Source organism: Diuraphis noxia, unplaced genomic scaffold (assembly GCF_037042655.1).
Source record: "Diuraphis noxia isolate RWA-SAM2 unplaced genomic scaffold, SU_Dnox_SAM2 contig0004, whole genome shotgun sequence".
NCBI classification, from domain to species: domain Eukaryota; kingdom Metazoa; phylum Arthropoda; class Insecta; order Hemiptera; family Aphididae; genus Diuraphis; species Diuraphis noxia.
The window spans coordinates 38551357-38695535 of record NW_028301714.1 but is presented as its reverse complement, the minus strand read 5'-3'; the positions used below and the strand labels follow the sequence as shown (position 1 = coordinate 38695535).

The following is a 144179-nucleotide window of genomic DNA, read 5'->3' as shown; positions in this document are numbered from 1 at the left end:
GCCACCCAGTGATGACACTTATAAATTGAGGTTATACATTATATATGTATATATATATATATATGGATTTGTGTATTTCTTTTTTTTTATATTATAATATTAAGTTAGCATATCTCTACACCAGTTGCATTTTAAACGCCTTGGAGGATTACCCGGAATAACATTTACTGAAAGAGCTTTGATTAAAGGATTGGAATGAGTTGCAAGCCGATTTGGAATCTTTTATAATAAGTGACTGCTTCTTCTTTTACAGTTTTGATTTTCAGGTCTGTGTGAAGGGTATGATTGGAAACATAAGATGGGGAGTTCGTTAATTTTCTTAATGCAATATTTTGAAAAGCCTGAATACGATTATTTGTATTTGATTTTTTTGTATTTCTCCAGAGTTGGAGACCATTTATTAACTCTTATGAAAATATCGAACTAAATTTTCAAGCATTTTTACCAAATGAAAAAAAAAAATTGATATTTTTAGTAAATTCAAATATCTATAATTATTCAAAGATAATCGAAATGTTTTAAAAATGTGACTATTTGTAGAATACGATAAAATTGATGTTTAGTTAAAATTTCTAGTGCCTATGATTAAACTTTTTCGAATCACAAAAAAAAGAATATCAAAGGAAAAAAAATAAACATCAAACGCTTATAGAAAATTAATTTAATTTTCTGATACATTTTCTTTGTTTGGTAAAAAGAAGTAAATATATAAATAGACAATGCCTAATAATTCATCGAAATATTTTTGAAAATGTCAGTATTTAGGTTTTGCTACCGTTTCTAGACCTTGCAAATACTTTTAAAATAGGTCCAATAAAATAATTGAATCGTTATTCATTGATTAAATAACCAATCTTGTCAAAATTATAACTTTAACATCTAGTTTAAAAAGCGGGTAAGTCGTGGATGTCGCTCTGCTGTACAGTAGGTTACTGTAATGGATGGGATTAAATTTGAATGCAATGATACGTATCATTGTATACGAAAAACGATTCTGAACGGAGATGATTTGTCAGTCTAGGATATATTATATTTAAATATTGTCATATATTCTATTTTGAAACAAATATTTTATTTTTCAATTAAGACGCATTTTGCATAAGGCATGGTTAATCAATTAATGTAGTTATCATAATTCATAATACCTTATATATGCGAATACCTGGTTTGAAGATAAATCGTTATCATTACGCGATTTCATAAACATTTAAAACTTGAACGCTCAAAACATTTTTCCTATAATGACGCTTCAAATTTTCTCTATAGCTATTTGAAGCAAAACTTGTGGAAAACTTGGTGTTAAATTTTATAACCTTAGATATAAATACAAACAATATTATGAATTTTGAACTACAAAATAATTTGCAAATATTCATGGTTTTGACGAATTTTTGTCAATATTTGAAATTCAAATGCTAATAAAAATTTAATTTGAATTTCCGGTGGACATTTTTTTTGTGATAAAAATTGACAAATTTGTAAGAAATCTTGTATTAAATTTTCAAATATTAGATTTAAAAAGAAAATTTTCTATGAATTTCTAACTTATAATAAGTTGCGAATTTACGTGATTTTTACGTATGTTGTCAAAATTAAAATTTAAATGCTTGTTAAAAAAAAATGTGACTATACATTTCTTGTATTTTTCAACTAATATTGTAAAAATATTTTAGGAGCCTTGTATTAAATTTTCAAATCTTAGGTATAAAAGGAAAATTTTTTAAGAATTTCTAGAATAAAATAATTTACGAATTTTCGTGATTCTTACGATGTTGTCAAAATTAAAATTTGAATGCATGTAAAAACAAAATGTTGCTATATATTTCTTTTATATTTCAACTGCAATTGTAAAAATATATTATGAGCCTTGTATTAAATTCTCAAATCTTAGAATTAAAAAGAAAAACTTTTATGAATTTATATCTAAGATAATTTGAACATTGCCGTAATTTTTATGTATTTAGTCAAAATTTGAACTGTAAAATCTTATAAAAAAAATTTGTGACAATATATTTCTTTTATTTTTCAACTGCTATTGTAAAAATATGATAGGAGCCTTGTATTAAATTCACAAATCTTAGATTTAAAAAGAAAAACTTTTATGAATTTCTATCTAAGATAATTTGAACATTGCCGTAATTTTTACGTATTAAGTCAATATTTGAACTTCAAATGCTAATAAAAAAAATTGTGACTATGTATTTTTAGAATTTTTTGATTACTATAAGAATAACTTATGAGGAACTTTGTATTCAATTTTCAAGTATTTTGATAGGGCCAAAAAAATTTTATCGACCCTTCCAAAAAAATTTTCAGAAATATTGAAAATTTCAGTTGTCTATAAATATCTCAAAAAAAGTCAAAATATTTTGAAAATTAAATCATGTAAAGAAAATGCCAATCTTAATAACTGGTAAAATTTTCAAGTATCTAGGACTCATACTTTTTGAATAATAACAAATATTTAAAATCGTTTCAGGATAAATCGTTATCGTTACGCTATTTCGTAAAAATTTAAAATTCAAACGCAATTAAAATTTTTCCTATAATGACGCTTCGAGTTTTCTCTATAGCTACTTGAAGTAAAACTTATGGAAAACTTAGTGATGTATTCTTAATCTTTAGTTATAAACACAAAAAATTTTATGATTTTTCAGCTTCAAAATTACTTGCAAATTTTCACATTTTCGACAGATTTCGTAAAAATTTGAACTATAAACGCTTATAAAAAAAAATTGTGCCTATGTATTCTTATAATTTTTTAATCACTTTAAGAATAACTTATGAGGAACTTTGTATTAAATTTTCAAGTATTTTGATAGGGCCAAAAAAATTTTATCGACACTTCAAAAAAAAATTTTCAGACAAATTGAAAATTTCAGTCGTCTATAAATATCTCAAAAAAAGTCAAAATATTTTGAAAATTTAATCATGTAAAGAAAATACCAATCCTAATAACTGGTAAAATTTTCAAGTATCTAGGACTTATACTTTTTGAATAATAACAAATATTTAAAATCGTTTCAGGATAAATCGTTATCGTTACGCTATTTCGTAAAAATTTAAAATTCAAACGCACTTAAAATTTTTTCTATAATGATAATTCGAGTTTTCTCTATAGCTACTTGAAGGAAAACTTATGGAGAACTTAGTGTTGTATTTTTAATCCTTAGTTATAAACACAAAAAATTTTATGATTTTTCAACTTCAAAATTACTTGCAAATTTTTGCGTTTTCGACAGATTTCGTAAAATTTTGAACTATAAAAGCTTATTAAAAAAAATTGTGACTTACGATTTTTAATTTTTTTTAGCTACAATAAGAAAAACTCATAAGGAACCTTGTATTAAATTTTCAAGTTTTTTTGGTCGTCCAACATTTTTTTACCGACACTTTAAAAAAAAATTCTCAAAAAAAGTGTAAATTTCAGTGGTCTATAAATAACTCAAAAAAAGTCGAAAATTTTTGAATTTTCAAGTATTTCAAGTGATTATTTTTTGAATTACAACCATATAAAAAAATCTATTTGGTCGAAAACTGATTTTGCGTAAAAATTCCCGTTTTTCTCGATTTTTTTGAAAACTGTTGGAAAATGTTTACTTTTGACCTCTATAATGCACCAAGGATCTTCAATTTTACATCGGAAACCACCCCCAAAGTTTTAAATCGAAGCATTATTTCGACTAGTTATGCTGTACACAGACACAAAAAAAAAAAAAACAAAAAAAAAAAAAAACACACATCATTGTAAAATCAATACATTCATCACTTCGTTCAGAATCTAAAAGTAACAAGAAAAAAAAATGAACATTCTGTAAATGTTTATGATACGAGTGTATTTAACAACTTCGAAAACAAGCTTGATATCAAAATTATTTTACATTTTAACAACCAATTTTATGATCATATACTAAATTGGTATTTATTTACGTCTGACATAGATGATATTTATTCTCATATCATATAAAAAATTCATAACTTCATATACATTTAAAAAATATTCAACAAATTATTATATGATTTATTTATTATTTACCCATGTGCAATTGTATACTATAATGTATAATTTTTTTTTTAAATAAATGTGTCTACATCACAGATGTACCGTAATTTGTTTGGATAAACAATTAATATGCAATAAATATTAAATAAAAATGAATACCTCTATTTAAAATATTACACTAAAATATTATTTAGTAAGAATAATTAGTTACTACCAATCTAAGTAGAAACATTATCTCGGAAATTGCATCTGATAATTATAATGAGAATTATAATATCGCTTGTTTTGGTATATTTTTTTATCCTTCATTGACAATACAAGGTAATTAAATTATAATTTATTAAGAATACATTATTTTTAATTTTATTAGTATTGTAACTATAAATTTAATATACTATTATATTTTATACACAGGTATTTTAAGCCAATTTGTACAATACATGATAAATAATTAATTCAATGAAAGCAATAACATTTTTTTTTTTTTAATCTAGATTTTTTAGAATCTTTTCATAAAAAAAGTAAAATAAGCATAAATTATGTTTTTTTTTTTAATTATATAATATGTTTGCGGTAATGTATGTAATTATTCTATAAAATTCCTAAATATGCTCGTTAATATATAAATTACACGGTTTTACTAGTTATTATATAAAACATCAATTAGGTGTATGAAATTTATATCATTAGGTAGACCGGCACTGGATTAGATAACATACAATATTTGTTATCGTTGTCGTTTTATTAATAAAAATAATAAGATAAGATAGTATTGAACCACACCATTCGACATAGACTGGTAGACTAGACTTATTTGTGTGACAGTGTATCGCGAGTTTACTTTCTAGTTAGTTTGATCATTTTTAGTGTTGTATAGTGTAATAACTAATAAATGTGCTTTAAAATGAAAACCAAATTTGATACAATTATAAAAAATACAACAACAGAACGTAACAACAGCACGTTTTTACTGAAAGAAAAATATGCTTTCTTAATAAGTGAAGTGAAACGTATACAGATCAAAGCAGGAAAAAAGAACTGCCACGTGATTATAAAGTTAGTACAAATGTATGATGTGATAGAAGTTCAAGGTAATGAAAAACTTATACATCCAATGAAAGAAAATTTGACTTAATACTATAACATTTGATTTTTTTTGGTAATTTATAATTTGATTAAAACTTTTATTCAATTATAGTTTAAAACCTTTATTGTAAATAAACCTTTATTGTTAGTTTATAATATATCTAGTTAGTATATAAAATAACTAGTTGATGCATATATTTATGGATTCATTCAATATATTAACTGAAAGTACCCGTAATTCTATAGAATAACTAGTTATTTTATAGAATTATGGAATTTCATACACAAACGCTAACATATATATGTATTAGCTTGAATGTCTTGAGGGAAGAACTAACCAGTGAGGTACTTCGGCGTGAATTTACAAATTATTTAGGATTTTTTTATTTTATTTATTAGATCTCGAGGCCATTGTCACTTGAGTCTTCTAGGGAGTTCTGCAGGGATGGAGATGGATAGTAACTTTTTAACAGGGGGGTTGGTGTGATTATGAAGGCGATTTCTGAATTTAAAGTAAAATAACTTGGATGTTTCAGTGACTTGAAGAATGTGGAGATCAGTATGGAGAGTGTGATTAGAGATATAAGGATGAGAATTAGTTATGAGTCTGAAGATTTAAGATTGGAACACTGGTATTTTTTGAATATTCGATTTTTGGCAGTAGCCCAGACCTGTATACCATATAACCATATTGGCTTAAGGGGAGATTGTAGATGTGAATTTTGGTTCTGAGGAATAGTTTTGAAAACTTACCAAAGATGGGCATGAGAGAGTAAAGTCGTTTGTTTGATTTTATTTTTGTTGTATGAATGTGTTTAGCCCACGTTTGTCAAAAATTAGATCTAGATATTTGGCTGTGTTGGAATTTGGTATAGGTTCGTTATTTATATGTACTGGGGGAGGTTGGCTGTGACGGAGAGCTATGGTAGTGTGAACAGATTTGCTTTCATTTATTTTGACGTACCAGTGAGAGTACCAGTGTGATAGGTCATTCAGATGTTTTGGAGAGAGGTTGAAACTAAACCCGGGTCGGTGTGGGAGGAGTATATTACTTTGTTGTCGGCATATTCGGCAATTTGAGTATTCGGATTGGTGGGCTGATCTACCGAGTTCAAGTTAAATAGAGTTGGAGATGCAACTGCGCCTTGAGGAACTCCAGCTAAGATTGGAGAGATATTGGAGAAATCTATTCCTGATCTGACAAAAAAGTGTTGCTCGCTTAGATATGATTTAAAGAATAGGTAGTATGACGGGGATAGAAAGGATTTTAATTTTAAAAGAAGGCCAAGATGTCAGACATTTTCAAAGGCTTGTGAAATGTCAAGAAACACTGCTGAGGTGTAAAACTTCTTTTCTAGGAAGCAGGCAATAGTTTAAGTCTGACGGTGTATTTGGTGGATAATTGAGTGATGTTCTCTAAATCCAAATTGTGTTTCCCTTGACGATTGGGTAAATTCTGATCAATATTAATATTACAAAAGTTTTGAGAAGAAAGGTAACAAGCAAATAGGTCTGTATGATGAAGGGTTATCTATAGGTTTATTTCGTTTAGGTAAAAGAATAATTGTGGTGAGTTTCCATTGGATTGGGAAGTAAAAGATTCGGAGGATAGCGTTGAAGATATGGGTGAGGTGTGTTAAAGCTTTATCTGGAAGTTTCCTGGCTATTTCGGCTGTTATCAAATAACCCTGGTGAATTTCCTAATGGACAATTTTGTATAAGTGATTTTATCTGGTTTGGGGTGAAAGGTTTGGGCGGAAGAGTCATTGAGAGCAGGATGTCTAAAAAATCATATATTTTGTTTTCTATAGAAGGAATGGTGAAATTATTAGTGCTACAGACTTCGGAGAGGTGTTGTCTGTGTGTTTCTGCTTATTCTTTGTCATTTATTGCAAGACTGATGTCAGATTTTTTAATTGGAGATAATATTGTTTTAATTTTTAGGATTTTTCTGGTTGTTTTCCACAGTGAACCGTCTTTTTCAGAGAGGAGACTGGTTTGTTTAGTGAAGTCTTCAGAGCGTTGTTTGGCCGTTTGTCTTTTAAATAGAGTGCATAAGTTATTATAGTTAGTTTTATCGGTGAGATATTTTGTTCTCTGTCGAGTTGTTCTAGCTCGACATTTTTGAACAAAAAGAGATCTTAAATAGGCAGGCAGTAAAAAAATTATTTTGGTTGTTTTTATGATTTTTTGGTTTACAAGAGGACCATGTTGTGTTTTGTATTGATTATGTTAGATTTTGAATTTATCCTCAAATTCATTTGAGGATTTTAAGCTAACGTTTAAGTTAATGTCATTAACTAGTGTCAATTGTAATTTTTCCCAGTTTATTATTACGAGCATTGATTAGTGATGGATTTGTTTGTCTGTTTAGTGTATCGGTATCAAAGGTGAAAAGTACTGGCGAGTGATCTGAATGGAGATTTGATAGATAGTCTATGCTAGTATTAATTCTGTTCAGTATTTAAGAAACAAATATATCAAGGATATAATATGGTCGTATTTGTGGTGAAGTTGGACAATATAATATGGGGTTTTGGGGGGAAGAGGCAATGTTATCGAAAATTCTATACACTTTATGAAGAACTGAGTGGTTTCTTCTAAAGCAAACTGGGTATTTGGAATTATTTTTTTACCTGTAAAAGTTGGAACTATTTTTTTAGTGAGATTTTTCAAGAATTTTTGAATAGGAGAGTAATAGACTGATGAGACGATGAGAATTAATAGAGTCAAGTGGTTTATCAGGCTTACAAATAAAGATAATAATAGTGTCTCCAAATGTGAGGAATGTTAGTAAGACGGAGGATTGAGTTAAAAATGAAAGTTAGAGGTAAGATAACTTTCTTGGGAAGATGTTTAATAATCTGATTAGTATCTGGTGATTGATTTTTTGGTTGATATTTAATAATGAATCGGATTTCTGATAACGAGGTGTATTTTGTAGGTAAAGACATTGGAAGCGCATTAGTTAATGATTGTTCTATAAAAGGCGTATGCTCAATGTTGTTTATATCTTGAGTGAGGTGAAAATTTGTTTTCAAGGTGAGAAGCAAATAGGTTTGCTTTTTCCAGGCTTGTCTAGGAAAAAATTATATTGGAATATCTAATGGGAGGAACTGTGTTTTCTTTTGTTTAGGATATTTTTTGTGGCTTTCTAAAACGAATTGTCCTAGTTTGTTAATCAGTTTATATAATGTTAGTAAGTTTCTGTGTTGTACTTACGAAAAATAATTTTTAAGGAACAGATAATGTTGTTATAGTCACTTTTGTCACTGGGGAGATGTGTACGTTGCCAACGGTTTCTAGCTCGACGTTTAGCGGTTGGTAGGTTGGATAGGTATTCTGGGTGTCTTTTATTGGTAGAAGAGGTAAACGAAGGTGTTGAAGAATTTAGCGTAGCATTTTTTATTACATTAGTGAAAACTAGTACGGCTGAGTCAATTTCAGAGAGTTTGTATTGTTAATTTATTAGCAAGAGGCTCTTCAAATTTGATCTTAGTGTAATGTAAGAATTAGATTGAAAAGTTGTCTTTGTTGTTGATGGCCGACTCCAAGTCGAAAAAAAAGAGCAGAAGAGAAGTTTTAAATTACGTTGGAGAACATTAGTGATATTTCTGGTCGTATGACCATGAATAAGTAATTCGTTTTTGATTTCCTCTGTAGGAATGGTATGGTGAAATTTTTTCAGTACAACGCGATACGCTTTGTTTTCTTTCAGTTGGTATGTATGGAAGTCCGCTTTGTTAGCTTGAAGGAATTTAATAACTAAGTGGTAAGAATCTCCTGAATAAGTGGATAGTTTGACGCCATTTGTTGAACTTTTTCATGACAACAGTTCACCTCTCTTTGACGGAGTTACAGAAGGGATCGAAATCGGTAACTACGAGAATGAATATTGGTGGTGATGGCTTAATTATGATAGTTGTTACAATATTTTCGGGCTCTAAACCGATGTTGTCAGATCAGTTGTCATTATCTTCTTAAGGCTTGGTGCTTTTTGAATACAAAGAATAACGGTTTTTTTTAAATAAAAATTTTGTTATTTTGTGTTGCTAAACTTGATGATTGAGGAAAAGAATGTTTACCAGTTGTATTTTTGGTTTTAGGTGTAGTGAACTCGTCGTCGGTTGGAGATTTTGGTTGTGAGGTGGATTTATGATTTGACACACTCTGTAGACGATATTTTTGTATTATAAACGGATCGACTGCTTCTTATCTAGCATGGTGTACGACGTAGGTGCGGGTTATCGCAAGATAACGATGTAGCCCCATGTGGGCTTACCGTGTGCGGAACACCATGACCACACTAATTAAGTATGACCGTGACAGTATTATTTGTTAAGGTAATTAAATTAGTTACCAAATTTGAGCTACATGCGTTCCTTTTCGATGACTTGAAATTTGGATTAGCTGGTCAGAAGGCTGGCCCTTTGTTGATCAAGTTTTATGTTTTTTTGTAAAAGAAAACAGACAATAGCTTTATAAAGTAATTAATAACTAAAGATATAACAGCGACGCACGAGGTTTCATTATCAACGGTCATGACCAAAGTATGTTTTATACTATATTAATTATATTGCTATTATTTCAAAAAAAAAAAAAATATGGATACTTGTAAAATAAATTCCAAATTAATCCAATCAGATTCAATATGAACACAACTCACTCAGTCATTTGTAGTAGGTATATACAATTTAAAGTAACCACGAATAATATTTTTAAATTTTTAAATAGTATAGCTAATAGTGTTACTTTTGGTTATTTAAAAGGTACATTCATCCAAATTTGAATTTAAAATAACTATAAAAAAGTTTATATAGTTTTTAGAATTTTTTCTATATTCTTAACTACTTATGTGAAACTCCGTTAATGATACAGATATATCAAGTTACTTCCGTTTTAAATTTTCAATCCTTAGCTATAAAAGTTAAACGTTTTATACATTTTTAACAGCTGAAGAACTTTTCAATTTTCAATTTTATAGAATAAATAGATTAAAAATAAAAATTTCAAAAAACTATCGTTTAAACGTTTTTAATAATGTAATATTTATCCTACACAGATAAACCGTCTACGCTCAGAATCGTTTTTTGTGGTTCGCGGTGAATTGGTCACGAACAATTGGTCGCTGGTGAATTGATCGCGGGCAAATTGGTCGTGAATACAATTGGTCGCCAGGATTGATCGTCAAACGAAAATTTTTAGTTTTTTAGTTATTTTATTATAATATTAGGTATATTTCCGAGTTTTATGTTTTTACAATTTCTCACAGTTAATTAAATTTAAAATTATAATAAATAAATAAACAATAATAATAATATCAATAATTATACATTTTTATTTATTTTTTTTATTAATTATTAATATTATTATTATTTATTTATTATAATTTTAAATTTAATTAACTGTGAGAAACTTTATAAACATAAAACTCGGAAATATACCTAATATTATAATAAAATAACTAAAAAACTAAAAATTTTCGTTTGACGATCAATTATCCTGGCGACCAATTGTATTCGCGACCAATTTGCCCGCGATCAATTCACCAGCGACCAATTGTTCGTGACCAATTCACCGCGAACCACAAACAACGATTCTGAGCGGAGACGGTTTATCTGTCAAGGATAAATATTACATTATTAAAAATGTTTAAATCTTAGATTTTAAAAGGACATTTTTTTATGAATTTCTAGCTTAAAATAATTTTCAAATTTTGGTGATTTTTACGTATGTTGTCAAAATTAAAATTTGAATGCTTGTAAAAAAAATTGTGACTGTATTTCTTTTATTTTTCAACTGATATTGTAAAAATATTTTAGTAGCTTTGTGTTAAATTTTCAAATCTTAGATTCTTAGAAGAATCTTAGGAAAAGAAAAATATTTATGAATTTCTATCTAAGGTAATTTGAACATTGCCGTAGTTTTGTGCCTATGTATTTTTTATATTTTTCAACTGCTATTGTAACAATATGTTGGGTGTCTTGAAATAAATTTTTAAGCTTTTCTACCCAACAAATAAATTTTTATTGACATAATCAAAAAAAAAACTAAAAAAGTTGAAAAATTAAAATGTCAGTAAACAGTTCAAAACAAATCAAATATAGAAAATGCCTATATAAACATTTCAAATATCTGCTGTCATTTAATGAAGAACGATTAACGAGGTATACCTGAAACCTATAAAACTATAGAGCAGACCAAGTTCCCTGGTTTTTCTATTAGATAAAATCTTTTGTTTATATTTTTTTGATTTTGATTTTCTTATAATTGGGACTAAATATTTATTTATTTTAGGGTTTATTATTAATTTTTATTTTCGTAAGACCTTTGTTAAATGCAATATAATTACAATAATATGTTATTAACAGTTAACAGCAAATTAGAATACAAAAATTGGACAAAAAATTTTGGAATTTAGTGGAGACAGAACTTTGAATATCATTCTGGAATGTATATTATATTTCACCTATAATCCATTTGTCACATTATGTATAATTTAGTTTCTTATATTTTTTCGATTGTCTATACATTGTATAACATAAAAAATATATAACTGATGTAGTATAAATTAATAATATTTTTATGCAAAAACAAAATTTACTAGGTACCTAATATGTGCTTAATTAATTTTTAATGATCATTAAAAATTTCTTCAAATTTCACAATATATTGTAAAAGTAATTTAAACGAAAAAACATTCTAATCTAATTTATAAAAGAAAAACTTATGTGTTTCAATGATTATTATTTGGAATTTTACGGGTGAACATAATAGAGTCTACTCGATCATTCTAAGAGCTTACGGTTAGCTAAGGGGACGATCGCTCCAATTGAACATGCTGAATCGACGTATGTTATTAAAGAAGAGGACTACTTGAATCCCGCTGATTGCGTTGGCAGACGTTACCCTATATATTTTACCCTCTTTGATGCCTTATCCACATCCACGGGGCAAACACATAATTATAATAATGAAACATTGCGTAAACTATGAGTATACATAAAAAAGAGTGACATATTTTTTTTTCAATTTCCCAATATTATTTCAAATTAAATTTGTAAAGAAAATTCCATTCAATAGTTTCAAGTTAGTGGTAAAATACATACCTAGAAGTTTTGAAATATTGTGTAACTATTTAAAATTATTCTTGATACACATTTAAAATAAACATATTATAAAACTTAAATTGGGTAGAACTTGATCATAGCCATATAACATTCAGAAACATTAAATTTCTACTACAGTTTTGAAGTCGACAAATTACCGTTATACAATACCGTGCAATATCCTAAATACACATAGCTTTGATCATAAATACAATATATTATTTCAGAATACACTATTATTAAATTAATACATTTCTTAATCCATTGAAAACCCAAAATATCAATTCCCTCATAAGAATTTACTACTTACAATTTACATTGTTACAAAATCATTTTAAAAAAGACGGGTAAGTCGTGGATGTCGCTCTGCTGTACAGTAGGTTACAAGTGGGTAACTGTAATGGATGGAATTAAATTTGAATCCAATGATATTATATCATTGTATACGAAAAACTATTCTGAGCGGAGGTGATTTATCTGCCAAGGATATATTATAGATTATTAAAAATTTCCAAATCATAGATTTAAAAAGAAAATTTTTTATGAATTTCTAACTTAAAATAATTTGCAAATTTTCGTGATGTTTACGTATATTGTCAAAATTCGAACTTTGAATGCTTGTAAAAAAACTGTGTATTTCTTTTCTTTTTCAACTGCTATTGTAAAAATATGTTATGAGCCTTGTATTTAATTGTCAAGCTTTTCTACCCAACAAATAAATTTTTATCGATATTTATAGAAAAAAAAACTAAAAAAGTTGAAAATTAAAATGTCAGTAAACAGCTCAAAACAAATCTGAATACTTTGAAAATTTTATCAAATATAGAAGATGCCTATATAAACATTCTTTGAAAATTTCAAGTATCTGCGCCCTGCAGTCATTTGTTTTAGAGTTACACCAAAATAAGAAAATCGCTAGAAAGAAATCCAGTGAAAATCCAACGTTGTAAAAATTTAAATTTCAAATGCTCATAAACATTTAATTAGAATTTCTGGTGGACATATTTTTTGTGATAAAGATTTACAAGCTTGTAAGAAATCTTGTATTGAATTTTCAAATCTTAGATTTAAAAAGAAAATTTTTCATGAATTTCTAGCTCAAAATATTTTGCAAATTTCTGGGATTTTTTAAGTATTTTGTCAAAATTCAAACTTTGAATGCTTATAACAAAAAATTGTGGCTATGAATTTATTTTATTTTTCAACTGCTATTGTAACAATATGTTAAAAGCCTTGTATTAAATTTTCAAGCTTTTCTACCCTATATGATTTATACCCTAATAATGATCGAAAATTGCAAATACTTATAAATAGTTCAACTTAATTCAAATTTTTTTTTTTAATTGTATGGAGGATAGAATATACTTATATAAACATTCGGTGAAAATGTCATGTATCTATTGTCATTTGTTTTAAAGTTACATCAAAAACCAAAATCGATTTTGTCGAAAACTGATTGTGCGTAAAATTTCCCGTTTTTCCCTTAATTTTTAGTTTGTTTATCCCGATTATTTAGAAAACATTTTTTTTTTTTTAAACTTTGTGGATACAATTAGTTTCAACAATTACGATTAAGAATACAATTAAAGATAATAATATTAATAAGGTGAATAACAAAAATAGTATATAAAAACAGATAGTGATAACGTAAATAGTATAATTTAAAATGAAATAATATTGCCGGACGGTTAAAATTAACAATGTTAGATAATCATAAGGCGATGATAATTAAGGAGATGAGGTATTCTTGGAGACCAGTGTGTTTAGGAGAGAAGATAAAAGCGATATTAACGGGTTAAAGAGGGAATTTAATTGCTTAATAAATTGAGACAAAATATTTGTAATAGGTTCATTATTTGAATTTTTTGAATTGCCCAACGTTATTTAGAAAAATATTATGAATTTTTTACTTTTGACTCCCCAAAGTACCAACTAGATTCACTTTCTGATCGAACGAGGTTATATAGATTATAGACAGTCCTAAGTCTGTTAAAATGGGAAGGAAAATGTTATTATAGTGTAATATTTACCAAAAAATATTCAAGAACTAATGCTGTACCTAGCTAAAATAATTCAGGACCGAACTAGTATAGTACCTATAAAAATCCGGGACCCAACTAGTTTAGTACCTAAAATAATTCGGGACCCAACTAGTGTAGCAATTTTAAATTTGGGACCCAACTCGGATGCAGCCAAATTTGAATGCAATGATTGGTATCATTGTATACCTAACCTATCGAATAATAACTAAACTAATAGAGCATCTCTATCCAAAATTTTGATTTTAAAATATAATTGTTACAGAAATAGAATAATTATTTTGTTCATATCAAATTTCAATTTGTAAAAGAATTTAAAATTATTAATATTTTTATGGTGATACTAACTTGTAATATCAGGTCTACAAAACTGTAAGTAATGAAAATTAACAAGCTCTTTAAAATGATTACTTTTAATTTAAATTATAATGCAGAAAATTCAATTAAAGGTTTTTTATTGTATAACAGGTAATCAAAAAAACTTAGATAGCAATAATTATGCATAGTATTAAAAAATAAATATAACTACAATCGTAAAGGAATAATATGACTAAACCTATCACAAAATATCAATTATGTAAATTTAAAGTACAATCGATATTGCATAGTAAAATTAGTATAATATACTATTATATAACGAACAAAAAGAGTACCATACGTACGGAATAACTCTAATAATAACATAAATAGAGAAAGAGTGATTAGATAAATAAGTACACAAAACTTCATTCATAAATACTCGTATCGATTCTGGATGAAACCAATATATAACCACATACGTATTCCACTCTCAAAATTATATAAGTTTATCATTACCATTTGATTTATTATATTATAATAACGAAAACTTGATAGAAAATAGATAAGATAGGAGAGTTTTTCTGAAAAAAATTTAATATACTACAATCGTAAAAAAGAAGATTGAATTCAGTTGATCCGACGACAAAAAGAAGTCAAGCTTGTCTAAAAAGTAAAAACTGGTACCTAATTGTTGAATATTTTTTATAAATATAAAGACAGTATTTATTTTACCAGTTTCTACGGTTTTGTTCAAAACTACGCATAATTTCATTGACAAAATTAATTTTTAAAATACAATATTAATTAACTTTTTAAATAGTTCGTAGATTTTATCTTTATAGAAATCCAAAAAGTCTGAATTGAATAATATAAGTAGGTACCCATATTATTGACCAATCTGTATGACCAATTAAGTAATAACACGATATATCTTCCTCGCTTTACTCATAATCTGGAAAGTGTTGTTAAATTATAATGATGTTTTGTAAACTAGGTAAAATTTAATAGGAAATTGAATGAAAACAAAATAATTATAATCAATAATGAACATAACCTACAATATAATATTACAATTTTAATGTAGATTATAATGAACCTCTTAAAAATTCAAACTTTTTCCGTATAGGTACAGTTCACTAACGTTCCACGTGATGATTATAATTTTTGTAGTAATTTTTTAGTAAATAAAACACTGATAATATAAACATAATTTAAATCGTAAAGATAATTATAGATATTTTTTATGTGTGACGCACAAAGGGTAATGTTTACTATACTTGTTAGCCTTTCAACTTTCAAAATAGGTATTGAAATAATATTGTAAGACAAGAATGATATTAATTTATAAAAATCAATAACATCACTAATCAATAGTCATTATATCAGTAACTGATTTCATATAAAATTAAAACAAATATTATAATTTATATATCATGTTTAAAGTGACGTACCAACCTATATTAGTATAAAATAATTTATAAAAGTACTTTACATCAATATATTCATATACATAATATGGATAATCTATTTTCAGGATAGATATTACATTCAGTACATACAATACAGAATGATTATTTAATTAATTTATACACGTTATTGTATAAGTATGAAGTAGTATTACTTTTTTTCAATATTATCTTTTTGGAAAAGTTCTAATATTCCATGAAATTTTATCAATTTATACCTACTATCTGAACTATTTTTTCCCCGATATGTTTTTTATAAGCCACTATATTAAATAGGTGACTAACGTGTTTTTATAATTGTAAATAAGATTGTGAAATTAAAAATACATTAATTCACTATGCTCAAAATTTAATAGAGATTCCATTTAAAAATTAAAAGTCTAACAAAGGAATAAATTCAACATTTAAAATATATTTTTCTAAAATAAAATAGTGAAAAAATATAATAAAAGAGCCAAGACCCCACAAAGAGGAGGTGGTAGTTTAACCTAGAGTACAGGGGCCTTTTGAAATGAATTTATAATTTTTTAATTTTAATAGGAATACTTATTGTATAATTTAAATTTTATTTTATTTTATGATGTAAATGTTTATTGTTTATTATAATATAGTACGTAGAAATCATGTATAAGATACTCGTATCACATGTTATTGGTTGTATTTTATTGGAAGTGATATATTGGAACTTCAAAAACGTTTAGTATAGGGTCAAAAATTTTGATAGTAGAACCAAAGCCAACTTCTCTCAAGGGCGTCAAGGCCCTAACTAAAACACGGATTTGTATATTTTTAGATAATATTTAATTTCTAAATAGAAATATTTATTTATTTATCGTAAGTGTGTTCTTTCTACATTTATATCTTTTTTATACTTAATACAATTTAAATTTTTTTTTTTATTGCATATTTTAAAGATGATTTTTTTCTGTAGGTATATTATAAGTATAGCATATTCTGATACTTTTTAGTGCATATTAATCTTTTCTCTAATTACCTATTACTTATTAGTTATTACCTACATATACTTACTTATATATTATCTTTATATTATGAAATGTGTTAAAGAATTTGCTTTAAAATATTAGCTCGAAGTAACATATTATTATTATTATTTTACAATATATTTATTTTACCCAAAGTATTCGACAGTTTTTCGCAGACAATGTACAGTATTTTTTAAGTGTAATAACTAATGTCTTACTAATTCTAACCAATTACTTATTGATTTTAAAAAATACAATACCACATTAATTAAATGTTGACATCTATCTAATTACTTCAATCTTATATCACCACAATATATTATGATTGTTAAGATAACATTTGAACTTTGATCATAAAATGCTAATGATAATTAAATTTCATCATTAAATTGTATTACTATAATAGTAGGATATAAATGCCTATTTTTCTGTAGCTCATACAATAAGAAAAGTGAAGAACCATTAATATTACTTTATTGATGATGAAATTTAAACATTTTATATTGGATATGTATTAATAAACCCTTATATTTTTTTAAATAATAGGTGATTCGTTTAAATATTATTTAATTAGATGAAACTTATTAAAATTTTCTACGATGTTAAAATACAAGAAAAGCATAACAATAAAAACCTATATTAACACCGGTTGCTAAAAACCTTTATAGTAAATAACTTCTGGTTTTGGTTATACAATATATTTAATATTGTATGTTAGGTATTTCAATATGACGTATTCATCTTTTTATCTAGGTCAATGACAATAAACCAGGAAAATGTATATTTTTAATTACGATTGAGCAAAAATAATATTGATTATTACTTGTATACTACCTAGTTAACATAGCACTAACCTAAAAAAATTAAAAAATTGAATACCTATAATATAATAATTTTAAAAAATAAACTTTAATGTCTAATATTTTAACTTTCATAACTTTCCAAAATTAAAGTAACAACACTGATTTAACCAGTGTGGCCAATTTAAGAAATTACAATTAAACAACATTAGTTCAACCAAGGTTGATTATATAGAACCACGGCGATCAACAGAAATTATCCCAGTACCACATTTTATGTATTAAATTTTACCACATAATGTGATTATTGTATAAAAATGTAAGTATTATATCGTATTATATCCACCCGGTAAGGTTATTGCAAGTATGAAATAAATTATACGGTAAGTTGCAAAGGGGCGAATGCTGGTACTATGGCGAACACGATGATGCCGATCATATCATCTTTCTATGTGACCGATGGCACAGAGAAAGATCCCACGTGGAGATAATGATTGAACAAGACATCAACCCTGAAAACTTAGTAGACCTGATGATCACAAGGAGGGAATGGTGGGATCAAATTGATGGATACATCGACCACATCATGGGACAGAAACAAAAAGATGAGAGAAAAAGACAGAAGAACCAAGAATAAATTAGTATAAGTCTTACTATATGAGACCAAAGTAGAGGGTATAGAGCCCATCATGAATTGTAAAATCTATACAAATGTGATGATATGATATGTTAAACTTGTTATAAGCAATAAACGATGGGATTGGAGGGGGGGGGAATTATTAACTTCAGTGCCACCCCCCCAACCTCGATTTCACAAAAAAAAAAGTATAAAATAAATTAACTACGTCATACAGATAAATAAATAATCAATCAATTAAGCAAATTACAAATATGTCTTAATATACATGTTAAAATTTAATATTATAAATAAATATATCCACACAAAAATGATGATTAACCACCTTTAAAATGCGCCACAGCAGATGGTATTTGTAATAGATACATGATTTAGTCAATGATCTTATAACTGTAAAATGAAATATGTTTAAATATTAACGACTCTATGTCATAATACTTTAAAAATATTTCCTTATGAACGATATAATTTATTGTACCAATACATTTTTTCACAACCATACAATATTGTGATACAAAAACCAATATAAACTATTACCATATTGTAAAACAATAATATTATAATTATTTATATAAAATGTAGTAATAAACTAATAAATACATTGGTAATTATCCTTATGTATTTGGACGAGTAGTTTTTTTTTTGTGCGCAAAATCAATAATGTTTATTATTTATTTTATTAACCTAACTTGTGTTGCACACATGCTATAATTATACATTTATAATAGTCAAATGACTGAAATGCGATAACCATGGTGTAACATCTCAGTGGTATGTTCTAGTACACACGTCATTCTTAAGACACACATTACAACAATTTAAAAAAAAAAAAACATATCGATAATATTGAATATGAGGAAATGTGGAATTATTCTAAGTAATACATTTTTTGTATGAAAATCGTATTTAATAAATACTATAACTTAATATAACAATATAGTATACAGAAAGTTTTGATTTAATGTCTCTTCGAATCAAATATCTTGACTTGTTTACATTCTTAGTAAATTATGAATTTCAATTATCTTAAGGTTATAGTTTTTATACCTAATATAATTTGATTTGGTTATAATATATGTAGAATACAATTGTACAAATAAATAATTGTATAACTTAAAACGTTAGCTGTAATTTTAGATTGATTTCTTTGCTATTACTGAATATTGAGTTGGTAGACTTTATATGAATGTTCCACCAATACTTGAATGATAAAAAATAATTCATTCGATTTCCACTATATTTTAACACTGAAAATTATCAAATATTAAAATTAAAAAGGATACATTTATAAAAAATAATCAAATCATTTATAATTGTAAGATTTAAGTTTAGACTAAAAAAAAATGATTTCGGAAGTCCCACAACTAAATTGTGGGATTCAGCATTCAGGTGTAGGTACACTTAGAAATGTAATGAATGTGTTAGGTATAAATAATTCTTATAAGATATAATTGCATAAGAATTGCAATTGAATGCAAAACAATTCTGAATATATACGATATGTCATACTTTATTTTTAAAAATATCTTAAAGATGTATTATAGTTATATTATAATATTATATATTATTAAAGTAATTAATTAATTTATATTTGTAACTAATTTCTGTTACAATAAACGCATATTAGATATATTATAACTAGACAGTATCGTCCATTGGAGTCCATCGGACTATTCAGAAAAATTATTTTAATTGTAAAATCGACTCAGTTCGGTACGTCGTTTTCTCTGTTATTCGTATGAATGTATTAAAACAGCACAAAATGATCCAAACTGTTTTTAAAATTATTGTTTTTTCAAAGACCGCAGGTTTTGCGTGAATATTTATAATTTTCGTAATTCTACAAATTTAATTTTGTTTTTTGTTTATTTTTAAAAGCTGTGAATTTTTATCTTCATAGACTCCCCTAAATACCAATTGGATCCATTATTCTACCAGATACTGCCCTTAACGGTTAAAATTTAATTTTTACGCCGCCTGCGAAATTGACGATAAATACAAAATGCACACACGCACATAAATAATTGTAAAACCAATACATTCTTCGTTCCACTGAAAATCTTATAACTCTTAGACTTAAAATATAGCACAACAATAATAAAAATATAATAATTTGCGCATCTTAACGTATATTTACGAAACTACCTGTACCTTTAGCTTATATTTTATTAGGATTATAGAAAAAGTTTCATAATTTAATTTGAATTTTGTTATTTTATTAATTAACCCATGGAACATAGGGCATTGGGTGTAGGTTATTTCAAATTAATTTTTATTGTGGGGTAAGGTGCGGTTGGTTTCAACACGTATATATGGAGCAAGAATTTATCGCTAAAAACCCAGGTGGTGGTCACCCATCCTGGAACTATAGTGAAACCGGCCAGTGCTTGCGTGAAAAATGCATTTTATAACAAAGGACAACCACCATGCCACATCAAGTCACATATTATTCATATTAACCTATTATAATATAGTTTTATTCTATAATCGTCATAAACATATTTTTCGTGTTATGATATTATATGAACTTGAAAAAAAAAACTCTGACGTTAATGGACATATTTTTCTATGCGCATCAATGAACTATATTGCTTTAATTTTTTGTTACATTATCATTATTTTAAAAATATTTATGAACAATAAAATTTTAGTACGTAAGTAGAAAACAATGATGACGTTTATTCTAATTACTTAAAAACTATTATTGTTTACTAGTTCAGTTCATGTACTTATTTTCTTCAACAAATCTATTTATTTAAATTCCAAATAGTTAAATCTTAACAAATAAATTTAAATTTATAAAACTAAAATGTATTATAATAACTAGTCAATATTATGTTACTCGTACGCAAAATAGATTGATTGTATATTTAATAATGACGATGAGATTATTATTATTTATTTGTATACTGAATACAGTACAAACAAATTGTGTACGGAGAAATAATTTGATTGACCAATTATACAGTTTTATTTTATTTTTTTAATTTTAGTTTAACATCTAAGTACCTACCGTTATTTTTTTTTTCTCACCACAAAAAAACGGGTGTGGCTATTGTGTACACCTGAAGTATTTTTTTTAGGTACCAAAAAATTAGTTTAAAAATACTATTCACTTAAGTCTTTTCAATCTCATTGCTGGGATATAGAATTATTATCACATTTTAATAAATTTAAATTTTTCATTTTTTTTTTTTTTTTTTTTTTTTGTTTTTGGCATAGAGTTTACCTACCTTTATACAAAAAAAAATTGTTTAAACAATAGTTAGGTAATAAAAAGTACCTGGACGGGTGGCACTGCTGAGTGCCCACCCATAAACACTATCTTCTGTTATTAACTTTAAATACTAATTGTATTGTAGAAATTTTAAATAAAATGTTAAGTAAAATTTAAAAAAAAAATTGTTGTTTGTGTGTATTTTATTTATGAATTTAAACAGTATAAAGGGATGGGAGGGTATAAAAATAGTGTCTATGCTGCTACAGAATTCCACGCACGCCTATATGCCTTACACAGACACACATAATATAATCATATATTTATAAATAATAATTCATATCATTGATATAAGCTTATAAATCAATACCAACATACCGAAGAATGGTGTAAATAATTGCATGGTATAATAATAGCTATTAGTCTAAATATTTTGAAAATTACATTGTATATGAAATATGATACCTAATAATAATAATGAAATATATTAAGTATATATGGTTAATATTTTTTAAATAATAACAAAAATATTTCAATGGTAAATCGTCATTATGTTTGAATATCTAATATCGTCAACATATTTTGAACTCCAAACACTCATAAAAAATGTATATAACTTTACGTTGAACTTTTTTTTTTTAATTCAAGTGAAAAACTTACGGGGAATCTTTGAATATAGGTATAATTCAAATCTTATATAAACTAAAAAATTAATACATTTTTCTACATATTAAACTACAATACAACTCTTATTATATCTAAATAAATCAAAAAATGATTAAAAATATATATAAATAGCACTATACTTTTTAAAATTTTCTATCTAGAAAATATCTCTCATTTTTTCCGTCGATTTTAAATTAGTTTTCCAATTATAAAGAAAACTAATACTAAGATTTCCTACTAACTCTTAAGCACCATAAAATAAAAAGATCCATTTTGCTATTGCCTTTTTCAAGTATAAAGATTGTAGCATTTTGACTACAGATCCAATAGATGATACCATACTGAAAAAATAACCATTATTAAATCAATACGCCAAATCGCTCCGCTATCATAATCTAGAACTATTAATTTATTTTTATGACGAGTACTTAATAATTTAGTAATGTGCATTTATTTTTTTTATATGTCCATGAACTTTTATGTTTTCTTACTATACAATGCATATGATTGACATAATTATATTCTTATTTATTTTTTAAAGACAATATTTTTTTTTTATTTATAATAAAAATGTATTTACAAAAAGACAATATTTACTCTAATAAAACACATTTAAAAACCAATAATGTCCATGAAATCGTTTTTAGAAAGGCTTATTACCATTTACGTCATAATTGTACCATACCTCAATCGATAGAAATCTTAATTCATGCATAAAAGTATGAAATAGATCATACTTCAAATCTTCCAACGTTTATTTAAGAAAATGTAAAAATGAATTTTCCAGATAAATGTTTTTAATAATATATTTTTTTTAATTCACCTAAGTAAATAATATCCAAAAATACTTAAAATGTTGATAATAATTTACACCAATTTACATAATTACTTAATGAATTTACTTTTCAAAAAACAAAGATTTATTTTCTAATTTATTATAATATAATGCAATAATTAATTACTGTGTACATTTAACATTTGCTCTTGTTCAACAAAAAAAGAATAACTATAACAGAATAACACAACACAATAAAACATTAAAGAATAAATAGGACCAAAAGAGCTTTGGCGTTATAATGACTGGTTTGTTTAAATATGCCTATTTATTATAGGAAATTAAAGTAAAAACCATATAGGCAAGTTGACACCTTTTTTTAAAGTTAGCGCCAATGTATTTTCAATAATTTTTAATATTACTGTAAGAACAACTTTTGGAAAACCTTACGTTGAATTGTCTGCTTCTTGTCTAAAAAAAAACATAATTCGAAAATTCGGGGAATTCGATCTGCTACATAATAGGTACTTAATTGTGACTCGTCATTGAGTAGGTCACTGAATGGATAGCGTGCTACAAAGATAATCAATTGCATACAAAAAAATGTTTTTGAGCAAAGCTGGTCTTTCAGCCTAGGTAGGTATACCTACTCGTATTTCTAAGAATATTATTTATTATGTATTTCTAGTACTATTGCCTATTAGTAATTTGATTTTCTATTGGTAATACGATAGGTTGCAGTGTTGCACCATTTTTTTCAAAAGTGAATGGCATATTATATTATTATAATATTACTATATCTTTTATTAATCAATATCGATGTACCTTAAGGATAGATCTCTGTAATTAGGTCCATAGCATAACCAGCTTAAAATTAATTTAGCAAGAATTTTAATATTAATATTTTGATTATTTAATTTTGTAAATCAAACAATAATATACATAGTAGTAAAAAGTATCAAATCCCCATAAAATAACTAAAATCATTATTTTTCATTTGAATCATATTATTTTGTTGAAGCTAAAATTTAAAATTCCGATAAAAAAAAATTTTGCATAGTTTGTATGTTTTAGATTTTTTAGTTTCTGTACAAGAACAAATTATAAGAAAACTGGTATTCAAACTTAGCTTTTAAAATTTAATATTTTTAAAAATTTAATCTACCTACAAAATTTATAAGTTTGATGTAATTTAACTGCAAACACATGAATATTGTTTGTTACCTTTTCTGTATTATTTTATGTTTTCTATCTAATTCTTTAATCACTTGTGTTTATTGTATGAATCATAGTAAACCAAATTTTTGAGTATTAAAAATAAAACAATATGGTCAATATTTCTAAAGTAAAAATATTAGCATTCCATCATATATTCTATGTAAACTTCTTAAAAATATGCAAATGTTTCTCATGATATTGTATTGTTTGAAAAAAAAATATTAATTATTAGCGTTTGTAATTATTTTTTTTATTTTTTTAATGGATTCATTTCCATTAAAATGATTCCGAAATGATTTTACCGAACTTATTTAAATATTTTAAACACGAATATTCGCGTATAGAATATTAGGCTTATTGAATAACTATGTCACTATGCGAGGTTATTACATGTAGTGTATACCTTTTAGGTATTCTCCATAAAATATTTGATAAAAACAATACTGTCAGCGTAAATGAAGCCAATAGTAATCAAGTATATTATATGGTACGTAAAATTGATATCATGATATCCTGTTACGCAGCCATTTTGTATCCGATGATAACAATCCGAGCCTATATGCAATAACCAGTTAATAACTTGTATAATATCTCAACCATGAAAGGAATGTAGGTACTATAGGAAGTAGGCCCATTTTATACCATGCACGATTATGATAATCGTGATGGTGCCGTAACTATATTACTATAGTGCCCTGAGGCAATCATTTTTCATGCCTCTATTCACCAAATGAATATGAAGTTTGATAACAGTTCTTTGAAGAAGTGAACATTTTAAATAAATTTAAATATCGAACAAAACTACCAGCTATGCCCGAGAAGACTACTTCATCATGAAAATACAAAACAAACCCTGCTTTACATGTCTAATTAATTTATATTATCAACCATAACTACAATGAATAGTTTCCAACATTAATCAGACTATCAGAAAATATTGATAAATATATCCATAATTTTATTTTAATTGTACAAATTGCTTATAATTTCTAAATAACATTCATATTTTAAATATAAAAATATTTCTAAATCAGAAACACTAATTAAATACAAATATAAACAATTATTTAAGAGGAAAAAATTACTAAAAATAACTAATATCAACAAAACATTTTAACCTACCCATTTAAGGTATAAAAATATTTATAAATATTTATATATTAATAACTTATGCATTTTTTGAACATAGCCGTAGGTACATGTTATAAAAATTGTACAAACTAAACTAAATTAATATTATTGGAATTTTTATATTCAATATACTTATATAACAATATAACATTGGTTACATAAACTCTTCTCAATACAAAAAATACATTTTAGATTCTGAACGGAGTGATGAATGTATTGATATTACAATGATGTGTGTTGTTTTTTTTGTGTGTCTGTGTACAGCATAACTAGTCGAAATAACGCTTCAATTTCAAACTTTGGGGGTGGTTTGGTTAGAAATTGAATATCCTTGGTGCATTATAAAGGTCAAAAGTAAACATTTTCCAACAGTTTTCAAAAAAATTGAGTAAAACAACAACAAAAAGTGACAAAATAACGGAAATTTTTACGCAAAACTAGTTTTCGACCAAACCGATTTTTTTATATGGTTGTAATTCAAAAACTAATCACTGTAAATACTTGAATTTTTCACCAAATGTTTATGTAAGTGTTTTCTACATACAGTTTAATTTTCAAAAAATTTTGACTTTTTTTGGATTATTTATAGACCACTGAAATTTTCGATTTTTATGAGTTTTTTTTTTAAAGTGTCGGTAAAAACATGTTGGATGATCAAAAAAACTTGAAAATTTAATACAAGGTTCCTTATGAGTTGTTCTTATTGTAGCTAAAAAAAATTAAAAATCGTTAGTCACATTTTTTTTTTATAAGCGTTTATACTTCAAATTTTTACGAAATCTGTCGAAAACGCGAAAATTTGCAAACAATTTTGAAGTTGAAAAATCATAAAATATTTTGTGTTTATAACTAAGGATTAAAAATACAACATTAAGTTTTCCATAAGTTTTTCTTCAAGTAGCTATAGATAAAATTCGAAGCATCATTATAGGAAACATTTTAAATGCGTTTGAATTTTAAATTTTTACGAAATAGCGTAACGATAACGATTTATCCTCAAACGATTTTAAACATTTGTTATTATTCAAAAAGTATAAGTCATAGATACTTGAACATTTTACCAGTTATTTAGATTGGCATTTTCTTTACATGATTTAATTTTCAAAATATTTTGACTTTTTTGAGATATTTATAGACAACTGAAATTTTCAATTTTTCTGAAAAATTTTTTTTTGAAGTGTCGATAAATTTTTTTTATATCAAAATACTTGAAAATTTAATACAAAGTTTCTCATGAGTTATTCTTATGTTGATTAAAAATTGTGAGAATACATAGGCACAATTTTTTTTTTATTAGCATTTGAAGTTCAAAATTGACTTAATACGTAAAAATTACGGCAATGTTCAAATTATCTTAGATAGAAATTCATAAAAGTTTTTCTTTTAGATCTAAGATTTGAAAATTAAATACAAGGTTCCTAACATATTTTTATAATAGCAGTTGAAAAATAAAAGAAATATATAGTCACAATTTTTTTTTATAAGCATTCAAAGTGTGAATTTTAAATTTTGACAACATACGTAAAATATCATGATAATTTGTAAATTATTTTAAGCTATAGAAATGCATAAAAATTTTTCTTTTTAAATCCAAGATTTGAAAATTTTTAATAATCTATATTATATCCTAGACAGATAAACCGTCTCCGCTCAGAATCGTATTTCGTATACAATGATATAATATCATTGGATTCAAATTTAATTTCATCCATTACAGTAGGTAACCCACTTGTAAGTTGTAACCTACTGTACAGTAGAGTGACATTCACGACTTACCAGCTTTTTTTTACTTGCATGATAATATATATCATAAAATAATTTTTTTGACTGAATAATATACACACCAAATTCTACTTCAAAATCATATGTATAAAATATAATATTCACTGTCTAGCTTTAATAAGCTTCAATAACTTAAAATTTTTATTTCATAAATATTATATTATATTATTTTTTTAACCCGTCTTCTAATAATTGTCTTAAATTATTTTCAGCTATAAACTACTAACTAAAAGTAGGTACTATGACTTTTTTGATACAAGTCCTATCATCATCATAGTATGGCATTGCTGATTGAACAAGCCAATCTAAATAGCACGCTATTATATTTTTATATCGTATAATTTCATATAAAATATATTTTTAAATAAATTGTATCGTTTATATTGTGTAAAAACTAAATTTCATTGTTAAGCCAATGAAGTAATAGGCATTATAGGTTAGTTTAAAAGCTTTAGAAAACGGTCGATTGATCCCGCGAATCGTAATGTAGGTACCTGTAACGGCGATGTTTGCGTAGTGCGTGTGGCCATAATAATTTACCGATATCAAATTTTAGAAGGATGCTAATTTTTCAGTTTTACATTCCAAAAAAGGTACAAAAATTACCTTTTATTTTAAAGTCATAACTAATTCAATATTATTTATAAGACAAACTATTAGCTCCAAAACTCAAACAAGAAAACTTCGACTAGTGTACATTATATAAATTATTTCTAACATATTATATTATCTGCTCTAAATTATGAAACCTAATTTAAACCCAATTATTTTTCATCAGCATCATATTTTATAACGTAATTATTAGCTCTAAGAATATAGACTAAGTGACTAATTTTTAACATACTGTCATTAGTTGTAGGTATATATTTTTGAACTTTTCTGACCTTATAGTTGAATCGAACGCTTGATACACAAGTTATTAGACATAAATATTGTAATCTTTATCGTTGCCCTATAAAGTATATTAACAACGTATATGCTTATGTATTTAATTGTGTATTAGCATACACAATTAAAATAACTGATAATTATAAACTGATAACATTCTATTTATTTGGATTGCTATAAGAATTTGTTTTCAGTTTCCGACTATTGCTCCAGCATTCACATTGATATTTAATACTTACATATTAAACTAATACTGAAATACTGAATGTGCGTCTCTGACAGTTATAAGTAATTTTACTGTATTAAATAAAAAGATTCATTAATTGTGATTATTTTTTTTTCGAATATGGCGAGTATTGATGCTTGTCTGTCAGTAACACAAAAAATACTTAAACAAAAAAAGGTAAATTAATATATTTACATGTTTAATACATTTATTAACAATATTAATTTTTATACGCATTTTTTATTAAACATTTCATTGATAAAAATATGATTTAGATAGGTACATTAACAGTAAAACTGTTTAATATACTCAATTTTATATTTTTAAATAAGTAATCAGAGAAAGAAAATAAATTATTTGTTTTATATTTATGTATTTTATTTTAGTAAGTACCTACATTTTCACGGAGTATCAATACAGTCCAAATATTATGTTTGTAATTCACGTACCTATTTAAAATTTACGCCTTTTACTTTATAACTTATACATTTTGATAATTAAACATAAGATAGCAGTCAGTTTATGTGCTAAGTAAAACTTAAACTGTCTGCCATATTTCCCATGGATGTGCTTTTTAAAACATTTAATGAACGTTTACCAGTAAAAAATAGATAAATAAATTATCGTGGTCAAGTTTCGATTGCAATGATTTATCATTAATATTTTCGACATTTCAAACGAAATAACCCTCCACTGATACTCATTTATGTGATCTCAACGCACAATACCTAGTGAGTTCATACATGCCCATATCCCCAAATCATTATTAGAATTAATCTCAGTATATATTGTATATATTTCATATATATTTTTAAATGAATAGTTAATTTTTTTCAGACTTGCAGAAAACTGTATAGTATTCAACATCTATTGTCTAAAAGAAACCAGTCATCGTTATCACAAAATGACCCTGAAAAGGTAAATATTCAAATTAATATTACCAAACACCATTACCTCGGATTGTTAACCATATAATACTATGATACATCTTATTATTGGTGGGTACCATAAATAATTAACGAGATAAATTAGAGTGATAATTTGTTTTTGTCACACGTAGGATATAGAAATACGCATAGATGCAACCATAAATCAAAAATAAAAATAATTCAAATTTCGATACATGGAATTAAAATGTATCTATAAATACTCTAAAAACAATGATTGAATAGGTACTAAATTAAAATAATAACACCCTAATCTGAAGTAAAGGATTATACTTTTTTTTTGTAAGAAGCCAATATTGATATTTGATATAGGTAACTATTTAAATTTTACTGTATCTTACAATTTTCATATATCAACAAGTATTTACTAGGTATTTTAGACATTTGGAACAAATAGTAGGTAGTATACAATAATGTAAACTATTTTTAAAATTGCAATGAGCCCGTTTTTTTAGTACAACGTTGAAGTGTTTTAAAATAATATTGTGGCAAGATCGGAAATAATCTACAATGATTTTCAGTTAATTATTCAATTGTCATTAAGCTTACTTATTTCAACAGATATATAAGTATTTTTATTACATCGATAACTGCATAATTCATATTTCAATGAACTCTACTATCAATAACTTAATTAATTATTATGTATACACTATACAATATACCCATATATACACAAAGTTTAAATTGTATATTAATAATACTTAAACAATACGTAATTAATTACAAAATTAAATGTACAAATCAAAATTTCACGACTAAATTATATTTGATTGGGTCGTCATTACGATCAATTAACATTTTTATTATTGCCTGCGTTATATTTTATAACAAATAAATTTTAAGACGAGTGTGTTTTAATTTTATCAATAGTGCGTAAAACAAGATATCGATATCACATTATGCAAATCCTCAAAGCTTAATGATAATGTCACCAATATTCTAAAAAGTGGCACTCAAATCAAATTTGGCACAATTTTCACTGATCACATGCTCAAAATACACTACGACAAGCATGCAGGTGGCTGGCAGAAACCATACATCACTCCCATGGAACATCTCCACTTACATCCTGCAGCCAAAGTTCTTCATTATGCCACTGAGGTAAAATATGTATTTAAATGTAAATATTTAATCTGAACTTCTATATTGATGATCATCCAAACAACGAAACAAATGCATTACTAGCTTATTAAAATGTACATAAATCTATTGTAATATTAAAGGTTAAAAAAGTAATCAATTAACTACAATAAGTACTCGTCGTCTATACCGGTAACAAAATGGTGAAATAGTGTTATACTTGTTTTTTATTAGGAATTATTTAAATTTGTTATCTCTAAAATGAAAATATATAGGGTATATGTACCTTCTCTCGTCATAATCAGTAGTCAGTATTTGAGTTATAGCATAATAGTATGGTTATTTGGGGGTATGAAGAGATCAAGGAGGGAGGTCTCTTAGACATTCCCTCTAGTGACCATTGCAGCCTTTCACAATTATTATTATTATATCATAATTCAACAATGGATATTTTGGTGAATCGTAAAATTCTTTTATATAAGTTCTATCGCCGAATTTATTTAAATTATCTAACCAAGCGTATAGTTTTAATAATTTATACTTTCAGCAGTGATTTATAACAAGATATTATATCCTCATAGAGGATACAATTATGAAATTAACTTAAAGCCTAATTATGTGTAAGTATATTGAATTACATTGCTACAAAATTAAAATATTTAAAATGCATAAGATTGAGTTTCGAAGTAAAAATTGTAAAATCATGAATATCAGTAGGTATATTACATATAAATAAAAAATTATTTTTTTTTAAACAGCTATAAAATAGATACAGTACCTATAACACTTAGCGTCAGGATTTTATGAGCGCCATTATGAAAATAATAAATAAAATTCCATACCTTCACAGATATTTTTCTGGCGAGTAGTAATTTTAAATAAAAGCAAACACATTAATTGGTATCTGCAGGGCTACACATAGTAAATAAAATATAATTACCTATCTATATAATAAATAATTATATATATATATATTGTAAATATTGATTACATAATGATTAGATTTAAAAATTCAAATAATTTTCATTTTTTTTTAATAATAATAGTACAAACTTATTCTTTCTTCTGGTTGAAAAATAATTTTAAACTCTTTCACTAACAGTATGTATATAGTAAGTATAAATCTATGATAAATGTCTAAAGTTTATGTTTTTAATTAACATAGATTGTTCTTTAATTTGAGACAATTTTCAAGTAAATTATATAGTATAACACTGCATAGATAACACTGCATATCTTTACTACATTGTTGTCATAAAAATTGGACTATTTGTTAAGGAGAAAAATAAAGAATGTTACTTAGGACTTAGGTGTAAGAGATGTACGATATTACTTATCAATGACCAGTGTATCATCGGGCCAGTAAACAATATATATTTGTTTCTGTAAATATTATTTTAGTGCAAAATACTAAATACAATGGTGAAATTTACATTATTCTATTCATAATATTTATATAACATAATAAAATACACACAAACTATTAGCTAAAAAAGTAACTTACAGAATAAATTTAATAGTTACTAATAAATTATTATATATATATATATTTTTTTTTTTAATTAGTTTTAATACATTATAAATACATTAATAATACAGTGATTATTTAGTACATCCTTGTATTATAAAGTCAAGCAGAAAATTATTTTAAAACTTAACGATAACATAATATATTATACCTACCAAGAATAATTTTAATCATAATTAAATACAAATAAACATTTATAGAAATTTTTAGGTAGGTAGTATAAAAATGTATAATGTAGATAACAATCATTAGAATTGAACGCTAAAAATATAGCACACACGATGAGCATGCGTGCTCACTGCTCACATTATATGTATAGGCACCTAACTACTTACGTCATAGTTTTTTATACAATCAGCCGATAACAATAAAAGATGAGCAAACACAGGAGGTGAACTGAATAGCAAGATACATGTGTAAAATGTATAAGCACTTGCGTTTTTGGCTTTCTAATTCAAATTTTAAAATGTCTATTACCACCTTAAACTAAATATATACACACAACACACATTATACGAATACGAACAAATAGATACTAGGCATATTATACGAGTATTTAATTAAAATAACAAATAATAATAATATTTTAACTTTAATTTTTAATATTTACAAAAATAGTTATGATTGGAATCCAGATAAAAATTGAATCATATATATTATTTTCTGAGAAACTCATAACGTTATTAGATAAAATATTTTTGCAAACTAATGGTTACAAAAGAAATTAATTTTAAAAAAAAGTATTAAATTATTATTTTTCTCTTCATACAAGGATTTTTAAAGATCGAAAAATGTCAATCTATACTTCATAATATTATGTGTATATTTAACAAGTTCTATAATATTGAGAGCAGTCTCTTCGGTTAAGTTTTTTTGATTAATTATTGCTGCAATACAGAAGACTTAAAAATTAATTCAGCATTACTGAGTTAAGTGTAATGCAAGTGTGCAAAATGCAACTACACAGCATGCATACTCTATATTAATAACATAATATTATTGTCATTTATCACTGCATTACACAAATATTAAAAAGACGATAACCAATAATGTTATAACTTATAAAATACCTTATTAATAACGCATATGCAATTTATTACGTTTAAGTACACACACTATACATCAAACTTGGAAATTTAACTTTTAGCTTAAATATACGAGGTAGGTACCTACCTACCGTGTAATCCCGTACACTTTTAGTCTACAAATTACATTATTAAAAAATTACATACAATTATTACGACAGCACCTTGACATCCTTAAAACATTAAAAATATAAGTATCACGATAAATAATTAATGCCGACAAAATATCGTACGCACATTTTAGTAATGAAAGCATATGTTTTGTTTTGTTGTATAGGTGTTTGAAGGAATGAAGGCATATAGATCAGAACATGGTCACATGAATCTATTCAGACCGGAACTTAACTTACAAAGGTTAAACAAATCGGCTGAGCGAGTAGGCCTACCACCAATAGATTCTAGTATATTACTCAAATGTATTGAACGCTTGGTGTCCATCGACAACGAGTGGTTACCTGTGTCTGCTCCGCTCAGTTTATACATTAGACCTAACCTCATAGGCACAGAAGTAAGTATACCTAGTTCAAAATAGTTCAATAAAGAAAAGAAAATCTTTCTCGACAAAAGCCCATCAAATCTATTTGTACATAATTTCACAAAAATACTTAATATTAGCAATTATTTATTGCCCATAACGTTGTACTTGAATAGCGTTATTAACTCGTAGTTTGTACCTATACTTCTTCCTTTTATTTTTTGAAACTAGTTATCCTGATACGAACATTATATGTGGGCTTATATGTAGCTATTTTAAATATATGAAATATTTATTCTATATCATTGAACGAGGTCGAGTCAATTGTCACTATTCGCACAAGACCCTTTAAAAAAAAAACTTAAAACACTAACAAAAAGTCTGTAAAAACATGATGTTTTTTTTTAAACTTATTTAAACTATATAATAATTATTATAGAAAAAGATTATTTTTTTTACAATTTACTTGAATAATTTATTTGTTTTACGTGTATTCTGCTGATTTAATGAACTCATTAAATTAAGTTGGCTTTTAAATGTTAAATATCAATAAATTATCCAAAGTATTAGATAACCATAAAATGTATTTTATACATGAGATATTATCCACTTTTAGGGCACTCTTGGTGTAGCACAAGCAAATACAGCCCTACTCTACGTAATTATGTGCACAGTGGGATCATATTTCTCTGATAAATTCAAGTCTGTCCGACTGATGGCCAACCCGAAATATGCCAGAGCTTGGCCAGGTGGCTGCGGTGACTCTAAAATAGGCGCAAACTACGCCACCACATTATACCCTCAGGTAAGTGCACGCCGACATACGCTTTAATTTCTTACTAAGGCATAACGGAAAGTAATACAATTTCTAGTAGATATATTTAATAAGTTATATTGATAATTACTCTAAAAGATTAATTGAAAATAATTTACAAATAATATTTATGTTCATATTCTTATTAAATATTTAATTTAATTTTTCAATTATTCAATGTTATTTGTGTATATTGTTTTACGAATACAATTAATATAATATCTTTAATAAAAATATTATAAGTTTAACTAAATATTAAAACATAATTTTCAGGGGATACCCTAACAATGATGGTTGACATAGGCGCAGCTAGAGAAATTTTTCTGAAGGGGCTAAAATTGTATCAGCAGCATACACCATGACAATTGATATTTTAAACTAAAATATGATTAAAAAAAATGGGAGACTACAGATAAAACTGAAAGGACTAAGCCCCCCAAGCCCTCGCCCTTAATTGCACCTACAATAATTAGTTACAAATGTCAATAAAAATGTTGAATAACATACTTTCAGTAATTTAAAAACATATAGCTAGGTAACAAATAAATTTAAATAATCTGTTCAAATGAAAATTTGAATCTTCACTGTTCATTTTCAATTTTTTTATTAATTTTAAAATCACGGTGTTTTTCTTTTTATATTTATTCTAAAAAAATAATTTTTTAGTTTTTCTTTTTAACTCCTAAATTTGGAAAGGTTGTGTTTTATATTTTATGAAATATGACGTCGATATCTTCCTTCTATACTCTCAATTTATTGTTTTTCAAAATTAATATTTTAAATTCAGTAGGTAAGTACTTATGTATAAACTAAGTAATAAATTTATAATATTTCATAAATACAAATACATAACGATGAAATATACACTGTTACAATACAATTTAACGATTTTGAATATAATAATGTTTGAATAACGTTGTATAATTATTAATTTATCACATTTACTACATACTTGTTTGAATGTCTACGATTAACACACAGAATATAATTTAATTAGCTCACATGATACTGATAAAATTAAAATAAACATTACATTATCTCGGACGTAGAACATAGATAATAGTAAATACAATTATTTTATATTGATGCACTATCATTTAAAAATTTATTTATGATGAAATAAATTTTTTATAACTTTTATCATATTTTTATCAGATTAAGTAGGTAATATCAAGCTAACGAGTAGATATGCCTATTTCATTAAATATTTAACTTAAAAATTCAAAATCCCATTGATCATTAAAAATCTATTAGGTACTGTTCTATTTTTTATAATATTGAATTAAACATAAATTATTCAAAAAACCATCAACATTAACTAAACATTACATTTATTTAAAAAAATATAAAACTTTATTATAATGTTCATAGCTATAGGTATATTAGAAACCTATATAATTATACTATTTGTTTAATTCATAAATACCTAAATTAGGTTTGGAAAAATAAACATTACCGTGAAGTTAATTTAAATAATTAGATAAAATAGTCTTTTGAGTAGGTACATTTGAATACGATTATAATAATAATAATCATTATTATTAAATCATCGTCAACATTACATTAATAAATAGTCATTATACATAATAAATTAAAAATATATTTTCAAATTACAAAAAACAGATTGAAGCAACCCCAAAAGTAAACTTGTCTTATAGTTGGGCACAGTGAGTAAATCATGTTAAAATCCTGGCTTAAAATATTAATAACGATTGCTTTGAAATGTAAATGATAATACACACGGTATGTTGACTATGCTAATTAGCTTATCATTCAATATGAAGGATCCCTATAATACATTATGATCTAAGGCAGCGTTTTTCAAGCTTTTCCTCTGCCTACCCTATTAGGCCATAGAGTATAATAAAAACAACCTAACCTAACAATAATAATAATTCACAGACCGTCTTCGGTGTGAACCACATTTTGTAAAATGCTGTTTTAAATATTGATATCCATTTTCTTATTATTTTCCGTTATCATCGATAATTTATACGAAATAATGCTCAACGCATTTATAAGAACTTAAACCTTAGCCTTTTTATACGTCTAGCAAAAACCAATATACATTTTTAAATTTTTAATCTCTTATAATAGGAACTAGCATCAAAATTAGGTTGTCATCAAATGCTGTGGTTATTTGGTGAAGACCGACAAATTACTGAAGTTGGAGCGATGAACGTGTTCATTTTTTACAAAAATCAAAATGGCGGTAATTAAACTAAAATTACATCATATAATTTTAATCCAAACTTGATTACTATTTATTAGACATTTTATGAAAATAATCATTTATCAATTAAAATATAATACCTATTATGTTTTTATGTGTAACTTTCAGAAAAAGTATTAGCCACTCCAGCATTAAATGGTATGATACTACCAGGCATCACAAGGCGCTCAGTATTAGACTTGACTAGAGAGTGGGACGAATTCCGTGTTGAGGAGAGAAAATTTACAATGGATGAATTAATCGAACTCAATAACAATAACCAAGTAAGAGAAAAATAAATTAGTACCTACCTACATCTGAAATTAGGTATAATTGCACTAAACAACTTTTTTTCATCAACAACATTGTTCTCACATTAAAACTAGACAGATATTTGAAAACATATAAGATTAAGTTTATACATTTTTTTGTAATAAACAATTTTTAAAGTATTGGACAATACAATCATTGAATCATGTGTCATATAATTATGCAAAATAAACTACATGTCTACGCCGAATTCTATTCACGTCCATTGATAAACACCTATAATACATTAAAACTAAACAATTGAAATTTATAATTAAAAATGTTAATTAATAATTGGTAGCTTAGTACTGCTAAATACTTAACTAGTCAATTTTAAAAGCATGTAGATTGTAGATATAAGGTAGGTATAAGTAAAAACTATAAGGTACCTACAAACCATAAAGGTTACTTTAAGCTGAAAAATTAAGACAATTTTACGTACTTAAGTCCATTATTCTGATATCGTATGGGATTTTTTAGGTTGTCTGGACCCTAGACTCTAGGGCATTACTTTCCCACCTCTATAATATAATGCTTAAACGACTGTAAAATTTAAACACATACTTGACTGAATGTACCTTAATTCAAGGTGTTGAAACATTTGAGCCACGTAGGTAGACACCTATTAAACATAATTCTTATTATAGCGGAATTTCCAGCCATAACCGTGTATTTATATAATCTAATAGAGGCATTCACACTCATTATAAGTGTAAACGAAACTACGAAAGTATAAAAGTATTATTATTATTCCATCTTAAACTTTCTTTCAAATATTTCAGATACTTGAATTTTTCGGAACTGGTACAGCAGCAGTCATTAGCCCAGTATCATCCATATTATATGAAGACACATGTGTGGAATTACCAACCATGGACCAATCAAACCCATTGTATGCTAGACTCTTTAAAGCGATTACTGACATACAGTACGGTCGGGTAGCACATCCGTGGACCAGAGTAGTGGACGAAAGACCACATTTGTATGAATCTCAGAACTATAAATATGCAAACTAGGTTGCAATATATCAATAGATTCCACGACACTTGATAGCGGTCAATAGATGCTAGTGCAAATAATCGACAATTAATAAAACCTTGAATGAATAACTGTAATTAACTACCAAATACGATAAAACGTTTAAAGAAAAAATAATAATATTAATAATGAGGTAATACTTTGATACATAAGTTGGCTGAATAAAAAATAGCAAGGCACCAAAATTGTATTAATTTCATTGTAGATCAATGAAAAGTAATTTTATTCTTAATGAACATTTTTTGTCAGCCAGACTACATCATCTACACTTTAAGATAATAATAAAATAGTTTATTTTTTATGACAACCAGTTACTTCTATAACAGTTTCAAAATGTTCCTAATGATAAATTTTTTTGTATAGATATATATAATTTTGATATAATAGGAAGAAATGGAAAAGGATTAAGACAAAAAAAATTATTTCATAATTTATGAATTGTCTACTAAATAATAATATATAGACCGCTATCTATTGTCGGTATAACTGTTAACTAATGTGAAGTTAATTTGTTTTGTTTTTGAAAAATTATTTTTCTGATTTAAATTATTCTTTAAGAATAATTATAACTATTAAACCATTTGGTACCTGCAGCAATAAACTATTTGTTATAAGTCATGACTTAATATAATTATTTTGTTTCAACAAAAATTGTAATCTATCATAATTTTCGTACAGATAAACAAGGGTATTTTTATTTATTAACAATGGTAACTATAACGAACGAAGATATGTTATATACCTACCTAAAAATATAAATAGGTAGTTAAAATTAATTGATAAAATGTCTACAAGTAACAGTGTTTCACCCCAAAGTAGAGTAGTAAGTAGTATTAGGACAGGGTCAGTGTGTTTATACCAAGAACCAACAGAAAATAATTCGTTGACTCTTTTTTCGACTGAGTTTAAAAAATTTTATTTTTATCTTAACTGAACTTACCTAGTTAAATTTTTTCATTATTCATTTCCAATTTTTAACTAATGGAAATATATCTAATTGAATCAATTCGCCAAACCTTTGCACATATGCTTTTTTGCACTTAAAACTAAAAAGTATAGAAAATAAAACTTATAACATATAATTTGACGAAAAAACATTGGTAGACATTGAATTGTTTGGTGTTGACCAAGAAATTACGAAATTTAGAGATTAAATTCGACTTTTATTTTTTATAAGTTATATTTGAAAAGTCTAGTTTTTTATAGGGGATGCCTCATTACATTTTTTAATAACATTTTAAGGCATAAAAAAATTTCGTTATTAGATATCTTTTGACCATATATCGTAATAAAAACCAAACTATTTTTAATTATACATGTATAGAATGTTGTACAGCATGACAAACGTTGTTAGGTTACTTTAATGCATTGAAATACTAATTTATTTTTATTTTATATTGTATAGTAACGCCCACGACTGCAGAGAGAACAGTACATATATATTATATAACATAGGTTAGAAATAACATAATACCTATATAAATATTATAAATAAATTAAGAAACAAGTATCAATATTGTTTCAACTAACAATTATCATAAAAAAAAAATCGAAATTAGATGTTAGTTACTGTAATGTAAAATTATACTGATAGGTCTATGTCATAGTCACTATGGAGAACCCAATTACGATTACTTGGAACAAACGTGAAATGTAAAATAGGGAATTATGCCTAGGTATTGCCTGATTGATCTCCAAGGCCAGTAAGGCTCAATAGCTCATGGATAGGTTAATAGTTCCATTCCATAACTTATGTAAAAATAAACAATCAATGCAACATATATTACACCACTCTAAGTTTTTTTAAGAAACTTTGAAAGTTGAAACACTATTTCTACTCAAAGATTGTGACAAAGACACAATTTAAAATTTATACCACCTATCAAAAATTAATACCTACATCATAAGCAGCCCTACGAGAGTAGCTTTTGCAGCCTGTCCTGCAGCATCTGACATTTCAACTGCAACGTTTTTTTTTTTCATTGGTTGTCAATACAATATTATACAACTTATAATTATAACAATTTGTTAACATACATATGTGGGTGGTATAGAAATGTAAGTTTTAAAGTATGTATAATATGTATATGTGTTTAATAAAAATTTATTAACGTATAAGTATTAAGTAAATTAAATGGGTTGTACCTGAAGTAAAATCCTGGGACCACCTATCCCCAATTACCTAAAAAAAACGTTAATTTATTGTTTAAGCATTAAGCGCGATGATTATTGTCTCTCTCTCTGTCCCACACGCAACATGGATAAAGCTTAGCCGCTTAAGTATGCATGCGAAATAATATTTTAACCTATCTAACCTTAGAATTAAAACACATATCACAAGAATAATAGAGATTATTATTTGTGAGGGTATGTCATAGGTATCTGTTTTATCTAAATATTATCTAAAAACAATTCAACTATCAAATTTTTATTATACGTAAAACAATTGTGCCATCCTTCAGCAGTATTATTTGTTCTTGGTAAATCTTCAGAAACCAACGAATAACAGTTCCAAATCGAAATTTTGAAACTAGGCGATCGCCTTTTTTGTCACCAGTCAGTACGTCCTATTCGAGTATCTTCAAAATAATTAAGAATTGGTGATAATAGTTCGTCATTTTCAATAAAGTATTTGGTGTCCAACAATTTTTCAGAACACTCAAAAACCTTATTTTCTGGTACATAAGCTAAGCTTGGTAATTTATGAACCTGTTGCGCAAAAGTTGTCATCTATATATTATTATAAAACTCAGAAGTTATAGCATTAATTGCACCGTTTTCAAAGTCAACCATAATTGTCTTAGTACTTAGATTAGACACAATTGTTTTTAGTGCTTGAAACATACGTTTATAGGGTTTTTTTTTGTTTTTGCGTGAATCGTATAAAATTGATAAAATAATGATGGTGCACTATAAAATGTGAAATCCCAAAACCAATTGTCGCATTGTGTCATAAGATACAATAAACTTTATGTTTAAAAAATTAAAATTCGTTAATTAATACCATTATCATATTGCAAAAAAAGATTTCCATCTATGGCTTTCGTCATTTCATCAGGTGTGATGAAATTTAAGTCAGTCGGGTCGTTGGGCAACTGTAATTTTTGCTTACGTACACGTTGAATAGTACGTTTAAGTCTATTCATATTAGATAACTGCCCAAATGATTCAATAAGGATTTGACTAATAGCATTTTTCACAATACCACACTATTGCACCAAGGTGGCATTGGTACAATATTCACTGATAATCGGCCTAGTGCTGGCTGGTGCAAGTGATAGATGTAACATAAAATCTATACTCATCACTGATTTATAAAGGTAATAAAATATTTAATGAGCATATTGTGATACTTACCAGTTATCATGATAATGATCAGGCGATTATCATTGCACTGGGTGCAAAAAACTGTCGTAGTTCATTGAGGTGTGCTTATGGACTGGCGTCCCCGCATTATCTAGTTCACGGTCAACTAAGTACCAGCAGGAACCAAGCTAGGGTAGGTTGCGACCAACTTTGTAATTGTAGGAGAGAAAGCATTTCACGGAAATCATTAACATTAGGGAAATACATAATCAGGTGGGCATACGACTATAAAAAGATTATCAATAGGTGTGCACAGGACGTAGAGTTATGCATCGGTGCAGGGATTCCGAGAACCAACAACCAACGACCGCATATAATATCATAAAATATATTTGCATGATAATAATAGAATTATCGAAGTTTGCAGCTGCACGGGTTGCGTATTTTCATAGTATGTGGGCGAGTGGCATTTCCGTCAGTTTAGATCAGTGGCGTGGTGAATGTGGTCTAGGTCCAAATTTTGGGTTGGTGGGTATTACAATTGATCATATATGCATATACTAGAAGTAATCATGTACATTGTACCTATACCTATGTCCTACTATAATATAAATAAGCAACAAGATTATCTGATTTTTTGTGTATTTGATAAAATATTGGATGGGTGGGTATACCTAGACTAAAATCTTTGCTCCTTGTGTTAAAATAGCTCGCCTCGCCACTGGTTTAGATGATTATACCACATCCGTGAGAGCAGCGACAAGAACGAGTAGACTATGGGGAGTAGAGGGTAGCACTATATAGGAGACCCCGAAACGGCCTGTATTCAGACGCGACTTGACCAGACTAGCCAGAGCACCTTCACGCCAGTCTGTTCTTTAATTTATTAAATTGTACTTAGAAAAATTCTCATAAAATAATTTTCTGAACTTAGAAAATATTCTAGTCAAACCGAATTTATTCTAGTCATTCAGAATACTTAACTTGTTAAATAAATTCAGCTTTCATGTTTATAAATAAATATATGTTTTGTCAAAATAAATAATCAATCAGTCTAACTAAGAAGAATTCAACGTTGTTTAAATTAACTCAAGAGTCACCTTCCAACATCATCCTTGACTACTGATACCTGTAGGCGACGTGATCACTACAGGTGGAACATAAAAAAGTCCACTCAGTACACATTAATCTTGCCGCAATGGAACATGAAAATATACACTGGTGCAATCAGCGCAGTGTAGTAGAAAACGCTATAAGTGCTGAGCCTATTACCGATTGTGTTCTCATATCACTATTATTACCGGCTTATATCTTTTAAATTATTAAGTGTTTTTTTTTTTTTTTTTACCTAAATGTCTAATGAACTTGGAACGTGATTATGGTTAGCGTTTTTTAATATTTTCCCTTCGCTTAGGTGGAGTCGTCCGCGACATTTATTTTTATAATACCTACTGATTATATTTCTATATGGATTTCGTGTCATTTTCTTTTCCTTTAAAAAAAATGTAGCCATCGTAGCAAAGTATATCTTTTCCTTTCTCAGTTTTTAGCATTTAAAAAGCCATAATAGAATAATTTTATTAATAAACAAACATTGCAACTTGCAATAATAAATTAGCGTACTCGATAAATACACGACGGTCAAAATGACGATTTGACTGAGGCTAGCATTGGCAGAGTTCATTAGAGTTCAAAAATCATATAAAACGATAAGACGCGATAAATTGACGTGACACCGTACTTTAGTGTAGATAGATTGTACATGTTAAATATAAAGAAAATGTAACTGATTTTTAACTAAGTCAAGTTAACCACATTTATTCCTATTAAACTTGTAACTCTTAAGAACTTTAAACTTAGATTAGTTTAATTTAACGAGTTAGAAAAATTAGTGAACTTGCCCAGCCTTGTCAAAAACAATATAATATTGTGTGATGTGGCTATATCGTACCTACAATATAAGTTCGGTGTAGGATAGGTTTCTTAACTATATCTTCTAGAAAATGCTGATATAGGTAGAATTTATTTCTTATTTTAATTGGACCTAAGAGTGACCGAGGACCTTAAACGTATGCATATTTACCTTGATATAATATACTGTACGATATAAATAAAGTATGCGTTCTAAGGGGTATCAACAATCAATGATTATATTTTATGTAAATTTATAGCCACAATAATTAAAAATAGGTATTTATGAATTTTTTTTTTTATTATTATTATTATATTTTGTTATTAAATAATCTAAAGCTTGGCAATATGATCATGAGTCCATGACGATGTATGGATGGAAAACTAATTAATTTTATACTCTGCAGAGTTTTTTTACATTATTTTGATGTACAAATACTGAGGTATTAAAATGTTATGATTTTGACGAATTTTATTAAAATGTAAACCTTGAAAAAAAAAATATAATGACTCCACATTTTCAATAACTTTTAATTGCTGTCAACTTCTATTTAATCGACTTAATTGTTCAAGTTTTTTACCTAAACATAGTTTAAAAAAAACTACAACTGCCTATAAATAGCTTAAAATAAGTAGTCTCTATAAAATTAATCTATTCATCAAAAACATTTTTATCTTTCAATAAATTAAAAAAAAAATTTTTAATGACTATAAATATCATAAATAGGTAAAATATTGTTTAATTTATACCATGCTTCTATGCCTACAAAATGCTGATTAAATATTTGTTAAGAAAATGAAGTCTAAGAGTAGATTCAGTTCGGCTTTAGCATTCAAGTGTTCAACACGAACACACGCACGTCGTCACGTCGTTAAACTTCATTATCGCCATAGTGCACTCGTAGATTAAATTACTACACTACTATGGTATCGGCCGGTCTCATTAAATAATGTCTCAGAACGACAAACCAAAAGGTCACTTATCAGACTCTTCATTGTCACCTAGGCATGATGTCCAAAAATCAAATATCTTTATTACTCCGAATAAGTATGCTGTTCTTGCAAATGATGATACACATGAAAACGTGAGTAAAATTGGTACGACTTCAACCAGCTCTAAAGACGTTATCGCAAATCTACCTCCACCAGATAAGGACCCTGGCCCTTCGGCTCCTCCGATCAACGTCAAAACTATCATGAATTACTCAGATTTCAACGACACTCTCTCAAAAATCAGCGGCCCCAAAGAGTGACTCGTGCAAGTCTATGTCTACATCCCCCATTGTTCAACCCTGAGGTCGAACCAACTTCAACAAAATTTAATTGTAACGCGCCTAAATGAAACTGATGGCAGTATCCATTCATTTTGCCCTCGCTTTCGCCGTCCTCATATGATCTTTATTAGGAATTCACATTTCTCCACTTCATGTACCGACATTTCCTCGGCTCTGTCCCAATTAAGGAATTCAACTAAATATTATGTTTATAACGCCAAGGATAAAAACGGGCATCCTTAACCACTATTTTTTGTGGACCTTTTTCGGGATGATAATAATAAAGATATTCATAACATTACGTCATTGCTTAATACAACAGTAGTCGTTAAAAAACCTCTCAGAAAAAGATATGACTCTTCGCAATGCCATAATTGTTTATCTTTTGGCCAGACTCATAATTATTTATTGCAATCATACCTACCTCTCGATGCGTCAAATGTGGTGACGATCACCACACAGTAGATTGTACCAATAGGATCGTAACAGTCCAGCCTAATATACCCTGTGCTTCTTAGACCATACTGCCAACTACAAGGGATGTCAAGCCTCAGAAAAAAAAAAACAAGAAGACCTCTCCAAGTATTACACCACCCGCGGTTCTTAGATATTATTCAAATTCGAATACAAAAACTTTCGCCAAAGCTACCAGCAACAAAAATTCCCCACGAAACATTTTTCTGTTTCATTCTTGCAATTCATTTCAAACTTAAATTCAATTATCAGTCCACTAATTTCACTTCTCTCTTCAATTTTAAATGCTCTAATCGCCAAAGGTACTACACTCTACTCCTTCTAATAATGTTTGTAATATTTTTCCTTATTAAACATATTTATAGATTTTTCAAACATGTTCCTCGTTGCACTTTGATTATAATACTCCCCAATTATCTTATTATTTTACCTGCCATATTGTATTATTTTTATGTACAATATATTTGTTGTTATTATTATTTTAATTAATTCTGTAATTTGTATAAATAAGTTAATTGTTAAACTGTAATAGTTTACGTACTAAAAGCTAATAAAAAAGGGTAGATTTTTTTTAATATCAACAAAACTAAATCGATTCAATCATTTTTTTTTTTTTTGGTTTTACCCAATAATTTAAAAAAAATCTAGAACTTTTGACCGCCAGAAGAAAAAAAATATAATCAATACATTAGAGCTCCACTAAGAATCAAAAATAATTTTACTTAATATGTTGAAATATACATATTATTTTAAATATATTACATGGCGGGAGACTTGAAACTTTTTGAATATTATCATTAACTATAGAAAAATAAAATGTTTATTCATTTTAAACTAGTTATATTTTATATTTATACTATGAATGAACCAATACTATTTTGCAGTATGTTGGTATTGACTTATAAATTAATAACTAGGTCTTGTGACTAAAAAAGAAAAAATATGCACAAAAAAATTTAAAAAAATTTAAAAAATATATAATAGATATTATTCATCAAAATTCCAAAATATAATTTTATGATGTTATTTGAACTAAAACAATGGAACATAATATGAAAAGATACATTTATAATATTTCAAATATGGTAGAAAACTAACCTTTTCTTGAAATTAAAAAATAGTTTTAAAAATATATTTTAAAAGATAGTACATTTGAATAATAGTGCTATAGAGGTTAAATGCACATTGCACTATCTATAAAATTTGAATTCAATAGTTTAAATCAGTGGTTGGCAATCTTTTAGGACCCCCAGTCCACATTCATAAATTAAAGTTTGTGAGCCAGACAAAAATTAAAATTTTAATTCCCTAATTAAAATTTACTAAGAAAAAAGTAATTGTTAAAAACTTTTATATACTAAAATGTAAAAATTACAGCTTTTAATAATATAAAAGTATGGAAATCACAACAGTTTGATGAAATTGTTAATGTGATTTCTATTGTTGGATATTGTACTATTTTTTTAAACATACTGAAGTATTTTACAGCTATATCTTTAAATTTTGAAAATGAAGGTTCGCAGTGAGATTAGCAAAAAAATGTAAAGACAATGCTTTGAATAAGTCTTTTAAAATATCTTGTGGGCTGAGTGGCTGTAAATCTATTATTTCCATTTGAAGCTTAACAGGGATATCTTCAACATCAATATTAAACAGATGTGCGAGTAAATAAAAATATTGTGAATGTCGTTTGAAATCTTTAAATTGATTATTTAAGTCCTGTTTCCTAATTGAAATAGCTTTAACAAATTAAACTTTTGCTAATTGCACTTTTGTAAGAAATATTTTACAAACAAAAAAAGTTATAGAAAGATCAAAATAGCTTTCTTGCTCTTCTTTTATTAAAATTTATAAAAACAATTAAGTATGTATTACAAATATTAACTCCTTAATAACTAATTTATATAACCATTAATGAATAAAAATGTAAAAATTAAAAGCATCATTCTTTTAAAATAATAAACATAAAAAAAAAAACTGTATATATAGGTATAATAACAATCTACAACAAATTATAATAGTCTTCGCGCAGGATAAGGAAATATGCCATGGGATGAAGTTTGAGGTTCAGTATTTTTATGTTGACCTTAAGACATATTTTTGAAGAAAAAAAAGTTGTTAAGTATTTTAATAATCATATTACAAAAAAATCAATAAATTTTAGTCACATTTTTAGCGAAACATTTAAGATTATTATTACATAACACATTCATTCAAGAACGTGCTCAACTGATGACTTTATAAAGTCACAGTTAAAACTTAAAAAACTGCAATTATTAATAAGATAATTGAAGTGTTTCACACAAGTTGTAAAATTTAAAAATATCATGTAAACCATAATTAAACATAATTTTTACCTGTTATTTTAATATTCAATGGTGGTGTATTTAGTAAGTCCCTGATATCTTCAGCAATATCTTTTTTATAATACTCTGTCCTCAAAACAACATCATCAAGGCCTTTTGGATTAAATTCATTAAAGTCCTGCCAAATAAAAATAAAAATAAAAATTTTAAATATAGTTAATAAAAAAAAAAAACCAAATTTAAACAATAGTAAATAATATCATAAAATCATATTTCGCCCTCAAATACATAATAAGTAGAAATTTTATAAACTGAATATATTTTTATGATCCATTACTAACCAAAATGTTTAATAGTTAATATTGTAATGAAATTAATTACAGAAGATTATAAAAATGAATTGTATGATTTTAAGATAATTTGACTAATGTTGTTAAGTGAATACACACACCCCACATGCATGCATTGTATGTGTCTTACAAATGCAAATTAAACTTCTAAATAATCCTTCAACACTTTTATGTTTAATATTACAATGAAATGAATACATATATTTACAATGAGTATAAATAATTTTGTTCATTAGCATTCATAATCTAAAATAAATACAGTCATCGCGATAACTCGAATTTTTTTTATTTCCCTAGAAAATTCTTCCCCAATAATTAGTTAGATATCTCAAAGCAAATTTTCATCACCCTTCAACTTCGAGTTATCGCGTCTCGAATGTACTTATAAAAAAAATATTGATGAAAATAAAAACAGGTAATATATGGGTCATGTCAATATGTTGAATTTCAGTGCCATGAGATATTATTTTCACTTGTCAGTTATAACGGAGTTAATTCTTAAAATTTTCAAACCTATTAAAGACTTTAAGAACTTTATACAGTAAGTTGAAAATTTAAATTTAAAAATCTAGAAGAGTTTAAATTGTTTAGCAGATAAATTCAAATTATTTTTTTAATATCTTAGCATCAAAAAATTATTATTTAGAAAATATCTACATTTATTACAAGGAAATTTTAAAAATTGTTTAAGCCAATGGCCAAAATGTATTTACAACATTGCCATATTTCATTATACATTTTTAAAACTATAAAATTGCCTAGGAATTATGTAAATTGTCTAAACTATTGTTAGCAATTTTACATAGACCAACGTACTACACATTTAAAGGGATGAGATATATCATCGACAAAGAGAAATTATTTTTAGATATTTATAGGTGCCATGATTACTTTCCGATTTAGCGTAATTTTCTACCATGATTCATAAGGATAAGTGTGTAACATAGCAATTTGTACGCTCATCAGAACACGAGCTCTGTTAGTTTAAAATTTAGACTTTTAGAGTGAATTGACCTTTTATAAAAATTAAAGGCAACATTATTATTAAGAGCTTCTCATGGTTTTTTTTTTTTATTATGTTTTAATTTTAAAGCGATTTATGAGTATTTTAAAATTGTAAACTGTTTGTATATCTTAAAATACTCATAACGCGCCTTAAAAATTAAATATATTTTTTAAAAAACCATGAGAAGCCCTGAATAATTATGTTACCTTTAATTTTTAAAAGACGTCAGTTTACTCTAAATTTTAAACTCATAAAGCTAAACCTGATCTGCTGAGTGTAAAATTTACTATGTTACGTACTTGTTAGGCGGAGACAACACATGCGGATTGCGGATGCCGGATAGTATAACATCCTCTTAATCAGAAGACATGAACATATTTTATCACATTGCAATTTTATGTAAACATAAAGTTTATTTATAATTGTTTAAAGTTTAAACATATTTAATCAATATTATTTATAAAATATAATTTTGTGTTATTGTGCTCAGTTTATCATTAAGAGGACGTTACGCCTGCATACGTTGTCATCATCTTACAAACGCATAACATAGCAAATTGTATGCTCAGCAGATCACGTATAGCTCCGTTAGTATAAAATTTAGAGTAAATTGTCCTCTTACAAAAATTAAAGGTGACATTATTATCCAGGGCATCTCATAGGCTTTTTATTATAATTTAATTTTAAAGTGAGTTATGTGTATTTTAAAATTGTAAATTGTTTGTATATCTTAAAATACACATAACTCACTTTAAAATTAAATTATAATAAAAAACCTACATTATGCCCTCGATAATAATATTACCTTTAATTTTTGTTAGAGGTCAATTTACTCTAAATTTTAAACTAACGGAGCTAAACGTGACCTGCTGAGCATACAATTTGCTATGTTACGCACTTGTAAGACGGAGACAACATATGCGGGTGTAGCGTCCTCTTAAGTAGCAGAAGTGCATAACAATATTATAGATACAACTCTTACGATAATAAAAGATTATACAATCTGTGATATTGTTAAACAGCAACAGACAGTCCTTAAATATGCAAAATATTCTTTTAATATTAAAAAAAATTCAGTTTAAATTTATTTTAGGTAACAAAATAACCTACGTGCTATCGCAATTGATAAGGAATACCTGGAGATTAATTTTTATTAAAATCCAGAAATTAATTATTTATAAACAGAATTATTTAGTGAACATTATACCTATCAAAGTGCTGATATACGTGAAATATATTCATTATATGCCGATATTACAAAAATATTCTCAAATATTCTCTAACGTGATAAATATTCTCTAACCCATAAAATATGCTTTTTTATGCAGAATAATTTTTTTCCTATGAATTCTGTGTTTCATGAATCGTAAAGATTTCTCACTCCCACTTAACTGCATAGACTAGAAACAAATATGTAAAATCATAAAAATCCTACCTCTAGCCATTAGTAACTAATAATCCAATTGTAATTACCAAAATTAATTTTTTTTTTTAATTATAAACATTAATTCTAATACACAAAATTATAAAATGTTATTGAAAAGATTCAAATGGGCCTATATAATTTTTCAGACCCACCATTGTTTTGCTAAATATGATGGAAAAGTTAGTGATGCACCATGTATTTTTTTTCAAATACAATGTTTTAAAGTTCCCCATAAACTTTTATAGAATATGACAAATTTTTGGAGAGCTACAGTTTTCACAAGGAATATCAATTATTAGATTAAGGTTTTTTTCCAAGCATAGTAAAACAGTGGTTAATCTTCTAGAAACTTGGGCATAAAAAAAATTTTAAATGCACTATATATTTCTATTAATTTCCTACATAGAGTATTTTTTTTTGTTTTTAAATCTTTAGTATCATTTTTTACATTTATAGAGTATTGTCAAAAATTACTAGAAATTCTTTCCCAATAGTATCTAGACTATATCTGCAAGCTATAAATATGTGGAAATTCTGAAATGATATCTTACTAATATAACTTAATTTTCAAGTTCATTGTGTCAATCAACTTAAACCACAGCCAATTGATGTTGATATCTTTAAGGATTTTATTTTAATCTTATAAGGTGAAAATATTTTAAGTCTAAATAAACTAATATTGGCACTATTTTTTTTAGTATTTAAAAATGATAAGAAGATGAAATTACACAGATTACATTAAATGAAAAGACAATTTTTTTCATAAAAATAAAAATCATAAGTATTTTATTTTTTATTTAGTAAACCTTAGAACTATGTCATCATATGTTATCAAGAATTTATAGTTTTATAAGTTTGGATAATAAATGAGATATTTTTATTAAACAAAAAATTATTTTGATAACAGATTTTAATATTTCACAAAATCGTAAACGTCTACTAAATAAATTTACTAAATTAGATAAATAGACATTTATTTTAATTTCTTGACTTTAAACTTGTTTATAACTTTCAGTTTGAATATTATTAATTAGAATATACTTACAATAGAAAGAATTGCGTTTGGTGTAATAAAAGTTTTTTTGAAATGATTTTTGATAACTTCAATTTCATTTTTTGTTTTTAATGGTGGCATGTTTTGTAGTTGAACTTTTATGACAAAATCTTGAAACTGAAAAAAAATCCATACATTTAAAATTGGAATATTTAACAAAAATAGATTAGTAGGTAATTTTTATACCCATCTTAATAATATAATCAATAAAATATAGTGTTTCAGGTCTTTTCATCATACTATAAGAATCTCATAATAGTGTGTGGATTATAATAAACCTATTTTGAATCTTGTAAAAGCGACATTTTAAATGTATGAACATTAGAATGATACCTATCTCATTCAATTTTTAAAATTTTAGTTTATTATGCTCAGAAATGAAAATTATTAAAAATGAAAATTATAAAAATGTTGATTATTTTGATCAAAATTAAATTATTTCACAACATTTTTTTATTTCTAAATCACAAGATCTAAAACATTTAAAATACAAATTAACATATTGAAATTAGAGATTTTTGGGGATGACAATATTGCAAATTTAACAAGATAAATATCACAAGTATATATCCTTAAAAATCCTATGTTCATTGGAACAAAATAGATTTTCAACTACAATAGATTAATAATATATATTTTAATAAAGTCTTTAAACTACTAATTATAAATACTTTTTCCAATTCTTTTGGCAAATCAAATATATCTTCAGCATTTACTATTTCTGTATTCCCATAATCCAGGTAAAAAACATGATATTCATTATCAATTATGTTTATAATTTGAGCACGAGAATTCATAACCACATTTAATAATGACTTCACACATACTTTATCGCCAATTTTCAACATTTCTTTAGGGATATTATTATTAACTGAAAAATTGTAAATAAAATATATACATACTTATTAAATAAGTTATTTAATGACTTAACATACCATTTCTATAATATTTCAACATCTGTTTGTTGAATGCATTAAAGTTTTCAATAAATTCATATGATGCATCGCGGATAAAAATTGAATTGAAGTTCTCAAAATTAGTTATGAAAACGGATGAACCACTCTTAATAGGATGAGATGGTTTCTCCATTGTACTTTCTTTTGTCTCGGGAATGACTAGTTCAAAATTAAAATTTATAAACATAATTTAATTTTAAAAAAAAAATAGAATTAATTATTACTAATTTTTCTTTCTAATCTCCGCTGCTGAGATACAGTCTCCCTAGAAGAAGAATCATTAGAAAATAACTTTTGTATTTCATTATTAAGAGACACACTGCTTTGCAATTCTTTTAATACAACTTGTCTATGCCATTGTTCAGCTTTTTTATCATATTCCTGTGAATACAAAATATAGTTTTTATTTATTAAAAATAATATTCTGGTATACTCATAAAATAAACATACCATAACATATATTTTTCCTTTCAATTGAGATAGATATTGTATTATCTTAGAATTTAAGATCTTGTTTAAACCGTTAAGTGAAACTCTACGAGCCATAGTTGGTATCTAAAAAAATATCATTATAATTACTGTAATAAATTATTTTAGCACATTTGAATAAATAATTTAAGTAAGTATTAATATTATTATATTTTCTACTCACTTTATTTAATGATACATAGTTAGGCAATGCAAATAAATGTTTAGATGGGATCAAATCAATTTGACCAATATCAATTAAAGAACATTTGATCATATTTGTATTATCAAAACCTGGGATGTTGACTCTAGCTCTATAAATACCTCCATGTTTTGTAGAATATACTGCAACAATATCATTAGTCTTTGCGGCTATTGGTTTGTAATTTTCACCTATAAAAAATTGTTTAGTATATCAATCAAAACAAAGTTTAATACTTATAAAATGTTTATATACTAAAAAGTAAAAACACCAAATAATTAACATTTAACAGTAAAATCTTTGTTTTATAATAAAATATATAATATAATAAATATGATTCAATTGATTCATAACCAATCATAAGTCAGGTTCAGACTTTTTTTAAGCCAGTTGCGAATTAAGTTTAAGTTAAATATTATACAGATATTTGCTACAAATTTTTCAATATAAAAATATTATCAGAAAAAAAGTAAAATGTCAAAATGTACTATTTTCAAACTATTAGTTTTAGCTTTAAATGTTATAGTCCCTAAAATTATGTACAACTTGTCTACTTCAAAACTACAGTTGAACAAATTACTTGAAGCACTAGTGTATTTATTGGAAAATTGCTTATCTTAGAAATTTATTTAGTTTTAGAAATAATACATGTAACCAAAACTTAATCTTACTATTTTCTCTTTTTAGTTGGTCTAAAACATTCTTAAATTCGTCATATAATTTAATTTTTCTTACAAAAATATTGTCAACATTATTTCCAAATAAAAATTCAACATGATCTCCACTTTGCCAACTATTAATATTTGAACCTGAAAATTTAAATATGCATTTTATTATTCTAAGAATAATTTTAAATACAATTGGAAATATGAACATAATCATTAGTAGTATAGTCAATAAATAATTTCTTTAAAATCACAAAACAATTATTTATAAATTATTAGAGTAGAAAAATAAAGCCTAAAAAAGTCTATATGTAGTAATATTATCTTACCATTAGTTTTTATTATTTGAGAATTGGATGTAGCCAATTTAGGTAAATTTGCATTGTTGTCAGATGTATTATACATCTTGACTAAATCATCAACAATATCTTGTCCACTACTTTGTTTTATTAAACTTACTTCATTTAAATAATTGAAATTACCCTCATCATACCTCTGTTAAAAAAAAATATATTTAATACAAATTATATTTTCAATTAAATAAATGTATACCTATAAGGTTATAATCCAAGTATCTAAAAAATGATAATTGTATAAAAATAAAGTTTATTAAAAGTGTAAATTATAATAAATTGTGGGTACACTTATCACTTTTAAGCAACAGTTTTCCATTCATGGTAAACCAAAATAAAACTGTTATAAGTGGATTGGCATATAGGAAAATCATATTTTATAAATACAACTATTAACTAATATACTAGTCTTATAATCTTATTATTTTAAATTATATTATATTATTGTTATTAAGGTATACAATTTTGCTAGTCTTAAAAATGGATTGCCTAAAATTCCACTAAGCTTAACATTTGAAAGTTATCAAAGATAGTTCGAATAAAAATAAAAAGTTATAACATGTTTCATACATATAGTAATATTGTTGATAATAATAAAACCTTTGAGGATCCAATAAAATATTGTCAACATTTAAGAATCTTATATTTACAAAAATGCATGCAAACACATTGCAAAGTGAAAAGGCGTAAAAACTATGTTGTTTGCTGTTAACATTTTAATGAAATACTAAAGTTGTAGTTTATCAGAAAAAAGTGATACTGATATATCACTATTACTTGTCTTACCCTTAATCATATCATGTGTACAACATATTTTTTTCAAAACTACTCTACAAACCTTTCTAACAATATATCTAATTTCCTTTATTAAAGTGGAGTTATTGGTACAACAAAAGAAAGTACCTAAGTATTAATAAATAGATATCCTTTAATATGAATTATAAGTTTTATAAGAATTATATATCAACAATTAACATATGAATATAAGTACCTTGTTAAAATTACGCTTATACTCAGAAAATTCTTTCAACTAATATTTTAATTGCTAGAGTATTTAAATTGCATTTGCAATATTAAATATTTTTTATAAAACTAATGGCTTAGAAACACTGATTTTAAATTTTAAAGGATAGTATCTGCTTGGTTGTTTAATTTGTTGAAATTCATGATCATAAAAACTTTTCAAATAATAATAAAGATAATGTTGGTGACGCGGTAATACCATAATGTTTTAAATAAATTGATGATTTATTACTTTTTACAACATTATTATTTAAGGATAAATGTTCAACAGAGTAATTTTTGTACAATAAGTGCCAAAGAATATTATTTTTACTAAAAACAGAGGTTAGGTTAAGAAAGATAGTTAATTTATACACAAAAATTGTTAGCAATAAATATCACCAAATTATCTACCTCTGATTATTGTGAAAATAAAACACTTAGTATCGCTAAAATGGTACACCTAACTACCAAAATAAAATATCAAACAATTTCATACCGATTAGCCTAAAATTTCATTGAATTGGTAAAATTAAATTTAAATAATTTGGCTATATTATGTATTAAACTATTAAAGTGTAATCATATCAATAAAAAAAAAGATAACTCACTAAAATTAACGGAACTGGATCATTTTGCCACAAATTATAAAAATACTCTTTAACACTTGTAGCTAAAGTTAAACCTGTTGTACCTTTAAGGCCAACCTTTAGAGCTAGACCAGGAATCTATAAATAAATATATTAATGTAAAAAATAATAATAAAAAAACAATAAATTAGCTAGTTTATAAGTTACATTTTTTAAACTATTTGGAAGTTCAAAGATGTTACTATCAAGCACGTCTATATTTTTTCCAAGATCCATTAAGAATACAGAATACTTATTTCCACATTTATCAAGTACTTTAGCACGGTAAATATTCTCTTCAAATTTCACTCTTACTATATCCTTATATTTAGGATTCTCTTTTACAATAATATCTAAAATAAATAAAATAATACATAATTTTATGCATAAAGAATACATTTATAAGTTCATAATAATATTATGCAAATTACAACTATTACTAACTACTGAAGTTATTGTATTTATTTAATTTGATTTCAATCAGCTAAGCCTCTTCATATTTAAACAATTAAAACCACTATACAGTGTGATCACGATAAGTGGAAACACTCAATAACTATGTGCAGGCTTCATATATTTCAATTCTGCTTTTTCGGCTAACTAATAAACATTATTATACACATTTTCAAATAATTAGACTATTTTTTTGACACTTAACTTTGCGCATGCGCACAATAACTTTTTTTTTTTAAATGGCATGATCCATTTTTGACCACAAATTATTTATTTTGGTATTTTTTTATGAATTTTAGTGGTTGAATTTCTTTTCTAAGTCAAAAAATGACCGAGTTACAGCAATTTGATTTTACATTATTTGCACGGGTATAACAGATTATAAAATACTTAGTTAATAATAAAAAAATAAAAATAACTAATCCAATTTATGAAATACCTGTTTACCTATTGTAATAACGTAAAATCAAATTGCTGTAACTCGGTCATTTTTTAACTTAGAAAAGAAATTCAACCACTAAAATTCATAAAAAAATACCAAAAAAAATAATTTGTGGTCAAAAATGGATCATGCCATTTAAAAAAAAAAAGTTATTGTGCGCATGCGCAAAGTTAAGTGTCAAAAAAATAGTCTAATTATTTGAAAATGTGTATAATAATGTTTATTAGTTAGCCGAAGAAGCAGAATTGAAATATATGAAGCCTGCACATAGTTATTGAGTGTTTCCACTTATCGTGATCACACTGTATATTATAACAATTGAAGGGTTTAGGAAAAAAAAACAATAGCAATTCTATTTCTGTATACTTTTCAGAAGAGTAAAAACAAATTTTAGCCTTCTACCCATCTAATAATTAAAATGAACTATTTTAGTAAAATGTATCAACACTATCAACTTAAAAAAGCAATTCAAAATGTTTGATTATTAGAAGAGATAAATATATATATATCAAAATATAAAAGTACTAAGTTTTCAATTAAATAAATATTTCAAAGTTGGACTAACCTACTAGAAAGATTATTTCACTGGATCAATTTAAACACTCAATTTTACTTTTAATGTGCAATCAAATCAAATCAGAAAAACTGTACTACTACTTTATTCATCTACCCTTTAATTAATTTTACACAATGTGTTCACCTTAGTAATTATGGAAAATATTTCAGCTGAATAACCTTAGATAATAATGGGGATTTTTAAGTAAGTAGAGTATACTACAATATATATTCTCAAAATTTTTTCACAATGATAATCATAATTAGTTCATGCACAACAAAATAAAATTTTAAATGGCTTAACTTATTACTGAATTTCAATAACCCTACTTTTTTCAACCAACTTTGTGCATTAACTTTTTTCTTCTTCAAAATGACCAAAGGTTAAACTAACAAGATAAATGTTAAAAGTCGCTAAATTTATTTTATTTTATTTGATAACAAGTTTGTTATTTTTTTTTTTCAACACTAAACACTTATGGTGGATCAGCATAAACAACAGTTCTTAAAGATTTCTTTAGTTTTGCCAAAAAACTATTTGATGAAAACAAAAATCCAGAATTACTTTTCTTTAATTAAAAATTATATTATAAGGTAACAGGTTATAATAAGGATGGGTTAATGTATAATTATAAAATAGAATAGTGGGTAGTTATGTAATGCTTAAATTACCTACTTAAGTTATCTTTTATTTCGTATTTATTATGTGGAGGCTGGACCGCCATAAAGTGTCAATGGACAATTGATAATAATTTAAACTCATAGCTCCACATTTTTAAGTAGGTAAAAATCATTGGTATTGAATACAGTAATATAAAAAAACAAAAATTTGTTGACACAATAATATTAATAAAATTTAACTTAAGTAGGTAATATAAACATTACATAGGTTAACCATTTTTTAATATAATTGTGTACATAAAACTTATAATATCTATAACCTAATACTAAAATTTTCAGAGGTAAAGAAAATTAATTTGACATTAGTGTTATCATGAAAATGGATTTTGTTCTTTGTCAAATAATCATTTTACCAACATGTCTGCAAATTGTATTCAAGGCCTACTAAAAAAAAGAAAATCAAGTCTCATTAAATTTCATGGAATGTATAATTATTTGTTTATTTGAGCATATTCATAAAAATTCTCAGTTTTATTTTTAGGTATTATCTTACATTAATAGTATGAATAGAAGCTCACTATCCGTGATTCTGTATCCTTAATAAATAAGAAAGACCATTAATGTTTAATCATTAAACAACTGTAAAAACAATAAATTTGATGATAGAAAGTTTATTCATTAGTTGCTTGAAAAAAATAATTTAAGTTTAGTATTAAGTTTGGACATTAGTATAGTGGAAGGAAAACGTTTTGAGAATTAAATCAGAATTTTTTTTTTTTTGTAATTTCTTCTATCTTTATGAAAATTCCAATAGAAATCAAAGGTTATCCAGATGAAATATTTTGTGTTTCTAATTACTAAATTATTAAACACATGTTGTATATTATGTGATTATTAGCTATAAATAATTATAAAATAACAACTAAAAAGAGTATAAAACCCCTATTTAAGGACAAAATTCATTAATTTTTTCATATATTCATATATCCATCAATATATTAGTCAATCAATTAGTAGTCAAAAACAATCAATCAATTAAACTGAAATTTCAGAAATAGTTGTTATGCTATAAAATAAGTTTTGTTGTCGAGTACGGTCACTATAATGGATGAATTGCATTTTAAATACAATGATTAACCATTGTTCATTGATTACAAAAATTATAGTTATGAAGATAGGCCTCTATCTTTAAACATATTTAGTAACATTACTCAAAATTAGAGATGTTACGAACTTTTCGATTTTCGAACTGAACTTAACCGAATTCTGGGTGTTCGGTTTGGTTCGAAAACCGAACTGGAAATTCCAAATAATCAAACCGAACCAAATATCTAATAGTTCCGTTCGATAATCAAACCAGAGAAATAAAAATAAAAGTCGATGGAGTAACGGCTAAAATTATAAATTATAATTAAAAAATTAATAATTAATATTTATTATTTATTACTATTGTTATTGTTAATTGCGTGTTTCAACCGGCCGCAGCACACTTGTCCTTTCCTATCCCCCATAGCCAATGACCAAATGCGCATTAACCGAAACTGTCAAGATAGTAGATACTCCGTGCGGTGGGGAAGGGGGACTTCGTTATGAAAACCCTCGATACAAAAATAGATTGTTATTAGTTGTTTAATGTTTGCTGATATTGATGTTTTTGCTTTTTTTTTATCAGTTATCATCATATTAATAATTAAAAATTAAAAATCTCATGCATAATTATTAACTATTAAAGTATTTTAAGTATTTAAGTAAATAGTAGTAAAATCTTTACTCAATAATTCTGAGGGGTATGGTGGCTAAATGATAAATAAATAAATATTTAATATTAAATAAAATAATACCCAATTTAACTTTTAATATTCGGTTCGGGTTCGATTAAAAGTGTGTAGGTTCGGATCGTTCGAGTTTGTTAATTTAAAGAAAAGTTCGGTTCGAATTCGGTTTGGGTTTGGTTTGACCTTAAATATTATGGTTCGTAACATCTCTACTCAAAATCTAAAATACATACATACGTATACGTGCATACATTTGATTTAATTTTAATATTATCAATACACATTTAAATGCGCACTCAATAACAATTACATTAAATAATTTATAGTACTAAAAATATTATAATTACCATTTGCCATTTTAGAATTTATGATCAAACTAAAATTTTCTGGTTTAGTATTATTTTTAGAACATTTACAAAGGTATAAATGGTTAAAATCTTCAAAATGAGTACAAAAAACAATATCACCAGTTCTCAATTCAATATTTGGTATGACTTCTGGTTCAAGTGAGCTTATCAACACTGCCTCATCTTCAGTAATATTTTGTGTTTTTTGAATAGATTCTTCTACAAATCAGAAAAATAGAATAATCTTATACAGAAAAACCTAATTAAAAATATTCACACTACTAAAATAGTAGTTATGTGAAAAATATTTTATGCTGCAGACAATTAAAAATAGTTGATTTATTAAAAAATTTTACAAGATTTCAAAAGTATCAATAACACAATATTTAAGAAATCAACACCAAAAAAAAAACTGAAAAGTCATGTTTTAAGCGTGAAACATACTTCATGAAAAATAAGTAATGGAAATATAAATTTGTATAGTTTAAGAGGACGCCACACCCATATGCGTTGCCTCCGTCCTACAAATGCGGAACATAACTTGAGCGGGAATGAACAACTGTTCTCCCTCAGTATTTACGGTAGAATTATCAGAATTTCACAATAGATAGGAAAAACTTTATCTGTGTCATAGAGTCGTTATTTCTTTGATCACATAAATATAAAATTAAAGTTATTAGCTCAAAAAAAAAATTTTTTTTTCATTTAATTATTAAAAATTATTGGTTTGTATCATCTAAAAAAGTAAAGACGCTATGACACAATCAAAGATCTTACTTATCCGTTGAGGAATTTTGATAATTAAGTACTTAATTATTAATTAAGTATATATTTAAATAATTTAGGTAATGTATATAATTGTTGTTCGTAATAATAATAAAAGGTTAGATAATGAGATTAGGTTAAGACATGCCTTTAGTATCAATTGGTTTGTCCAACATTTTGTATAATTCATCAAAAACATCACAGTTATTCTTTCCTTTTAAACTAGCTTCTTTTAGTCCGTTCGGGTTTTCTTCATCATATTCCTATATAAAAAAAAGTTATCAATAAACATATTATTTTGATTTACAATAACCATTTACTTATTTGAAAATAAATATTTTTTTATGAGAAAACAGTAAAACTTACAACATAATTAATTTTGTGTTTTTAAGTTTCATTTAAAAGTAAATTAACCTATTATTCAATTTAAAAGTAAGAACATACTATGTGCTTTTATGTTAGTTTTTATAAGATAATACATTTAAAGTGTATAATGAACATTTTAATAAAAAATATTACTCGTGACCAAATTTAAAATTTAAAAATTGTAAAGTAAAATATTCTTTTCGTAATAGATAAAAGTTTACTCAAATATTAAAAATTAACAACAAAAATTTGGATCTTCTGTGCAAGTATTTGCTTTGTTGTGCATATTTTTTAGACAAAGATAATACGTGTAGAAATGATGTCCTAATATCCTAGTGATTTTCTAACTTAATACTTAATATGAAAAACATTACATATTTTCAACTAATAATATTTTTATTGATGTGTTAAGAAATGTATACTGTGAATATAAAGGTTGTGTCAATGCCACGGATAAAAGTGCCTCAAGGCACTTTAAATATGTTCACTGAGCACTGGTTATCATTTAGATCTTATAATAGCAAATAGTAAAAAATATAATCAATGAAGTTCATAAATACTTACAATAAACAAAAGTTGATTTTCTAACCCTTCTACATATTTTGCCACTAAGTCGTCAGACTTATCAATTATTGGTGATCTTTTAATACCAATTTCTATACACAAACCAGGAATCTAAAAAATATAAATTATTACATTAAATTATCATTCTAAATAATTTGAATAAAATATATGACAACCTTTTTTAATTCTTCTGGTAATTCAAAAATTTCATCAGCATTAACCGTTTCATTATTTCCAAAATCAATAAAAGAAATATAGAAATGGTTTATATCAACTTTTTTAAGTATCTTCGCTCTATACATATAACCTTCAAACATTGCTTTAACAATATCTCCTACTCCAATTTCTAACTTTTTAATTTTTGCTACAATAAAAAAGATATATAAATTAGTTTTGATAATCAAAACAGAAATGAATAATTACATTATGATATTATATCCACCTATCATATGCTTATATATTTTTAAACATTTAGTTACATGAGTTTAAATATTTAGGAATCAACACAAAAATTAAATAAATTAATTTGTTGTATAAATTCAAAGGTTTCAAATAAAATATTTTATGTTGCATATTTTAATAACATTATGGATTTTTAATATTATTTTTTAAGTTTTTATAACATTTTTACAAATTGGAGTTTGATATAATATTTATTATTAATTTTTCAAAATGTTATGAAAGAAGCAACACACATTATGTCATATAGAAAAAAACATTTAGGTAATTTATATACTGATATAAGGTTTTGAGCAGTGGTGGTTTTTCCAAGGCAGTGCCAACTCTTGAAAATAAGAGAACAATTTGTTGGTATTATTTAATTATAAAATATTGTTCATTTATATATTTTTTTTGTTTATAAACTATACACTTATGAAAGGGAAATAAATAAAATATACGTAAGGGACTTTGGTTATTGATGTATTATAACGGTACTAAACTCAGTCTCAATCTTTAAGCAAGACTGTGATATCCATATGTAAGAAAAAACTATGTCCACGTTATGTGCACAACAGGTAAATACAATGATAATATTGTTTGTATTTATTACTGTACATTATAGCTGCCCTTCCATACGACCCAACTAGGCAGCTATATCCTAAGGAAGTAGCCACCATCACACTCTCTGGCATGTTTAATAGTACACAAATATAAGAACACAATATGACACATAAGGATAAAAAATAATACAAATAGAGCATGTGCAATTCTCTATATTTACTGCACATAACTGTTGCATCCATCAACAAATTTAGGCTCAGGCTGCCTGATTATCATTCTCATTTCTGGGAACAAGTGGTTTGATCATTCATTACACCAATGCCATTACATGTTATTATATACGAAAATAGTTATTATTAGGGCTCGGATGTTGTTGCACTTAAGAATTGAAATAAAAAAATATATTTTACCAAAAAAATTTAAAAAAATATATTAACAAATTATTTTATGAAATGGATTAAGTTATTTTATTAAGTAATATTATAAAGTTCTATTAGATAGGTTTTAAATGAGTAGATAATAAAAAAGATTCAAATTCAAATTCTCGTCGGTTGTCATTAAAAATCTGGTAAATTGTGCGGTCTTCTTATTTTTTCAGAAATCTACAAATAATTTTATCAAAATTTAAAACTTTTTATTTAAACTATTTTTGACTTGTTTTTTTAATAAAACCTTACCTTACCTTAAAAATTATTGCACTGTATAATCAACAAAAAAAAGTGAAAACATAAAAAAATATATAAAATTGTATTGAAAATGACGACAATCAACAAAACTGCAATAAAATTTAAAAAAGGTCAAAAATTGCAAAAAGTTGCATTTAAAATTTTTATATATTAATTATATCTAACCAAGTTAAGTCTATGCTAGAAATGAGCAGCTTATCAGTAGTCACAAATGTATATACTGCAGATTAGTATGGGGATCGCAAAATATGGGCATTGATAGTTTACAATGCCATCTATATAAAGCACTGACTTAGGGACGTATTATTTGCACTAGGGCTAACCAGGGCGACAAAATGTGGAGTAATTAGGGGATTTAAAAAAAATGTATTTTATTTAATTTAAATTTTTTATATACCATATAATATATCACTTTTATTTGTTATATCAAATACAATAAGATATTTCTAATAGAAATAATAATTATTTTTGTACTTAATACGAATCCAAAATAAATAAATTATAGCTGTATAAGAGCAATTTTTAGTTAAGATATCCTATTTAGGTGAAAATAGGTACCTATAGAGGCAGAAAAATTTTTGATACATGACTCGTGTTTATCTATTTTTAATGAAACATTTATATTTTTCCCCGAGTTTGATTTAGCGACAATCGTCAAATGTTGATCATGGATTATTATGATTATAATTAGAAAATTATACACGTCTTGTTTAAAATATTATTATTATTATTAGTGTTACTAATGCAATAATTCATTAGTTACATTAGTACAATGATGAGTGTTTTTTATTTATTTTTTTATATATTTTATAGACCCGATATTAAATTTGTATAATTATTATGATATAATAAATCTCCATCGACTAAGAAGTCTCAGAAATTTTAAAAATTTAAATATGTATGTTTCTAGCACAGATCCTGCACTATGGGAAATAAATGAAGCTACTAGAGACTATGTTGCGATTAACGACCCAAGCCAAAATTTGGACTACTTAAGATTTGTACGTTCAAAAAGAAATTATTCTAATCAAAGTAGACGATTATCTATTAACTTTTTTTAAATGTAAGCTTTTGAATGGAGAAAAAAGTATGAGAAATGATTTGATTTATTCAGAAAGCATGAGCTCAGTGCACTGTGTATAAATATTAATTTTGTCATGAGTCATGACCAAAGTTATAAATCAAATATTTTGGATATTTTTATTATGAGTACTTGTTTTTTTTTTTGTTTTAGTAAACAATATTGTTCATGTTAAATGTTACCAGTGGCGCCAAAGTAGTTTAAAAACAGTCGGTCAGACTAGGTAAAATAATGTAACTCACCACCTACCCCTAAAAAACTTCAAACAGACCCGTGGGGGGCAACGCCCCCCACACCCTCCTTCATATAATTACAAATAAGACATAGGTATCGTTCCAAACAGCAATGGTAAATAAATAATTTTAGCACAATAACATAATATTTTTATATTATAACATAATAATAATATAATGTATATTACAATCGTCAATCACTTAACCTATGTCTCTATAAGTAACTATTCTATACTATATTCTATAAATTATTAAAGCATTATATCAATACTAATTACTATACACGTTTAACGTTTATTTATTCAAAAATGGGTTGCATATTATATTACAAGTAAATACCCCATCATTTTTACTGATCATCCACGATCCACCAGGTCTACTGCTACCACCCACCAACCCAAAAAATTGGTCGGGCCTGTACCCCGTGTTCGGCGCCACTGAATGCTACTGTATTTTTCTTAATAAATGATATACCTATAATTTAATAATTAATGCTCCAATATACTGATATTGCAGATAGGAGCAGCAAAAATTATTAGCCCTGAGCAAAAAAAAACTTGAAATGCATATCTGCACTGACTGAGAACCAAAATTTGACACCAAATAAAACCACTGGTAGCACAGAAAACATTCAATACCCACTGCCCAGTATGAGAAAAAAGGAACATTTTGGTGTCAGTCTCCTGACCCCTGCCTACCAAGTCATTTCCAGTGCATTAGATCTTATTTCATGGTTTTAACTTATAATAAATTACAATTTGTAAGTATCTTAATTTATATTACGACTATTTAACTAATAAATGATTAAATTATTTAAAATGTTTAGTTTTCTGACAGATTCTGAGAGAAAAGTAAGGCTTTTAAACAAAATTAAGGGGTATTGGAGATGAGAATTTGTGTCACATGTTTAAAAAGGTACTAAGTTTTTGCCTCCTCAAAAATTTAATGCCAGAACCACTACTGGTTTTGAGCGTAATTACATTTAATGGGCCACTGTAATGGACGTGATAAATCAAAATTGATAATATATCATTACACACAAAAAAAATAGAGCTGAACCATCAGTAAGTTTATATTAAAAAGTATAGTTTAGTCTTTTAACCAAATATTTATATTACTATTAGTAATTTGTTTTACTATCAATAACACAGTAAGTAGAATTAATTTAAGCCGAAAACAAAATTAATTATACAAGACATTAGATAAAGTGAATATACTTGATCATATTATTAACAAGTCATTAATAATGACAATTGAATCAATTCAGACTCATGATAGAATAGTATTAATAGGTTCATGGTTTAAAACTACAATACTTTAAAATTAATGTTTATGAAATTAGTTGTCACACATTAAATAACAATTAATCTTCAAAAAATGTTTAATTTTTGTTGTGCTATAAATATATACTAATTATGGGAACTTGATACTATCATTCAGAATAGATAATTGTGCGGATTTAAAACTTGTACACATATTGTTATAAGAGGTGTATACTGTATATTAATGGTTGTGTATGTCTATTATCTATTAACTATTTATACCGTGAACCTAATCATACCATTTACTTTAATAATAATAATATATAGTTTTAATGTAATTATCAATTTTGTTTTAAGCAAAAATGAATTTAACTTACCAAATTACTTATATTAAAATAAATTACTTATAGCATTATAAAAATGCAATAAAATAATATACATTATATAGACAAATAAACTTCACTTTTTGACATCATCTTCACTCAGTTTTTCAAATGCAATTGAGTCATTAAACTCTAATTTAACACATCCATTAGTAACATAAACAATGGAGAGGTACAACTTGACACAAAATATATCACAGAATGAGTACCATAAAAGTTGATCATACTTATACATTTAAGTATAGACAACATATAAAACAATAAAACATATAAAATTCCTTCATAAAATTCATAAAATATACAAATTAAATTATCTTTAATCCACTTTTCCTAATATTAATTTCCTGAATTTACAAATTGTACACAAACAAATAAATAAAAGATTGGATACTCAACCTTGCTGTAGTGGGTTTGGTCACTGGGGTGGATTTAAAATTTAAATGAGTTGGGGCATTTTAAATAAAAGTTTTCAAAGGTAATAAAACTGTGAATAAATATACCACGATTGCTGTTTTCAACACAAATACAGCTATACTAGATTGTTTCATTATATTTAAAATGTATGGATATCATAGTTATATTTAATTCTTTTTTAAGTCAGGCCTGATTAAAATAATCGTGTTGGTATTATTAGTTTTTTGAAACTTACTCATATCTTGTATTGTTTTTTCAGTTACATAATTAAATTGATCTTCCTCAGAACCTCGAGAAACATATATAGAAGTTGAATCAAGAAAATACCTTAACTGAACTACTTCTTTATTCTTAAGTGGCTTAAACTTTATTTTATTGTCAATGACAACTGGTAATTCGTTGCATTCTTCAATTTTTAATTGACCAATCTCCGCTATAAATTAAAGAAAGAAACTAGGCTAGTCAGATGGTAAATGGTTAAAGAATACATTAACATTATAATATATTCAGTACACCAAAAAACTCTTGAGAAATTATTATACATTTTGAATTGTTTAAAATATATAAATATATTTGATTTAGAACACTAACCCGTACTACTGTCTATTGTTTCCTTTAATACTTTAACATTTTCTAAATCATGATCATCGGCGACATAAGTACATTTAATATTTTCAAAATGTGTTACAGTAGAATTTTCACAATTTTTGATAGATTTAATTTCACTAGGTAGTAATTTCAACACTTCAGTGTTCACTGAACTACCAGAATTCAATTCTCTTAGACTTATATTTTCTGAACTATCAATAATTTGTTTATTGTTTTCCTAGAAATAAATTTTAATTAAAAATAAGTTTAATAAGTGCCTGGGTAATTAATTACTTACAATACACAGAACTACATTATTTTCTATTAAGTTTGTAAAGAACTCTTGAATTTTATCTGTTACAACGGCATTAGGCGGAACGTCAATAGATACTGGAGTTGGTAACATTTTCTTTAAGCAAAATAATTTTAATTTAATTTAAGAACATAAATATCATATTTATTAACATACCTCTTTTAGCAATTCATCTGAAAGTTCAAATATCTGATCTAAATTAACTTTCTCAGTATTTCCAAAATCAATATAAGAAACATAGAATTCTGTATTGTCAATATTTATTATTTTAGCTCTAAAAAAACCATTGTATGAATTTGAATATACTTTGACAATATCTCCTATAAGTAGATTTATCTTTGTTACACGATCTAAAACAGACAATATTTGAATACAAATTGTGATAAAAATAGTATTTGATATTATTATAATTTAATTGCATATGGATTAATAGTTAATCCTAATGCAAATACATTTTAGATGAATCTCATGACATTAAAAAAAAAAAAACATCAATAAATCAGTCAAATTTTTACTTATCTTATTTGAATATAATATATTATATATATTTATAAAAATAAATAATATATATTTGATACAATGTATACATTACTCATAACTAACCTTCACTTTCCATAGTCTTCAAAATGATATGCAAATTATGCATTTCATAACTATTATTTTCACAATGTTTTATAGCTTTACATAAATATATATTTTTAAAATCTTTAAAATAAGAGACTATACAATAATCTCCACTTTTTAGCTTAATGGTTTGAAAGTCATTGATTAAACTTTTGTTTGATTTGATTATTGTGGCATTGTTAAGACGGTTGTTTGAAATTTCTGTTAATTAAAAATGATCTTAATGTATTTTAGAAACATTAAAAATAACAATGTTCATACCATTGCAAATTAATTGATTTTTTTTCAATTTTAAAAACTCTTCAAAAATATTTTCTGAATTGTCTTTTCTCCTTAAAGTAATTTCTTGATATCTATTGGGATTTCCTTCATCAAATTCCTAAAATGTACAAATAAAATTATCCTTAATCAATTTTTCTTATTAGTTTTTCTGAGTTTACAAATTATATACAAAAAAAAAAATAAAAGATTACTTTTATAAAGATAAGATACTCAACCTTGCTGTAGTGGGTTTAGTTACTGTGGTGAACTTAAAATTCAAATGAGTTAGGACATTTTAAATAAAAGTTTTCAAAGGTAACAAAACTGTGGATTAATATACCACAATTGCTGTTTCCAACACAAACACAACCATACTAGACTGCTTCTCACACGACTTCAAAAATTTCATGAAAGCATGCACAAGAAAATGGCATATATGGAATAACCAGACCATTAAACTTAACTAGATCAACCTTCAGATGGCAAATTCTAATACAGATCAAAAGCATGAAACCATTATATATCAGTTATCACCTAAGAATTGGACACATTAAGCTATCGTGGATTTCATGTCAAAAGATAAACCTTCCATCTGCAGATCTTGTTGCCTAAAACTTACTGACAAACATATCCTAACAGAATGCTATCTGTACGAGCGAAAGCAAATATACCTCAACTTGACCAAAAATCATTATGCAACCTTTGGAACACTCTCAGATCAAAACAAGGAAATTCTAAAAATTTTAAAATTAACTAATTATATCCACAAAATAGAATTAAATTTTTGAAATAATGTAATATTATGTAATATATAATAATTTTAAATAGTAATAAAGACATTTTAATTAATAGCTCCCTGCAAATTGTATTAACATCATAAACAAAAAAAAAAAATAACTTATACATTACATGACAAATCCATGAGCAGGATGGAGCCATAAAATGAGAATCTTCCAGATGACTTGTACCATATTGTGGCAAAGTAGTGTTAATATGTTGAAAAATTAATAACAATAATTTGTTTTAAACATGTAACACTATTGGTGTAGCTATTGCCACCACATTTTAATGTACAAAATTGTTGCAAATAATGTTGCAGGTTAACATAATTTATAAATACTTAACAAAAGCAATTTGAACAAAGGAAAACAATTTATTTATCTGGGGAAACCTAATGAAAGATGTCAGATGGAGTACTTATCTACAGGCTACAATTATTATTACTTAGCTAGTGAAGAAAATAATCTAATTTTTATAATTAAAATAATTGTTTGTTTGTTGTTTGCCATCATTACTTGTGTCAAGTTCAATTCATAGTAAGTCGCACATTTTAAAGTTAATTTTTCTCCGCTAAAGTGGATATAAAAAACATAAATGATGAAGGAAAAACAATTTTTTTTTTTTTCATTATTAATTGTTTATGGCATCAACTACATGGTTATTAGCCGGCGTTACATATTAAATTTACATTAATTACTTACATAATTGCTTTCTACTTATTACTTATAATTAAGGATTTACATTTTAATCTAAGTTAGAATATTTAAATCAGTTGACACAGTCCTGTTGAGTTGATGAAATTGAGGAGTTTATTGGTCGTCTTGGGAGTGGGTGATAACGTCTCGTATAGTGTATCGGGTAGTTTTAGTTCAATGCGACTTTCACTGAATTGATGACATTCTGTTAGTATATGCTTGACTGTGATGATTGTTCCACACGTCAGGCATGGTGGAGAGGGTCTTCTTTGGCCATGAGATATCCATGTGTCATGCGCGTGTGGCCTATTCGTAGGCAGACAAGAATTACCTCGTCTCTTCTGGACATCTCAAATGATTTGGGCCATGGTAGTATCGAGTGTTTTATTTCCCTTAGTTTATTGTTATCACATTTCGACCAAAGGTTTTGCCATTCATCCATGTACTTGAATTTGGTTGAGTTTTTAAGTCTCTGTCCGATATGAGGGGGCATACTTCAAAAGCCGTGGTACCTGTTGTTACTTTTGCTTTTAGATCAGCTATTTCGTTACCTCTTATGCCGACGTGTCCCGAGATCCATGCGAGTGATATACTATTTTTACATACATAGAGTTCATTAATTATATGACAGATAACTGGTTGCGACGTATTTAAATTGTATATGCTGATTAAGTTACTTGAAGAATCGGACATTAATAGATATTTCTTATCGTAAGTACAGGGAATGCTTTGAATGGCTATAAGTATCGCTAGGGCTTCTACAGTATAAATACTACATACCTCATTAGTTTTTAATTGTATGTTTATGTCATTAGATATTACGGTTAAACCTGACTTCTGATCGATTTTTGACGCGTCGGTATATATCTGTGTGTGTTCGGGGTACGATTGTAGAAGTTCGTAATGTAGACCTTTATAAATATTCTTATCTGTAGTATTTTTGTTGTATAATGATAGACTAAGGTCTATTATACTTTTATTGAATCGCCAAGGGGTATGTTTAATATGGTGCTTTGAATTGTATTGTTAATTAAGGTTTTCATTTTTAATAATGAAATCTTGTTGTCTTTCATAAATTGATCTGAGATAAGATGCATTTATTGGTTTTGCCTGGGACCTTTTTTTAAAGATTTTTTTGTACACTGGATTCTCTTGGTGTTTGGCTATTTTTAGAATGTACTTGGTTTCGAGCTGTTTTCTCCTTAAAGAAAGAGGAGGTTCTCCAGCCATACACAATATGCTTGGGACTGGGCTACTTTTAAATTCACCTAAAGATAAGCGAATGGCGAAATTTTGTATTGTATTTAGCATTTGTATGGTTCTATGGTTAGCCGCTCCATAAATTATTGAACCGTAATCAATTTTCGATCTAATTAAGGTTTTATATATTTTAATTAGACTGTCTGCATCAGATCCCCATTCAGTGTGAGCTAATGTTTTTATAATTTTTATTAATTTGAGCGTATGGATTCTTAACAGTTTGATGTGTTGGCACCAGTTGAGTTTATTATCAAATGTTAACCCAAGAATTTTAACATTGTCGCAGTAGCCAAGTGTTGTTTTTTCAAATTTAATCATAGGTTTGGTTGTTTTTCTTTGACGGGAGAAAAGAATGCATTTGGTCTTGTTCGGAGAAAAAGTGAAACCTGTTTCGAGGCTCCATTTACTTAACTTATCCAGTGTTAGTTGTATTTGATTTTTTATTGAATTCATATTTTTTCCTTTACAATATATCAGTGCATCATCGGCGAAAAGTTTGATAACCGTGGGTGGAGGGACTTGAGTTGACATTTCGTTAATTGAGATGAGGAATAATGTTACGCTTATAGATGATCCATGTACTAAGCCATTCTCGCTTGTGAACAGTTCAGATAAGGTATTTTTAATTTTTACTTGAAATGTTCTATCATAGATGTGATTTTTAATAAATTTGAGCATGTTACCATGAATGTCGAATTGTTGCATAATTTTTAACACCCTATGTCTCCAGACGGTGTCGTAAGCTTTTTTTAAGATCGAGGCTTATCAGTATTATATTTTGATGGTTAATTAGCGCGTCACTGATATCCGTCTGTAAGGTTACCACTATATCGTTAGTAGATCTATTTTTTCAAAAGCCGTGTTGATGAGGTGACAGTAAATTATGTTTTTCAAGATACCATATGAGTCTATGATTGACCATCTTTTCTATTATTTTACTCATAGTGTTAAGTAATGATAAGGGGCGGTAACCTTCAGTGGTGTGCAGGTCTTGACCATTTTTCGGTATAGGCACGACTATTGCTTGTTTCCAGTTGTTAGGGAAGTTTCCTAGCACCCATAATTTATTATATATTATTTAGTAGAATTTCTTTAGCTTTGATTGGCAAATTTTGAATGAAAACGAACGGAATATCATCAGGTCCACAACTTTTGCTTTTCATTTGGTTCAAACTGTTGTTTAATTCTGTTAGGTTAAATATATCGTTTAGTGCAATACAGTCGTTATTAATATTCATGTTTGGTTCGTATATTATTGGATTATTTTGTTCATATATTAGCTATTAGATAGTTTATTAGGTATGTCAAACGGCTCCATAACTATAGCTCCGTCATTGACTAGTATTTTAATTTGCTGTGATGGCGAACCTTTGATTTTTTGATCTATGTCCATAAATCTTTAGAGCTGGACTGAGATGAAATAGATGTAGTAAAATTACGCCAAGAATTTGTTTTGCTGGTCTTAAGTATATTGCGAGCTTTGGCACGGATTTTTTTGAATGTTATAAGATCGCATGAGTTGTTATTTTTTTTTGAATTTGTTAAATGCTTTTTTCTTTTCTTTAACTATGTTGTCACATTTTGCATTCCACCACGGAACTGTCAATCTTTTTCCTTTGTATTGTGTTTTACCTATTACAGAGTGGGCTGAGATAATTATAGCGTTGGTAAATGATGTAACATCGTCATTAATATTAGAATTACAGGTTATTGAATTGGTTATATTTTCTATTTCATTATTAAAAGTTTCGGAATACTTTTGTCAGTTAGCATTTTTTAGTCTCCATCTATTATTTATTTCAACTGGATTTTGGTTATTGTCTAATTGGATGTTTATGGTTATGGGCCAGTGGTCACTAGAGTGTATTTCATCGAGTACTTCCCATTCTAAATATGTAGCTATATTAGAACTTGCAATAGACAAGTATATCACCGAGGTTTTTCCATTGTACTGGTTGAAATGGGTGGGCTGACCATTATTCAGTAGAATTAATTCGTCGTTGTCTAATATGTTTTCAAACAACAATTTATTTTGTACAGTACAAAAATTCAAAAGTTCAAAAATAAAAAAAAAATTTTTTTTTTGGGCAACCAACATTCCGTTGAATACTTTCCAACAGCAAAATTCAGGAATTTTTAGAAAAATATACCATTTAAATCTACTCTTCGTACTCTAATTTACTCTAATTTTTTAGCTAACAGAGATAAACGTGATCTGCTGTGAGTAAATTTGCAATATTATGCACTTGTAAGACGGAGACAACAAATAATGGTAGAGTAGCGCCCTCTTAATGTCCAACTACAATACAACACATAACAACATAACTTAACATCTATAATAAAATATATAATATATAATATCTACATAAAATACTTATTTTACATAATATACCTAAAAATGACTTGAAACTTACCAAATATAATGGAATTTTTTCATTATTTTTAATAAAAACCTCCAAGTCACGTGTCTTCTTTACAAAAGGTCCTTTAACTCCAATCTCAATGGCTAGTCCAGGAATCTACAAAAACAAGAATATTAATTAATATTTAATAACAATATTAATCACTAAAAAGTTTATTATATTATATCTATATAAAACAGATTAGATAGCAGCAGCAGCTTCATCAATTTGATATTAATGGTTCTGTGTAGTGTTCTATACTCTATTCATAATAAGAATAGTAGACAGCGGCGACCAAAAACTCGTCACCACTAGTCATACCCAAGCCCATTCTTCTTGCTGTTGCTTTCCTGACCAACAGTGCCAGCGCTTCACTCAACTCTGTACAAGTAGTAAAGACCATGCCCATGCACACAAACCGACCACTGTCTACTATTTCTTATTGTGGACAGACTATAGGTCTCTAGTTTTTTTTTTTTAAATACAGTTAAATGATAAAATTATATTTTATCTTGATTTATAAGAATTTAATTTGCAGTTATGTCTAAAAAAATTATACACGACAAATATTCAAGAAAACATAAATATTTAACATACCTAACTAATTATTTATAGAAACTAACAGTTTATTATTTAAAGTGTTACATTAAGGCTTTCTTTCCTTCTACATTAGTTTCTAACTACTATTCTATTACTGCCTCTGAGTGACCTCTTCTCATAACATAACCAAACCATCTCAAGTCTCGACCTATTCTCCCTCATTATGTTTACAATATATGCCACTAACAAAAGTATCTCCTTGATAGATAAATGAACTCCTTACTGTATCCTTACTATCACTTTATCTATTAAACCATAATAATCAACTAAACTGAAGAAATTAAAACATAATCCATAATGATTTATAAGATAATTTACAAAACCCATTCTCAATAAGTAACACATGGCACATGAACATTAAGGTGGTTCCAGTCGATCAAAAAAAAAAGAAGTCCCGCTATGACAAAATTGTAAGACTTTGGATGGTTCGATTTTAATGCTGTAAAAATAACATTTCTTAACATCTCCTCTGTAGAACCGTCGGAGTAATTTTTTTAAGTTTTAACTTTTGACAGTATTATAATATCATACAAATTTCAGTTTTTACAACATTTTTGTTCAATCATATGTATTGAATAAATTAATATTTATAAAAAAATTCTTCGTCCGTTCTTTAGAGGTTTTAAAATTTTTTAGGATTTTACAGTATTAAAATCACACCAACCTAAGTCCCACAATTTTGTCACAGCCAAAGTATGTTTTTACACGAAGAGTAACTGAATACTTTTTCCTAATATAACTTAACCTGACATGTGCCTGCGAGTGCGAGAACGCCAAATGCCGATAACTAATTAATTACGTGACGTTTACCCGGATCGTCGACCGGATGCCGACTATCTACCGAGAAACAATTTTCGATAATTATCAGATTATAATATTAGTCCAATAATAATAATAATAATAATAATGTTTTTCTATAATACACCACAAAAGAGATGGACTGAAAGAGTTAAGCTAATAAACTAGGTACCTATTGATTTTTTTATTGAATACTTTTTTTCAGTTTATACTTATATATTGAATATGCTATAAATTGAATTGTAATTATGTCCAACATCAGTTTTTTTTTTACATTTTTATATTTATTTACTAGGTACCATAAGTTATTCTTTCTAAATAATATTTACATAATAATATATAAATATGTAAGGTATACCTATATACATTTATTATTATTTTTTGCTTTATTATAATATTTATTACTATCTATTATAAAATAAAATATGCTTTTACAAGATAAATCGTTTTTAAAAATATGTATTTAAAAAATATGAATTGTTTAAAAATTAAAAATGCTTCACTGAATAATTATTATCACGCTATAGCAACTTAAATTCCTACGTACTTATGTTGATAATATACTAAATCATGCAATATTAAAAAATAAACAGATCACTGAGCTTGATTGGATTTATTGTGCGTTATCTTTATCTATGCATTTATAAATAATACCTAAATAATATTATATTATAATAATAGTTTAAGTAGTGTATGATGCGTGTGGGTACCCGGTGGACTATAAGTACCTAATGTAGTCTATTGTTTGATTCTTCGAATGCGGATACAGGTCGTAACTCGTAATGCATTATTGAGATACAGTGTACACCAGCACGCACACACACTAATGATCATTTACACTCGCACACATTGATATGACCAGGTTATACGTGACACATAATTTGCCTAAATCTTACTCCTTAGAAAATGACTGACTAGAACCCCCTTAAAATCAAGACAGAGAAAAAATGTTGCGACAATGATATTGTATAATAGCAAACAAAAAAAACCAGTACTTCCGTGTTATCTAGACTACCCAAATATTTCCAAGACTACCTATTATATGATCAACCGTGTTAGTTCGACTACCACAATTTTTTAAATAATAAAAATAATTAATAACATTAAATTTTAATTAATGTATTTGTAATATAATATTGTTTAATTAACATTTAATTAAATCTATTCTGAATAATAATATAAATCTATTTTGAAACATGATGAAATGGATAAAAATTTTAAAAAATGTATATAATATGATAAAAATGTGTATAGAAAAAATTGTAATAATATAATATAAATAATAAATAAAAAATTTAGTGCACTTGGTAACACTCCGCATTCTTGGAGAAAATTAACAGCCTCCTTCACAGATGATGGCAAATTAAAAAAATTCATATTGACTAGACGATATATTTAACTAGACGTAGCGCTAATATGGACAATAGGAGTATTATCGAATGACTAACGAAATAAAAACCAGCATAAAATGGTTAAAGTCAACTAAATGGCTTATAGTAGGTACATTGTACATCGAAGACAAAATTAAATTGTACATTAGGATGATATAGATTACAACGCGGGAATATATATTTATTAATAAATTACGGTCTACGGAGGTAGTGAGATAACCCGGATAATTCTAACAGGTAGTCTTGGAAATATTTGGGTAGTCGAGATAACACGGAAGTACCAAAAAACCGGACGGTATATCTCGAAATTCTTCATACTAAATCATCGATAGAATTAAATAAATACTTTAGTTTCTCAAAACAATTATATTTTAAAAATATAAATAAAACAGTAATAATTAAATCTATAAAGTAAAAATTACGAACAACTTAATGAATAAGTTACAAAATTAAAATAAAATTGTACATATACACATTCATATATGATATGGAAATTGATATAAATATAAATATCTAACCTTTGATAAATCATCTGACAGTTCACAAATAGAATTTGCCTCCACAAATTCACAATATCCAAAATCAATATTTTGAACATAAATCAAATTAGTATCGACATTTAGAATTTTAGCACGGTATTGACATTTTTCAAGTACAATTTTAACAATATCTCCTACATTTAACTCTTTTTTACAAAGAGCCGCTAAAAATATAAAACATGGTTAATACATTTACTTTTAAAAATATTATTTGTATAAAAAAATTAACTCACTCATATCTTGAACAAATTTTAACATCATATCATTTAATAAATGTACATTCTTCACAATATAAACATTACTCATATCTTCAAAATGTTTTAAAAAAACTATATCATTATTTTTTAAATCACTAAGTTGATTAGTATTGTTATGAATTATTGAAGTATTTTTATCAATTTGTACAGGTGTAAGTTCTAATTCATAAAACAGTAAAAATGTTAACATATATTATTATTTATTCAACAAATAAAATAAAGGATTATATTTAATTATAATAACCATCATAAATAATAAATAAAATTACCAGATTCTACTAACGAGCATTTCATAAAATATTGAGAATTAATATATAATCCATTTTCTATATCCTTCAACTTAACATTTTCTAGACAATTTTTACTGTTTTCATCAAACTCCTAAAAATAAAATATATTTATAAACATTTAAGTATTTAACTAACATTTTTATTTCAAAGTTGTAATAAAAATAATTAAATTATGTATAATATTGTGTGACAATTTCAAAATATAATAAAATTGTATGGCATTAATCATTGTTATTGTTTAATTTTAACAACATTATTGCTATATTTAACTCGTTGAATAAATTATATTTTGAAATTAGTGGGTTAATTACAATTGCAGAAATATATAGAATAAGTATATTATACAATACGCACAATCACAAATGGCTTTCCAGCATTACAAAAAGTTTGAAACGCTTGTTTTATTTGTTCAGTAATTTGAAATTTTTTTAAATCACCGAGTCCTATTTTAACAGCAATTCCAGGCTAAAATTGTAAAAAAAAAAACAGAATTATAGATTAGACTATACATGTATAAATAGTAATTTTATTTGTATTATTCACAGGAAAACTGGCTTTAAAATTAATTTTATAATTAATAGCTGAAAAAATTATTTTTATGATTTTTCCACAAAAATTAGATATTTTATAATAGTTTGACATTTGTATGTAAAAATTATTAAATTTGTCACACACATTTAGTAATACTAATTTGCAGTCCATCAGTTTTAATTAACAATATTGCTTTTCTAGGATTTCATGTTCACCAACTAACAATAAAGATAGGATTCCTAAATTATAAAAACTTTTTTCATCTATCTGCTAGGATAGATAGTTATATTTTGGCTTACAATAATATTATATTAGTTTTAGAATTTAAAAAGAATTTTCTAAAAAAAATAATGGCAACTACTTCAATATAATTTTATAATTATTATGCCTATAGACAGAAGCTGTCTTATATCTTTAGACTTGCATGACTCAAAATATTACAATCATTCCACAAAACCATGGTACATACAATGTATATTGAACATATCAATAATCAGTGTATGTATTTCGTATGTATGTACATTAATATTAAACACAAAACATTTTGTAACAACACCTGATGTAATGATTTTTGTAACTTCAGTATTGGTGAGTGTACTGTATAATAATTAAATGATAGTTGGTGAAAACATAATATTAAGAAGATGTTGGTGCAATATTTGTTTTCTCTCTCAAACTCGTGCGTGAGTGTAGTTAAAACACTTTCACTAATTTTATATGATGTTTGAGTAAAATCATCTATTAAAAAATTTATAGAGGATATTATGACCAAATGGTTTTAAATTTAATAATTATTTGACTTGGTATTTGATTTCATAACTAAAAAATAGAAATTGTCATTCCCTCAAAAATATTAAATAAATAAACAAATATCAATTTTAATATGTTATTTTACTCTAAAATTATTTGAAAAAAAAATTAAAATTAAATGATTTAAGGCCGTTCTTACAATGTCCGGTTAAGTGTCGGTTAAGACTAACCGGTAGAATTATATCGGTTAACTCATGATAAATTCTTCCGGCTAGTGTTATCAGGCACTAACCGAGCATTGTAAGAATGGCCCTTAAAGTAAATGCGTTTTGCTTGGCAAAGAGAGAAACAAACAGTGCGCTGACATTTTTTTAAGGGTTTCGTGTAAGTTATAAGTGACATATAATTATGATACATCACTTACCTCTTACAAAACTCACTACATACATTTAAATAAATCATTTGGTCAGTATTTAATATTTTAAATTATCAAGAAGACGCTATACTCGCATTTATTATCTCTGACTTACAAATATAAAACATAACTGTTTTGAGCAGGAAACAACAGAGAAAGTGATCAGCATAACTAAGAATCTAAATTTTCACATTAAAAAATATTAGAACATTTACAGTACGATGTTGCTTTTAGTTTATGGTATTTAGAATAGAAAAAATATAAGAATAACAGTTTTACTGTTTTACATTTGTGAAACTTAGAAAACACATCACCCTCTAAATAATTCTTATATCATAGTCAAAGAAATATTGTTTATTATTTACATGAACTAGTAACAGTATTAGTTATGAAGAACACTCATTGAATACAATGTAAAACTATACAGGGTTTCCCAAGCACATTTACCCATTGCGGTATCTCCCGAAATAATGGATATCAAAATTCTGGTTTTTTAATAAGACTCACAGAGATAAGAACTACTATTATTTAATTTTTTGATTAATGGTTTGGTAAAAAATGTAAAATATATATTTTTTTATTTAATCATTTCCAAAAAAATTAAAGACAGCCATTATATAGTTTATTTTTCTAAAAATATTGATGTTTCAACATTTTATTTTCATTAATTTCTTGATTTTAAATATTTATTCTAGTTATGAAGAAATAAGATATGAATATAACTAGAAACGCTGAAAGCAATCGGCCGGCTGTAAGAGCACATTCAGGGCGCAGCGTTTCACATGTTTGATAACACTAGTGTTAAATAATTCGCAATTTAACTAAAAATAAAAAATAAAAATAAAGAAATTGATGAGAATAAAATTTTAATATTATCAGAAAAATAAACTCTACAAAATGGGTGAATTTTTTTGGACATAAATAAGTAAATTAATAAATATATTTTTAACCTTTTTACCAAAATATTAAAATATGAAATAAATATAGTTCTTGTCCCAGAGTCTTATTTAAAGATCAGAATTTTGATATTCCATTATTTTGGGAGATATTGTAATGGGTAAATCATGAGACACCTATATAACAGACTGAAAAAAGAAAATGTTAAAAGTTATATCAAAACATGTTTTCCATTTATGCATAATTTACATAGACTTAATGTACAAAACTTAATGGTAATATGCATATTTTTTTTGAGAGGCAAATCATAAAAGGAAAAATACAACATTTAAAAACAACTTAGTTTTATTTCTGGTATAGAATTATGATTAACTAAATAAAAGCAATGGAAAACAACTTAATCATTAAAAAAATATATTAAAAGTTTAAATTAAGTTTAAGAAAAATACCTTCTTCAATTCATCAGCTAATTCATAAATAACATTTGATGGAACTGTTTCAATATTTCCATAATCAATATAGAATACATCATAACTGCCATTATTATTTTTTAATATTTTTGCTCGATATAAACCTTCATTTTCATATGAAAATACTTTCACTATGTCTCCCACAACAGGATAATTCTTAGGTATTTTATCTAGTAAATAAAAAAATACATATATAAATTAATTATCTTATAATGTATTAAATAACAATAATTGTAAATATCAAAATAAGGCACTAATTAGTTATATCCAATGACCATTGATATATAACTATACTAGTTATCTGACTACTAATTACTCAAAAATAAGAATAACAATCAGTTATCAGTTATTTTTTTCAAATTTAATCTGAATTGTTTGATGTTTTTTGACTGAATGCATTTCACACACTAACATAAACACAAAAAGATGTTATAAAGTTATTTTAAAAATATACAATAATATAAAGTATGTAAATATTTGATACAACATTTATTATGATCATGTACAGTACAGTTGAACTCAAGAAAAACAAATTAAATGGTAGTTTAGTTAATAGATAACACAATTGTTTGAAACTATTATTAAATTAATATTTTCTAGAAGTGAAGAACCAACAGTAGAGAAATATTGTAAACAAAAATCAAGTAAAACCTATTTTAATAATAAACTTGAATCAAATTGTGAATATTAAAATTTGAAATAGGGAGTTAATAAAACACAAATTACCAATTGTTCAAGCATGACTAATTCGATAGGTATGATTACATCTTTATTAATAACCAAAATCCTCTTCAGACCCAGTAAGTTACTCAGTTCTCGGCTTCTCACTGGCTAACTATATTATCAAGTATTAACAGTATTCATCTATTAAATTTGGTCGACTAAAATACTAAATTATTATTCATTTTTAACACATTTAAAGTACATCATACATTTTAAATTGTTGATTTTTTTTTTTCTTATGAATAATTGACTTAACATGTAACATTTAAAATTCTCATATTATAAAATATTGGCGCCAAAAATATAATGACCAATGAAATAACAAGAAGTACAGTAGGCGTAGTGCACTACAACAAATGATACGATAACTAATACCAATGTGATCATACCTATCTATCTATTTAGTCATGATTGCAAGTAGTCTTAGATAACTAAATTAGGAAACAGAACAAAATAAATATTTTATCATTATTTAGAATTTAAAAAAATGTTCAAGTTTTAAAAATAATTTGTTTAAATGATTTGCATATAAGAAATATAAACTTAAATTAACCTGTACTAAAAATGGTTTCTTTTAAAATATCGAAATCAAATAAATTATAACTGCCATCATTGCCATCATCTTTTACAGCTTTGCCAGCATACAAACAAGTAAAATCTTCAAAATAAGTCAAAATGCAATAATCTTTATTTTTTAATGGCACAATCTTAAGTTTTTCTTCGCTAATAAAGCTACCTTTTCTGGAACTACTAGATAAATATAAGCTGTAAATACAATTTTTTTTAGTAACACGATCATATCAAATAGTCATTACCAGTGGCGATTCTTAGAGAAAGAGGGGATAGGACAGATCACCCTTCCCTGGGTGAATTTTTTATTAAAATTTAAAACATTTTATAAAATTTCCAATAGTTATGATTAAAGCCTAATCTTAATGGTAATCAAATGTTTTTTTGTAGTATCTATATTTGAAAACCGTGGTTACTCCTGGTTGTTATTGAATATTTTGAACCAACCCCCCCCCCTCCCCTTGAAGTTAGATTAAAACAGCCACTGGTCATAAGTTAGAAGAAAAAATATTTTACCTCAATTCGTTATCATCTTGACCATTCGTTATATTATTTTTTACACTCACAATTTTTAAATCATTAGCACAGTTAATGCTAAAACATTAAAAACAAAGAAATTAGAAGGCATCATGTTTACTTTAAATTAATTAATGCCAAGGACATTTTAATTAAATACATAATAGTTATAAGATTAAAAAAATGTTACCTCAATTTATCATTATAATGACTATTGGTCATATTTTGAATATTTATAGTTTTTGAAACATTCCCAGGGGTAATGCTAAAACAAATTTAAAAATAAATAAATTATAGAAACTAGTGATTACAGTAAAGGCATAGTGTAAACTGAACATTTGTCGTAAGCACAAGAACCTTTAGAAAAGTGATGCTCAACTATCTTTATTTCGGTGTGCGAAATTTATAAAATATTGCCTTTGATCACCACTTATACAATTTATAAAATATCTAGAACCCATTTTTCATACCTTACCTTACTTAAACCCAAAAATTGAATGCAGGCAATAGGCTTTTTTGCAGTGTATTTTCACAACAAAAAATATATACAATAATGTAAACAATAACAAAAGTTACCCATAGAAGTACCTGTAGATCATTAATTCAATTATTGTATAAAAAAAATACTAAATTGTGTGCTTAATTAAAATGAATATGATAGAAGTTAAGAGAAAGAAAACATGCCATATTAAATTTTTATTAAGCACTATATGAAAACAATTAAAAACCAAGGTTTCTATAGGTATCTACTATTATATTTTTACTATTTATTGCTAATAATGATAAAATACACATTAACTAAATAATATTAAAATACATTACTTACTCTTTTTTGGATTCTAATAATTGTTTTTCATTCACACCATTTTCCAACTTTGTATCATTACAGTTAACATCAACAAGAACGACACCTTCATGTAGATTCTAAAATTGAATAAATAAGAACAATAATAATAGAATATACAATAAAAACTAATAAATATAAATAATATTAGCTATATTATTAATTAGTAATAATTACACTTTCTGATAGAAGGGGTTTTATAGAAAATGTTGTTTTCTTCGGAATAAAATCTTTGAAGGTAACTGGTAAAGCCTAGAATACAATAGTTATTATATATTGATTAAATCAAATTAAGGGTTTAAAATCTAAATAACTTTTACTTACTAATGGTTCATACATAAAATAATATGGAAGAACAAACAGATTTTCTAACTTAGTTTGATAAACAGAGCCATAATCAATTAATTCTAGTCTGGTATTTTCAGTTTGAAATTCATTGAAACTTATTAATTTCCCTCTGAACCTTAATAAACAAAGTACACACCCAATGCATTTTGTATGTAGAGAAATTGGAACAAATACACTTTACCACCCTATGCAAATTTTCCTATTTTCTATTTTTTTTTTTTTTTTAAACTTATTTACGTTAACCATTTTAGAAGAATGGTGCAATCTGAATTTGTCGGTCGGACTTAGTTTTAATGTTATGGCCATTAGAAATAAGCAATTTTACGTACAGCCAATAACACTATAATTTACCTAGCTCTTCATATATTTTTTTTTCTATTTTGGTACATACGTGTAAACCAACCATATTAAAATGATGGTTTTTGAAATATTTGTAAAGGGAGCAAGTTGGAGTATGATAAGTAGTTGATCCCTTTGCCTACTGGCTCTGGTCATCAGACCTAAAACCTAACCTAACTCGATGGCCAATTAAAGTAACATAAGTATAATATAGTAGCTCCATTTACCTGCCTAACTTCACGGCTGATATTTAGTATCAGTTCTAGTGTTGGCCCATCCCTAATTATAATACATCATTAAAATTTTATTACACCAAGTGCCAAAATTAATTTGATTGTGCCGGGCCAGTGCGTGACCAATGTGGGTAAGCAACAAAATAACCTAGGCGTAAAAATAAGTCAAGTAAATAAATAGTTACAACATTATATCACCACAACTTTGAAACTAAATTCTGATTGCACCATTGTTTTCAACTCATTAATATACTTAAGTTTCAAGAAAAATATAGCAAAAGTTTTGATTAACGTAGTGTTGCGCTCAAACGTAGTTAATCAGACACTTCCAGAGACTATAACTTTAAAACAAAGTATTCAGTACCATTATTTTTAAATAAATAATATAAGTTACAAAAAAATTAAAAATTTGAATGGTGTGGTAAAGTGCATTTTCGCAGAGGAATTAAAGATGATTTCTTATTATTATAAAAAATATATTACCATTTGCCTTCAATTTCAACAGCAACTATTTGAAATACTTTAAATTGTGTGACTTTATCATATGAGCTACTCTGTAATGAAATTGATTGCATGTCTTTATTTCGCTTTTCCATTTTATCCTTAGTTGTGACAATATAAACATTTTTTAAATCACTTGAAAGCAAATCAACCTATTAAAATAAAATTAATATTAAGTATAATCTTCAACAATAAAAAAATTATAATGATTAATAGATGGTAGTCTACATGGGTAACTTTTAGCACTAATTGTTAAGGGGGCAATTATTAGTAACAATTAACTGGTCCATTAAGAATGATCAGTTTGCCCTCTCAAAACCTTTCATTTTATTGTTTATTTTTTTTTTTTGAAGAGGCGACCACTTATCTTGGCTCCACTAAGATGCCGCCCTAACTAACGATGATAGATATAATTTTAGTGATATTATCAATTTAAGGGATGCTTCTTATTCTGTTTTAATACATTTAAATGTAATGTTTACGTGCAAAAGTGCAGACTAGTAAGAAAAAAACACAGAATGCAACATAATTTTAGGAGAAATAACAAAAAATGTTGGTACAAAATATTGAATTATTAGGCAGTTAGTACAACTGTTTCTATGGGTCTTAAAATATTAACCTATGACATAAATGATACATTAAAAACTAAGTTATAAACCAACAATACAGCTGATGAGAAAAATAATATATTTAAAAAAATTGTATTTTGTGTTTGTAATAAGTTATATTAAATAAGAAACAATATATAGGCAGACCTACAAAATAAAATATGAAAATTGTAAATAATATAGTTGTGAATAATGTAATCTTAACCCAATGAAATAAAAAATTTTGTAACCCAATGACCTATGTCGCAGAGGGTATATTTCGTTTAATAAAAAAAAAAGAAACAATATGGTATATAGATCAACTATTAGGGCTAACTAACCACGCACCCATTGCCTTTGTGTAAATCAAGGTTTACAGACCACCATGATTTAAAAATTAAAGCGAGCACGTGGGGTCAACTATTTACTATTTGGATCTATCCTTGTACAACGATAATAATGATTACACAAAATTAAAGTTGAATAATAAATAATATAAATAAGCTTCTATGAAAAACATGAAAACCATTATAATTTGTGAACATACCTCGGTCCACGTGTTCAGAGGCAAGAACTCCAATACTTGTTTGGATGTAAGTGGGCTCAATACCATTATTATGTAGTTGTATTCTAATTAAAATAAAAAATAATTATATTCTTAACAAAATAACTACAAAAAGTAAGCAATAATTGACGAGTTGACTCATTCAAATTCAAAATTCAGAATGACAAAATGAACAGACTGCCGACCGCCAACGGTAAATTGTTGGTCGAAGCCACTATAGCCGCTTGTCAAACACAAATAGACAGATGATAAATAAAACAGTGTAATAGTATCCCTATTTCTATTTAAAATATTGGTATGGATTATCTATATCTAAGAATTATATAGTATATATAATCCGTTAGTTGTTACGGCTGGTCGCTAGAATCGCGCACACCACACATCAACACTGAAAATGAAAACCATGATTGACCAATTACCGGAAACTACAGGTTAAGATATCATGTGGAAGAAACAATGAAATCAGATAAATATTTTGCTATTTAAAAAGGTTTCAAAAGCAAAATTTATAATAAAATTTATACTGAAATGCTTTGAATCGTTATCAATAATGTAACCGTTAATAAGAACGACTGCAGATAAGACATAATTATATCACATACTTCAACCATATAGAGTAATAAGTATATTAGTATACTATATAATATATTTATATACAATATTATGATCACTCAATCGTGATCTAAGATAGAATAGCCATCTACAACTAATGAACTAAACTGTCTATAAAAAAAGAAGAAAACCGCGGAATGCACAGTCTGTCCTCTGTCCTCCATCACAGCGTCGCAGTCCGCAGAACATTGTAATTTATTGTGAATTGTGATATAGCATTATAGCCTCAAAAGCACAAAATAAACTAGACCGTGATAACAACAACATGGTCACGTCCGGCCACAGATATATAAACATATGTTTATAATATATCTGTGCGTCTGGCTCACCACGACAATAAAAATAAAGTTAGGTTAGGTTAGGAGTTGTGTCTTGTGTAGTTGTTGCCTTGTTGGCGTTGTGCCGTTGTTGCATAAACCCAAGGTTTATAGGTATTGGGTAATTATTAATTAATTAAATATAATTATCTACGAATGTCGAATACCCCAATCTCTTATATTACATTATTACGTATCAATGGTACTTACTCGTACGTCTTTAATTATGTTACGTAATACTTTATTTTTTATTTTAATAAATCCTTCGTCTATGCTTACAATAAGATGTATAGCCACAAACCTACAAAAAATTTCCAATATTATAGGTACTAAACAATAATAATGTGTTTGTGTTTTTGTCAGATTGCATAGAAGCGCAGGGAATCGCGGAAAAAAATCCCATGGAAAAAAAGCCCTCCGAAAAAATTAAAATTAAAATAAATGTTAATACATCTATATTTAATATAATTATTATATAATATTTTTAGATTCTGAGCGGAGCGATGAATGTATTGATTTTACCATGATGTGTTTTTTTATTTTGTGTGTCTGTCATCACGTTTTGCGACAATAAAAGTGCTTCGATTTTTGACTTCAGTACCTCGTTCGATCAGAAAGGAATCTAGTTGGTACTTTGGGGGGTCAAAAGTGAAAAATTCTTAATACTTTTCTAAATAATCGAGAAGAACAAACTAAAAATTAAGGGAAAAACGGGAAATTTTACGCACACTCATTTTTCGACAAAATCGATTTTGGTTTTTGATGTTATTTTAAAAAAAATGACTATAGATACATGAAATTTTCACCGAATGTTTATATAAGTATATTCACCTGTATATTCTATCCACCATGCAATTTTCCACCAAAAAATGTTCGACTTTAGTTGAACTCTTCATAGGCATTTGAAATTTTCGATCATTATTAGTTTTTTAAAAATTAATATTGATAACAATTTATTTGTTAGACAGAAAAGCTTAAAAATTTAATACAAGGCTCTTAACATATTGTTACAGTAGCAGTTGAAAAATAAAATAAATTCATAGTCACAATTCTTTTTTATAAGCATTTAAAGTTCAAATTTTGACTAAATATGTAAAAATTACGGCAATGTTCAAATTATCTTAGATAGAAATTCATAAAAGTTTTTCTTTTTAATTCTAAGATTTTAAAATTTAATACAAGGCTCCTAACATATTTTTACAATAGCATTTGCAAAATAAAAGGAATACAGTCACATTTTTTTTTTTAAGCATTCAAAGTTTGAGTTTTGACAACATATTATATAAAAATCACGAAAATTCACAAATTATTTTAAGCTAGAATTTCATAAAAAAATTTCTTTTTAAATCTAAGATTTGAAATTTAATACAAGATTCCCTACAAGTTTGTCAATCTTTATAACAAATAAAAAGTCCAACGGAAATTCAAATTAAATTTTTATGAGCATTTGAAATTTAAATTTTAACAACATTGGATTTTCACTGGATTTCACATTTTTTGGTGATTTTCTTATTTTGGTGCAACTCTAAAAGTCTAAAACAAATGACTATCTGGCAGATACTTGAAATTTTCACTGAATGTTTATATAGACATTTTCTATATTTGATAACATTTTCAAAATATTCAGATTTGTTTTGAGCTGTTTACTAACATTTTAATTTTTCAACTTTTTTAGTTTTTTTTTTCTATAAATATCGATAAAAATTTATTTGTTCGGTAGAAAAGCTTGAAAATTTAATACAAGGCTTCTAACACATTTTAACAATAGCAGTTGAAAAATAAAATAAATTCATAGTCACAATTTTTTTTTTACAAGGATTTAAAGTTTGAATTTTGACAACATACGTAGAAATCACGAAAATTCATAAATTATTTTATGCTAGAAATTCATAAAAATTTTCTTTTTAAATCTAAGATTTGAAAATTTTTAATTATCTATAATATATCCTAGACAGATAAACCGTCTTTGCTCAGAATCGTTTTTCGTATACAATGATATAATATCATTGGATTCAAATTTAGTTCCATCCATTACAGTAACCCACTTGTAGTAGTAACCTACTGTACAGCAGAGCGACATCCACGACTTACCCGCCTTTTTTATTTTTAATCTAGTTTATTTAAGTTTATAAAAATTGAACTTAGCTTAAACCAGTCAAAATATTAGTTGGGTAATAAAATTGAAATTTATTGACAAGTGACAGGTATTTGTATCCATCCAAATAGGTACTAACAAAATAATATGTAGTATTCCATGTGTATACACTTGGTTGTTGGCTGTAATTGTTGTACCTACACATACACAATGACTATTACAATTATTATTTTTGCGACTATTGTGATTATTATTATGATTATGTTTTATCATCTGTAATATTGTGATGATATCATCACTTATGACATTTGTTAATTATTATATTTATAGTTTGAATTATGTACTGTTTTATCACAAAATAAAATAACTATGTGATTGTATTATGATAGGTATTTGAGTTAATCAACAACATAATATAAATCACACTTTTATTTTTTTGGGGTTTTTTTCCGTGGTCATTTTTTCCGCTTACCAGCGCAGGGCATTGCCCGTTTTCGCTAAAACAGTAAAACACCGATTCTCTTATTTATGCATAGCTCTTTTCCACTAAAACAAAAATAGGTATAATTATTCTAGTTTACGCCAAAATGTATTTTTATAAAAATATGTTTCAGCCAATATTATTAGGTAACCATGTAAAAATGTTATATAACAAAACTATAAATTTTAATATAACTTATATGATAATATTCTTATCAATATAAATTATTATACAATAATGCAATAGTCGAATAACTAGAGTCTAGAATATAGGTAAGGTAGGCCCTTGGTAGGCAGTATTGTAGGCACAATTTATTTAGAATTTTTAAATATTACACAATTGCACATCACTAGTATATTTAAATATTTGGATTTTTCGATTTTTTTTTTTTAATTATTTATATAATTGTTTCATAAGTATTTTTACAATATTATAAGGTTAATTAATTAAGGTTTACAAATAAATTTACGGATACATTTTAGCTTGATTATGAGTCTTGATAGTGAATAGTTCTCTTCTTGAGCTTCAACTGCTTCTAGTAAAACATCTCGTGATAGCCGTAGCTAAGTCTGCAATTTTTGGTTCTTTTTCTAATGTTGAAGTTAAGCAGTGATAAGGGCACCTTTAATTGTTTATAATTTCGAATGAAATTTTTTAAAGTGTTCATCGATCCATATGTGGTTGGGTATGGGATATTCCATATGGCGTTATTGTGGAGTTGTGTGTTTCGCACGTATCACGGGGCTTAAAGAGCTATTCTGAGAATTTTTTTTTTGTATTGTTTGTAATTTTTTAATTTTTGTTTGGGATGCAGCCATATTGAGCATGCATAATACTTAAAATTATAATACAAATATAGGTCAGGTTTTAAAAATTACATAATTGGTTTCCAAACTTTTTTACCAGAAACGGAATCGTACCTTTTTGTTTTTGACGGAAATTAGTAATTCCTGAGACACACTAGTATTACATAAAAAAAATATTGATTTTTATCGATAATAATTTTAAAAAAAATTAATAAAAATCAATATTTTTTCATGCCTACTAAAGTCTATTAATAACCTAAAAATGGTAAAAATATTTTTTAAATAAAATTATGTATAGAAAATAATATTATAAACATCAAGTGAAAATTTAAAGCATTTACGGTTGTTGTTTTATTCACATCTGTTAACTAAACGCTATAACAGCCGACTGCTAGCATGGTCGCCCATTTGTTGGGGAGCAAGACTGAGCACTTGCCTCCCCTCACTGGAAAAATTATATGAATTAAATATTATAAATATTTGTAAATCTACAAGCAGAGGCTCAAATCTAAAGAAGCGGGGATGGAGGAAACTGCCCGCCTTCATCAACATTGAATATTTGCTATAAAAATATTTTATACTTTTTTATGGTTAAATGAAAATATAACAATAAATATAAATTTGATGGAAAAATGAGGTACCTAGTTATCAGTTTAATTTATTATTACTCCTTTTTTGAAAATACATTTTAGATTAGGAAATACCTAGTTATTATTTACAAAAAATGTTGATGGATACTGTAAATGTAAATTTTATTTTATATTTTTATCTGATACATTTGATTTTATTATAATTGATATTTATTATTTCAATTTATATGTTTTTAATTTTAGAGTAAGGTTGTTATTATAGTAGGAATATATTATATGATTACAGCATAATTTTATTTTTTATAAATTAATTTTTAAGTGGATTTTTTGTCCCCCCCCATAAAAAATTCGAATTAGTTTGCTCTCTGTCTACCTGTTGTATTTAGGTTATTACAAAATTAAGTAGCTACCATACTACTTAATTCTTACTATATTTGGTGATAGTTCAATCACTCTAAAATTAAACATAACAAAGCTAAATTAATGTACAATTTGATATTTTATGCGTTTGTAAAACCAAAACAATGCATGCGGGTATGGCGTTCTCTTATTATTATTTATAAAGTTAAACTTCTAAACTTAAAATAATATTTTATTTGATAATAATGTAGTAGTAATTAAGTAATATAATAATGTATTAACTACTATCTAGTAGTTACAAACATCAGATAATTGTTTTATCAATAATGTTGAAGGTCTTATGTTACATTAATAATTTAATTATAATACTTTTACTATTCATTTATTATGATGGTTGGTTGGTTTAATATTTATAATAATGTAATTATAATATTTTAAATAAATATAGTAACTATTCATTTATTATGATGGTTGGTTGGTTAAATATTTATAATAATGTAATTATAATATTTTAAATAAATATAGTATATGATTATAAATGGTAATAAAACAAAAATATGACACAAATTAATCTTAAAATTATTGAATGAAAAAAAAAAAATTGTTTGTTTATATTCAAAATCAAATATGTACAAATTGAGATATGAATAAAAGATAAAAGTATAAAAAATATGAAACTATAAAAAAAGAAGCTTAGACTTTAAAAATAATTTGTGACTAATTTAAATGATTTAATATTTTTCAATAATGCAGCAAAAAAAAAAATCATCAATAGGATATAGGTAAATGATATACTTTAAGTTTATAAAGGTATTTAGATAATCCAACTCTTTGTAGTATCTAAAATTTCATCAAAAGCAATTTCATTAAAAAAATTAGTTAAAATAGAATCTAAATCATTTTACAATAAATATACATAATAAATTAATAAGTAACAGCTTTAAATTATTATGTTATAGGTAATAAAATGTACTAACGGTGTTTTTAATTCGATTTTTGGATTGAAGAAACTTTCCATTGCTTATTATGTTTTTCAGACCTCATAGATTTAATTTGATAACCATGCAGTTTACATTTAGACAGTTGATTTGATGTATAACCATTAGAATCTCTAAAAATTATTTGTGTTTAAAAGCAATTAAAATAATAGGACAATAGGTACAGAATTATTACCTATTAATTTTTTTAAAAATAAAATTAGAAATAATTCTTTTTAATTTTCTAAATACAAACTTAGAACACCTTATATTTGTATTGTGCCCATCCAATGTTAGTCACCAGTTAATAATTTAATATTAAGTATGATTGTTGTTAATATTTTTTTTTGCTTTATTATAAGTATTAATTAAAAAAAAAAAAAAAAAAACTAGAAATTATGATTCATTAAGACACATTAAAAACTGAAAACTTAGTATACTCACGGAGCGAGCTTTTCTAATTTGATTATAATTTATAATATCTTATATAAATTGAAAATTTTGAAATTCATTCTTAAATTAATATAATATGTTCTAACTTCTAATATCTTACATAGTTATAGATGAAGCTGTTAAACTGTAATTAAAAAAATGTTCTATGCAATTTTGTGAACATTTTACACACTTAGAATACTCAAACCTTTTGTTGTAATAATAATAATGAGGTGAATCTAAAAAGAAAATTAAAGGGTAGGTATTAATATTAATGAAATATAAATAATGATAAATGTATTAGAAACTCAAAAGATTAATTTATTACCTTTTCCATGAATTTCAATTGACATACAACTATGGGATAATATTTTGTCAATTAATTCTAAACCTTTTTCACTAAAAATATCAATGAAATGTAATAAACTATTTATAGCATACTTAGATAATTTCCACACAGATTTTTTAATAAGGCCAGAAGAACAAATAACTCTAAAAAATATATATATATTTTGTGTATTATTATACATGTATAGTTTTTTCAGAACTTACCTACATTATTTCTTAGAAGAAAAATGTAACTTACTTGAGTACAAACTCCCAAGCTAAATCTACTATAGCAATGTAAGGTAGGGTAAATAATTTTACTAATAGTATTCCTTTAGATTTTAAGAGTCTGTTGAAAATGCTATTATGAGAGTCAATGTATCTATCTAAAGTATATGTGATGAAATATGGCATTCCTTGTACTTTGGCAAACTAAAAAGATAAAATAAAATAATATGATTACATTTATATTGAATTTGATAAAAATATTTACAGCATTATTCCATTTGCAATCAATACATGAAGGGTTGTAGCCAGTCATATCATAAATATTATTCTTGGATAACATAAAAGAATATCGCTGAATTAAACACATTTTACAGTTAATTAGTTTATTTTTTTGTAAAAACATAAGTGCATCATCAAAACCCTGATAACACAATTTAGCAAGCATCTAAAAATATTTTACAAGATTATTGAGAATAAAAACAAAGTACATATTTTGAATTTGCATTGTACCTCTGGTTCTGGTGGAAACATTATTCTAGCTACTCGGAAACAATTTGTTTTAGTCATTTCAAAACTATTATTTGATATCTTTAACTAAAACAAAAGTAAATATATTAATTTATTACTTTTATAAGTTCTATATTGAATAATTAATAAGTAGGTACTTATTTAAGTAGGTAAAATTTAAAATAAACAAATACATACACTATCCAGGGTGTCCCGCGAGGATTTACCCATTGCGATATCTCATGAAATAATGGAGATATCAAAATTATGGTTTTATAATAAGATTCACAGGGTTAAGAACTACAATTATTTCATTTTTAAATTTATTTTAATGATTTTATAAAAAATTTAAAAAATATAATTTTTTATTTAATTATTTCCAAAAAAATTAAAGATAGCCATTTTGTTTATTTTTCTGAAAATATTGACGTTTCAAAATGTTATTTTCATTAATTTCCTGATTTTTAATATTTTTTCTAGTTTTGAAGAAATAAAATATGATTATAAATTTATAACTATTAGGTACACGGAAAGTATTCGGCCGGCCGTATGGGAATGCGCGTGGCGCGGCGAGTCACATGTTTGATAACAATACGGTGTTAAACAATTCGCAATTTTTCTCGAAACTAAAAAAAATATTAAAAATTAATGAAATTAATGAAAATAAAATTTTGAAACGTCAATATTTTCAGAAAAATAAACTCAACAAAATGGTTATCTTTAATTCTTTTTTGAAATAATTAAATAAAAAAATATATTTCTTAACTTTTTTACCAAAACATTAAAATAAACTAAAATATGAAATAATTATAGTTCTTATCCCAGTGAGTTTTATTACAAAACCAAAATTTCGATATCACCATTATTTCGGGAGATATCGCAATGGATAAATCCTTACGAGATACCCTGTATATTATATTTAATAATAATTTACTACTTACTGTCTTACTAGATTATAAGATATAACATAGGCAATTATTAATTAATAATAAATTAATAATCAACTAGATACCTACCAGAATATTATAAAAAGTTATCATAATCCATAAATCATAACATATTAATTTTAGTTTTTAGTATGTTACATCGTTACATGTATTAACTAAGATAGTGAACAAGATAATATAATATACCTTAAATACCTAACTTAAGAGAGCGCAAGTAATAAATTATTATAATCTATCATGGACTTAAATATATATATATGTATTTAGATTGTGGTGACTAGTGAGTAGTGATTTAGCATATATATTATAAATTATACAAATATAATATTAAAGATTGTCCATATTATTATAATTTTTCATCGTTAATTTGTTATATATCACTAATATTATTGAGTTTATAAGTTACACACTCTTAAAATCAGGAGATTAGATATTTATAAGCCAACAGCGCAGTGGCTATGCATGGAAACTAACGACATTGTTGAATTTAAGTTTGCACCGAACAACTTTGTAGACGTGGAGTGGTAGTTCTTGATCTATGAAATCAAATGATCGAATCGTCAAAAATCTTTCAAATTTTGAAATATCAAAAAATAATTGTTATATAGCGTAATACTGCCTACTGGTACTTAAAGTACTAAATATAATATGTAAAATTTAATTTGAATAGATTGGAAAATAATTAATCATTTGTTCACATTTATTAGCTGTATATTTTGTTATAAAGTAATATTAAATACACATCTAAAAGAGTATATAATTTTTTTTTAAATTAATTAACCCTTTTTTTGCATACATTTTTTGAAAAAATAGGTACATTTATTATTTAATTTAGTTTATGATTATGATATATAATTTCATATTTTGACCATGTTTTTATCCGGCGCATAGCAGAGCAACTACTCTCACACAGTCACACCTGCAGCTGCAGGTACGTGATGGAACTAATTAGTAATGTTAAAGCTATTTTATTTAAATAAAATAAGTTTGGGTAAATATTATTTTCTAGTAAAATTTAAAAATTATAAGCTGTTAATTCTTTTGAAGTGCCATATGCCCAAATGTTTGGAAAATACAGTTTTTAGCGATTATAATTTCAGCTTTAATTGCTAAATTGCTTTCAATGAATCAAGATCAACAGAAATAATTAACGAATTCTTAATAAATATTAATTATTAAATTAAGTATTAACCAATATATAAAGTACCTACGTGGTTTAGTACGTCTCAAGTTTTAAGTTTTAATAACACAGAAATAAAACTTCTTTTCTGCTCGTAATAAAATCACGTCAACCTGATCTATCAGTTAATCGTTGTTTACCGTTTATTGCGTTTACCGTCATAGTAATGACTTCAAACTTCGTAACAGCTTGTTATTTATATTGGGTTTCTACGTTAATATTTAAAAGATGGTTTTTTTTTCGATTAGTGGTAATAATAGATGCTAAGAAGCCTAAGATAGTCACACGTCGCGTATACAATATAACCTGTTGGCTGTTACTGTTGTTATAAAATACTTACCTAGCTTAATCATTCTAAGTTAATTACAATACAAAATTTATACATGAACTGATGAACCTTTAGAGGATATCAGCGTAATATTTGTTTTCTCTCTCTGACTCGTGAGTAACATGGATAAAATGCTTTCACCTAAAATCGTTTTTTATTATTTTTATGTAACCTTAGAGTAAAATCACCTATTACAAAAATTATAGAGGATAATATTTTCAAGGAAACATATCGGTTTTATATTTTATTTTAATTTGGCTTAGTATAAGACTTTCAAAATAAAATAAAATAAAAAATTTATGTAAATTGAAATTATGTTTAAATTATTTTGAGACAATATTTAAACAAATCAATACATCATTCCCTCAAAAATATTATTCTCTTTCTATTTTGTAATAGATGATTTTAATTTTTAATATATATTTTATCATTCAAAAAATAAAAATAAATGCTTGGAGAGAAAACAAACGGTGCGCTGACATCCTCTTAAACGCTCACATGACATATCTATCGGATATCATGCTTAGGAATTACAAAATTCATTTTATTATTTACACCAATTTAATCTGACATTTTTTGAAAAACTTAAAAAATAATTTAAGGGTATACATTTTTTTGGAGGAGTGCACTAATAGCTTCCCACTTATACCTCCTCAATTTACGCCTATGCTACCCGCGACTCAAAAACTAAAATTACACCACTACCTATTGATAAGTAATTTATTGAATTTAGAAGATAGTTAAATATAAAGAAAAAATGTGTACTTACTAAATACTTTTTAATAGAGTTGTCATGAGGACAAATATCACTAAGACCACTAAATGGTGAAATAGTTATAGTATTCTTATCAACTATAGGTAAATTGTCAGTAAATCCACCATCAATATACCTGTATTTACCAATCAAAGGTGGCACGAATCCAGAAAATACTGGAATAAAAGCACTAGCTAATAATACCTGAAAAACAAAGTGCATCAATATTAAGATAGTTTAAATTACAGTTTGAAATATCTAATTATTCAAATTTAAGAGTAAAACATTAATATTACTAGGTCACTAGGATAAATCATAGGTTCGATTGGTTTAGGTTAGACTTGGGCATTAGAATAACAGTAAATAATAAATATACCAAGTGGGTCGTGTGTTGGTAAATAAAGGTACTAGTATTGATTGTATATACTATTAGTCTATTAGATATTAGAATGGACTAACCTATTCTATAATCAATGGCGCTAGGTATAGCCGTATAGGTACCAACTGACAAGTACAGACGACCGGCAGTCAGCGTGGTGTTTAAAATTACAATTTTTTTTGATGATTTATTTCTTGTTAATGACGATTTTGCTTAGACGAGTGACTTGGAAATATATAATGGCATGGGCAAATTGACAGGGATTCTAAATTTCTACCACTTAAAACATTAGTTTACTATTAGGTACAATAGGCGCAATTTCATTTTTTAACTTAGGGGCTTTACATATTAAAACGAAACAAACACGTGAGAGTTCTGCCCTTCATACCTCTGTTTACATACCATTTTAAATACCAATGTCATATTTTATTATAATACATCTATTACTAAAGGAAAAATTATTTTTACTAAAACAAATTAGGTATTTACATGCAATATATTATAATATATTATGTTAATATGTTAATATGTTAATATGTTAATATGTTATAATTGTAAATGTTGGTTTGACATTGCAAATTGATTCAAAATTTGTTCGTAAGAGAATCCATTCAATATAATATCTCGTTCAATACAATAGTTTGTAGAACTATTATTAGACATAAACAATGTTTTATGGGTGATCCGATATGGATAACAATATAACATACGAAAATGAACCGATGTTTAAACTTTAGAAAATAATTTCTTCAAACGATGATAATAATCGTATAAACAGTAAACTTTTATAGTTTTATGTACACGTAGATTAGATAATTCATAAAAAATGTAATACTTAAATTAAAATACAAATTTTTGGAGGGGCTAGTTTTAATAAGCTTCCCCTCAAATTGCGCCTATGCAGTAGATACCCAACAAAATGGCTATCTTTAATTTTTTTGGAAATAATTAAATAAAAAATTATATGTATTTTTTAACTTTTTTACCCAAACATTAAAATGAAATAATTGTAGTTCTTATCCCTGTAAATCTTATTATAAAACCAGAATTTTGATATCACCATTATTTCGTTAGATATCGCAATGGGTAAATCCTCGCGGGACACCCTGTATATACAGGGTGTAACAGATAGAACTGACTTTTAGAATAACTTTTGTTCTAATTAATATTTTTTAAATATTTTTTTTGTTTATTATTAAGGGACCCTTGCGCTACACGTATAATACAAAAAAAAATTCATTTTTTAACAGTAAAAATACAAAAATTTAAATTTGATTACATTTTTGTTGGAAAAATTCAAAATAGAAAATTTGTAAATTTAATTAAAAGAAATATTTTGATGGTAAAAAAATTTATCTAAATCAATTAGTTTATTTTTAGAATTTTTTAAAATATCAATATTTTTTTGCATAAATTACTTTGGAGCGTTATAACTTCTTTCAAATATTATTTTCAATATTATTTCTGAAATGAGTATATTTCTTAAATTAGTTATTAATTATATAATTTTCACAATTTTTATTGTACGTTTAATTAGCATAATTTTTTTTTTTTAGTCAGTTCTATCTGATACACTCTGTATATACATATATATTTATTTTTTTACTGGAAAAAAATTAGGTGGACGTGCTTACCATAAATATATTTTATTGATTTGATTGTTACAGAATTATGATGTAGAATAGGTAGATAATATTGTATTAAAAAATTTGATTTATCATATTATTAAAAAAGATAATATCAATATTTATTGTTGTCTAAGGGTGAAATTATGTTTAAAATTTTTAAAAAATCTAAAATGTTACAATGTTCAGTCACCAAAGACGTATATGGATTCATTTTTAAACAAACGTCTGTGCATGTCTAAACTTTGAAGTTTGAACTCTGGAGTCACCTGGTTTATCGGTCAATTCGACTTTTTTTAAAATTTCATTAATTTGGATTAATATTGATTGTAATGATTCTATTAAAATTGTGGATATGTTTAATAAATAAGATATTTTTCGGTGAATTTTAAATTAAAAATATCAATCTCTTTTATAATAAAACCTGAATAAGTCGCCCAATTTTAAGATTAATAACTAGTATTTAACTGCAGGCTTATTAGCCTCGTTTGATGTATTAAAATTCTCAGAAAAATATTCAACTATAGAATATGAAATTTAAAATGTACCAACACTGTTATTCAAAAAAAAAAATACAGTATTTAGAAACGATTACAACAAAAAACCTTAAATGATATATGGTCTTTTATAATTTTATTCAAATGGAGTAAACAGAATATTTTTAAAAACGTTAGTACTATAAATACTGATGAATGATGGTCGAAAACAAGAGCTTGTTTAATTTTGAAAGAATTTTCTTGAACAGCAGGTAAATTTAAATTTCTTACCTGTATCACTTCTTCCTTGCTAGAAAATTGAGATATCATGACATTTTTGCCATCTGGAACTCTTGTTAGTGACACAAATAATTTACCGCTTACTCGCTTATGCGCATCATCAGGTAAATCCTACAAAGAATACAATCTAAATGTATCTTATTTAAAAATATATATATATATTTTAAATAATTTATTTAACCTTATTTAGACGATTGTATAAATGTTCTGTGATATTCATAGACGGACTAAATGGACCTAATGCTTTTGATCTCGATTCTCTTACAATATCTAACATTTGACTTGTCATCAATCCTAAAAATAATAACATTTGGTTAAGTACACAAATTACTGCTGATAATATTATACTGAGCAAAGGTATCTAGGAGAATGTGACATTATGTGTGCTGTAGGTACTGCTGTATATAATGCACGCGGCTCTCGAGGGAGTCTAATGTGGGCAATGTGGCTCTTGGTACCAAGCTCAGAGTAAATAAATTAATTCATATAATATAAAAAATTAAAAAGCACTCCTCAAAACTAAAATCCCATTTATTAATGTGTACCAGGTACCTACCTGAACAATAATGCTCTGTATAGTGTTAAAAATGAATGTTATTTTATTTGTTATAAAATTAAAAATGTGTTTTCATTTTATAAACATACCTACTTATATCTTAATAATATCTTCACAAATTTATGGCTCTCAAAATTGAGGTTAGTGCCGTTAGTGGCCACCCCTGTACTCTATAACCTATTATAACTTTTAAGGCGTATGGCACGTATTATACTATAAATAGAGTCTATGGCAGCTGCAGAAAGGTATCTAGTAATATATTTGAGTACCTACAAATTCATAAGTATTATGAATTTATGACTCATAACTAGGGCTCGGATGTTGTTGCATTTGCAATTTTTTTCTAGTGTTTGAATTCGTTGCTAAGTAAGTTATAAATTTGTTTCAAACGAGTACCAATTAATATATAAAAATTCTAAATGTAACTTTTTGCAATTTTTGACCTTTTTTCAATTGTATTGCAATTTTGTTGATTGTCGTCATTTTCAATACAATTTTATATATCTTTTTATGTTTTCACTTTTTTTTGTTAGATTATACAGTGCAATAATTTTTAAGGTAAGGTAATGTTTTTTTTTTTTTTAAAACAAATCAAAAATAGTTTAAATAAAAAGTTTTAATTTTAAATTTTGATAAAATTATTTGTAGATTTCTGAAAAAAAAGAAGACCGCACAATTTACCAGATTTTTAATGGCAACTGACGAGAATTTGAATTTGAATTTGAATCTCTTTTATTATCTACTCGTTTAAAACCTATCTAATAAAACTTTATAATATTACTTAATAAAATGACTTAATCTCTTTCATAAAATAATTTTTTGGTATTAAATTTTTAGTTATTGCAATTTTTAAGTGCAATTTTGGGTTTTTTTTTTCAGAGCAATAATGCAATCAATTTAAAACATTTTTAGTGCAACAACATCTGAGCCCTACTCATAACCTTGCATTTTGCAGATATAGATGATGTGATAGGTAGTTGGAAAAAAATCCCCGGTACTATTATATTATTTTATAAATTTTATTAAATGAAAAATAAAATAAATATTGTATATTATGTTAAAAATTGTTATTTTATAATAAATTAAATATTAATAAATATATAAATGTATTACATTATACGCATATAAAATGTATGCCAAAATACTCAAAATAAACGCGATCAAAATGTAATTCAAATTTCCAATTGACCAATTAGTTGTTATTTGTTTCAGTTCCGGTTTAAGATATTAGATAGTAGATACATGCAGTATACCACGCATCATATAATCGTCGTAGAAGTGTTTTTCCAATGTAGGTACTTTATAGGTATTCAGGTAGGTATACACAATTAGAGATAATGAACTTTTTCGATTGCAATATATATATGTTATAGCGATCATATTATTATGGTATAGGTACCTATATGGCTATACTGCAAAGAAACTGCGCTCAGTCATCATTTGTTGGCGCTGAATTATATATAATTAAAATAACTATAGTTATTACTACATAGTGTATCCTTAAAAATGGAATTACTAAAAACACAACGAGGGTATAATGTATAAAATTGCATATAAAGGCCATATGTATACATTACAAAAAATATGTTTGAATTTTATTCGTTGGCGTTGTTCAAAATTTAGTTCGCTTAAGTGTCCATAGTCCGAGTATTTTAAAAACGTACTTAAATAATATCGATAAACCAACGTTTTTAACTTTAACTAATGACCACGAGCATGAGGGAAATGACAATTTAAATTGTTAACATACCTAAATACAATATTTATTTTATTTTTAATATATAATTTATTATATTATATTAAATTATTTATATTATCCCCGGTATAATGCTACTGGGGATTTTTTATCCTTCTGCGGAAATTATTTTTCCGTAATTCATGTGATAGGGCACTAATTATTATTAAAACTCGTTTCGAAAGTGACCACTAAAAATAATGATGATTGAGGATCACGATTTAATAAATACAATATAAATTTATAATTTTTAGATTCTGAGAGGTGGATTTAGTGTTGCATGTTTATATTTTTTGTATCTGTATACATATTTTATAGAACATAAATAACTATTCTTCTACTTTGAATTTCAAGGTTATAAGCTAGATCTAGCGGTAGCAAACCGGATCTAGTTGGTACTTTTAGAGGATCAAAAGAAAAATATTCTCAAAACTTCTTAAAATAATTAGGAAAAACAATATATAAATAGGTATTTCAAAATCAAAATTCTTTATTTGTTTTGATTCGTTTAAAAACGTATAACTAGAGAATTGAAATTTGAACACGATTTCCGTAATAGCATTTACTAGATATGATATAACCTTGGAAATATTTTGGATCTTACCTTATGAGTTTATATGACATAGATAATCGAAATTTTCAGAAATTTTCAATTATTTTTAATTTATATAATATGATATATATTTTTTCGTGATTAAAAAAACTTTAAAATTAAATGACAGTGCTCCACATAAGTTGTTTTTATCAAAATCGATGAATATAAATATACACAATGAAAATTTTGTTTATACGATAAGTTCCAAATTCAATTTTTTTTCGAAATGCATTAAAGTTATGTAAATGTACAAGTATAATGTATAATAGGCTTAAACATTTATATAAGGATTTTTATAATTTGTTCTCACATAAAACTAAACACATTCGGGCTTCGGAATACGAAAATAAATAATAGGGATGCATAATTTTTTTTTTTGACGGTTAAAGTTCAAAATTTGACAGTTTTAATATATTAATATTAATAGAAAAATAAACTAAATAATAAACAAAAAATATTATTTTATTTAAAATCAACAAAAATAATAAATACTATAGGAAATGTTTGAAGTGTTAAAAAGAGACAACATGGAGCACAATTAGGAACAGTTGGCGAGGAGATGATAATGAACATATTATAAAATTGTACTATTAATATTTCTTATGTAACTATAAAATGCGTTACAAATTTACAATGCGCAGATTCATATTTCATAGTAAAGAAAAACACTTAGGGCATTATTTGTTGTTTACGTCTTGTTGTCTTGTAAGTGTGCTCAGTAATCAGTAGAACACGTTTTGCTGGCTTATATTAACAAATATTAACAAATATTGTATAGGCTTATACAATATTTGTTATGTTATTAGTGATTATTACACGTCATGCTACATGCAAGACGGCGACAATGTCCGTGAGCGTCATATACCTTTAATAGGTACCCCATAAATTATAATGCACGGCAACTCGCAACTGAGGAATGGTTAATCCATAGTCGTATAATACACTTCACACTTGTATTGGTTAGGGTTAGGGTGGAATATGAATTTACAAAAATGTTCATAAACTTACCCAGAGGTATATCACAAAGTAGACAGCATGCAGAAATGGCACCTGCGGAGGAGCCACAAATTTTGTTTTCCAGAAGGTACGGTGCATAAGTTTTTAAACATGATGCTACCCCTATATGATATATGCCTAAAAATCCACATCCAGAAAACGATATATTCATATTTCAGTAGATAGCGGACAAGCCTATAATGATTTCGAGAAAAACACAAGTTACAATAATAATTAAAAGAATGTACATGTAAATATATTTCATAATGATTTATACAAACCAATTTTAAATTGTTATATTTATTTACACAATTTCAAAACAATAATAAATCGACCTAGAATTAAAATAATTTAATAATTATGTTCATTTACGAACTACGAATAACTCTCAGCTACAATAAGTTATTACTGAAAAACAATTAATGAAAGAGATTTTCCAGTTCTTTTTGAAGATCTCATAGATCATAATATCATAAGGTAACAATAATAGCATACATAATTATGCCCCTTCCTAATAGTAATTAATAATCGCTTTATTTTTCTTTTGATAAAATATTAATTATGAACAGTACATTGTCGCAATAATAATGATAATCGTTTAGATTGATTTCATTTAGTACCTAAATTTATGGCATATTTGGCCCGTTTTTCAATAAATAAACATCAAATATATACTCTTATATCTACTAAGATTGGTGCATTAACACCACCTTTCTATAAATTGCCATTTTTTAGAAATATTAACTAAATTTATGTATTTAATATTTATAATACATGGATACCTGTAGGCTGCAGTGTATTGTATTTGTTCAAAGTTGGTAAAAAAACAGTTATAGACATTACAGTGAACGTTTACAATCACATGTATGCAGGCGCGGATTCAGTAGTGGTGCGGAGCCCCCCCCTCGTAAGCCATGTTTTGTTTAGGAAAAATGCCCAGTAAAAAGAATCAAAACTAATTTTAACACGTTGAGTGCCGTGGTCGACGAGTAGTCGACAATAATTGTCAACTTGTATAGGCATCTTTATAGCAATATGGCCTTATAATTTACTCGGTTATCAGAGAAATTCTTCTGGTTATACCTATACATGGTTTCAGTGAAATGTCTTCTTTTCAACGGTGTATTCCGAATTTATTTTCGTTCATTTTTAGCAAAGTAATGGTTATTTTTTCCTAGAAAATTGTCGATGACGGCGACCACGACAATTATTATATACCCACATAAATATATTATATTTATATATTATTCTTATAATAATATAATATACAGTTGTAATCTTGTAAAGTTATAGCATAGTTTTATTTCAAATACTAAATAATAATAATAATAAGAATTAGGTATGTTGACGTAAGTAATACGTTCAGAGTTATTCTTGGAATTAGCGATAACGATGGTCGATGGACTGATGGACAACGCCACAGCACTAAGGTTATTTTTGTTAGTTTTGAACACATACATATTTTATGTTGTATAATATGAAACATTCGCCCCCACCCCATAAGCTCAGAATGGATCCACCCCTGCATGTATGAGGATTGAGGAGGGGAGGGCACTTTGCCCTTATAAGTTATAGTATCAGAATTCAGAGTAGTAGCTAAAATGGCTAGTGTGAGTGGTGCCATGTGGAGTATAATTAATATAAATATATAATACCTACCTAATATATATATAATTATAATAATATTATTACGTAGGTATTACATTATTATTTGTAATAGTTTGGACGATGGAGCCATTGTCATGTTTATATTACAACATCAATCACCATAGTAGGTACCTAATATTATTGTACACATTAATACCTATTAACCATTTTTTTTTTTTGTAGGTAATAAATAATAACTATTAAGTGAATCTAGTTGATATTTTAGGGAAGTTGAATTGAAAATTTCCAGTAGCTACAAAAATAAGCCGGACAATTAGAAACAAAAATGATTATAGAAATACTGACATTTTTACACAAAAAACAAAACTGAAGTTTTTGACAAAATCTGTTTAGTTTTTTAGTCTAACTAAAACAACTAATAACCGTAGATACTTGAAATGTCCACCATATGTTTATAGTCCATACAGCGTGGTATATACACTGTTAAATCTTCAACAATATTTATTCTTTTTGAGTTATTTATAAGCATAAAAATGTTTATATTTTTATTAGGTTTTATTTTAATTATTGTAAATAACAATTTTTTTGCACGGTCACGGGTCAATAAATTTGACAATTTAATACAAAATGTCTCATTTTCTACCTTTAAAAAAAAAGTTGAATAACGTAAAATTAATTTTCGTGAGTGTTTGAAGTTTAATTATTTTTGCCATTGAATATATTTTTATAATATACATAATGATATTTTCATATTAAGCAATTAGCTGTTTTCCCGGTTTGGTGACGACTATTGTCTATTATTGACAAACACGTCTATTGTTTTTCTATTCAATCACTACAAATATTGTAATCGAAAATCGATAATTTAGTAAATAATATATTAATATTAAGAATTTAAATTTTATATTAATTTTATTTATATTTTGTACGCTAAGTAGGTAACTCTTAGGATGTTAAATCTATTATAGTTAATGAATAACGGTGGAGTGGTATGATTTTTCCCATAAGATGTATGTCCTGGTAATCAAAGCAAAATATGGTAACCCTATCTTGGCTCAAAAATGTGTAAATACGTAATATAATATTTCAGTAAGTCTTAACAGTTAACAACCATCGAAATGTTTCAATCAAGACATCATGGTTTTTATTTATCAGTGTATCACTAAGCATTAACTATAAGATACCTATTTAAAATAGAAATATAATATATAGACTACTATTATAGATATCTAGTATCTACTATAAGCAAATCAGCAATAATAACCGACCTTCTATAATAGTTCTATAATCTATAGCACCATTAGGAGTACAATATTATACGGCTATTATCAACATTAAAATATGTACCTTTCAAGTTTCAACTGATATACCTCAATACCTGTGCACTTCGTTGCCCATACCAACTCCATATTATCAAACATTTTTGTTTAATTTTGCCGTAGCTACTAGTTATTGATGTTAAATACTTATTGTGACAAATATACCCGCCATAATACCTATCATAATCTCCATTAAAGATTTCTAACATTTAAACACAGTCATATAAAATACAGGAGTATAATAATTACATTCAATCATAATACTTTCTCGCATTTTTAGCTTTGTAAAGGTAATACAATTTTTAAAATAGGTACCTAATTTGTTATTGCTAATTTATTTTTCATCTATACTAAATGATATAAACAATAGCAACACTATAACAAACAAACATATATTTATATTAATTACTCTTATTAAATTTATTATTTCTACAAAATACTCTCAAATTCGCAATGAAAAAATTAAAGGCCACTTATCAAGATAAAATATGGCCTAAAGATCCATGAGATAGGGTAGCTTTCCGATGATAAAAAAATTTAATTTTGTTAGTAGTTCTAGAGATTGAACCAAACGGAAAAATTTGAGATTCTTTGATAACTATTATTGACCGTGATTTGAATAAAAATTTATAATGAAATTAACAGGCGCAAGACTTATTTTGTGAGATCTGACAGAATTGACTAAATATATACTTGAATCGATAATAACATGAAAAGTACTTAAAATATTTTCAGGTAATATAACATATATTATTTATAAATACCTAATAATTGATATTTCCCCAGAACACGTGCATCAAACACTTATCAGCCAACTGTTATTATTATTTAATATTTCATTATATAAACACACAATATATATATGTATATAAAAATATACAATTTACAAGTAAAAATTTATTTTTGCCGATTTCAACCCCTCAACATCAAAATTTTGAAAAATCCTTCCTTAGCACATGGTGAAATCATAAAATTAGACAAGTCGATAACTTTAATAGTTTTGGCTCTACTATATAAATAATATTGTAGTATACTAGTATAGTAAGTTTACTTTTAGATTCTGAACGGAGTGATAAATGTATTGATTTTACAATGATGTGTGTTTTTTTTTTATATGTGTACAGCATAACTAGTCGAAATAATGCTTCAATTTCAAACTTTGGGGGGTGTTTTCCGATGGAAAAGTGAATATCCTTGGTGCATTATAAAGGTCAAAAGTAAATATTTTCCAACAGTTTTCAAAAAAAATAGAGAAAAACAAAAAAAAAGTGACAAGAAAACGGGAATTTTTACGCAAAACCAGTTTTCGACCAGATCGATTTTTTTATTTGGTAATTAATAAACTAATCACTGTAAACACTTGAAATTTTCACCAAATGTTTAGGTTAGTGTAATCTATATACAGTTTATTGTTTTTTTGAATTATTTTTAGACCACTGAAATTTTTTTTGAGAATTTTTTTTTAAATGTCGGTAAAACAATTTTGGATGACCAAAAAAACTTGAAAATTTAATACAAGGTTCCTGGTTCCTCATGAGTTGTTCATATTGTAGCTAAAAAAAATTAAAAATTGTTAGGTCCACCCCACCCCCTAATGTACAGCAGAGCGACATCCACTTGGCACTTACCCGCTTTTTGTTTGAATGGATTTCATTAAAATGAGAGTCACAGACCCATAGGCGCAACTAGAGGTCAAACACTGGGGGTACTAAAATTATGTAGATGAAACAGACCATGGGGGGCTATGCCCCCACACCCCAAGTACCATATTTCAATTTTATAATAACTATAATCAATCTTAAATGCATTATAAAAACATAAGCACACTAATATTTACCTCATAAATACATTAGGTATATTACCTATATTATTATTTAGGTGATTCAAATAATAACCTAGTATAAACAGATAAATAATATTATTATTTTTTAATAACTGATGTCAAAATAATTATACAATTTACATTTTTAGCAATCACTTACATGAGGCACAATCATCTTAAAGGTTAGGTAATAATAATATGTTAGTATGTTTACATAATATATAATATACTATGTTATACTAATACTATTTTTCTTTTATTAGTGGAATTGGAATATATTTCCAATATTTCTGAAGAAGTAATTTTATTGACAACATCTCATTCAATATTTAAACAACTTTACGTAAAACAAAAAAAACTTTTTTATATGATTTTTCCATTTTTGGTGTTTTTGATCTGGGGGTGCTAATAATTAAAGGCTGGGGGTGCTTCAGCACCCCCCTAGTCGCGCCTATGCACAGACCATTCACGAATACGAAAATTTGGTTCTGTTTGACTTTATAATATTATATCAAATATTACTTGATAAAATCAAAACTAACAAATTTTACTCGATGGGCAGATTTTCATGGAAGGCTATTTCCAAAAATGAGATTCTGTAGGTACTTGGATACATTGAAACTCATATTCGTTTTTGAAATTTGTTAGTATAAAAAATAAGGTTTGGCGCACTTGCTGCTGGATTTTATAAAATACCAACGGGTTATAATCTAAAATTATTATTAATAATTTACAATTTTAATTCGTACAGTGTCGTTATATTATTGTTGGTAAGTTTTTAATCTCTAACGGTGTGCATTATGCGCGTATAATATGAAGTAGAAATCTGATAATCGTTTCGTATATTATGGTGCTATAATATGAACATTGTGGACCGAAAAAACAGAAATCCATTACAGAGTTTGAATATTTTATATTTAATACGGATTATATATTATTAACGTTTTGTTGTAATAGATAGAACTCTTTTGTTTAGCATTGTTATCTGTGAGAAAATAACGCAATTACTTACTAAAATATATTATAATTTAAAGTCTGAAAATGTAAATAATAATGTAATATTATGTCAACTCATTCATATAGCCCATTACAATATTAATTACTACATTTAAACTGAATTTTGTTTATAAAATTAATTTTCAGTAAGAGTATGATTTTGAAAATATAAATTTAAAAAAAAGCGGGTAAGTCGTGGATGTCGCTCTGCTGTACTGTAGGTTACTGTAATGGATGGGATTAAATTTGAATGCAATGATAGGTATCATTGTATACGAAAAACGATTCTGAACGGAGATGATTTGTCAGTCTAGGATATATTATATTTAAATATTGTCATATATTCTATTTTGAAACAAATATTTTATTTTTCAATTAGGAGGCATTTTGCATAAGGCATGGTTAATCAATTTTTCCAAAAACATTGCATGTAGTTATCATAATTCATAATACCTTATATTATCATAGATATACGAATACCTGGTTTGAGGATAAATCGTTATCATTACGCGATTTCATAAAAATTTAAAACTCAAACGCTCAAAACGTTTTTCCTATAATGACGCTTCAAATTTTCTCTATAGCTATTTGAAGCAAAACTTATGGAAAACTTGGTGTTAAATTTTATAACCTTAGATATAAATACAAACAATATTATGAATTTTGAACTACAAAATAATTTGCAAATATTCATGGTTTTGACGAATTTTTGTCAATATTTGAAATTCAAATGCTAATAAAAATTTAATTTGAATTTCCGGTGGACATTTATTTTGTGATAAAGATTAACAAATTTGTAAAGAATCTTGTATTAAATTTTCAAAGCTTAGATTTAAAAAGAAAATTTTTAATGAATTTCTAGCTTATAATAATTTACGAATTATCGTAATTTTTACTTATTTAGACAAAATTTGAACTTTAAATGCTTATAAAAAAAAAATGTAACTATACATTTCTTGATTTTTCAACTGCTATTGTAAAAATAATTTGGGAGCCTTGTATTAAATTTTCAAATCTTAGGTATAAAAGGAAAATTTTTTATGAATTTCTAGAATAAAATAATTTACGAATTTTCGTGATTTTTATGTATGTTGTCAAAATTAAAATTTGAATGCATGTAAAAAAAAATGTGGCTATATATTTCTTTTATTTTTCAACTGTTATTGCAAAACTATATTATGAGCCTTGTATTAAATTCTCAAATCTTAGAATTAAAAAGAAAAACTTTTATGAATTTCGATCTAAGATAATTTGAACATTGCCGTAATTTTTATGTATTTAGTCAAAATTTGAACTGTAAATGCTTATAAAAAAAATTTGTGACTATATATTTCTTTTATTTTTCAAATGCTATTGTAAAAATATTTTAGGAGCCTTGTATAAAATTTTCAAATCTTAGGTATAAAAGGAAAAGTTTTTATGAATTTCTAGGATAAAATAATTTACGGAATTTTTGTGATTTTTACGTGTTGTCAAAATTAAAATTTGAATACATGTAAAAAAAAATTGTGGCTATACATTTATTTTATTTTTAAACTGCTGTTGTAAAAATATATTATGAGCCTTGTATTAAATTCTCAAATCTTAGAATTAAAAAGGAAAACTTTTATGAATTTCGATCTAAGATAATTTGAAAATTGCCGTAATTTTTACGTATAAGTCAATATTTGAACTTCAAATCCTAATAAAAAAAAATCGAGCCTATGTATTTTTATAATTTTTTAATCACTATAAGAATAACTTATGAGAAACTTTGCATTAAATTTTCAAGTATAGGGCCATAAAAATTTTATCGACACTTCAAAAAAATTCAAAATATTTTGAAAATTAAATCATGTAAAGAAAATGCCAATCTAAATAACTGGTAAAATTTTTCAAGTAGGTATCTATGACTTACACTTTTTGAATAATAACAAATGTTTAAAATCGTTTGAGGATAAATCATTATCGTTACGCTAGGTATTTCGTAAAAATTTAAAATTCAAACGCACTTAAAATTTTTCCTATAATGATGCTTCGAGTTTTCTCTGTAGCTACTTGAAAGAAAACTTATGGAAAACTTAGTTTTGTATTTTTAATCCTTAGTTATAAACGAAAACATTTTTATGATTTTTCAACTTCAAAATTACTTGCAAATTTTCGCGTTTTCGACAGATTTCGTAAAAATTTGAAGTATAAGCGCTTATTAAAAAAAATTGTGACTTACGATATTTATTTTTTTTAGCTACAATAAGAACAACTCATAAGGAACCGTGTATTATATTTTCAAGTTTTTTTGGTCGTCCAACATTTTTTTACCGACACTTCAAAAAAAAATTCTCAAAAAAAGTCGAACATTTTTGAAAATTAAACTGTATATGGATATCACTAACATTAACATTTGGTGAAAATTTTAAGTATTTGCAGTGATTAGTTTTTGAATTACAACCATATAAAAATATCGATTTGGTCGAAAACGGGTTTTGCGTAAAGATTCCCGTTTTTCTGTCTTTTATTTTGTTTTTCTCGATTTTTTTGAAAACTGTTGGAAAATGTTTACTTTTGACCTCTATAACGCACCAAGGATCTTCAATTTTACATCGGAAACCACCCCCAAAGTTTGAAATCGAAGCATTATTTCGACTAGTTATGATGTACACAGACACAAAAAAAAAAAAACACACATCATTGTAAAATCAATACATTCATCACTTCGTTCAGAATCTAAAAGATAAGTTTGGATTAATGAATTAAAAATACCCGTTCGAAAAAAAATTTAATTTCCATTAGCAATACAATTCAACTTCAAAACGGGAAGTGAGTAGTTGTGATAATTATAAATCAATATTATAATTAATTTCTGAAAATTTGTAGTATAACATCGGTCATTGACATTGGTGTATTTATAAAAACAAGACCCAACCAAAACCATATGTTCTACTCAAATGAATTACGATTTATGCGCAGTTCGTTTACATTATGTTTTTCGACTAAAAAACAAGTTTTTAATGCCTTATTCGTTATCAGCGATCTAAGTTTTTCAAAATAATAATAATTTATACAGGTAAACCGTTATAGGATGAAAAATTAAAAATACATTTTTCTAACAAAACTCTCCACTAAAATTGTAATGTTTTATACAAAATATGTTAATTTTTAACTAATGAAATAATGACCTTTATGAACTTTAGTATTTTGCTAATTGAAGATTGTAGAGTTATTTATAAGTTATAACTAAACATATGATGCTTTACATCATTAAATGCATCCGGATAAGAAAACATTTTATTTATTATCCATAATGATCATAACAGTCAAATACTCAAAAAAAAAAAATATATATATACACATCTTGGACATTAAATTTTCATGGTTTTTTCCAAATTAAACTCTTTAAATAAGATAATTTAGCTTCTGGCTCAGTCATAAACATGGAATTCCATATGGATTTTTTAATCCATATCACTCTATATCCAAGTATTTCCAAATGCCTTTGCTTCAACCTAGAAAGACCTCTCATTTCATTATCAGTCTTTCGTAAATCTTTTTCATTCAGAAGCAGCAAAACTAACCTAGTAGAAAAAAATATTTAGTAATATTTTGAATAGTTAAAAATGTAATCTTACTTCTCATTTTTATTTTCTCTTTTAGAATGTTTTGAGTTATTTAGAATTATTTCAAAATCTAATTTGTATCCATAAGGAGAAAAAGAGTTTGTTTTTAGATAACCTTTGTTCTTAATTAATTGGTTTATTCTTTTTTCTACGTCCAAATAAAATGAACCAGTATGTTTAGGAACTAAAAAATAAATAATAAAATAAATAAAATAATTGCATATTAATATTGTAATATAGTATTTTGTACCCAATGATTGAATTTCTTCACAATACTTAGTATGAAACCACGGTACATCAAATTCTGGATAATCAATACATACAGTTCTATTTAAAATCATTAATATTTGCCTTACTTTTAATGGATATGTAGCCTGAAAATATTGTATGAAAAAAAATTGTTTTAATTAAAGTGATAATTTAGTTATTAAATATAAATATTTAAACACCTTTGCATAACAGTTATTTAATTCATCATCCAATTTCTCTAAAAATTCGACACTAAATAAATAATCTTTTATGGAAGTAGATAGACTATAAAAATAACATAAAGCAAGTGAAGCTCTCATAAAATTTAAACCAGACATTTTTAACTTATCCCTAAAAAAAAAATAAATTAAAAAAAAAAAATATAAAAGTATAAATTATTTAAGATTAACTTTACCTATTAATAATTTCAGTTGCATAAGGTAGAAATTCTATAAATTTTTCACTATTAACTCCATACAAAAAAAATACTGTCAATATTTTTTCCACATTTTCAGCTAACAAATATTTGTGATTTTTTATGAAATACTTCAAGCATTTGTCCAAGAGCTCAGCATCATACCAATCAGATGTAACTAAATTGTAAGTCAATTCTCTTATTGTTCTTGATGATAAGTGTTCAGATGTAAAGTTTTTATACCTGTAAAATATTTTATTATTAAATATTTTAAAAACTAATGTTATTAAAAAAATACATTATTTAATAATTACCCATCGAGTATTTTATAAAATAGTCCTGGTTCTTCAACATTATGTCGATGATTATATCCTCGATACAAGGAGTTTAGTTGATCTAAACTTAAATTTGGTTCTTTATTTAGAATTTCTAAACATCTTTTGTTAAGTGCAGTACATAGCCTCACCTTAATAAGAATAAATTTCACTAAAGTATAAATATACAAAGTAATGCAAAATAAAAGTTGATTATGTAGTAAGACATAAAATCTATGTTTTTATATATTCAATTTAATTCAGTTTGTAAAGATAGTACCTTATAATTATTTAGGCATATAATATTTACATTATATGCAATTATATTATCTGCTATAAAATGTAACAATTGATGTACCAATTGCCCTCAATAAATTTAAGGTTATTGATTGCATTCAATGTAATTTTACTGATATGTACTTTGAAATTCCAGGTTATTTAACACGTCATAACTTTTGATTGTAACATTAATTATGAAATATAATAACTTTTTGATTTCCTAAATTATTATTAACTCTTTAAAATTAATCTAAATTCAAATTCAGAAAGGTAAATCAGGGGCATAATTCCAGTTTCTTTTAATGTTGGTGCTAAAATGTTTGTAGACCATTTAAAGTCATTAACAATCCAAAATCATTTTTTTTTTTTTTGAGAAATTAGGGAGGGGGCCTATAGAAAAATACCTCTTCTGCTTCTCTGCCAACTACTCACCATGTAAGGTCAGCCACCATTGTTCTGTAGCTTCACAGAATTCTCTCCCGCAATACATTTTTAATAATAGCATTATTCTGCTTATCAGTCTATGTATTCAACTCATTCTTGTAGTATAGATTATAGACACTAATTAGTATGTTTTTTTATCCACTTTCTCTTGGTTGTTGATCAATCATAATTATCAGACTCCATCTAACATTTTTTGAAATGAAAATACTCACTCAATATTTGATTTGAAACATTTAGATTAATCAGCTATTATATTTTATTTTTAGCAGGCCTAAGAAGATGTTTTAAAAAAAGTTGGTGCGAATGCACACTCTGCATCCTCTAAATGATGCTTCTGAGATAAATACAGAAATAAGAATATACGTCATGTATTAAATTAAAATTTGTAGAAACCATCAACTAATTTAAATAGGTTTTATTTTAGAGAAAATAGTTTTTAAAAGACAATTTTTAGAGTTGGGAAATAATTGAACCAGTTATTTTTGAAAAAAAAATTTAGAATTTATAACATTTGAGAAGAAAGGGAATAAATACAAACATTTATTACCTTTTCTTCAAATATTGACAATATCCAATAGCCAACAACAATACATGCAAAATCATATTACTTAAACATTAAGTTCCTGAAAGCACGTAAAAAAAATTAATTATGAACAAATTTTAGTATTGAATCGAACTTATTAGGGCTGAAATTGATATTATAAATACAAAATTATAAAATATGCATGTTATTTATCATAGCTTGTTTTTATTAAGTATATTAAATATTAGTTTATATAATTACGTTAAATTTTAGTTTATATTCTATATGCTGTTGATTCAAATTTTTAAACATGAACGATTAGCGATTTGAACTTGGAATAGATTTCTAGTGATAAAAACTCTTTTCCACATCAAACTATCTTATTAGAGCATATTTAAATGACAGATTTGTCCCACTGTTAAAGCAATATTAACATATTCTTTGTTTCATACTCACAGATAATAATACTATGAATTTTTTAAAGAGTTTTGAACCTTTCATTAATTTTTAGATCCAAGGCCATTGTAGTTTTTACTATTTTTATTACTTTCTCATTACATATAAACAGTTAATCTTTCACATTTAAAATATTTTTTAAGCCCACATAAAAAGATGGAGTAATTTTTTAAAAACATCAATTTAAATATCAATAAAATTAACAAGATCAACAATATTATCAAAAATCTATTATCAATATCACCATTAATTTATACAAAAATAAAAAATGGTATTATTTAATCGAGAACTTATCTGAAAATCAATTAATTTGGACTTAAGGTATAAACATGCAAATACATATACAGAGTGATCACAATATTACATACCACTGAATATCTCAGTTGGGTATTGTATTGAAATGGGATTTTTGGGAGGTGATAGGGAATACTTAAATACATATTAACAGATAAATTTCAAATTTTTAACACTTGGTTTACATTTTTTTAAATGGAAACATTATTTTATTTCTACATATTTGGATAGAATATTTTTTTAAATACAATTTTTGTATTAAAAGTTCTTTTCTATTTTAAAAACTGACCAAGTTAGAGTAAGTCAAAAATTGGATTTATGCATAAATTGTGTTCAATGATACTTTCATTCATAACCACTGGAAATAATAAAATAAGTGTAAAATAATCAAGCATTATTTTTAATGTATGATATTTTGTCAACTGCATTAATTAAATGTACAAAAAAATAGTTATAATGATAATATTATAATAAAAAATAACATGTATTAAATACATTTATTGTATGAATTATTCAAAGTTTTTGCCATCATGTTCAAAACATGATCCCAGTCATCTCGAAAATTCATTCAAAATTGTTAATGTATGGTGTGGATTGGTTGGTGGAAAGCTAATAGGTTAGGTCTTTTATGATGGTAGACGATATCTTAATTTCTTAACCAACAAACTTTCAAGACTGTTGGATGATGTTTCGTTAGAAACACTAGAACATATGTTTTTCCAGCAAGATGGAACATCAGACCAAAATCCATTATTGTTTAAACAATAACAATATTTAAACAACATTTAAATCAAATATTTCCGAACCGTTTGATTGGTCCTAATGGCATCCCCAGATTTAAAAAATGTCATTGGATTTTATTTTTGGAGATATTTGAAGATTGCAGTTTATGCAGATCCACCTGTCAACCTTTAAGACTTACAAAATAAAATACAGGTAGCATGTGATATTTTAAGTGAGGACCAAATTTAGGCGGCAACTTCGACTGAATTTTTGAGACGGCTGGAATCGTGTTTAGAACATGATAGCAAACACTTTTTTTATGAACAATTCATATCATAAATTTATTTGATAGATATTATTTTTTATTAAAATATTAATATTACTATTATCATTATAACTATTTTGTTGTACTCTTGTCATTTAATTAATATGGTTGATAAAATATAATAAAATTTGGGTTGCCATTTAAAAAAAGTAAGTTGTATTGCATTGCTCATGCGCGTACCAGGAGAGCTAAAAATTTGAAATTGGTCTGAAAATATGTATTTATTAAGTACTCCCTACCACCTATTTTAAACCCTATTTCAATACAAGGTCACCCAGCTTAGATGTTTAGTAGTACCTAATATTGTGATTACATTGTATACCCTAGCCTTAATACCTACTTATTTTTAAATAATATATTATGTATTACAAAAGATTGTACTTATTTTTATTTTTTTATTTTTTATTAGTTATATAATTTAGAAAAAATAAATAAAAAAATATTGAATGCAATTGGTACAAAGGTGGTATATAATTATATTATGATTATATAAACTAATTAATACTATAATTTAAAATATAATAAATTAACACTACTTACATATTGATCTAAGAACTTTGGCAATGATGTTTTATTCTTTCGATTAATAAATGCAGTATTCAGACCTCTACTAATAATGTAACAATCATAAACACTATACTGACCAACAGTATCTAATACTTTTTTTACCATTATTTCAGGTATTTCATACCCAATATTTTCATTAGGGTAGCTTATAAAAAATGAAAATATTTTACTAAACTTGGATGGAATTATTGCTGATATTCCTGTCTCTAATTCTTCATTTAACCAATTGATCATCTGACTTTCAAATTTATAATGTCTGTATGTTCCAGACATATTGTTATTAAAATTCATGTATCTATAAAAAAAAAAAATCAAGTCTTCTAAACTAATAAGCAGGGCTCGTAAGTTCATGCAATAAAAAATGCATATATAAGCATGCATTCATGCCCTAAAAATTAGCAAAATATGCACTAAAAAGTTTGAAAATATGCATTTATATGCCCTAAAATTATTAAATTGTGCACTGGAAATATGTATTATGTAAAAAACCATGAGCAAATTTTAAAATAATAAGAATATATCCATTAATTTTAAAAGTGTTTTATTAATTTTAATTTTTATACATTTAATTAGTAAAATAAAAATAAAAATGAAGAGGTACTTATGAAGTACATGATAATATGTCTTTGTTATCTAATTTTTTTACACCATTATTCTGCACCTACAATGAAAAAATTTGGAACGCATATAATCTAAACAGGTATGTAGTATGTACTAGCTAGGATTCTAGGGAGTCACAGGAGAATAATAATTAATAGAAATACTATTAGGTATGTTGTAAATGGGAAAATAAATAAGAAACAAGAAACTTTTCAAATATTTGTCTAAAAAATTTTTTCATGAAATAATATGCGCTAACAACTCTAAAAAATCGACTATATGCTAAATATGCCTTAACACCCAAAACATGCACTATTAAACTTTATATTATTGTTACTACTGTTATGAAATGGATTTGTATCTCAGTTAGCATGTTTCCTGTGTAGCAGAAAAAACATGCGGATGTATGAACTTACGAGCCCTGCTAATAAGTAATAACTAATAAGGTATAAAAACAATAACATTCATGTTTTCATGTTGTATGCAGTCTACCGTACATTTGTCGTCTACCACGTATGTTTCAACATGCCATCATATGCGGTCTACTGTCGCATATCTAATATCTATAAATATTTTTTTTGGTTTGAAACTTTGAATTATTAAAAAATGCATGGTACATCTCCATCCTCGTATTTGGCAGAACAATGGTGGCGTCTAAAAATCAAGAATGACAACACATTTGATTATTTTTTAAGAGATGTGAAATTATATTGTACTTAATTTAAATTGATTAATGCATATTTCTACATAATTTTATATTTTTTGTCAGTTCGTTTTTAATACATACACTAATTAAATTTATCTACATATGTTTATATATTTTTTGTATTATTAAACATTACATTGAAATTCTACATTAATAAATATATTGTAATTCTACATTTATGTATTCATTCATATTTTTAACTATGTGATAGGCGACAAATGTGGGTAGACCGCATATGACGAGTAGAAACGGGCGGTAGACCGCATACGACATGAATACTAATATAATTAACTCTTTCACCACTTTCAATCTGATTATGTTACTAAGCTAAGTAAAGTAAAAATGCTAACCTGTTACATATTCGTAATAGCTTATGATGTTCACGAACTGAGGGTTTTCCAGATACTAACCAATCTAATACACTTGACCAATAAGCATTGCAAATATGCAAATCAGATGTTTTTAAATTTCTTATAATATTGAATAAGGGTCCAATACATAATTGAGAAAAAGAATTGTTTAACAAAAATTGTTTTCTAAGTAAGGATTCTATATTTTTTCTTCGAGGTGCAGATGAAGATGGTACTATACAAGATAATAGTCGAAGTATAGTGATATCAGTATCAACATCTGCTTTCGACAGCCATTTAGATGTCTCGTTATGTATTTCTTCAAATAACTGATATGGTTCAGACTGTTTCATGATAATCTTAAACAATTGTTAATTATTCGTTTTTAAAAATGATTTTAGATTGAATATGTGATAAAAATATATACCAATATTTCATACCATTTGTAGCTGTATCATATCATAAAGTGCTATGTGCTTAATAACACTTTGTAAATCGAGCAACAAAGATCTAGTGAGATTAATGTTTTGATTAATCCAGTAAGGACTATTTATCAATCTCAGAACTTTCACTATGCATTTAATTTTATCATCATGTTGTGGTTTGTTCAATAAAGTATGTTCAACTATTGTAACATATTTATCCATAATAGATTTGTTTAAAAACCAAGGCAAATTGTACAAACATATGGAAATATGTTTTAAATCCTCATAAGTTTTGCATAAATCTAAGACAACAAATAATATAAGTTAATAAATTAAATTTGGAGTTTATGAATTATGTTCTTACTTAGTTTTTTTAAAACTATTGGCCAAATGTCTTTAAGGATATACAGACTCAAAAGGTCTCTATGACTCACAATTGATACTGTAAATCTAGATAGTATGCAAGGTTCAATTTCTTCTATAGGAGTAGTCATCAACATTTTTTGTAGTCTATATGATAGTTTTTTACTTAATGTACAATTTATATTAACTCCTATTTTATGTAAACACAGTAAACTGTAAGATAAACATTGGCTGTTCATGAACTTATAGTGTTCTTCCATTAAATTCAATAAGTTCAAAAAATCATTATTTGTTAAAATGTTTTCAAAACTATCTTCAGGAGTGATATAAGAATTCAAATTCTTTTCAAACATGCATACTCTTTGATATATTATTTGAAGTTCTCTAACCATTGCAATAGCCATAGAGATATTTTTCCAATTCAATTGATTGTTGCTGTTTTGCAGGATATAAAAAATATCTTGCAAAGATTTGCATTCACTTATTTGTATAGCAAGGGTATCATTATTATCGGGTAATATAATATTTTTAATGTCTCGTTTTTGTTCAATATCCTCAGTATCACTGTCAGTTTCATCTCCTCTAAAAGAATTAAAACAATATTTCCTGAGAAATTGCTGAAGTGGGAATACCAATTTTAGAGAATTTATTTCATATAATTTTGTACAGACAGCACTATAATTTATGGTTTTATATCTTGTTTTCATGTGAAGAATTTTGGTAATTATTTTTAAATTTGTTCCAAGTCGTTTAAATAATATCATTTTACCTGTTAAAAAAAGAAAAAAATTAACAAAATATTTTGAAATTCATTTTTTTAAACAAAAAACCTGTATTATTGAATTTTATAAGCTTAACTATGAATTTTGTTGAATTTTGTTAAATTTTAGATATTTCTTGATCTTATAACCAACAAAATTCTCAAAAATCTTATCCCAAAAGCCCTCGAGTTCTAAGCCAGCCTTTTAAACTCTATTTAAGAATAGGAAATTAAAAAAAAAGATTTCTTTTACTTCTCCAATTTTAATTTCTTTTCATGAATCACTGGTATTATTTGTAATAAAGTGAATTCTACACGACACTTTCGAAGTATTTTTTCTAAACAAAAACAAATTGTTTGCACTGCTCAAAAACTAAAAATAATAGTATAGTTTAAATATAATCTAAACTGAAATTGTAACTAGTGTTAGTAAAATATAGTATATTTTTATACTTAATCTTAATGAACAACATTATTGTAATGTTTAATATGTATATTTTGGGGCTACCTACACATTTACTGTTCGAAATTTGTCAAAACATGAGGTTTATAGTTGTTATTAAATATTCAAAAAATATCAATACTTACTTATTTAAGAACATTTATATCTATTCTGTGATACAATAACGAATTATGATATAGTTCTTGGATAAAAGTGAAAATAAAATAAATGTAATAATTTGTTTTCGTATAATTTCTTTATATAAGTATAAAATAAAAATAAGTTTTTCTTTTCAATAATTCTGGTAATACACTATGAAAATTACAATTATAAATTAATTCTAATAATTATTTAATATTTTGTAAAACATTACCTCAATTTCAAATTTTCAAATTTTAATTTTAATTTTAATCTTGCAAGTGACATGTGTTTGATAACAAATATTGATAATGATCAATCGTACCAAACTTTCAGTAATAATTTAAAGTTCTCTGATATATTATTCTATTCTGTGGTTATATACTTATATTTTGATGACATCATCATGATTCATGGTAAACGTCATCTCCGGTAATCTTCAATTATAAAATTGTCTTATCAACAAATTTTAGTTCTCACTTGACGTTGACACTTACTTAAGTTTTTCTGCTTACTAGTTAGTACTTAGTAGTTACCTTAAAAAGGTGTTGTTATAACTATAACAATTTACAATTTTCAAGTTTTTTTTTTATATTAAACTAAAATAATATAGCAAAAGAGATTATTGCTTAATTCTGCCTTACACTAAGAGTCTTTTAGTTCTAAAATTATCTTAAATTATTACCATTTTTTGTTTTCACTAACATATTACATAATTACAGGTAACAGTAGATCATTAATTATTGAATTTATTATGTGTTTGTTATGATTATAAATTATAATAATATAATTTTACAACTTTGTTGTAGTTACCACTTTTGAAACTTCACTCATTTGCTGAATACATATTATTTAATTATTAGCATTAAATATCAACATTATGTCTGAAGCAAAAGTTAACAGCGATGACATAGAAATTGTATTTCAGCGCCTTAGAACGCTGCCGGCCAATAAAGTAAATATTCTTAAAATTAAAAATACTATTATATTCTACCTACTATAAGTATTTACTAGGCATTAAAGTCTATAATGTTTATAATTATAATATGAGTAAATAATAAATTGTAAGTTAAGCATAAGATCTTGATTAATATAATAAAAATATGATATTTTATAAGTAATTTCATAAATATATTATAATATACATTTGATTTAATGACATACATGAATTAGAATGAATTCCTCTAAAAGAATTTGTTTTGTATTTTCGATCCTTTCCTAGGTATATATATTGTATTAAATAATTAAATTTATATTGTGCTTGACTCGTTTAGTTTTATTTTACTTATTTAGTTTTTATATCTTATAGGTTTATAGATGATTTTGGTTATTGCTTATACATTATTAGAAAGTGAAAAAATTTGTTACAAAAGTATAATATTCACATTGTATTTTTTTCTGCTAGTTATTAATTATAATTTGTACCAGTAAATCCATAGTTTTGATTCAGTTTACTTATCTAATTCAAATACATATAAAGTAGCTTTAATCGTTCCTCAATTTTGATAGTAAATCATAATATACAACTGTTTCAGACATGTTTTGACTGTAATTCAAAAAATCCAACATGGTCGAGTATTACATATGGTGTGTTTATTTGTTTGGATTGTTCTGCAGTGCATAGGAGCTTGGGAGTTCATTTGACTTTTGTAAGGTCTACTCAATTAGACACAAATTGGACATGGTTGCAATTGCGGCAAATGCAATTGGGTGGAAATTCAAACGCTGTAATAACTTTAATTTTTCTATAGGTCTATAGATTTTAACATCATATACTTATAATTTATATATGATTTATTATAGGAAATGTTCTTCAGGCAACATAATTGCATATCCAAAGATGCACAACAAAAATATAATTCTAGAGCTGCTCAACTATATAGAGATAAACTTTTACAAAATGCTAAACAAGCAATGAAAACTTATGGAACACAGGTATTTTATAATTTTTTTTATTATATTCTATGAAAGTCTTATTGTAAACTACCTATAAGCTATTTTTTTTTTTATAATAATAAATACATTTTTGAATGGTTTGTACATTTGATATTGTAATAATGTGATTACTAAGTATCTAGTAAGGTATATTACATACATTTTTGACCATTTACTACTTATACTAAGGCGAGATTTATCCATGAAAGAATAATATATAGTATATACGAAATATGTATGCTTGGGCTTAAATTATTAACCTTTATATTTGATTCAGTTATTTTTGGACCAATCACATGAAATTATTGAAGTGAAACCAGTAGATTTCTTTGAACAACATACAACTAATGTTAATTCATATAATGACAACTTGAGTAACAATTTCATGTCATTTACTTCTTCTAAACCAGTATGTGTAATTATATATATATTTTTATATATAATTATTAATATTGATAAGTTTATTATTTTTAGGATAGTGGTGATACAACTCTTCTAGGAGGTACTAAAATTTTAAATGATGCAGCACAAAAATCAATAGATCATAAAACTTTATTAGGAGGACGACAAGCACATAGTAAAAGATCTGGTGTAAGTATTCAAGTTTGGTAAAAATTCATGATAAATTAGTTAAGTATTATTCTGGTTTTTGTTTTGCCAAAAGTGATTGCAAATAAATTTTAATAAAAAGTTATACTTGATAATTATGTAACTTATGTTTGGTAGAGAATAATACTGTAGAGAATGTTCATTATTCAATGAAAACATTTGTAATTTTTAAAAATTCTTGTTATGGATATGTTAACAGAATTTATAAAATACTATTTAATATTCATGATGTATCCAGAAAAATCACTATATTTAAATGTTATTTTAATGTATGTAACTGTTTGATCTTCTTGTTACATTCTATATGACAATATTGTTTGGTTTATAAATTATACACGAACAAAAAATATTTAGAAAAAATTATCCATAATAGTGAATATTATAATCAAATAAATGTTTGCTTTTAGTTGGGAGGAAAAAGATTGGGTATGGGTGCTCAGAAAGTGCATGCTAATTTTGCCGATATAGAAAAAGAAGCAGAATTAGCTGATAAAATGAAATTTAGCGAACCAGAAAAAACTGAAAACTTAGAGAAATCCAATAAAGACCAAGAAACTCAAGTATATAAAATTGAATAATATATATTTTTATAGATACCAAACTTATAGTTAAAAAAATTGATTTATGGTTAACAGATGTCATCAATGAGGTTAGCCTATCAAGATTTAAGCTTAAAGAAGAGTAAAGAAGAGGAACAATTAAAACAAGTTGACCCGAAGAAAGCTGCTCAATTAGAAAGACTTGGTATGGGATTTACTTCAAAAAAGTAAGTTTAATATTTTGACTATAAATAAATAAGATTTGTGTAATTACTATAATTATTTTGTTAATAGTATTGTTAGTCATTCAGCATTAACTGATATGATGACACTTGATAAAGAAGTAAAAAAACAAACTTTATTAGATCATAATGAAGATCAATTCTATGATTGTTTTGATGATGCTAAAACTCCTGAACTGATTTTAAAAATGATGAATAAGTAAGATTTCTATACTTGATTTGTAAATAAAAATGCATCTAATTGTAAATACAAGTATTTAAATGTGTAAGCCTGTAAATATTGAATTTATAGATGATGTTACTATTTAAAATTGAAAGATATAAATATTGGATTTGTCATTAATTTATTATTATTAAAAATTTCAGTAAAAATGTAAGAACCAAATAAAAAAAATGAATTTTCTCTTTTTTATTTAATTTGTTATAGTCTTGAGTTAATTTACAATTTTCTGACAAAAATAGTTAACTAAAACTCTACACCAATTCCATTTACTAGTTTTGTAATATACATCTCTAAGACTCATAAATAACATTTTAATTTTAATAATTTCAAATTTTGGCCATTAGAGCATATAATTAGTTAGAACTTACAAACATTTTTTCACCAAAGTATAGTTTTATTTTCTTTACATTTTATTGTTTGAACAGAAGTCGTCAAATTACCAGTGATGATTTTATGGAATTTGATGATTCTATTAGAAGTTTGAAATCATCCTATTCGCCACCCAACATTGATGTCATAAAAAATGATTGGGATAATATTAAACCAGCAAAAAAAGTAAACAAAGAAGCTGAAAATGATCATTGGGATTCGCTTAATGAAAATTCTAATAGAAGACAAGGCAGAAATAATAGATCAAATTTTGTGCCTCAATCCTCAGAAAATAATGAAGCTTTTAAAAAATTTGGTGGTGCTAAATCAATATCATCCACCCAATATTTTGGTGATAATCAAACACAAGTAAGTTCTGTTTGTACAATATTTATGAGAAATCTTTGTATTTCTTGAATTTGGTTCTATTAATTTTATATATGTAATATAATTACAATTAGGCTAATAGGTACTTAATTGTGTTGTAAATTATTAATAAGTAAAATAAAATAATACTATTTCTAATAATATATATTTAGCGTTATAAAAGTACTATAGTAGTTGAAGTAGCTTACTTGATTTTAAATTACCACTAGAATTTATTTTTAGTTTTATTTTTACTCATTGGAAAGGATATAATGTGAAAATTTATCATTACTTTAATTTATATAACATAATTAAATTACTGCGAAATATTCTCTGGATGTCATTGAATTAAGTTTAACATGAATAAATACAAATAAATATTATGTATTAATCCTAATTCACTATTGGAATATAATGATGGTTAACTCAAAATCTGAACATTAAATTAGAATTATCAAAATGAATTTCTATTCTAATTATGAAATTGATTTTTATTGCTTTATTCAATAACTCAAATTATTATGCGATAGTCAATAATAACTTCCTTATGTAATATTGTAGTTAACTAACATTTCTATCATGATATATTATATGATTATAATCAGTAATCATTGAGGTATTATAACTTGTTGAAAATATATGAATAAAAAAAAATAGTTTTATTTTAACATACAAAACTAATATTATTTTAATGTTTACACTTATATCACATTTTTTTTTTTTTTTTTTTTTTTGTATAGGTAATTTAAAAGAAAATGTTTTAAAAATTGCTTTTTTCCTTTGCTGACTATATTTTAAAGTGTTTTATAATTTACTTTATACCTACTTTTGTAGGGTATAAAGTATTAGAATAAATATATTTACTACTTACTCAATAAAATAAAATAATTGCAATAGTTTATTCATACTTGAATTATAATTTATTTTTTATCGTAGTCCGAGAAATCAAATCTTTCACGATTTGAAGGAAGTAATAGTATTTCATCTGCTGAACTATTTGGGAGAGAAGAAATGACAGGTGTAAATTCTACATACCAACCTCCTGATTTAGATGATGTCAAAGAAAGTGTTAAACAAGGTGTAACAAAAGTAGCTGGTAAATTATCATCTCTGGCTAATGGCATGATGTCATCATTTCAGGTAAAATAACAAACCAATACATAAGCGTGGTATATTTAACAAAATACATATACTCATTACTTTACGATTTCATAATATTATTTTATAATAATTAATATATTTTATTTGCAGGAAAAATATGGAGGTTATTAAAATTTTTGATTCAATGCATACATATTGAAATGTCTAATAAATGATATGATTGTGTTAAATGTTAAATGGATATATTTTGTAAATAATTATTTCATATTATTATATAAGTAATTAAATCAGTTTATTACATTGTTACAGTAAACTATAAAGGTCGTTTACTTATGTTCAAACAAAGTGTTAGAAAGTTATTTTGTTTGACAATTTGTTACTGCAAAATAATGTACTATATTAAAATCTTAATAAATAATAGTATATATATTTATTATCAGAAATAATATGTATATTATTATCTTATAAAAATCACATTGACTTCATTGTTTGGATAAATTATAATTTCAAACAAATTGTTTTCCATTACTTGAATTTCTAAACTCTAACATAAGTACTCTTACCAAACATATATTTCATAGTATTATTTATATCAAGATTATTATTTACGGACTTTAAAAAAATATACTTTTATTAAAAAAATTATAGTTTTTCTTTTTACTTCATTATAAATTGCACTAACATCCTTTATTGGTAATGAAACTATTATTTCTGTACAATATTACTTAGTATCCTTCAGTGGCATAGTGTGCCTTTCAACTTAATATATGTATTGAAAATGTTAAGTCAATGAAATTGTCAGTCTATAAGTTTTCTATGTTTCATCTTCAATATCAATAGCAATATGTAATTTTACAAAAATATTATTATAATATGTTTTTGGTATCTGGGAACTGAACATATTGTGCAATTGCCAATGAACATAGAAAACGTATAAGATTATCATTTATCACAGTCCTTTAACTTATAGTTGATGGTAATTGTTACATTCAATGAAAATATTTTGATCACTAATAAACAGCTACAAGTATCATAGAATAGATAAAATTTCAACCAACATTAAGTCTTAAGATTACAGGATGAACAAGGGAAGCTAGCCAAAATTGTCTTTAATTATCAAAAAATAAATAATTAGAGATTTCATAGATATTTTTTTTTTTTGCTACCACAGAATATTGGCTATAATGACAACCATAAACTGATAATATATAGAGATATTTCATAAAAGTTTGACTTGAAAAATTACATTTTAACAGTTTCTTGATGAAAAATAAATTCTACTTTTAACACGTTGACTGTCATGCTGCCACCGGCATCTGTATAAAAATTATACTTAGGTATTTTCTCTGGTGCTACAATAATGATCTTGAAAATACGTTGTGGCATAGTGGGAATAATTGCAATTTTTTTGGTGTAATAAACATAATTTTAACATTTGTTTTTGAATTTTGAATTTTTTTTTTATTCAATAGTATATAATATACAAATACAATTAATTTATAATAACACTGAAAAATGTACTTGGCGTACCCATGATAAATATTCTTGAGGGCGCCAGCGGCCGCATGGCAATTAACGTGTTAATAAGTAGCAATTTGGATAATGCATTGTTGTATGAACTACATTTATAAAATGAAAATAATACATTAAACAATTATTATCTTCTTTAGTTCTGAAATATAATTTTTTTAATATAGTTAATTATTATTATTCAGGTTTTGTTATGAATAAGTAATAGTGTAGAAGTGGCACCAAATGAGGGAGTATAGTATTGAAAATTCAAAGGCAGACAGACACTGATAGTAGCTCTGAAAATTAATGTAGTAAGGTATAGGTGTTGAACTGTTAGGGAATAGATGGATAGTCATAAGGTTACCATTTATGGTTGACAATAAAAGAGGACATTTTTTTTGAAGATCACGAAAATTATTAATAAGTACATTTTATTTTTCTTATAATGTACCTATTATACACCTACTGTAATAATAAAATGATATACATAATATATCATTAAGTATAAATTATATTTAATTGTACACATTTATTAGTAGCAGATATTTAGACTTAAGAAAATAAATTAAATGCCATAGAATTTCTTCGTGGTTTTGAAATAAATAAGTATACTAACACAGAATAAGACAATTATATAAATACCTATTATATACTGATATTGAGGTGATTATTAAAAAAAATTCACATTTCATGAAAAACCCTGACATTTTCCATTATTGAAAAAAAAAAACCCCCCAGACGTTTTTATTTAAGCTTAAACAGAGGACACGTCCGGGGAAAAGAGGACGACTCTGGTAACCCTAGATAGTCAGAACAGAAATTAAAACAAAATATGATTAAAGAAGTGGTTGGGGACAGATATCTATAGAGGACTAGGAAAATTAGGGTGGCTAACTTTATATAGCTAGTCGCTGTGGCCTATAATTAAATTTTAAATTAGTCTGTAGTAGTAGAAGTAAAATAAAATATAATGCCATATATGTAAAATAACATATACATTTTTTATGAGTAAAACAAAACAAAAAGGTTATTTGGTTAAAAAGTAAATGAAGATTCTTAAACTGTGTAGGTACTAGGTGGTATGCGATATGCGAATATAAAAAAGTTGAAAACTGTAGGATGGTCTAGGACTCTAGGTAGTATTTATTTTTAATTATTATTTATGAGTAAAAACATATGAACTAGATGAACTAAAAAATAGTTAATACTATTCTGTGGGGGGAAATAATTTTTTCACCTCTAAAGACTAATAATACAGATATATATATCTATCTGAATAAATTATTATTTAATTTATGTTTTTATTATCCATCGCCATTGTAAAGAACTAGTTCATTATTTTTTGTATAATCGTGTTTACCAATTTAACATTATCTCAATAAAATCTGCATTCTGTGTCTTTAATTTATTAATTTCCAAAATCAGTATCTTTATTCTTAACCGTTTAGGTCAGTTAAATCAATTAATGACAATCACAGGTATAGATAACATTATCTATATATTAAATCGTGATAATAACACAATCACGACTTACGGTGTATGTTCTATCCGTGATTAAAATGGTCACACTGTACTGATCATCGGTAAAATACTAACCTCAAATATTGAATTTCAACATCAATACAACATTTTTACAGAATATTGTCCTTTATCGTTTTAGACCTCTTGTATTTACTGTTTACTTGTTGTGTCGATCGTTCCCATCCCGTTCTGCCAAAATGGTTGATGACAAGTGAGTAACATTTTCATCTGGATTAATCTGCCATATGTTAATATGTATTCTGAATTCGTTCATGAATTTCGAAAAAACGTTTTTTGTAACATTTAAATTTTATTTATTATTCTCGAATGAAAATGGATGCGGACGACAATTTCGTCTTTATTATGTCAGTTAAAGATATCTACATTGACATAACTTTTATGTTCACAGTGCCCCAAAAAGGCTTCCGGCGGTGCCGGAGTCTGTACTCAAAAGACGCAAAGCACGTACAGCTTTCAAGCTTAAGTCATTGAAGAAAGCTATTGAGGTATGTAACCAATTACCTATACAAATTTAAATTGGTCAACATGTTAATTTAATTGGCTTATTTCACTGATTCAAATTTCAAAAATTCAAAAATTTCTATGTTTATATATATTCAATTTAGATCGTGTTAATCCTCTACGTTCTTAAATCATATCCACCGAGAGTACATTGTTTAACTTAACAGATAATATTCTATCCTATCTTGCTGTACCTATATATATATATTTAATTATTATACATTTCAAACATTAATGATGAAAATGTCAAACATTCGGTTAGTATGTTAGTCCCCCATGTTTTGAATCACTTAAATTAAGTTTCTTTTTATAAAACTTAAATTTAGTACCTGTAATTCTTATGATTAAATACAAAAATGTCAAAATATTATTAATTATAATTATTACCTATAATATCATTTTTTATTTTTCCAATTTTTATATGAGTAAATTTTGGGCAAAATGTCCTATATTATTAGTTGGTGGGGACTTCATATATGTTTACTAATATTTACATCTACCTAATAATTATTTTAATTTTTAATGGAATGTTTAGTTTTTGTGTTAAAATATTTTGTAATGTGATGATTCATGATTCATTGTTTTTAAAATAAGGCTTTATATAAAAGTTAAATTTTGTCATTAAATAACAAATATAATTCTATAATTTATGCCGTGTTTATTTATAACTTGGTTTGGTATTCTTAAAATACCCATTTATTTTGTTGATAAAATGTGCATTTACATTATTTATTCTTTTTAAATTAGGAACGTAAAGAACGCGTGAAGAAAACTAAGAAATATTTTAAACGTGCCGAAGCTTATGTTAAGGAGTTTAGAATGAAGGAAAGAGATGAAATCCGTTTAGCAAGGAACGCAAAGAAATCTGGTGACTTTTATATTCCACCTGAACCTAAATTAGCATTCATCATGCGTATTCGTGGGTATGTATCCACTATTAATCTGTTTGTTAGAGTTCATTTCTAATAAATTTATTATAAATTATATTTTAGTGTGAATCAAGTAGCTCCTAAGGTGAAGAAAGTATTGCAACTGTTCAGATTGCGTCAGATCAACAATGGAATATTCATCAAATTGAACAAAGTAAATAAACAATTAAATGTAAATATTAAGTGTTTTTCTTAACATTGTTATTATTGTTTTTATTATTAGGCAACATTAAATATGTTGAGAATTTGTGAACCATATGTGACTTGGGGATATCCTAACTTAAAGAGTGTGAGGGAATTGGTCTATAAAAGAGGATTTGCCAAAATCAAGGGACAACGCATTCCAATCACTAACAATGAAATGATTGAAAAGAAATTGGGAAAATATGGTATCATATGCACAGAAGATTTAGTTCACTGTATATATAGAGCCGATCGTCGATTCAAGTATGCAATGAACTTTCTTTGGCCTTTCAAAGTAAGTGTATAATTTCAATATTTTTTTCTTATAATTGACATATCCATGGTGTGACATCATTCTAGCTGTTACGTCTTCCAAATTGTCATATAACAAATTATGAAGTGATATGTTTTGTTTTTCAATTTTCTTGTTGTTTAATTTATATTTGCTTCATAAATATTGATAAATCCAGAATAAAGTTTCTCTAAACTTAATATTTAAATTGTAGATATAAGTAAGATAAATGATATAGTAATAAAATAATAAATCCATTTATTATTTTTGAATATTATGTACTCTTGCCAAATGGTTATTATAGATTTCAAGTCTTAATTTCTAAAATTTTTTGATTATATGTTGTTACTCCGCCCCAAATGACTATTCAACAATATTTTGTATTTCAAATACAAAACAAAAAATATATTTGATGTAAAATGTTTGGTCACCTGCTATTTTCTTACTTTAATAAGGAGTAATGTGTGTTACAATGATTTATTTTATCTTAATTATAATTTTTCTAGTTAAACACACCAACTGGAGGCTGGCGTAAGAAAACCAATCACTATGTTGAAGGTGGTGATTTTGGAAACCGTGAAGATACCATTAACAAGTTATTGAGAAAAATGGTTTAATTACAATAAATGTTTAACAAAATTTTTATTTATTTTTCATTTTCTTAATATTATGTTGTTATTTTAACCTGATCCTATTTCATAACATCTCTTTGTATCTACAGAAATATACAGTCAACTTGTGATAATTTGAAACCTTTGAGTATTGAAAGTAAATGGTTGGTCTCTCAAAAAAAATCTTTCACTAATTCAAATAAAAACAATACTTTTAAGTACACTCAGCAGTGGCGGCTTGAACTTTTTTCTCCCTCTAATCACATATTTAATATAATTACACCACCGTCCACCCGCCCTAAAATATAGTTATTAGTTATTTACTTATTACGGTACGTTATCTGCTGAGTACACATATACGGCTATATATTATATTTATTATTTATAATTTAATATTTAAATTATAAACCTGCAAAAATAGTCAAGTCTACCTTTTCCAATCATAAGACTTATTGTAATTGTGGTAAAAAAGCATAAAATATGCATTTAATATATGATAAATATTTTTAATTTTTATGGGTCAACTATATACAAGGTCATCGACGTTAAATGGATTGAAAACCTTTCCAATCTACTATATTCTATAAGAATAGTATATATAGATTTGTGCTACTAATTGTATAAAATATCTGGTTAGAGCTTTATTCATATGCTATATTATTATATTATATTTTGTTTCTAGCAAATCCAAACCTGGTATAGTAATATTTTATGTGGGAATATGGCTAAGACATTTGTTTAGTTATTTATATTATAGTCGTAGTCCTGAGGTGTAAGAACTATACTCAGTATTCTAGATATGGTGGTAGTTGTCCCAGAATGTTTTAGCCCATTTGGACTAGATTTGCTTACTTTACAGACACTATGGATCCAGTTTAACCAATTAGGGAGTACCGTTCCACACTTGTGCATATACCACACCAGTAAGTGCATAGTTAAAAACGAAAGCAGTATAAATAAGTAATATTAATGTATTGTATCATGATTCTTGGGTAATTCTTACTAGTTTCAGATTACTTGAACTTATTTTGAATAGACTTAAACTAAGTTTTCTAGTAACTTCTGGTTTTTAATTTCAATAAATTTTGTTTTTGTTATATTGAATTTTTATGATAATAGGTATATTACTGTAAGTTGTAACATAATAATGTTATGTTGCCGTCACCGCACCACCTAACCATGCCAGCTGGTATGAAGTATATGTATACTACACATAATTATTAAGTTTTTACATTTTATTAATAATTAGAACCTAAACAAAATTAATGGTTTATAAAATGATAGGACGTTTTACAAAAAACAAAAGAAGTAAAGTTGCAGAAAAACTTGCAAAGGAAAGTACACAAAATCACATAATTTTTTTATTAACAACATCAAATACAACTGGAGTTATAATTTACTTCCCACTCATAGTTAAGGGTTAGTTTATTAAAATAAAAATAAAAAATCTAAATCTTATGAATGTTATTATTATTAGTATAATAATGTAAAATAAAATATTAATTACTGTTGTAAACATAATGTTTGTATAGGGTTAATACCTAATATGTTTTTAGGTATCTACACATATTTTATTTATAAAAAAGTATAACTTACAGTCAAATCAATTTATTTGTGTGAAATTATTGTATACCTAATACTGATTTTCTAATTATAGGCACAGTAATTACAATTTACAGTTAATTGATGGTACACCTATGTGTTTGCGACAATACTCGAGACACATTATTTTCTAAATCAATATTTGGTTTTTTGAACTTTTAGTGGTAGGTAGAAAGAGGAAATGAGGTGATCCTGACAAACCTAACTTTTCTAAGTTAACATTATATTGTTTAATATGTCAATACAGTTTTATTTATTTTTCTTTGTTAAATGCTATAGTTAGTAGCATTAGTAAAAATACATAACTATTGTTCAAATATATTTATGTTTAAAAAAAATTCCAAGTACAAACCAAGACAAAATTGAATTTGGTTTATAAAGTTAGATGAGGCTTTTGAAAAGATTTTATAAAAGATATGAACATGGTAAACTGGTAACAACACAATCAATCGAAATGCCTGCAATTCAATCACAAATTAATAACGATAAATTTTACTGCTGAAAATATAACTTAAAAAATAAATGTTTAATTAGGTAATTTTTATTTTCAATGTATTTTCCTTACCGGGAATTTCCCTTATATTTTACCAAATTATTGTTATTTTAAATTAAACTATAATAGGTGCATTGAATTTAACTCTTCAACTGCCTTAGGCATTAAATTTCTGTATTTTATAATATTATCATTTGCCAATAACCGTACAGTTTTAGGAAACCCAGGCTCTCATTATTTTTAACTTAATATATTAAATCGTGCAAAACTCAAAATTTAAAAAAAATAAAAATAATAGTTGTATTTAAAATTTAAATGTTGCATACACATATGATGCATAGCATAAATAATGTAGTGATGAATAGGTTAAACATGTAGGTATATTATCTGACGAATAAAGTTGGTCTTTAACAATACAATAGTAAATTACTCTTAACATGAAGAAATGAATGAAATTGTAAAAACAAAAGCAGTTTGGCAAATTGGAAAGCAGTGATTATATTTATTTACAATTATATATATATATTTAATAATTCATGAGTAAAGTTTTATGCATGTGTTTCTAATATTTCAATACAATCTTAATAAATAATTAAAATATGTAATGCTGTAGGTACCTATATTGTTATAATCTGAATAAAAAAAATTATAAATTTTGGTTATTGTTTTATTACATTTCATTATTGCAATGAACAAATCGTAAACACAGATTTCTTTGATTTCGAAGTTGTTGAAATCTCATTGATATAATATAAGGTATATAACCGATGATATATTATTATTTAGGTAGGTACAGCTAGTATGTATCATCTGTGGCAAACGTCAATCGAGCACCCGGCCATTAATTTTCGGTGACAATTCACAATTTTATATTGTTATTATTTTAATTTCATATTTCATTCTGCTTAAGTTATTTTTAAAAAATAACTCGTTACTTTCAGACTTCAGTTCAGAGTGAGGAGACGACAGGATAAAGAGAAGAACAGTTCCTGGATATATGGCGTCTGAACTCTAGATATGGCTCACCTATATTTAACCCAAAGAATCAATTTATGCGTAAGTTTGATGATCTATTCTTTTGGTGCTTACATATTTTAATTCTTAGTGTTAAAATTAATAATTACTGTCCAGTCAATCTGCTATCCGGGTGATATTATAGACAGTCATCTTTTATATTGTAAACCGCACTCACACTAGGTAACTCATGCGTTATTATTTTATAATTACGTGACTATGTATTTATTATTTTTCTATTGTTGATTAATTAATATTTACTCCTATAATATTTAAAAAAAAATTATTCCTCATCCACATGGCACTCACACACACACAAAAAATACTATCTCTTTTTTTTATTAGCTGCTAGTGTTACAGAGTTATCACAATAGCTCAACCATGACAAATAAGATCTTATTAATTAATATAAATCTTATTTGTCATGAGCTCAAAAATTAAAATTTACAATATGCATATTATCTATTATTTTTATATTCTTTTACAGTTTTACCTACCTATTTTCTTTCCTCTCTACTTGGTAGCGAACTAGCGAAAAAAATGATTTTTTTTATGCTATATCTAACTAATAAATTCTTATATTTCTAAAAACGTTTAACTAATTATATTGTAATTATTATTAATTAATATTTTATTCCTAATAAATTTATTCTAGACATGTTCTAAAATTAATTTTTTCCCAATAATCATTAACTTCACTGTATTTTTATATCAATATATTTTTCTTCTTATTTCAATAAATTATTTCTTTTTTAATATACGCCCGCTCACTTTTTAATCATATCTGTTTTACATAATCTCATATTTATTTCCAATTACTTATTTTATATTTATAACATAAGGTCTTACACTCTTACCACTTGCCTTTTAAAATATATTACCAATTATTTATATATATATATAATATATATATATAAATATTATATACTAATTAATATCTCTAAATTCGCAAATTAATAGGTACTCAATTAAATCAATTCTTTACATATAAAATTATTCTCAATTAGGTAAACAATTTCTTTTCAACTCATAATAAGTTTCTTATTCTCTAGTTTAACAAAATTATTCCCCTTTAGTTACCTATATTTGTTTTTCCAACTCATTTTTATATGTTATTTCTGCCTGTCTGTTTTATTATTTATTAATTTTACTTTTCATAGCATATTTTTATTATTCCGATTATTCTAATGTATGTTATGTGCAACAACAAAAAAAAAATTGTCATATGAGGGACTCTAAGTTTTAAAGAAGACGCGATAAAAAAAAAAATGTTTTACGTATTATCGAGTTTCATCGACACCGACTAAAAAGGAAATGGTGTAGAGCAAGGCCGTATCAAGAAATTTTTTTTGAGGTCCAAAATACATTAATTGTAATTTTATTGAATTTACATTTTTACTTTTGAAATTCGGTTAAAAATAAGGCAGAAAAAGATTTAATCTTCTTTTATTAAAATATAATAAAATCAAATAAACAAAATTACTTTGGCTTTCACTATACAAATATGAAACATAAAATAAAAAATAAAAAATAAAAAATGTACAAGTATAAATCATATTTTAAATTAATAATATGTTCCTATCTTTTTGAATAGCAAACTTGTTTAATGCTTCATCGGGATTAACAGTAATATCTCTATGGACACTTAATAGAGCTAGCCCAGTTAGTCTTTCTTGTCCTGTAGAGTTCCGTAAAAATTTCTAGACACGTTTTAATGTCGAAAAAGTTCGTTTGGGAGTTGTTCTTGTATTATCATAGATATACATATACCTAACCTGGTATGATGATAAATCGTTATCATTACGCGATTTCATAAAAATTTAAAACTCAAACGCTCAAAACATTTTTCATATAATGACGTATCAAATTTTCTCTATAGCTATTTGAAATAAAACTTACGGAAAACTTGGTGTTAAATTTTATAACCTTAGATATAAATACAAACAATATTATGAATTTTGAACGAGAAAATAATTTGCAAATATTCACGGTTTTGACGATTTTTTGTCAATATTTGAAATTCAAATGCTAATAAAAATTTAATTTGAATTTCCGGGAGACATTTTTTTTTGTGATAAATATTGACAAATTTGTAAGGAATCTTGTATTAAATTTTCAAATCTTAGATTTAAACAGAAGTTTTTTATGAATTTATAGCTTAAAACAACTTGCGAATTTTCTGATTTTTACGTATTTTATCAAAATTCAAAATTTGAATGCTTATAAAAATAATTGTGACTATGAATTTATTTTTATTTTTAAACTGCTATTGTAACTTTGTAAGAATATGTTAATAGCCTTGTATTAAATTTTCAAGATTTTCTAACCAAAAAATAAATTTTTATCGATATTAATAATTAAAAAAAAACTATTAATGATCGAAAATTGCATATACCAATTAATAGTCAAAAATTTTTGAAAATTTTATGGTGGTTAGAATATACTTATATAAACATTCGGTGAAAATTTCATGTATTTATGGTCATTTGTTTTAAAGTTACATCAAAAATCAAAATTGATTTTGTCGAAAAATGATTGTGCGTAAAATTTCCCGTTTTTCCCTTAATTTTTAGTTTGTTTATCCCGATTATTTACAAAAATATTAAGAATAATTTTGATCACCAAAGTACCAATTAGATTCACTTTCTGATCGAATAACGTACTGAAGTCAAAAATCGAAGCACTTTTACTGCCCCAAAACGTGATGACAGACACAAAAAAAAAAACACATCATGGTAAAATCAATACATTCATCGCTCCGCTCAGAATCTAAAATATATTTTTTAACTTTTTATTTATTTTTTGTCAATATAAACTTCAAATGCTAATAAAAAAAAATTGTGCATAGGTATTCTTATAATTTTTTAATCGCTATAAGAATAACCTATGAGAAATTTTATATTAAAATTTCAAGTATTTTGATAGGGCCAAAAAATTTTTATCAACACTTCAAAAAAAATTTTCAGTAAAATTGAAAATTTCAGTTATCTATAAATATCTCAAAAAAAGTCAAAATATTTTGAAAATTAAATCGTGTAAAGAAAATGCCGATCTAAATTTTCAAGTATCTACGACTTATACTTTTTGAATGATAACAAATATTTAAAATCGTTTGAGGATAAATCGTTATCGTTACGCTATTTCTTAAAAATTTAAAATTCAAACGCATTTAAAATTTTTCCTATATTGATGCTTCGAGTTTTATCTATAGCTACTTGAAAAAAAACTTATGGAAAACTTAGTGTTGTATTTTTAATCCTTAGTTATAAACACAAACAATTTTATGATTTTTCAACTTCAAAATTGTTTGCAAATTTTCGCGTTTTCGACAGATTTCGTAAAAATTTGAAGTATAAACGCTTATAAAAAAAAATGTGACTAACGATTTTTAATTTTTTTTAGCTACAATAAGAAAAACTCATAAGGAACCTTGTATTAAATTTTCAAGTTTTTTTATAGGGCCAAAAAAATTTTATCGACACTTCAAAAAAATTTTTTCAGAAAAATCTAAAATTTCAGTGGTCTATAAATAACTCTAAAATTAAACTGTATATAGATTACACTAACATATATATTTGGTGAAAATTTAAAGTATTTACAGTGATTAGTTTTTGAATTACAACCATATAAAAAAATCGATTTGGTCGAAAACTATTTTTGCGTAAAAATTCCGTTTTTCTGTCATTTTTTTTTTGTTTTTCTCGATTTTTTTGAAAACTGTTGGAAAATTTTTACTTTTGACCTCTATAACGCACCAAGGATCTTCAATTTTACATCGGAAACCACCCCCAACGTTTGAAGTTGGAGCATTATTTCGACTAGTTATGCTGAACACACACACACAAAAAAAAAACACACATCATTGTAAAATCAATACATTCATCACTTCGTTCAGAATCTAAAATGAATAGGTCAGAAAATATTGTTGAATATTTTATTGAAATTTCAGAGATGGTATTCGTCAGTGAAGATTTGCCAACTAAATATCATATTCGTTGTGAAGCCTGTGTGAAATGTATTAACAATGTTTCCAAGATGAAGTTTTATTGTAAATTCAGATATTGGGTAAGTAATTTTCTATTTTTTAGTAGGTTTATTTTTATTTTATTAATTTATTAATTGATCAGGGGATAGATTACTTGCAATTTTTAAATTATTCGTTTTGTAACCACTGGTATAACACTATTCAAGTTATCAATAAAATCATGATAAAAATTAGGAAATTGGTCAGGTATAATATTAAAAATTTTTTTTTTTAATAATTTCCTCAATGATATTTAAATATTTTCACCAATTATCAGGTACGATGACCTGTAGGTACTATAGGGACTGGGAGTGTGTGAGAGTGGGGGCAGAGAAGGATAAAGAGATAGGGTGGAGAGAGAGAAGAAAGAGAGAGAGTGTAGATGATGAGAGTAGTGTAGAGAGATGGTAGAGAAGCAGAAGAAAAATCGAGAGAAAAAGGGTGAGAAAGAGAAGGAGGGATAGTAAGAGAGATAGATAGTGTGAGGTAAGGTTAGATTAGGTTAGGTTAGGTAAGGTAGGTACTCTAGTGACTTGTAAAGAGAGGGCGAGAGAAGGATAGTGTGAGAGGGAGTGAGAGAGGTAGATAGGTTGAAGGATAAGGAGATAAAGTGAATGAGAGGGTGCAAGTGTGAGAAAAACGGGTAGAGGGGGAATGTCAGACGAGTGAGTGTGAGAGATATAGGTGAGGGGGATGGTGTGAAGTGATAGGGTGAGAGAGAGGTAGTTTCAAAGGGAGATGATATGGTTAGGTGGGGGAACAAAACAAAAAGCGAGAGAGAATTGTGAGAGGTTGTGAGAGACAGTGTGATAGGTGGAGGGGAGGGCGTGATAGTGATAGGAAGAAAGAGGGGTAGTGGCAGAGAGAGAGAGAGAGGATTAGGTTAGGTGGGGGAAGGGGGATAGTTAGGTAGAATAGTTATGTTAACAATTCTGAATATGTAGGAAAGGATCTTAAATTGCAAAGGTCACTCGACCCTTTGAGTGATACTACCAGGTTAGGTAAGGTTTACAACCTTCGACTTATGGGATAGAATAAAAAGAGAAGGTTGGTTAGGCCGATTAAGAGGATGTCAGTGGAATTTTTTTTCTCCGACTCATGCACAATATATCAAATTTTTTGTTCACAATATTCTTAATAATTTCAAAAATTAGAGAAAAATGAATGGTTAGATTTTTATCTAGGGCATATCATAGGATTATTATACTTTAATTAAAGTGAGTTATGAGTATTTAAAAGTATTCATAACTCGCTTCAAATATAGCCTATAAGATGCTCTAGGTATTAATCATAAGTATCTTAAAATTTTAAAAGAGGCCATTTCACTCTAATTTTAGAAATTATTATGATTATAGTGAACGTAATATTTGCTATGTTGTGCGTGGGTCAGAGAGAAAAAAAAGAAATTCACTGACATCCTCTTAAGTGTTATCAAGTCAAAAAAGCTATTGATTGTTAATTGTTTACATTATTATAAGTCTTGTAAAAAGTATGACTTTGTCATTACATATTTTGTTAAAATATCACATCAATCAAATGAATATTATCTTTAAAATGACAAATTTTATTTTTATATACAAATTTTCAATTTCATTAAACATATTATAATAAATATTGTAATGCTCAATAAAAAAAGTATTAGAGTTGTGGCTTGATAAGTAAAAAAATTTAAATATTATAAATTCTCATTCTCAAAATATTCACCTTAGGACTTCAATTTCAAAATAAAATATTTGTATACTTTTGTTTAGTATTACTTTACAAGATTGTACCATGATAGTGATTAGAAAAATAAACTTGAAAGTAGGCGCATGATTGGAAGTAAAAGTTATAATTAATAACTGTAGAGCTAAGACTTTTATGTACTTACTAAAAATTCATTAAATATACACAGTTAAATATGCCTTAAAATAAATTACATTCTTTTATTACACTAGGTATAAAAATTACTTAATTAAATATTTTATGCATTTATCATATGTTTATATATATACCGTGTGTCCCACAAAACAGGGTAGGTACACTTTATCACTCATTACCCTTTAATTATACCCTGTAATCAATCATAAATTCCTATATAACTTAAAATTCTTTTAACTCATATATTTTAGTGGTATCCATACAACTTGGTTTTTTTTTCGTGTGGCGCTATGTCCGGGAGTAGGCCTGAAGGCCTAGTTCAGTCGCCTGTTTGGCAGAATTTCTATTGGGGCACCCGTTGGTTTCTGCCATGCCCCGGAGTGGGGGATGGCGGCATTTGTTCTTTGGACACCGTGACTTGCCCGTAGAAAAATGCCGCCCGATGGTCGAGGATCGAACCCGGTCCAACTGAGCCACAGCCGACGCGTTAGACCGCTCGGCCACATCGTCCCCACTAGAGACGCCGGTCTCTGATCCTCCACCTTTCTAGTGCCACTTGATTCACTGGTGGCATTCGCGCTAGGAGCAGTGATGCCTCATCGGAGACGGTGCGATAGGCCCTTATCGCCCTCAGGGTGGCCGCCCTCTGGGGCCGGATCTGATTTGCCGTAGTTCTTGCGGTCTTAGACACTTGGGTGGCCCACACCGGAGCCGCATACAACAACTGGCTCTCGACCACCGAAGAGAGAAGCCTCCACTTCCACTGACACGGGCCCTTTACGTTCGGCATTATCCTCGCCAGGGACACTGTAGAGCGGGAGGCCCTCTCATTTACGGTCTTGATGTGGGGCGCGAAGGTCAGCCTCTGGTCTAATATGACGCCGAGGTACCTCAGTTTCTTGGCTAGTTCGATGTCGTGACCGCCAACCACGAGGCGAGTAGGGACGAACGCTCGCCATTTGGTAAGAAGCACCGCCTCGCTCTAGTGGTGCGCGAGTTCAAGGCCCCTGCTGGACATCCACGCATCGATCGCCACCAGGGTGGGATTGACGACGTCCTCGAGTAGTTGGCCGGTTCTAGCCACTCCGACCACGGTCACCTGGATTAAAGCTTACTATTCTGTGATTTTTGTCTAAATAATTTTTTTGTTAAATTTGTGCCTTTTTTACTATTTGTGGAATTTCATTCCTTATTTCGTTTAGTTCCTTTAATAATTTTTATATGTTGTAAGGCATGCTTTTTCTGGTATTAGTATGATATCTATTGGAAAATAAGGTTCAAAATCATGCATTAGGAAAAAAAAATGCTATAATCGGTATAATATGGTGTGCATCGTTGATAATATAATATGTCATTTATTATGACAAATTGTCGTGATTTCCTTAATATGTTTTTATTTATATTTTCTTTGGGTTCATTAATCGCTTTTGTTGTAAATTCAAAATTGATCTTTGGAATTCGATGGATTTATGATGTACATTCGTACCTAATTAAGTGATTTGTCGATTCCAATGTTTATATCGTTTGTATTTATGTTATTGTATTATAATTTATAGCCCGTCTGATACCCTGTTTTCTTTACCATTTTTATGTGATATATCAAAGGTGAAATCTTATAGTTCGATATTATTTTTGAAAAAGAAACATTTGCTTGATATTATTGAAAAATTCATTTTGTCCATGATTATGAACACTTATGTTAGGTAAACTTTGTTGTTTGTTTCAGTTATTTGAGCGTTGTGGTTATCTCTGGACATTTATTTTTTTATCATTATTATTTTTCTTTTGTATTTAAATCAGAATTATTTGTTAAAAGTCGGCTATGAATTATATTCCCGATAATCTGCTATGGATTATGTTTTATTTATTATTAGTCATCGTTTGGACTATAATCTTAATTTTATTTGAATCTAAACATCTCTGTGTGATTATTTATATTTTATTTATACTTCTTAGATTTTTGGTTTAGTCCCAGTAAATTTGGTTTTTTTTATAGTGTACAATGGCATTATTTATTTTGTAAATTATTGAAAATTAAATATTTTTTTTGTAGGCCGACATACTAGATTGGTATGATCAGATGAGCCCTTCCTTGTATGAGAATTTCATGATATCCAAAAATGATATTTAAAATAGCGATTTCCATTTAAAAAGAATGAAGAAATACATGACTTATTAGAATTTTAAGTCATATAGGAATTTATGAGTGATTTGTCTAGTTTAATGTCCAACAAACAGAATTAAAGATATTTACAGGTTAATGAGCAATAAAGTATACCCTGTTATTTGAGACTCATGATATAATGTATATATTTAAAAAAAAAAATTAAAGTGCTAGTAAAAATTTCATTTTCCTTTCATATTTAATATAATTATATTTTGATCCATAAAAATATTTACCCAAGTGCATGATTTTCGATAACCTATCAAAAGATGCATTTATAACATTTAGAATTTTATCACATAAGTTTTTAAATATGCTGTGTACAACTACTAACCAAGAAATAACTAATAAGCATACAATAATGCTTACAAAAAAGAAAAAATATATAAAATTCATAAAAAGTCTTTGCTCTAGAAACCATAAAATGTTTTAAAATAAAAATTTGTAATAGTAATTTGTCCAGATAAAAGAAAAACAACTTTTGAAGGTGATTAAGAGTTAAAAGAATTTCATTATGAAATTGAAAGCAACTTATATTACTAGTTTTTTTAAAATAAATCCAAATCTCTAATGCTGGAAAGAAGAAATAAGAATTGGTGATAGGTAATTTTTCTGAGAAACACAATCGTTTTTAAAGTATTATTTTAGTTGAGTGTTGGAATCTATACTAGTGTTAATCGTATAATTTTTCGACTAGTCTAATTGAATTTTTAAATTTAAGATTTAAGTAATAAAAAAAAATTTTGTTGTTCACGTATGTATTTATTACCTAGGTATTCAATATTTTAAGTGACATACGTGTTGTTGTTATTATTAGCTTTAAAAATAAAAAAAAATTCTTGATCTTGATGAAAAAAAGACGTACAAGTAATAATTATCTCATATAAAAGATATGGTTTCTATATGTTAAAAAAAGTAAATTTTGGACCTAAAGGTCAACACATTGACTGTCGTCGCTAGCTCCCGGATGGGCAACCATCTGGGTTCTTAGTGACGAATCCTCGTCTTATTTACATGTGTTTAAAACCAAACAGTAAAATCAGGTTATGCAGTTGATATCTTGAAAACGAAAAAATTGCCTCTGGCCTGGTATATGCACTCCACACTAGGTAGTTGTATACTGTATTTTGGGGTATGGTGTGGCGCGGTGGTTTGCCGTGGTCAAACATCGCCTGGCGTCACTAGCTCCTGGATGGGTGACCACCTGGGTTCTTAGTGTCGAATCTTTACCCCACATACTCACGTGTTTCTAAACAAACACACGCAATATGGATATATAATTGCCGAAGGATTTGTTTAAAAAAAAAACGTATATTATGTCATAATAAAAATAATAAGAAACCAATTGTACATTGTTTAAGTCTATATGAGATATTATACTTCATACTATAACTTTTTAATAATAATAATTAACAATAAGTATGTAATTTGAGATATTTTAGATGATTAAATTTTCTTCTGGACACTTGATCTTTGTCAAAAAAATGTACAGACACTGTGATGTAAAGATTACCAATCA

General features: G+C 26.1%; 6 protein-coding genes and 1 pseudogene across 8 annotated transcripts; 3 read left to right on the top strand and 4 right to left on the bottom strand.

Moving 5' to 3' along the window:
• The first annotated feature begins 28298 nt into the window (after nucleotides 1-28298).
• Nucleotides 28299-39935, top strand: Bcat (Branched chain amino acid transaminase). The gene is made up of 8 exons (XM_015510563.2): nucleotides 28299-28503; nucleotides 29164-29244; nucleotides 30147-30377; nucleotides 33247-33477; nucleotides 34061-34249; nucleotides 36356-36470; nucleotides 36600-36754; nucleotides 37562-39935. The coding sequence occupies exons 1-8, from the start codon at nucleotides 28447-28449 to the stop codon at nucleotides 37793-37795; spliced, it is 1293 nt and encodes a 430-aa protein (XP_015366049.1). The 5' UTR covers nucleotides 28299-28446; the 3' UTR covers nucleotides 37796-39935.
• Nucleotides 39936-40367: 432 nt separating this feature from the next.
• Nucleotides 40368-42688, bottom strand: LOC149056030 (uncharacterized; annotated as a pseudogene).
• Nucleotides 42689-46601: 3913 nt separating this feature from the next.
• Nucleotides 46602-86088, bottom strand: LOC107163247 (uncharacterized). 3 transcript variants are annotated; one of them, XM_089225850.1, is made up of 37 exons: nucleotides 85956-86088; nucleotides 85218-85300; nucleotides 84066-84235; nucleotides 82987-83125; nucleotides 82840-82914; nucleotides 82645-82742; nucleotides 82009-82083; nucleotides 81819-81896; nucleotides 81286-81497; nucleotides 79989-80179; nucleotides 77301-77411; nucleotides 76926-77037; nucleotides 76633-76815; nucleotides 76379-76563; nucleotides 73084-73188; nucleotides 67935-68052; nucleotides 67653-67874; nucleotides 67206-67399; nucleotides 67035-67145; nucleotides 66740-66974; nucleotides 66384-66581; nucleotides 61264-61451; nucleotides 61088-61198; nucleotides 60306-60420; nucleotides 59393-59611; nucleotides 55368-55552; nucleotides 55182-55298; nucleotides 53545-53710; nucleotides 53222-53359; nucleotides 52533-52741; nucleotides 52331-52435; nucleotides 52105-52261; nucleotides 51860-52039; nucleotides 51596-51795; nucleotides 50916-51041; nucleotides 47140-47266; nucleotides 46602-46868 (listed from the first exon to the last, which is right to left on the bottom strand). In XM_089225850.1, exons 2-37 carry the CDS (start codon nucleotides 85281-85283, stop codon nucleotides 46795-46797), a joined length of 5295 nt encoding a protein of 1764 aa, XP_089081976.1. In that variant the 5' UTR covers nucleotides 85284-85300; nucleotides 85956-86088; the 3' UTR covers nucleotides 46602-46794. The 3 variants fall into 3 exon arrangements, with proteins under 3 accessions (XP_089081976.1, XP_015366048.2, XP_089081975.1); XM_015510562.2 differs by having other exon boundaries at nucleotides 85838-85986; XM_089225849.1 differs by lacking the exon at nucleotides 85956-86088 and adding an exon at nucleotides 85655-85798.
• Nucleotides 86089-89909: 3821 nt separating this feature from the next.
• On the bottom strand, nucleotides 89910-103021 carry LOC107163238 (patatin-like phospholipase domain-containing protein 4). The gene is made up of 11 exons (XM_089226705.1): nucleotides 102851-103021; nucleotides 99138-99250; nucleotides 98948-99067; nucleotides 96192-96380; nucleotides 92971-93054; nucleotides 92726-92905; nucleotides 92492-92664; nucleotides 92234-92397; nucleotides 92027-92144; nucleotides 91474-91607; nucleotides 89910-89991 (listed from the first exon to the last, which is right to left on the bottom strand). Exons 1-10 carry the CDS (start codon nucleotides 103008-103010, stop codon nucleotides 91481-91483), a joined length of 1428 nt encoding a protein of 475 aa, XP_089082831.1. The 5' UTR covers nucleotides 103011-103021; the 3' UTR covers nucleotides 89910-89991; nucleotides 91474-91480.
• Nucleotides 103022-111835: 8814 nt separating this feature from the next.
• Nucleotides 111836-120734, bottom strand: LOC107163249 (FAST kinase domain-containing protein 1, mitochondrial). The gene is made up of 11 exons (XM_015510564.2): nucleotides 120558-120734; nucleotides 119211-119978; nucleotides 118862-119148; nucleotides 118422-118780; nucleotides 116739-117060; nucleotides 113155-113306; nucleotides 112841-113083; nucleotides 112626-112776; nucleotides 112427-112550; nucleotides 112189-112360; nucleotides 111836-112134 (listed from the first exon to the last, which is right to left on the bottom strand). The coding sequence occupies exons 2-11, from the start codon at nucleotides 119971-119973 to the stop codon at nucleotides 111930-111932; spliced, it is 2778 nt and encodes a 925-aa protein (XP_015366050.1). The 5' UTR covers nucleotides 119974-119978; nucleotides 120558-120734; the 3' UTR covers nucleotides 111836-111929.
• Nucleotides 120735-121036: 302 nt separating this feature from the next.
• Nucleotides 121037-126228, top strand: ArfGAP3 (ADP-ribosylation factor GTPase activating protein 3). Its single transcript, XM_015510558.2, has 12 exons — nucleotides 121037-121271; nucleotides 121359-121504; nucleotides 122085-122276; nucleotides 122353-122484; nucleotides 122762-122893; nucleotides 122959-123075; nucleotides 123501-123653; nucleotides 123729-123859; nucleotides 123927-124073; nucleotides 124523-124835; nucleotides 125769-125972; nucleotides 126084-126228. The coding sequence occupies exons 2-12, from the start codon at nucleotides 121430-121432 to the stop codon at nucleotides 126102-126104; spliced, it is 1617 nt and encodes a 538-aa protein (XP_015366044.2). The 5' UTR covers nucleotides 121037-121271; nucleotides 121359-121429; the 3' UTR covers nucleotides 126105-126228.
• Nucleotides 126229-129019: 2791 nt separating this feature from the next.
• Nucleotides 129020-131537, top strand: RpL7 (ribosomal protein L7). The gene is made up of 6 exons (XM_015510559.2): nucleotides 129020-129177; nucleotides 129376-129472; nucleotides 130236-130411; nucleotides 130481-130571; nucleotides 130641-130895; nucleotides 131399-131537. Exons 1-6 carry the CDS (start codon nucleotides 129164-129166, stop codon nucleotides 131507-131509), a joined length of 744 nt encoding a protein of 247 aa, XP_015366045.1. The 5' UTR covers nucleotides 129020-129163; the 3' UTR covers nucleotides 131510-131537.
• Nucleotides 131538-144179: the final 12642 nt, after the last annotated feature.

Coding starts and splice junctions, on each gene's coding strand:
- Bcat (XM_015510563.2), top strand. CDS start 28,447: ATGGCGAGTATTGATGCTTGTCTGTCAGTAACACAAAAAATACTTAAA. Junction 28,504..29,163: donor AAATACTTAAACAAAAAAAG/GTAAATTAATAT, acceptor AATTTTTTTCAG/ACTTGCAGAAAACTGTATAG. Junction 34,250..36,355: donor CCACCACATTATACCCTCAG/GTAAGTGCACGC, acceptor CTCTTATAATAG/GAACTAGCATCAAAATTAGG.
- LOC107163249 (XM_015510564.2), bottom strand. CDS start 119,973: ATGATATTATTTAAACGACTTGGAACAAATTTAAAAATAATTACCAAA. Junction 118,781..118,861: donor ATATGATACAGCTACAAATG/GTATGAAATATT, acceptor CAATTGTTTAAG/ATTATCATGAAACAGTCTGA. Junction 112,551..112,625: donor TAAATAACTGTTATGCAAAG/GTGTTTAAATAT, acceptor CAATATTTTCAG/GCTACATATCCATTAAAAGT.
- ArfGAP3 (XM_015510558.2), top strand. CDS start 121,430: ATGTCTGAAGCAAAAGTTAACAGCGATGACATAGAAATTGTATTTCAG. Junction 122,894..122,958: donor CATTTACTTCTTCTAAACCA/GTATGTGTAATT, acceptor TATTATTTTTAG/GATAGTGGTGATACAACTCT. Junction 123,654..123,728: donor ATAAAGACCAAGAAACTCAA/GTATATAAAATT, acceptor TATGGTTAACAG/ATGTCATCAATGAGGTTAGC.
- RpL7 (XM_015510559.2), top strand. Junction 129,473..130,235: donor CATTGAAGAAAGCTATTGAG/GTATGTAACCAA, acceptor TTTTTAAATTAG/GAACGTAAAGAACGCGTGAA. Junction 130,896..131,398: donor ACTTTCTTTGGCCTTTCAAA/GTAAGTGTATAA, acceptor TAATTTTTCTAG/TTAAACACACCAACTGGAGG.
- LOC107163247 (XM_089225850.1), bottom strand. CDS start 85,283: ATGGTATTGAGCCCACTTACATCCAAACAAGTATTGGAGTTCTTGCCT. Junction 67,146..67,205: donor CAGATGAATTGCTAAAAGAG/GTATGTTAATAA, acceptor TTTTGCTTAAAG/AAAATGTTACCAACTCCAGT. Junction 60,421..61,087: donor AAAATCAACTTTTGTTTATT/GTAAGTATTTAT, acceptor TTTTTTATATAG/GAATATGATGAAGAAAACCC.
- LOC107163238 (XM_089226705.1), bottom strand. CDS start 103,010: ATGAATATATCGTTTTCTGGATGTGGATTTTTAGGCATATATCATATA. Junction 96,381..98,947: donor GCAAGGAAGAAGTGATACAG/GTAAGAAATTTA, acceptor TTTGTTTTTCAG/GTATTATTAGCTAGTGCTTT. Junction 92,145..92,233: donor AATTGAAATTCATGGAAAAG/GTAATAAATTAA, acceptor TTTTCTTTTTAG/ATTCACCTCATTATTATTAT.